At 42.7% G+C, this 128,066-nt stretch overlaps 2 protein-coding genes across 3 annotated transcripts; both read left to right on the top strand.

The window, feature by feature from the left end:
* Positions 1-52,521: 52,521 nt before the first annotated feature.
* CALM2 (calmodulin 2) lies at positions 52,522-71,888 on the top strand. Of its 2 annotated transcripts, none has more exons than XM_061625454.1 (6): positions 52,522-52,685; positions 59,236-59,266; positions 67,806-67,949; positions 68,022-68,128; positions 69,563-69,698; positions 71,254-71,888. In XM_061625454.1, the coding sequence occupies exons 1-6, from the start codon at positions 52,683-52,685 to the stop codon at positions 71,280-71,282; spliced, it is 450 nt and encodes a 149-aa protein (XP_061481438.1). In that variant the 5' UTR covers positions 52,522-52,682; the 3' UTR covers positions 71,283-71,888. The 2 variants fall into 2 exon arrangements, with proteins under 2 accessions (XP_061481438.1, XP_061481439.1); XM_061625455.1 differs by lacking the exon at positions 52,522-52,685 and adding an exon at positions 53,468-53,555.
* Positions 71,889-82,222: 10,334 nt separating this feature from the next.
* Positions 82,223-127,603, top strand: STPG4 (sperm-tail PG-rich repeat containing 4). The gene is made up of 7 exons (XM_061626128.1): positions 82,223-82,324; positions 82,544-82,618; positions 84,424-84,678; positions 86,049-86,113; positions 90,897-90,945; positions 122,436-122,540; positions 126,240-127,603. Exons 1-7 carry the CDS (start codon positions 82,223-82,225, stop codon positions 126,354-126,356), a joined length of 768 nt encoding a protein of 255 aa, XP_061482112.1. The 3' UTR covers positions 126,357-127,603.
* The last annotated feature ends 463 nt before the right edge of the window (positions 127,604-128,066 follow it).

Here is a 128,066-nt window from a genome sequence, read left to right as displayed (position 1 = left end):
GGGTAATAAGCCAAACAAATATTTGAGTGGATAAACATGCGTGTGCTGGGGAAAGGGAGGGAAATTGAAACAAAGCAGTCATCTCATTTAAAGTATTGCAGGGATGGGGGGGGTCAACAATCTGATGTGAAGTCAGATCCATGTGTCTGTACAGGAGCAAATACAGGAGGAAGCAGGGCTTGCCCTGCAAATTTCCATCCACACCTCCAATAGTGTGTTCAGGGCTAATAAATTCCAGCCTGCTCAGTTACTGTACAGCCTCACTAAACAGCTGTTGAAAAGTTTGGGTCCCCACTCATTTTACCTGGGAGGTGGTGCGAAAATTAGGCTGCATGTAATAAGCCATTTGCAACCTCTGGAAAGAAGCACTGCAATGTCGTTAAGTAATTAATGACACTGCTTTGAATAGATACTCCAGAAAGTGCTAAGTCAGTGACATCTGCGGCCCTGTGGTGATGATGATACCTTCAGGGAGAATATTTTTAACACAGTGATACCTCAAAAGGAAGCCCTGAAGACAGCCTGTAAATGGGCATGCAGGGAGAAGGAGCAGGTGACCAAGTGACCAAGCTCGTTTCCTCTCCTGCGCTCAGCCATAAACACCACTTTACTGGCGAGCCTCTTAATTATGTGGCCCCAGCTTTTTTTGAGGATGCTAAAGGGAATTAACAAGGGAACTACATAGCTAATAATGTATATCCCAATTCATCAAGGGAGATCCGTGCACAGAAGTCGCTGTCTGCAAGTGTAGCTGATGCAGATTAATTACCTAGAACTAGAGCTGGATAAAGGCTCCGGTGTCCCATGAAGGAGGAATTTAAAGTAATGCTAGCTATCCAGAAGTAGAATGGTTAGGTGTGTTGCTACAAGTAGGACACAGAAGAGTGGTAGACCCTATGTGAGTGCAGGCAGAGTGTGAAATATGTGGCAGATGCATACAGAGAAGTCACCAGAGTTTAATTTGCATGAGAACTTTGCTCTGGTATGTTTTTTCAGTGCTAGGGCTCTATGCTGGAACATGGTGCTTTGATCCTCAGAAAGAGCTCCATGTGCAGAAGGATCTCCTGCATATGGAGCTCCTTCTCTGGATCACAAACTATGGGGAAAAGTTGGAAGGGCACCTACATCCCATCCTTCTGTACCACATTACTTTCAATGGGAAGTACATGCAGATGTGCTTCCCCATCCATATCAGTGCATCTACATTCACATAAATGCACACAACTAGAATAGGATTTTGGTGATGACATAAGACGTGCTTAAAGGGCCACTGAGTGACTGTGGAATGCATTTTTTTCATTGCTAAATAGCTAAAGAATGTCCCCACTGGGGCTGAGTAAAAATGCTTCACCCTCTTCAAATTTGCCACCCTACTTAGTCTATGGCCCAGAGCGGTCATTACCACTGGGGTGAATATGAGGTAGTCATTTAAAAAAAATTATAGCCTATTACTCTGGTAAAATTATCAGCCAGGTTGGTCGTTGGTAATGAGTATCTTTCATTTAAAAAGCACTTTAATCATGTTATAATTCACTAATAGGCAAAAAACATTGCGGTTTAAGAACATACCTATAGCCAACAGATATTTCTATCAAACTTTAAAAAGCAGGGAAATTGGGCAGCTATACTGAATGCACCAGGGGAGCAGGAGACCTGAACTCCTCTCTGAGATATTGGACTGCCCTACAAATTTGTCAAAATGCAAATACACTTTGGGTTGGTCTTTCACAGTCCAATCCACTTCCTGTGTAGCTTGGAAGAATTTGGTAACATGTGCCTCTGAGCATATGGTGAGTGGTGGCAACACCTGCCATTTCCAAAGATGGAGAATTACATTTTTGTATGTTTGTTGGTGTTCTTACTTTGCTTCTTTCCTGTCTTACTAATGTTTCTACAGAGAATCTAACATAGAAAATTTTATTTCCCTCATTATTCATCCTAGAAATCTGTGTCAAATTTATTTTTATTAATTTCAAAGCCTTTTTATTGGTCAGTGTCATATGATGGTGAAGACAGCCTTTTGTGTTTCAAATGGGAGGTTATGTTCTATTTCTATTTTGGGTGCATTAACAGCTGAATCTGAAACTGCAGTTTGATGTAAAATCAGACTGATTACAATATGTTGCTACTTCAGCAATGACTCTTAGCTTTGGGAAAAAAGAGGATGCATGTTTTCAGCCTCCTATGTTTAAACCACTTCATTTAAGGCAGGGTGGGCATGGTCAATTAAAAAAAATGTTTTAAAATTATAAATTGTGTTTTAAATTGTTTTTAAAAGATGTGTTTTTAAATTTGTATATTTGTTTTAATGTTTTTAGTTACTGTAAACCGCCCAGAGAGCTTTGGCTATGGGGTGGTATATAAGTACAATAAATAAATAAATAAATAAATAAAGAGAGCACAACCTAGAAATTTGCTAGAATATATTTCACCTCCCACTGTTTTATCTTGTGCAAATTGATACACTCCTGGAGATTATTCTGCAGAATAGTCAGTACCGTTATTCCTCAATTATGTTTGGAGTTTTTTTTAGTGTAAATTTTGCAGTGTTGCTGTATTTCACATATTCACAGGAATAGAAACAAAAGAAAATGATTTCCTATAGGAAACTTCACTAAAATTGCAAAGTAAATCAGACATATTTAAAGTGACCATCTGAACTATATCAACTGTCTTAATAATGTTGCTTCCTCCCTGCTAAAACAAGATCAGCACAGCACATGTCTTCTTTCTGTTATTTGGGCTGATAGCAGGTGTTGCCACCACTCACCATATGCTCAGAGGCACATGTTACCACATTCTTCCAAGCTACACAGGAAGTGGATTGGACTGTGAAAGACCAACCCAAAGTGTGTTTGCATTTTGACAAATTTGTAGGGCAGTCCAATATCTCAGAGAGGAGTTCAGGTCTCCTGCTCCCCTGGTGCATTCACTATAACTGCCCAATTTCCCTGCTTTTTAAAATTTGATAGAAATATCTGTGGGCTATAGGTATGTTCTTAAACCACAAGGTTTTTTGCCTATTAGTGAATTTCCCTGCTTTTTAATCCGGGAGGTAAGAAATGGAATCCTGTGCAAGTTTGCTGAGAGTGGATTGATCATTTGCATGCTTATTGAGTTCAGTAGGATTTACTCCCCTGCAATCATGGTTAGGATAGGTGAAACTGATCACAGGGGATGGGGAGGAGAGGAGAAGGAGGAGGGAGGGGAGGAAAGGCAGAGGGGATGACTGGGATGGGAGCAGGCAGGAGGGGGAGGGGAGGAGAAGGATAGGTTTGATCATTTGCATGTTTATTGAGTTCAGTGCGATTTACTCCCATGCAGTCATGCTTAGGGTAGGTAAAACTGACCAGGGAGGGAGGGAGGGAGGGAGGGAGGGAGGGGGGGCTGGAGTGGGCAGGGGAGGAGGAAGGGAGAGGAGAGGGGAAGGAGGGGAAAAGCAGGTCTGATCATTTGCATGTTGAGTTCAATGGCATTTACTCCTATGCAATCGTGGTTAGGATAGGAAAAACAGACCATGGTGGAGGAGGAGGGGTGGGGGAAGGAGTGTATTGGAGGGGGGCAAAGGAAGTGGGAGGGGAGGGCAGGTTTGATCATTTGCATGCTTATAGAGTTCAATGGTATTTACTTCCGTGCAATCATGCTTAAGATAGATAAAACTGACCATGGGAGGAGGAAGGGAAGGGGGAGGAGAGGGAAGGGGAAGGAGGGGATTGGAGGGGGATGGAGATGGGAGGAAGGGGAAAGGAAGGGGGAGGGGAGGGGCAAAAGGGAGAGGATAGGAGGGTGGGTTTGATCATTTGCATACTTTTTGAGTTCAGTGGGATTTATTTCTATGCAATCATGTTTGAACATGGAAATGGACTGCCTTCAAGTTGACTGGACTTATGGTGACCTTTTGAATAGGGTTTTCATGGTAAATGGTATTCAGAGGTGGTTTTACCATTGCCTTCCTCTGAGGCTGAGAGGCAGTGACTGGCCCAAGGTCACCCAGTGAGCTTCATGGCTGTGTGGGAATTCAAACCCTGGTCTCCCAGGTCATAGTCCAACACTGACCTGGGGGATGGGCAGGGAGGGGAGGAGGAGGGGGAGGAGATTGGGTGGGTGGGCACTGGGCAGAGCAGAAGCCCTTTCATTTCCAAAAGGAAAGCATTGTGAACAGTATCATTGCTTTTCAGCGTTTCCCCCACCTTTTTATTCTACAGCAGGCACATGTAGCCTTCCACCCAAATTTAAACCAAAGCTGTGCCTGGCCACATCCACACCAGGCCTTTATTTCACTTTAGACAGTCATGGCTTCTCTCAAATAATCCTGGGAAGTGTAGTTAGTGAAGGCTGCTGAGAGTTGCTGTGAGACGCCCTATTCCCCTCACAGACCTTCAATCAGAGTGGCTGATTGTTAAACCAGTCTGGCCACTGAAGCTCTACCAGCGGAATAGGGGTCTCCTCTCAGCACCCTTCACAAACTACACTTCCCAGGATTCTCTGAGGGAAGCCATAACTGTCTCAAGTGAAATCAAAGTCTGGTGTGGGTGTGGCCCCCTGATTAGCCAAGCCAAGCAGCTGTGAGTCTGGCTTTTAGAACACTGACAGTTGGTTCTTACTGAGCATACCCGACATTATAATTGGGTTCAAGCCAAAATTTCTTAAATTAATTAAAAATCAGCCAGGCATTTTTTTTAACTTTTAAACTGCAGAAGATGAAGGTCAGAGTATGGGGCAAGGTCAGTATTAGGATTACAGGTACTCTGTGAACATGGATGATTTTTAATGAATTTCAACAGATTATGAGAACTCTCAGAGAAAAAAGTCCAAAAGGGCTCTGGATTTTCTCTCTCTCTTTTTAGACTTTGAACTCTCTATTCTCTCTGACTGTTTTGTGTATCGCCATGAAATTTAACTGAGTTGTTAAGCAAGCGTTTCTGAATTCAGGACTATAGGTTTTGTAAAGTTTTGTTTTGAAATGAGCTTAGGGGAATAATCAGAATGGCATGGGGGTATTTTCAATTTAACATTGCGGAATGTGAAAAATGCACGCTGGCTATAGTATACAGCCACTCTTGTGGCTGTATAAAAAAGAAGCCAAAATACATAATATACAGTTTGGTGATATAAATTCCACATCTTTTGCTCAAGTTGGCCAAAACATCCATAATGTATTGAAATAATTTTGGGGAGCATCATTGAAAATAAACGCACAGCAGACAGTGCAAAATTGTATAAAAAGAAAAAAATCTTATTTTGGACAAAAGGTATGAAACGTATAGCCTCAAACTGGATATTATGGGTAGTGTTCAACTAAATAATTGTGCTAGTGCAAATATGTTCTCCTCTTTCCTCTCCATATGTACCACCTTCAGGTTTGGTCCAGAGGGCTGGGGGAAAATCCAGAACAGATTTAGGGGACATGTAGGGAAGGAGAGGGGGAGAACATTCTGTTGCACAAGCAGGGGTGTAGTCATCTAGGGTCTTGGGGGTCTTAGACTCCTTACTTTTTGGGGAGCAGGGTCCCAGCTGGGTTCCTGTGTCTCAGCATCCTATGGGCCAATCAGCATGAAAGGGAGCATGTTAGCCACCAAGAAGAGTCTTCTAGCATACTTCCTTGTCCTTGTCCTTTCCAGCTGATTGGAGTAAATCAAAGTGAAAGGAGGTGAGTAAGTCATTGAGAACACTCTTCTCAATAGCCAAGACTCTCCCTTTTCATGATGATTGGCTCATTCTCAACCCAGCAGCAAAAAAAGAAAAGAAGATGGTGTGTGGCTGTGACTATCATGAAGGGACCCTGCTCTTCTGAATTTGCTACTACACTACTGTGCACAAGGAGAAATCTTTGCACTGATTGAACCAGCAGTACTACGTTGAATACAACCAAGTTCAAGGTGCTGGTTTTGGTGTCTAAAACCCTATACAGCTTGGAAACAGGATACAGGGCTGGCACCAGCCCACTGCGGGCCCTTGAGCAGCAGCCTGCTGAGGGCCCCGCCTCCCCTGTGTGTGTGAACGTCCACACGCACCTGCGCACATGCATACACCCAAGTTGATGCCCCTGCCACCATCTTGTGCAATGGCAGCAGTGCATGTTGACACCACCAGGTGAAGCGACCAGGCATAGTTAAACACCTGCTGACTGCACGTGCATGCAGGGTTGATGTTGGCTGGGAGAGTGTCGCTTCTGCTCCGCAGTCCACACAGCCTACAACCCGATGCTGGCGGGACTTGCAGAGCAGTAGCTCTATCCTCCCAGCCGCAGGGGCCCTCATCTAATGGCAGGGGCCCTCAGCCAGCAGCAGGGGCCCTCGGCCAGCCACAGGGCCCTCAACTAATCCCTGACCTGGCCACCCACTGGTACCAGGGCTGCCAGGATACCTGAAAAATTGCCTTACCCCTTATATATCCAGTCGATCACTGCATTCTGCAGGTGAGGCGTCCTGCAGATACCATCTTGTCATCAGGAGGTCCGTTTTGCACAACACAGGAAGCAGACCTTTAGTGTTGTGGCACCTACCCTGTGGAATTCACAACCTTAAATATTAGACGGGCACTTTTCTGTTGTCTTTTCGGCATCTACTGAAGACCTTCTTCTTTCAACAAGCCTTTTAAGCAGACACCCTATCCCAGTCTGTGTCTCTGTTGGAATTGCTTTCTAATATGTTTTTAATTTTAAAAAAAATGTTTTTAGGGTGTTTTATTTTAAAGATGATTTTAAAATGATTGTTCTTGAGATGGTTTAAGAAGATTTTAGTGTTTTGTCCTTTGTTGCCGCCATGTGCTCCTTCTGGGAGGAGAGCAGGATAGACATTTAATAATGAGGAGGAGGAGGAGGAGGATGAAGATGAAGATGACAACAACAACAACAACAACAATAACAACAATGATAATATATATTGGCTTTTTCAAAAAACAACATGATATTGTGTGTATGTGAAAGTCACTCATTACCTACAGCCAACACGGCTGATAATTTTACCAGCATCATAGGCTACTAAAAAAAAGGCTACTTCATGCATTCCCCCCAGATAGTAACCGCAACCCAGTTTTCAGACCCTTGGCCCACAGACTATAGTGAATGAACACTGGATAGAGCAAGGTTTATTCTAATGTGCAGCTTGACACATTTTTGTACAGTGTCAAAAATTGTGCAGTGTGAAATAAGTTTTTGTGCAGTTGATCATATGGGATCATAAGGAGCTAGGTAGTTTCTAAAAAAGAATTAGATGGGAAAAGATAAAAAGAAATGGAAAATGAAGATAAATACACACACCCTGAACTTGGCTCCTTGGTTTTGGGTTCCCAAACATTGCTGCTCCCAATTTCAAGCTGACAGCTTTCAAGTGAGAATTTCCAGCTCAGCTTTAGTCCTACACACATCAGAGAATTAAGGCAAACAACCTTTGTTCCAAACCAGAGAGTGGTATTTCTAGGCAGATTTCAGCTCTGGCATAAAAGTTAGCACAAACACACCTTTTCTGACTCCCCTTCTCAGCCTTCAGCAAGAACCTGACTGAAGAAATTAATGAGGAAACGCTTTTTATCCATCACTTTTAAAAATCTCCATCCACCGTAATCCTCACCTGCTTAATATTGTCAAACTGTTAAAGGACATTTCCTGCACCTTCCAAACTGTGGTGGCTGCTGCTTAAGGGAATGGCTCCCAATATTTTTCCCCACAAACCACATGAAAATTGCTGGTGGTCTTGGCGGACCACTTAATGATTTTTTCTGCCTGTTGTAGCAATTGTAATGTCCTGCGCCAGATGCTGTATGAGTTTTAAGGGTATTTTATTGCTTCTTTTATTTTATATTTTGTATCCATACAATTCAAATTGTCATATAATAAAACACAATATAAGAAATAAAGGAAGCAATAAAATACAATTAAAAATCAGTATGAATATTTAATGTGATAGTTGTGCCATCTTCTCCCACATCTTTGCAGACATGCCATGGACTATCTGAATGAAGCTTGCAGAGCACTGGTTTGGAAACCTGTGGTTTAAGGCATGAGGCAAGGATGAGGAACCAGTGGCCCTCCACTTGTTGGGCTACAGCTCCCATCATCCCTGACTATTGGACATGCTAGCAAGGGCTGATGGGACTTGTAGTCCAATGACACCTGGAGACCCACAGATTCCCCATCCCTGGCAAATGGGATGGCCAAGGAAAAATGGTAGCAGGCCCCAGAGGAAGGCTTTAACCACAGCTTCCCTCTTAGTAATTTTATATGAATGAAGCAGTCATATTGATGTACATCTCTCTCTCCCCCACTCTATTTCTAGTAATAAAATAATTTTGCTCATTAGCAAATCAGCCCCAGTGGTGCATTGCTGGCTTCTGCAAAACTAGCAGCAGATAATTCATGAGTCAAAAGCCGGACAAATTGAATAGCTGAGACTTCATTTCAACAGAGAAGATCTCATTATCTGGCTGGCTAGTCATCTCCCAAGATGGATAGATCGTTGCTGGCAGCTGAGGCCCTGCAAATGAGACTAACTACAAATTGCAAAAAAATTGAGACTTTTAAAAAGTTAGCTACTTTCCCCACATTTATATACTCTCCCATTCAGTCATCAAAGCAAAATGTAAAGAGAATGGATGGGGAGGGCCATGAGTGAGAGACCTCCATGTCATAACATTGAAAAACAACATGGTGTGTGTCCATCTTAGCTCAAAGCTCCCAGAAATGGAATGAGAGGGCTGCATAGGGAAGCTAGGGTGGGGGTGAGGGTGAGGGTGCGGGGGGTGGCGGCGGCTTGTATTTGAATAGACTGCTGACCAAGTGGATAATGAACTACTGGTTTTTATTGGCTCAGGGTCCCCCCCTCCCATATTTTATATGTATATTTGCTATGGTTTGTGTGGCTGGATTTTTCAATATTTCTTTTTTTTTAATCTTTCAGTGAGTCACTTTGAGCTGTTGTATGGCACAAGTGCAGAGTGTGTTAGGTGGGCCTTTGCAGTCAAGATGCAAAATACCCAAAGCCAGTCAAGTTATTATGGCACCTGGGGCAGAAAATCTGACATGTGCCTATCCTCTCTGGCAGTTAAAAACACAATGATAATAAATTGCTGCCCTTCCATGACTCCCAAACTCCCTTAGCCTAATGAAAGGGCCAGCCCAAACTAAATAAGACCCAAACTGAACTGGATCTGTATTCTTGACCTACACAGTGCAGGCTAGAAGACCTTTTGCCCATCCTAGTTTCTGACGCTGCTCAACAAGCTGCTCCTCTGGAGGAGACTGTCAAGAATTCAAGCCTTCCCAAGGTCAGAAGGACGCTCGGGCTGCGTGTCCTGCATCATGCATTTAATGCACATTCCTCTCCTCCAAAGAATCCTGGGAACTATAGTTTATCCCTCATGGAGCTATAATTCCCAGAAGCCTTAATAAACTACAATCCCCAGAATCCTTGGGGAGGGGGAAATGTGCTTTTAAAAATGTGCTTTAAATGTTTGCGTGTAAACAGCCTCAGAAATGCCTCCTTGCTCTGCATTCCTCCCCACTGCTCCAGCCTCCCTTCCTTTATGCAATCACTCCTGTCTCCCTTGCATCTCATTCCTATTCTGCTACTGCTAATTGTCCAGCAGCAGAAAAAGAACCTAGCAGGTTTTATTTATTATTATTTATTTATTACATTTATATTCCAACTATCCTCCAAGGAGCTCAAGGTGGCATGCATGGTTCTCCATTTATCCTCACACCAACCCTGTGAGGTAGGCTAGACTGAGAGCCAGTCACTGGCCCATGGTCAGCCAGTAAGCTTCATGGCTGAGTGGGGATTTGAACCCTGGTCTCCCAAATCTTAGTCTGACACTCTAACCATTATACCACACTGGGCCACATTCGCACATTCCACTATTATTCCACTTAAAATAATCATGGCTTCTCCCAAAGAATCCTGGGAAGTATAGCTTGTGAAGCGTGCTGAGAGTTGTTAGGAGACTCCTATTCTCCTCAAAAAGTGGTTTAACAGTCAGTCCCTCTTTCTGGAGAACTCTGAGAATTGTACCTCTGTGAGGGGAATAGTGGTGTCCTAACCAGGGCTTGGAAGTAACTAGTTACAAAAAAACGAATTACTTGTAATTTATTACTTTTTTGAGGAACAAGTGGGTAATTTCTTTACATTTGGATTGTAATAGAACGAGGAGTAATTTTATTACGTTTGAGGAGTACTTGTAATGTTTCCAGTATTACTGGAATGTCAATGTCAAAGGACATTGTTGGATGAGGCTATTTAACCACCTTCAGCTCCTCACTGCAGCCTTACAAGACCTAGGTTGCGTATACACCAAACATTTAAAGCACATGGCTTCCCCCAAAGAATCCTGCGAACTGTTGTTTACCCCTCACAGCAGTCTTAACAATCCCCAGAGTTCCTTGGAAATGAGGACTGATTGTTAAACCATTCTGTATTGTAGCTCTGTGAGGGGAGTAGGAGTCTCCTAACAACTCTCAGCACCCTTCATAAACTGCAGTTCCCAGGATTCTTTGGGGAAAGCCATGACTGTTTAAAGTGGTATAAGTGTGTTTTATGTGTATAGTGCAGGTGGAGTCGAAGAGGGTACAGGGCCACTTCCAGTGTCCTGGTGTGTGGCTGTCCACCTGCACGGGGATAAAGCAGCTTCCTACATTCCCCACCTGCAGTGTGGATAGTTTTACCACCTCATCTGCTCTTTGCATAGACTAGGCCTCAGTTACTCCAAAACGATAGCTTGTTGGAATGTTTGCTAGGCCTCTCTCGTTGTTTGTACATCTTTCCCATTCACTTCATTTTCAATGTTTTTCCAGCCATTGGGTAATTAAGGTCACATTGTACCCCTTTCAGCAGAAGTTCTGTTCGTGTTGCTGCGCTCCTCGATTCTGAAGGGTTGTATTCAACGTAGGAGGAAGTCAAATGTTCTGTCAGTGCAAGGAATTTTCGTTGTGCAACCAAATGTTCTCCCCTCCCTGCATGTCCCCTAAATTTGTTCAGGGGTTTTCCCGAACATTCTGGAGCAGATTTTGGGATGGTGCAGGGTGCATGCAAGAGTAGGGGGGAAATCCCCTTGCACTCATTGAAGATGTTTCTCAGCACAAGGATTTAGTTGAATACTGCCTGAAGAGTAAAAGATTTCTTTCTTTCTTTCTTTACTATTAAATTATATTTTCCCTCACAGCGATGTTTTCCTCCTCAAGAAATATGCTGTACTCTGGCATTTGTTACTGAGGTGCTGTGTAACGTAGATATCCATCATATGTAAGTGGGTTTTCTACATCACCAATTTTTGGGCTCCTGCTGGGAGGAAGTGCGAGATATAAATCAAATAATAACTAAATAAATAAAATTTTAAATACGCTAAAACAGCATTCCCCAAGCTGGTCCCTCCCCCCAGATCCTTTGGACTACAACTGCCATCAGTCCTGGGGCTGCAGTCCAAAACATTTGAAGGGCATCGTTTCGCAGCATACTGCACTAAATCTATTGACTAACATTCTACTGGTAAACAGACGTTTGGGGTGTGTAGAAGAACATGAAATAATCTCCAAGGAGAAACTGAGTCACCTCCAGAAGTCCAGTGGACTTGGGTGAGGGGAGAGTATCAATTATTCGTTATTAAGTGCCCATTTGAAAGTGCAGAAAGTAATTACACCCCCTTCTGTGATTTTTTAAACTTTACATAAAAAGTCAGGAATTTATAAATCACCTCTTTTATTGTTTATACAACACTGGTCATGGAACATTTCCATTTACTTGACCTTGTCAGTCTAATCTACTTCACAGGGTTATTGTGTGAAGATCAAATGGGTGGCAAGGAAACCATGTACACTACCATGGGCTCCTGGGAAGGAAGAACAGCGGGGGGGATGTAACAAGCCAACACCTTGCTGAGTTTGGGGGTATGCTCGAGACCACTGATTCCAAGGCACAGAAGGGAATCAGCTACTGGAACTGAATTGGGACATTAGAAGACATATCTGTTTACGTTGATGCTCGGGGGCATTCCTTACTGTGGGATGCTCCTTTCCCAATTTTTGGAGGATGAAGGGCGGGCTGCTGATTGCTGCTATGCAAAAATAAGAACAATGCTATTCAAATATGCAGCTGTTAAGTCATTTTTGATAATGACTCAATAGAACTAGTCAGCACACACGCAAATTGCAGAGTCACCCAGGACATAATTTACAAAAGCAATTCAGGAGAAGTTATGACAGCCAGGCCACATTCGTTTATTCAACTATTATTCTACTTTAAACAGTCATGGCTTCCCCCAAATCTTCCTGGGAATTGTGGTTTGTGAAAGTTGCTGAGAGTTGTTAGGAGCAGAGCTTGGAAGATTACTTTTAAAAAGGAACAAATTACAATTACTGTTACATGGCCCCCAAAAGGAATAAATAACCATTACAATTACAATTGTTCTGAAATAAATTGATTACTTTAACGTTACTCAAAAGCAATCACTACAATTACAGTTAAGTTACTTTTTTTAAAAAAAGCCCTAGAGTGCCTACAAGGTGCTGGTCTTGGCTGCTGCACACCTATGTAGCCTAAAACAACATTAAAAATAAACACAGAGAGAGAGAGAGGTAGTAGAATTATTATTTCTATCCATAAGATAGAAATGGTGGTCTCTCCACTGGTAGGGGAGGTGGGGAGGCTGGAGGAGGCCACTGCTCAGATCTTTGCGCATCAAGCCGAGTGCAATCCCCCCTGACATACACAAACTCTCAGACAGCAAGCATAATCTCTCTCATTCAACCACGTCTGGGACCCTGCCCTGCCACTAAGGCGTACCCACCCAAGCAAACATTTTCCCCTGGGGTGCAAAAAAGTTAAAACACTGCAAATCAATCAATCAATAAAACCCACGTCTAGGCATTGTGCCTCCAACTTAGTTAGAACTAGGTGTGCCTTTCCTATCTACTATGTATTTCTATAAATAAAGTAGCTTTTCTTATTTTACTAAGTCTTAAGTCTCAGTGATCCTAATGCAGGGTAAAAGCCTGCCTCTTAGGTAAACACACACACTGGCACACATGCATCTCAGACCACTGACGATCTCTGCTCATTTATAGAAATTTACATAACAAGGAGGAACAGCACCTCCCTGACACTTTTGCTTTCTATGGTCACTAAGGATGGATGAATATATTGGTTTTGGTCTCTGTCACTCTTATGTTCAGTTCTCCACATTTCCACATCAATTTGGGGCATTTTTTTTTAAAGATGAAAATTCATCAGCATTTTAGTATGAATTTCTCCTAATTAACACATTTTTGTATGCAGTGTTGACTAAGAAACATCTTTTGCAAGCAATTTCCCCAATGTAATGCATTTTAGTATGATTTTCACATATGTGCATGTATATGCATACTTTCCCCTAATATATGCATTTTTTGTAAACATTGTTTGGTTGAAAAACTACATCATAAAATTTGGAGAAGTGCAAATTTTGAAGGATGGCCGTGTTTCCTCTCTCATATTATTTTGGAATGTGCAAATTGGATAGATTTGGCTTTAAATGCAAACTGAACTGAATTTCTCCCACTTCCCTAAACCTTCTTTTGTTGTTGTTAACTACAAGGGGAGAAAGTTTCTTTATCTTAACATGATTCTAGCGCTAGCTATCCATATGATATTCTTGTAGCCATATAGTGAAGGGGCTAGGAAGTGTTTTCTGCACTTAGGGCCTTTTTTAAAGAAATTACATTTCCTTTCTCTGTGCTCATCTTTTTGATCCATGCCTGTTGGGGCTGCAGCAAGGCATTTATCTGTATGAATTCCCCAAATCCCTGTATATGCATTTTTGTAAACATTTCTGGGCTGGAATTGCATCCCAAAATTCAGAGAACTGCGAATTTTGAAGGAAGACTCTGTTCCAGTTTGTGCATTGCTTTCGAAAGAGTAACTTCACCTTTAAATGCAAACGGAATCACGTATATCCCCCATCCCTATTAAATGGGGCTTACTTCTGAGTAGACATACACAGCGATGCATTGTCAGTGTTTGCATTTTCCCCTGCACTATCACACAAATCCTGAAATCATTTCACTTAAAAAAAAAAAAGGCGCACAAGACTACTTAAAATCAAAATTGATTCAGCGTTAACTGTAGTGGCACAGTCACACCACTGTAATAATGGCTGTTTTATTATGATTACCCATATAAGCAACAATAAGAAAATTAAAAAGGAGGATTAAGGCCAGCAGCAAAGGCTGGTACAAAACCATAATAATTTTAGGGTGAGTCAGAGCTCTCAGCGGGTCCTGAATCGCTGCCTGTAATTTTCATCTTATCACACAATGTGATTAAAAAGGCCGAATTACCAAGTGAAACAAACGCAGGCACAGCGAATAACCCTTAAAGCTGAAGCAAACACTTTAAATTTAGTAACTTGGTGACAGCTAATTTGCTGTTCCTCAGTTTCAGACAAAAGTAGAAGTAGAAAGAGGGACTTGGTAGGACAAGACATCCCTTGGTGTCATTCTCTTTTAACTTCTGTGGATGTACAGGAATGATTCACTTGGCGCACTGGTTTCAAGGTCTCCCCTGGGTGAGAGTAAATGCTAGCGATCCCAAGGACAAATAGCACATAGAAGGTTCCACAATTGGATTCTGAATGCTTAGCATCATCCCACAGTTGGCCTGAAATGTAGCAAAAATAATTGTACCAATATAGAGGTTACTCTTTTGCCTTTGTGCCTGTTTAAAGAACAGAATGGCCATCTTTCATTTTTGAAAATAAAGAAATCATTGTTTATTTATTGTTTATTTATTAAATTTATATCCCGCCCTTCCTCCCACAAGGAGCCCAGGGTAGCAAACAAAACGTTAAAAACACTCTAAAACATCTTAAAGACAGACTTTAAAATATATTAGAACAAAACAGCTTTTAAAACCTATTAAATGCCTCTTCTCCCAGGCATTTTAGCATGTGTTTTTTAAATTGTTTTAAATTGTTTTAAATTTTTTAAATTGTTTTTAAAAGATGTGTTTTAAATTTGTATATTTGTTTTTAATGTTTTTAGTTATTGTAAACCACCCAGAGAGCTTTGGCTATGGGGTGGTATACAAATACAATAAATAAATAAAATAAATAAATACAACAAAACATCTTTAAAAACATCTTTTTAAAAAGCTTTAAAAACATCTTAAAAAGCAATTCCATCACAGATGCAGACTGGGATAAGGTCTCTACTTAAAAGGCTTGTTGAAGGAGGAAAGTCTTTAGTAGGCGCCAAAAAGATAACACAGATGGTGCCTGTCTAATATTTACAGGCAGTGATTCAGGACCCACTGAGAGCTCTGACTCACCCTAAAATTATTACAGTTTTGCACCAGCCTTTGCTGCTGGCCTTAATCTTCCTTTTTAATGTTCTTATTGTTGCTTATATGGGTAATGATAATAAAACAGCCATTATCACAGTGATATGACTGTGTCCCTATAGTTAAGGCAAGTCAATTTTGATTTCAACTAATAAATCTAACAAATAATAGTAACAATAACAACAACACTAAAGGTCCACTTCCTACGTTGTGCGGAATGGACCTCCTGATAAGATGGTATCTGCAGGAGGCCCTTACCTGCAGAGCATAGTGATCGACTGAGAATATAATGGGTGAGACGATCTTTCAGGTATTCTGGTCCCAAGCTGTATAGGGCTTTGTACACCAAAACCAGAATCTTGAACTTAGCCCGGTAGGTAATGGGCAGCCAGTTGTTGGTGATGGCTGTGTTCTATCTCCACTATCAGGAAGCTTCTGAATACCATTAGCTGGAAACTGCCGGAACAGAGAGTGCTGTTGTGCTCAGATCCTGCTTGCAGGCTTTCTGTAGGCACCTGGTTGGCCACTATGAGAACAGGAAGCTAGACTAGATAGGCCATTGGCCTGATCCAGCAGGGCTCTTATTAACAGAAGTACCTGCCTACAGTTGGCCTGAAATAAAGCAAAACAAAAACAAATAAGCAGCAAGAGAGATGTTGGTCTTTTGCCATGTGCTTTTGTTCAGAGAAGAACAGAAAGGCTTTTGGGGTGTGGGTGTAAGGATCTCCCAGAGGTAGCAGGAGATTCAAAACTTTATTGTTGTGAACTTCCTTAAGTTTACTTATCATAGGACAGATGCCAATGTCTCTGATTTATAACTTCACTAGCAGCCTCATACCCAGCATTGCTTGGGAATTCTAAGAAACCAAACAATCAGTGAAGTTTTGAAATCAGCGGTTAAAATCAGTGCAGTTTTGAAAAGTTCAGTTGGCCATCTTGATTCAAAATGGTGTCCAGTTGTATCCAAACATAGACAAAACCCTGCTGCTTGAACTTTGGAAACCATCATGAAAATTTGGTTAAGATATTTTAAGAGATGTCCAAATGCATAGTGAACAACTTTCCAAAATATAGAGAAGATTAGCAGACAGTACCCAGTGCCTGGGAATCCTTAGAAACCAAAAAATACCAAAATTATACCAAGATTATAAATGGATAATGTAATTTGTTACTTTCCAGGGCTGTGCATGGCATCTCTGACCTGACCCAGGTCAACCCAGGGAACCCCCAACCCAGATCTGGCCCCAAATCGAATTTAACTGGGATTTAAAAAATCTGTTATGGTTTGGAGGGGGTGAGATAAAGAGATGTGTTTCCTTCCCCCACCACCACCACAGTGCAGGGACCAGGAATGTTCAACACATCTGGGTGCTGCTTTGGGGGCACATTCCCTGCAGGGAACCTGCTGATGAAGCACACCCTGTGTAATGTGAGTAGGAACTCAAGTGAATTAGAAGTAATTGTATGGGGGAATCAGTTGCGGGTGGGACCAGTAGGAAAACGAAAGTAGAGTTTTTGGTTATTCAGCAACACACTGTGAAGTAAAGTTTGTTCCTTCTAACCAGCATTTGTGGTTCATTTCAAATCTTGTAAATATTACACCCTGCACCTGACAAGATTACACCTTGGCGGGCAGATCCTTCATGGCTGCTGCATGTGCTCAGCTGCCTTGCCAGACCTGCTTGCACTCACCTCTCTGCACTCCCCCCTTCCACACTGTTGCCCCCAATGTGTTGATGCTCACTGTGGTTCAGGCCACAGCGGTCCTCACTGCCACTGCCGCAGATGATGATGATGCCACCTCTTCCCACTTTATGGCTTCCGCTTATCTGCCTGCTGCTGCTCCTCCTCCTGCTCCTGCATTATGAGAATTGTCCGCCTGAGCCGGACCCACCTCATTTTGTGCTGCTGCTGCCCTCCCAACCAACTCACACATCAGCCACAGCCATTGTCCAAGACCAGCCAATCCCCGGCACTGGCCCTACGCAGGGACAGTGGCTGATTCTTCTCTCATGCTTTCCCCCCTACTGGTCTCACGGTTATGTCTCCTCTTCCTGCCTTGGCACCTCTATGGTTTTGGCCAATCCCTTTTCAGTCCTCCTGGGGGTTGCTTCCCCAACACATTCCCTGTAGGCAACATGCTGATGAAGCAGATACCTGCAGCTAGCAGGATTGCACCCCCCCCCGCTCATCAGCTGTTGAGCAGAGGGTTCAATCCTGCTCAGTTTGACTGCTGGGAATATGCACACACAGCCAAAACTCAGTGTTTGAAATCCCTCTTGTAAACTGACTGGCGCTGCTCTTTACAGAGGCTGATTGCCTCTCCTTTTTCCCACCCAATACTGTGCTCCCTGACAGGCCCAGATCACTCCAATCAGCCTGACCTGGAGAGATCTGAGTTGTTCTGACCCAACTCAGTCAAAGTCCGGATTCACCCCGATTGGCCTGATTCGGTTTGGGATTTGGGCTTGGGGCAACTCCAATGCACAGCCTTATTAGTTTCCTGCCAAATTTTGTTAAAATCAGTGCAGTTTTCAAATTTTCAGTCCACCTTCTTGAGTCAAAATGATATCCAATGGTATCCAAATATAGACCAAAACCTTCTTCCCAATCTCAGGAACCATAACACAAAACTGTGTGACAATATCTTCAGAGATGTCTTAATCAGTCGAGTATGGAACAGCTCGGTCCACCATCTTGATTCAAAATGGTGTCTGATGGCTTCCAAGTTTAGACTAAAACTCGCTCCTCCATCTCAGGAAATGTCATGCCAAATTGGATGACAATATCTTCAGAGGTGTTCAAACTGGTACAGTTTGGAACATTCTTGTCTGCTATCTTGATTCAAAATGGCATCTGATGGTATCCAAACGTAAACAGAAAATGGCTCCTCCATCTCAGAATCTGTTGTGCCAAGTTTGGTGGCAATATCTCAAGCGATGTCTAAACACATAGAGAACAGTTGGACAGATGGATGGAAGGATGGACAAACAACTTTCCAAAATATCACTAGCAAAGCATCTGTGAGGAACACTCAATGAGGGCCAAGCTGATAAAGTGACTGTTTTATCTCCCTTAATGCTTGTGAATTTAGAGAGCATCCACAAACATAATACTACTGTTCTTCTTGCCTTCCTCCCTCTCCAAATTCTTTTTGGCACTGTCTGTCACATGAAGCGCACAACCTTCCTTCAATGTTATGAAGTTGTGCTTTTCTTTCCTCTCCTGGGTCTCCTCTTGCCCATGTGCATGTGATGAGAAAGGGAGGAAATAGTAGCTAGGGGATCAAAATGAATTTCAGGAGAATGGGTAACATTTAGGGTTGACAGTGGATTATAAATTTGTGCATGGTGTGGAAAAGGAGATATTTCCCCCTCTCTCATAATACTAGAACCAAAGGTCATTCATCAAAGCTGGACAGACAAAAGAAAGCACTTCTTCACATAATGCCTAAGTAAACTATGGAATTTGCAACCACAAGATGGAGTGATGGCCACCAACTTAGATAGCTTTAAAAGAGGATCAGACAAATTAATAGAAAATAAGGCTGTTGCTGACTGCAAATCATGTTGTCTAACTATATGCTACCTCCAGGATTTGAGGCAGCATGCCTCTCAATACCAGTCACCAGTGGTATAGTGGAGCAAGGATGGGCAGGGATGATGCATCATCACTTATTTCTCACCAGGGCTGATGACGTCCCCTCCTGGGATGCTATTTGCCAGTCCTCTGCAGGCCAAATAAATTAGCTTTTCTTAGAGTAGGTGTTCCCAAACTGTGATCTGCAGACCACCAGTGGTTCACAAGCATCAGTCCAGGATTCACTGCCCCACTGACATTGGAGTCACCAGTCTCCACTGATCTTTGCCTTTTTGTATGAGAAGAGTGTCTTGAGACACAGTTCGAAACAGGAGTGAGGAAACTTATTCAGCCCTAGGACTGAATGTGATCAGGTGTCTTGTTAATGGCAGCTTTGTATGTCATATAGTATGAAGCTTCTAGACAGTGGAAGCACCTTGAACAGCTCCTTGAAAGTTCAGACTAAAACCTGGAATGGATTCACTGCCCCACTGACATGGAGCCACCAGCTGCCACTGGGCATAGCCTAGGGAGAGTCTGTAGGGCCACATAAAAAGTCCTGAGGGGCCACATTTAGCCCCTGGGCCTGTGGTTCCTCATCCTTCTTATAGAGATCAACTTGGTTGAAACAATTATTCCCCCCCCCCATGACTGTCTTCCATGGTTTTCCATTCAATGCCACAGTTTTGTTGTTCTTTTTCTTTCCTGAAACTTGCCTTGGTCAGCCAAAATAAAGAAACAGACACATTTTAATCTGAATTACAACAAAAGGGAGGGATTAACTAACTCTGCTGCTAGTTCAAGTTTGAACCGTATCTACCAATTAGCAATGACTGCTCTATCTTTAGCTACCTTTGTCATGTTGTTTCTTTAGCCTGAAGACTCCTTGTTCGTGGCTTGCTTTGTAAGGAGATGGCAGGAAGAGTGCAATACTGCTCATGAGCATCTGATTGACTTTCCCTGCAATCAAGGATGTTGTACAACACGGAGCCAAGAAAGGCCAAGAATAACACACAGCCCTCATTTGCTGTCCCAGTTTGAAGGCTGCTTTTTGAGTGGCAGGACCATGACAGTGATAGTGAATCATAGAAGAGTTGGAAGGGGCCTCTAAGGCCATCAAGTCCAACCCCCTGCTCAATGCAGGAATCCTAATCAAAGCATTCCTGACAGATGGCTGTCCAGCTGCCTCTTGAATGCCTCCAGTGTCGGAGAGCCCACTACCTCTCTAGGTAACTGGTTCCATTGTTGCATGGCTCTAACAGTTAGGAAGTTTTTCCTGATGTTCAGTTGAAATCTGGCTTCCTGCAACTTGAGCCCATTATTCCGTGTTCTGTACTCTGGGACAATCGAGAAAAGATCCCGGCCCTCCTGTGTATGACAACCTTTCATGTACTTGAAGAGTGCTATCATATCTCCCCCCAGTCTTCTCTTCTCAAGGCTAAACATGCCCAGTTCTTTCAGTCTTTCCTCATAGGGCTTTGTTTCCAGTCTACTGATCATCCTTGTTGCCCTCCTCTGAATCTGTTCCAGTTTGTCTGCATCCTTCTTGAAGTGCAGAGACCAGAACTGGATGCAGTATTCAAGATGAGGCCTAACCAGTGCTGAATAGAGGGGAACCAATACTTTATGCGATTTGGAAACTAAACTTCTGTTAATGCAGCCTAATATAGCATTTGCCTTTTTTGCAGCCACATCGCACTGTTGGCTCATATTCAGCTTGTGATCAACGACAAGTCCAAGATCCTTCTCACATGTCGTACTGCTGAGTCAAGTATCTCCCATCTTATAACTGTGCATTTGGTATCTTTTTCCTCAGTGTAAAACTTTGCATTTATCCCTGTTGAATTTCATTCTGTTGTTTTCAGCCCAATGCTCCAGCCTATCAAGGTCCCTTTGAATTTTGTTTCTGTCTTCCACGGTATTAGCTGTGCCCCCAATTTTGTATCATCTGCAAATTTGATAAGCATGCTCTGTACCTCCTCATCCAAGTCGTTAATAAAAATGTTGAAGAGCACTGGGCCCAGGACTGAGCCCTGTAGTACCCCACTTGTTACTTCCACCCAGTTTGGGAAGGAACCATTGATAAGCACTCTTTGAGTACAATTCTGGAGCCAACTGTGGATCCACCTGATAGTTGTTCCATCCAGCCCACATTTAGCTAGCTTGCTAATCAGAATATCATGGAGCACTTTGTCAAAAGCTTTGCTGAAGTCGAGATATATTATGTCCACAGAGTTGAGAGTTGATCTACCATTGTATTTCTGTGGTGCAAAACCTCTGTGCCGGATAATCAGGGCTCCTGGACTTTGATGCTTAGAAGAAGTTCACAGGAATCAATGGGACCAACTCCTATTGATTCCAATGGGTCCACTTCAAGCATGACTGGATCCAACCCCCGATTTGCTGTACAGAAGGCAGAAAAAAAAGGTTGGGGTAACCTTATGTTTAATGAATGGGGAGATTTAGAGATATGAGTCTGGTGCCTGGAATACAAAGTGGAAACCTTGTGTTTGCAACACGCAAGGATTTCAAAATTCACAAATGAGAAAAAATCATTCATAAGAATATGGCCAGAGGAAGGTGTTATCTATTCTTTTGCAGTGTGCCTCTGTCCACCGTAGAGAGTGACTGCTTTTCCTGTAGAAGGCAAGGCATAAAAAGAAGGACTCTGGCACATCAAGGTATTCTACACTAGGAACAGGGGGGAAATTTGATTCAGTTTGCACTTAAAGGTAAACCTACCTAATTTGCACTTTCCCAAACGATACGCAAAGTGAAACACAGTCATCCTTCAAAATGCACACTTCTGTGAATTTCGCAGTTCTCCAGCCAAGTAATGTGTACAAAAATGCATATACTAGGCTACAGTGTGCATGAAAATACATAGTGAAAATAATGTACAAAAATGAATTATATTAGGGGGGAAATGTGTATATTAGGCACAATCGCATACAAAAATGTGTATATTAAGAGAAACTCGATACTAAAATGCTGATGAATTTCCAGGAAGATTTTTTTTTTAATGATAAACTGATGTGGAAATGTGGAGAAGTTAAGATTGGAATAATGAGAAACTGATAGAAACCAAAACTGACAGATTTGCTCATCCCTGCTTTGCAACAGTTTGTATGGCTTATTGGAACCAACATGAAGTTACACAGTTTGTACTGCTGCACATCACCCTCAAATGGGGAAAGGATGGCCAGTGTTTCCTTCCTGTGCTTTTAGTGATGTGCTGTTATACTGAATTGGGATAGCTGGAGATTTATTTATTTTTAAAAACTACTATCCATATCTGCCCTTGACATTCTCGAATTGGATCTGGATTGAGCTGATAGCCATGTATGGAAGTTGTAGCGTACATGAAAAATTCACAGGAGGCTTCTTAGTGGTGTGAGGAACTGAAGCTGCGCTGTAGCTGCTGAATGCTGGCAGAGCCTTTGACACCTGTAGAGTAGTCGCTTATGCAGCATTACCAAAAACAAAAGGACACAGATTTGCATAAACTTTGCAAATGCCAACTTATATTGCCACCCTGGGCTCCTGCTGGGAGGACGGGCGGGATATAAATCAAATAATAAATAAATAAATATGGATGCAAATTTGAAAATAATTACAATTCAAACAGAAATATAGTAGATCTCAACATAGTGGAGAAGACAGTGACTAGGGATGGAAGGATCTGTGCATTTCTGTTCTCTCATTTTCTCATTTTTCCAATCTTATATTCAGTTATCCACATTTCAGCAGTAATTTGCTATTTTTTAAAAAAAATCTTAATGAAAATTCATCAGTATTTTAGTGTGAATTTTGTCCTAATAAACATATTTTTGTATGCAGTTTTGACCAATGTACACATTTTTGCAAGCAATTTCTCCTAATATCATGCATTTTGTATTATTTCCATGAATATATTCATTTTTATGCATGCTTTCCCCTAACATATCCATTTTTGTAAACATTCTTTGGTTGGAGAACTGCATCACAAAATTCAGATATGTGTAAAATTCAAAGAATGACTGTGTTTTGGTTCTCATATTGTTTCAGAAAGGGTGAATTTGAGAGATTTGGCTTTAAATGCAAAATGGGAAAAAATGGAAATGGACTGCCTTCAAGTCGATCCCGACTTATGGCGACCCTCTGAATAGGGTTTTCATGGTAAGCAGTATTCAGAGAGGGTTTACCATTGCCTCCCTCTGAGGCTAGCCCTCGTCAGCTGGCTAGGGCCTGCTCAGCTTGCCACAGTGGCACAAGCCAGCCCCTTCCTTGTCTGCAACTGCCAGCTGGGGGGCAACTGGGCTCCTTGGGACTATGCAGCTTGCCCACGGCTGCACAGGTGGCAGGGCATGTAACCCCTGAGCCACTCACTGTGGGGGTGATCTTTAGCTGGCCCTTTACACCCAGGAGACATGAGCGGGGATTTGAACTCACAGACTCTGGACTCCCAGCCAGGCTGTCCTCCCCACTAAATTTCTCTGCCATCCCTAACTCTAACTAGGTGACCTGTGTGCCTCCTGTTTCCAAGTGCTATTGATGGGCAATTTCAAGTTCCCTCCTACTCTCCCTTCTTAGGGTTTTTTCTCCTTAAACTGGACTTGGACAAGCCAGGTGTTCAACCAAATAGAGGACTGTCCTCTGACAGCCCTTCAGATGGAGGATTGTCTTCAGTAAAGTAGGGCACAGGGCCACCCTAGACATAACCAGGCAGTATAATTTGCAAAGGTACAACATTATCAGGGAGGGTTTGGAATGATTTTTTAAAAAAACACAACTATTAGGAAACCATAAAACATTCCCCTTCCTAATGTGTTTGTAAGTCTGCAGTGCTACTGAATAGATCGGATATGAAATTTATGTTGAGTACAAATAATGTCTACTTCTTTTGTCATTACAACATCTTTCATTGTCTGAGTGACAGCTTTTTGGCACATGGCAATTTGTGCAAGAATCTTTCACATCTATAATAGGTGGCTGGTCTCTAGACTGTTGCAAGATAATGCTATGCTCTGATTACTAGCGTGAGGCGTATGCCTAGTTATTTGTGTTTATATGCAACTACATACGTGCCTTGCCTCCAGTAAGTACCAGAATCTCTTGACCAGGTCCAGGTACTCTGACCTTGTTAAACAAGATCTGTTCAGAGCTTAAAGACCATCCCTTAAGCTGCACTTGCACTGTATCTGACAAGGGTCATCAGAGCTTTTGGGCCCATCTGTAAACTGAAGAAACGGTCATGGGGCACCAGCCACACACAACACCCCAACCAAGCACACACCTTTCTTGATGGCTGAAATAGAATGCTTCTTTCAAGCTGATATATGTGTGCTCAGGGGTGCCATGTTGACAGTCCCTGGTGTATGGAGGACAGTATTAATTGTTGCAACTAAAGTGTTCCCTATTGGTGCCTTTTTCTCAAATTAAATGTGCCCTAATGAGGGTTATAAAATGAAGGAATTTGAATTCTTTATTTTGCCCTCCGCACATTAATATGGGAGCCTAGAAGGAACAACATACAAATTCCCTACTTTCCTGAAGGAAACAACATTTTATTCTCATCGGAGCTCGATAAGAAAACAGAATTATCTTTAAATATTTTCGCTGTGCTATTTTTGTATAATCATTCTTAACAATTAAGATAAATTTGATTATTTGGGCAAGTAGTAAGTTCCATTGTATTCCAATGTACAACCTTATTGTTCCCTCCCTCCTTTTTTCATAGCACAAGTCACAACTTTTATACTATTTTAAGATTGTGTCATTATTGATTGTAACATGAAAAAAATTGATTGTGTTGTGAGCCAACCTGGGAGGGTTAACATGACAGGCAGCCTATAAATACCAAAATAACTGCCATAAATGCAAAGAAAAAAATTGTGGAGAAGTTGCCCCTGCAAGCGACTGTTGCTCTTATTCTGTAATTGACATGGCTTATTTATTCCTACAGAGTAATAGGTCCCGCCTTATGTTTTTGCCCTTGCAATTACTAACTGGGGGTAATTCACACATATACATGCATGATGCCATGTACTCTCTTTCTGGCCTGCCATGGAAGCATGACTACAGCTGTAACGCCAAAAAGATAATAAGATGGCTTTGCCCCAGTTGACAAAGATAAAATGCACTGCTGCAGTGAAGATGAACATGGAATGGAGGCAGCATTTTCTTAAGAGAGCTGACAGTGTTTAGATATTGCTTCCAAATTGATGTATTGTACACACACACATTGTTGGAGTCCAGCCTGAACATGATTCCAAGGAGATCTCGGCCACATTCACACCACATATTTATTCTACTATTATTTCACCTTAAACAATCATGGCTTCCCCCAAAGGATCCTGGGAAGTGTAGTTTGTGAAGGGTGCTGAGAGTTGTTAGGGGACCCCTATTCCCCTCACAGAACTACAATTCCCAGAATTCTCTAGGGAGAGGGACTTACTGTTAAGCCCCTTGTTGGCGTTGGAGACCAGCTAAGACCCACTAAGGACAGCTTTGGAAGATGGACAGCACCTTCAAACAACTTTCAGTGCACACCTCTCTATGTGTGGATTGACGATTCATTTCTTATCTCCATTATCATTCATGATCATAAATCCCGGTTGTTGTTCTGGAACAAAGACATAAATATATGAAGTTGTGTAAATTGCTTAAGAGCCTGGGAAGAGGAGATGACAATTCCTGGGAAACATTGGTATACCAAGTGGTAAGACTACTTGTACCATGGAGAGTTGGAAGGCAGAGTGCTTAAAATAATTATAATAATACTTAACATTTATATGTTAAGCCAGCCTTTCCCAACCAGTGTGCCGCCAGATGTTGTTGGACCACAACTCCCATCAGCCTCCCATTGGCAATGCTGGCTGAGGCTGATGGGAGTTGTGGTCCAAAAACATCCGGAGGCACACTGGTTGGGAAAGGCTGTGTTCAGCTTTAAAGTGTTCAAAGCAGTTCACATGAACTATGTAGTTGTAACCTGCACAATAACTTGTTAAGACAGACTTCACCAACCTGGCACCCTCCAGATGTTTTGGACTGAAACTCCCATCAGCCCTAGCCAGCATGGCTGTCCCCACAAACCAATACGGGATATGGTGTGTGGTATTGCACAGTGAACCTTTGTTCCATCCTAAGTTGCAATTTGTGGATTCGTTGTTTTTTTAAAAATGCAGTCATCTATACCATTTCTGATAAAACAGAGAATTTCTGATAAAACAGATAATTGCAGTGTGTCTGAGCAACATTTGTTTCCTCTTTAGTTAAAGGACAGACCATGTTAACAGAACTATCCTTAAAACCGACGGCCAAGTCTCCAGAAGCAGAAGTTTCTTCTGGAACATGTATTTGTCCTCTGGGTTTTGCCCTTAATCCTGATGCAGGTCTCTCCGATTTCCCTAAGCAGGGCAATGTTCCAAAAAGCAGTATTAATGATGTGGACTATATGAACAGCTGTGCTATTCCTTGTCAGGATGACCTTCAATCAGTTGCAGCCTGATTTTTCAGCATCACCAGTCAAGGCTGATAGAATTCGGGTCAGGTGAGTTGGCTTGACATTTGGACTTCCCAAAACAAAAGGTCACACCCGCCCCACATCCAAGATGCACCATGGGTACAAATAGGATGGCCAGGTGTCTTACTTTACAGAAGACAGGTTTCTATTAGAAAGACTATCAGAGGTTAGTCCTTTGTTTGAAGGCATCCTCCGTTTCAAGGGCTGTCCAGTTTAAGGATGAAGAACTATAAGATGGGGAAAGCAGGGGGGTGGGCCTTGAAGTTGCCCAGCAACATTTAGCACCTGGGCAGCAGACTGAGCAGGCACACAGGTCAGCTGGTCAGAGCCTTCTCTTCTAAGGTTAGATGTATTGCATTTCTATTTAAAATATACTAATGATTTCTAAAATTGCATATATCTGCATATACAAATATTATGCATATCTGTATCCTCTTTTACTTTCTTTTTTCGTGATGCACTCCTTTTTGGACAATGCATAATTTTTATTTCAGACATTTATGCATCACTTAATAATTCACAGTTCCAAGCAGTGGGTACACAGTTTACCAGTGTTCTTCAAGCCTGGGTCCCCAGATGTGGTTAGACTACAGCTCCCATCATCCCTGACCATTGGCTAAATTGGCTGTGGATAATGGGAGTTGTAGTCCAACAGCATCTGGGCACCCAAGGTTTAAAAAGACTGTGGTATATTATCTTGGCCTGTATGCTCTCAAACACTGTGGAGGGTTTGGCCTTATGTGTTAATTTAACATGTGTATTAAGATTGCTTCCCCTGGCTGAGAGAGTAACTCCTGATAGTGCACAATATATAATTCTAGCCCACTCTCTTTGGTGATACTCATATTTCTTATGTACCCTACTCTTTTGGGTTGTGTTCTTCTTAAGGTTGCCAGGTCAGAAGCATCCCAAACCCTTAGATTTCAGAGGCGGGCCCTAGTGATGTCATAGGGCCAGGCCCAAGTGATGTCATTAAGCATGACACATTAAGCATCAACCACAGTTGCTTGAAACATACAATTTGAACAAAAACATTTCTCTGATTGGAAATTAAGATAGTAATCTTAGCTAAAAGATGGAGTTTGGGTAGGGACCATTTAATCTAGCCTACCTGCTTCTGGCAAGAAGGGTTTAAGTGCCCTCAGGCTAGGCTAATCACCAGAAGGCCACTGTAGGAAGAAAAGAGCCTAGTGTTGTGGAGATGTTAGATGGGAGCACCCAGGAGTAAAGATGGATGCTCCTGAAAGCTGCAATTCTAAACACACTTACTAAGGGACTCAGCCCCATAGAACTCAATAGGACTTCTGAGTAGGTATGGTTTGGATTGTGCTGTTGGTAAAACTTGACTAGGGATCCTCTGCAAAGATTACAGTTGGCTGAAATGTCCTGCCCCTACCTTTTAATATGTCTGCTCCAAACTTCTTTTCATACTTGACCCTTCACTTCAGAAAGAGGTTTGAGAAATGAGTAAGAGTAAGAAGATTCTCTACCCTTTTCTGTCTGCCCTGTGGGCTGCTATAAACTCACTTTGACAGCCAACTCAATTCCAGTGAGTAATAATTGACAGAGAGAAAACACACATGGTTTTGTCTACCTTCACAGGCAGCACTTGAGAACAACAATTGCAGCCACACTTCTCCGTATGTGAATTCTCTGTTACCACTATTGGGCAAGAAACAAACCATCATGCAACCAACAATGTGTATCATCAGTGGGTTTGAGCTGAGTGCATGGGGGCTAGGAATCCTTCTAGAGTGCCAGCATGGCAACTGCCCAAAGATGCAAGGGGCTGACACCAGCACTGCTGGGAGATCTCCCAGGTCTTGCAGACATGGCCTCTTTGACTCCCTGCCTCTCTCTTATCTGCTAGTATCTGCTACTACCTCATCATCCTGGAATCTCATATGGCGGGGTTGAGGTTTCCAGCCTGACGGCCACTTTCCCTTCTGGGCAACCTTCTGAAGGCCCCATGCTAGTGGTGGGCGGGGCCAGAGGCAAAAGTGGGCAGGGGAGCGGATGCAAATGTTACCTTTGTACAGTAAGCCAGTCTCTTTATACAGACTCACTAACCTCTGTCCTGGCAAGCAAGAAGCCCAATCCAAGTTGAAGGACACTTCTCAGCCAGGTAAAAACACTCAAGCAGGATGTGAAGCAGCAGCGCCAGTAAGGGGTGTGTTCTGGGAAGGGTATGTGGCCAGGGTGGACTTCTGAGGGCCAGATAAAGAGGCCTGGAGGGCCACATTCAGCTCCCCGAACTTGAGGCTTCCTACTCCTCTCATACAGCTTAGCCAGACAGGGGAGGAACATCAGTGGTGTTGGCCATCATAACAAAATGTGCCAAAGACGTAACTAAAGATGGAAGTCCTGAGTTAGGATCAGAGGAAGCTGCCTTGTGCTGAGTCAGAGCATTGGTTCATCTAGCCCAGTATTGCCTACACTGACTGGCAGCAGCTCTCCAGGGTGTCAGGTAGGGAGTCTCTCCCAGCCCTACCTGGATTGAACCTGGAACCTTCTGCATGCAAGGCGGATGCTCTGCCACTGACCTACGGCCCTTCTCCCAGTTCTGCCTTGTGGCTCTGCCATTTAATTCCAGCATGTCCTTCGTGCTTCTGCCTCAGCTTCGTATCTGTAATGCACCTTTGGCAGACAGAAGCGCCGGTCTGCAGTGTGGCAATGACCATAGTGAACGTTTTATGCAATACTTTGAACAATTCAAACCATTATGTTTCTGGACACTTCCCTCCTACTCCTAATGGGGAAAGAATGCTGGTAACTGAAAAAGAAAACAGTTGTTTTCTCCACTAGGAGAAAATGGCATTTATAGCCAACCAAAGAATTAGGGCACAAACAAAGACTGCTCTGTTTTGTGCAGGAACTGCCATTTCTCATTAGCATTAGGAATGATGTCATGCAGTCAAAAGTGCAGTTCCAGCCATTGAATAATCCACACCTTGGGATATATATATATTTCATTAAGCAACAAAACAGGACAAAAAAGAACCTCCAGTGCTTGAATTGTGATCATGGAGGAGGCTGGAAGATTTTTTTTTTTAATGCAAAAGGTCTCAATCAAAGGGAATCATTCTCTGCAGTGGTCCAGCAAAGAGATACAAGACCAGCTTTGGTGGCATGTCCGTTTGGTTTCAAAAAGCTGCTTTGCATGGGAAGGAAAAGGAAACTGAAATGTCACAACGAAAGGCAACAATTGATTGAACCGCAATATCAAGTGTTACCCTAGAGGTGGGGAGCTACTTCCACCCAGCAAAGTTTCCTCTCTGGCAGCCAGTCTCGCTCAGCTTTTGCATGCAGCTATTGCTGACAGCCCTCGCTCTTTGCAGCTTAAATCCAGAAAGGTTGCCTTTCCCACCACCCAGTTTACTGCATTGCACCACCGAGTTAGTGAAGACATCACCCTCATCAGAATGCTCTTCTAATCCACCTCTCAGATCTGCTTGTCTTTCTCGTCCAGCAATTAAGGCTTAAATACACTGCAGCAACAGCACACACTCTCTCTCTCTGCCCCCCCTCCGCTCAAGTTCTTACAGCTTTTGGAGCAACAAATCTCTCTCTCTCTCTCACACACACACTTACACACTTGTTCTGATATATAGAAATATATATATACACATCATGTATACGTATGTGTTTGTGTGTGCCAGAGAAGAGGCTGGACCATAATTTTTAGTGATCTGATTTTGATTTTTAACAGCATTATTGTGAAAGGCAAACACCCACTTACACACCTTTCAGCCATCATACCGGCGCTCCAGTTCTCTCAAGGTAGAAACAGTGTCTGCTTTAATGGCACCTTTGTGCTTAATCAAAACATCAGGGAGTGTCTGCAAACTGATTTATCTTCTGCTTCTCTAGGTCAGGGCATCCATGGGTTGGGCATGGACGTGGGTTGGGCATGGACATCTGCAGGGGGAAAGCCTACATGTAGGGGTGTCTGGAGGGGAATAGGGGCGACCGTCCTTGGGCCCAGTGCTTTGCGGTGCCCCATGCCTGGTGCAAAAAGCACCAGCTAAACAGCAGCCCTGCTTCCTAGAACAAGGCAGGGAGGAGGTGCCAGAGGTGGAAGAGACGGAGGGACAATTAAACCAACACCCTCCCAACAGTGTAATTTGCCCTGGCCCTCCTAGGGACAGGCCTGCCCTAGGGGTGTAGATCATTAGCACATACCGGCTGTGTGATCAGGATGCTCAAGAATCCTAGGCACTTTCCCCTGGCAGCCATCCACACCTAACTAATTCAAGGCATTGACATTAATATATAAAACCCTAAACATTTTGGGCCCCAATACTTGAAAGTCTGCCTCTTCTCATATCTACCAAATCAGACCCTGCTTGCTGGGGGGGGCCCTTCTGGTGGACCAACTGATTGGCTTTGCCTATCTTGCAGGGATACAGAATAGGGCCTTCTTAGAGGTGGTGTCCCAGTGTGACACTCCCTGCCTCTGGAGATAAGACAATCCCCTTCGCTGATAATTTTTAGAAGCAACTTAAAACACATCACTTTAGACTGGCATTTTGGGTGAACATTGTAGGCTGGAAACTGATTCATCTTCTGCTACTCTAGGTCAGGGCATCCATGTGTCGGGCTGAATTGTTTTTAGGGTTGAATTATCCTGGGAATTGAAGTTTACCCTCCAAAGAACTACAGTTACCAGGATTCTTTGGGGGAAATCCATATGCTATAATGTGTGTTAAACGGGCTTTAAACGAGTTCCACTATTTTCCCTGTTGGTTTCTCGTCTTTTCAAATATCTTCTTTGTCATGATTTTTCAGATTTCCAATGTAATTGCAACTCCAGGCTTTAATGCATGGGCTGTCAAAATGGCAATATATTATCCAATACCAGAGGCAGCATGCCTCTGAAATGAATATCAGTGACTGGGAAATAACTGCAGGAGAGGCCTATTTTGCTCATGCTTTGCTTGTGGGCTTCCCATAGGCATCTGGCTGGCCACTGTGAGAACAGGATGTTGGACTAGAGAGGGCTTTGGTTTGTTCCAGCAGGGCTCTTCTGTTAAAATAAGCAAACCTGCATGATCCCTTTAAGGGATATTTGGGGAAATATCCCATATACCTTTTTACCAGTTATGTAACTTCCTAAAGGGCGGGGTTACCTGGCTTTCTTTTCCTCCTCCTTTGTCTGGGATTTGTGCATATTCTCCATTAAGCTTGAGGAGAGAGAAACATGCACATGCTTCTCTTCCAAGATGACCATTACCAAAGACTAATGGACTCCTTTTCTTTCATGTAAGCTAGAGCCTATGTTTCCTAAACATAAGACAGCTTGTGAGTAAACATTCTTTATCTTTTACCTAAGAGGATTGTGTCTGTTATTACTTGTGTCTGGGGAAATAAAAGGTGGGCTGGTTTGATTCTCATCCCACTGCTTGCGTTTATATCTTTGTTAAAAAATAGGACCACAAAAACTGTTCCTATTTCACATTTTTTTTAAATACCAAACATCTTCTTGGTTTCTTATGTTCAGAGGTCTTTGCTTTGATCCAGCAGGACTCTTCTTTGGTTTGTGTATTCTTATGTAAAGTGCTTTTGAGGTCCTTGTTGGGAAGAGTGGTCCATGAGGTAGGATGATGTGGTTGCTTCATTGCTTGCCCTGCATTTTTTGTTTCTTTGTTTGTTCTACCCGCATGAAAGATTGTGAACCCACTCACCCACATTCAAAAAGAGTAACGTTTCACAGACCGGCTGTTGAGGGGAAGGAATGGGGGACTAGATTCAACCCCCATCTCTTCCTTCCCTACCAAGGTGAATTCAGCCTTTTGTTTTCCCAGAATGGGTTCCTGCAAAGTGTAATTACTTGCAGGAAACCATTTTAATTATAAAATCAAAGAGTTCAATGGAACCAGCAGATCGTTGGGTCCAACTCTTAGGCCCCCAGACAAGTCTCATACAGTACAATCCTATACCTTTTTCATTTCATTTCAGTATTATATTTATATCCCACCTTTCCTCTAAGTAGCTCAAAGTGACATATTTGACTCTTCCCCTCCCTGCTTGATCCTCACAAGCAGGGACGGGAAACAAAATTCGATTCAATTCACATTTCAAGCTAAACCTATCAAATTCACACTTTCCAAAACAATATGAGAACAGAAACACAGCCATCCTTCGAAATTCACACTTATTCAAATTTTGCAATACAGTAGGGCCCCGCTTTACGGTGTTCCGCTTTAAGGCGTTCCGCTGATGCAGCGGCTTTCATTTTAATTTAAAAGCTATTTTTTCTCTTTTGCGACGTTTTGCGACGTTTTCGCGTCATTTTCATGCGACGCGGCCCGTTACAGTCAATGGGGTTCCGCTTTACGGCGTTTTCCGCTTATACGGCGGGGGTCCGGAATGGAACCCGGCGTATAAGCGGGGCCCTACTGTACAGTCCACCTACCAATGTTTTTAAAAATGCATATGTTAGTGGACAGTGTGCATAAAAATGAGTATATGGATGAAAATAACATACAAAATGCATTACACTAGGAGGAATTACTTATGAAATGTGCAAAACTTCCTATTAAAATGCGTTTATTACAAGAAATTCACACTAAAATGCTGAGAATTTTCATGAGGATTTTTAAAAAAAGAAATCACAAATTGCGGCAGAAATGTGGAGAACTTAATTTAAGATTGGAGAAATTGAGAACCTTAGACAACTTAAACTGACAGATTTTTCCATCCCTACTCACAAGTCACAACAATCCTGTGAAGGGGGTTAGGCTGAGAGACGGTCACTGGCCCAAGATTACCCAATGAGCTTCATAGCTGAGTGAGGATTTGAACCCGTCTTCCAGGCCTAGTCCCACATTCTAACTGCTACACCACGTGGGCTCTGCATATCTACTCAGAGGTAATCCCCACTGGGTTCAATGGGACTTGATTTATTCCCAGGTAAGTGTGCATAGGACTGCAGTCTTAAAGTTGGACCCCCTACACTTTGGACCCAAATAATCCAGAACATAGAATTGGATACAATCAAGTTTCCACTTACCCTGTGAAGTGCAAATGTACACGTCTTTTTTTTAAATTGGCTGAATTTTTAATCAGTTTCACTTTTAATCAGCTCTTCTGTGGATCTTACATTGCATTAAGATATTCTGCCTGTAATTTCCACAATCAAGAGCACACACACTCATGCATAATTAATTGCATCTTTTTTTCTCTCTTTGTGGCATTTTTTTCATAAGTGATTCCAGAACCCTTCTTGGTCTTTCATCTAGCAAAACCCAGAAGCAAGACATGACATTTGTTTTTACCAGAGATTCATTACCTCTGAAAAGCCATCAGAGGCCATAATTTGGAAACTAGCATCATTAATCAATGTATAAGAACTACTGAAAGAGGTGGTGATTTGACTGCTCCTGAAAAAGCCTACTCTGGATCCATTGGTTTGCTACAACTACCGCAAATGCCCCCTTCTTAGAGAAGGTGATTGAGAGGGTTGTGGCGCAGCAACTGCAAGTACTCTTGGATGAAACAGATTATTTTGACCCATTCCAGTCTGGGTTCAGACCTCATTATGGGACTGAATCGGCCTTGGTCGCCCTGATGGATGGCCTTTTTTGGGAGAAGGACAGGGAGTGCGACCCTGTTACTCTTACTTGATCTCTCAGCGACTTTTGATACCATTAACCATGGTATCCTTCTGCGCTGACTTGATAAGATGGGTATTGGAGGACCTGTTTTACAGTGGTTCCAATCCTATCTCCAGGGTCATTTTTAGAGAATAGCACTGGGCGATTGTCTTTTGGCCCCCTGGCAGTTGTGCTGTGGGGTCCCTCAGGGTACCATCTTGTCCCCCATACTGTTTAACATCTATGTGAAGCCCTTGGGAGCGGTCATCAGGAGATTTGGGGCAAGGTGTCAGCAGTATGCCAATGATACCCAGCTCCATTTTTCTGTAACATCTGAATCAGGAGAGGCCGTGCAAGCCCTGGACCAGTGCTTGGACTCTGTGGTGGGCTGTTGACGGCCAATAAACTGACTCTCAATCCTAGGAAGAAGGAGATGCTATGAGTTGGTGGCTCCTGAGTTCAGATAATTGGTCAGTTGCCTGCTTTGGATGGTGTCGTACTTCCTCTGAAAGAGCAGGTCTGTAGTCTGGGGATTCTCCTGGATCCATCTTTGTCGTCAGAGGCCGAGGTGACCTCCGTGGCTAGGAGTGCCTTTCACCAGCTTCAGATGGTAAGACAGCTGTGGCCATTTCTGGAAGGGATAGCCTGACCACTGTTGTCCATGCACTGGTAACCTCCAGATTAAATTACTGTAATGCGCTCTACGGGGGACTACCCTTGAGGTTGGTCCAGAAGCTGCAGCTTGTGCAAAATGTGGCAGTGAGACTGCTCGCTGGAGCAGGTTATCACCAACCTATCACTCCACTACTGAAAGAATTGCACTGGCTACCTATTAGCTAATAGGCTAAGTTCAAGGTTCTAGTTTTGGTGTATAAAGCCCTATGCATCTTGGGACCAGGATAGCTGAAAGACTGTCTTATCCCTTATATGCCCAGTCAATCACTGCGCTCTGCAGATGAGGGCATCCTGCAGATACCATCTTATCAGGAGGTCCATTCCACATAACACTGAAAACAGACCTTTACTGTATTGATGCCTACCCTTTGGAATTCCCTCCCCTAAAATATTAGACAGGCGCCATCTCTATTATTTGTTATCAGCAGATGGGGCCCTCTTGGTAATTTCACCACTCTCAGAAGCCCAGGGAGTGGTGGCCCAGGAGAGGGCATTCTTTGTGGCAGCCCCTAGGTTGTGGAACTCCCTCCCCAAAGAGGTGCATCTGGCATCTTCACTATACATTTTTTGGTCAAATGCTGAAGATGCCCCTCTTTACTCTGGCCCTTGACACTTAAGATGTGGGTAATAAATCAAGATGATAAAAGCATAATACTTTTTGTTGCACGACAAGTCCTTTTAAAATCAAAATTTTTGATTTTTCCCTCCAAAGAGTTCCCTGTGTAGCTGGAGCTTTGGAACTACTACTAGGATTATGTTTTGTCCGTTATTATCATTATCGTGGATACTGTACAGCTAATTTACATCATATGCAAATATATGTACATCATTGTTCTTTGTTGTTGTTAATGTTATTGTTATGGAACAAAATATAAATAACATGTGAAAAGATTGTTATTGTTGTTATTGTTATTATTATAACATGTGGACAGTTAGTAAAAGTAAGTAAGTAAAATTTAATTTTTGTGTCGCCTATCTGGCCGAAGTTCTCCTTGTATTATTGTTATTGTGTAGAGAAATGATGTACCATATGATTTTACTGTTGAGGATCCTTCCTCATAATAGGATGTTTCCATTATAAAGATAAACTGGTTATTTATTGACCCCACCTTTCTTTCATCATAGAACCCAAGCTGGCATACATGTGGTTCTAGGTGGACTCCCATCCAGTCACTGACCCAACGCAGACCTGCTTAGCTTCACCAAAGTGGTAGCTTTATGTGCCTTCAGACCGTACCAACTGTTTTAACTCTCTTTATTGGAACTGTCTGCCAAGGGAGACAACCTGTCATATGAGCTTGCTAGCAAGTTTTCAGAAACTGGCAAAGCCTTTTTATTTATTGGTTTAGGTGGGCCTTTGGACCCCGTTTTCAAAATCTCATTTGGTCCGCTGTCTTGGCTTTTAAAAATCTGGTATATGCTTTCATCTCTGGTGGGAATGTGAAAAAATACAAGCTTTTTGGCTCAGGGTTTATGATGAAATGTTGTTGATTTCTAAAGAACACTTTGATTTTACGCCAAAATTATTGATATTAAACATTGTTGATGCTACACACGCAAAGCTGCTCTCCAAAGAACTGATCATCTACATGACCTTAGCAGCAAAATTAACAATTGCATCGCAATGGAAATCAGCAAATGATCTTTCAATAGAGCACTGGTGTAACTCCCTCTGGAATATAACCATAATGGAAAAACTTACACATGAACTAAAACTAAGACAGGTTAAGGAAAAACCAGACTCCTTTTATTTAACTTGGCACTCCTTTATTGAATACACTTTGGAAGATACGTTTGTGCACTGTCCATCAATGGAAGCCTGGCGGATATGGAGACACTTATAAACGTTGTAATGGCCTTGCAGAAAGGAAACAGGATTTTATTCACAATCATTCAGACTGCATATCAGTTTAGTCAGAGGTTGAGTGTCTGAGAGATTTTATTTCCTTGGTTAGCCTTTGATTGTTTCTTTGTTTATTGTTGTTGAGTATTACTTCCTAATTATACTGGTGTCTGATATAAATGAGAACATTCATGTCATATAAAGATACCTGTGAAGAAATAAAAATTTAAAAAAATATTTTAAAAATCTGGTATATGCTGCTGCTGCTATAGAATGTGTTGTTTTGCAAGGCTCTCAAATTCTGTTGCTGCCACACAACATTTTGAGGAGCCTTTAGGGAAACCAAGCAGAAGAACGGCAAATTCAAAACCAATTTCAAAGTGAGAGGAAGGCAGCAGGCAAATTGGCAAAGCTATTTTAAAAATGCATGATCTCTGTCCTGTGGAACATAATCTATATATGTTGTTTCTGATCTAAATGAAATCCCACTTGGTCCTCTAGGCTTGTAATATCTGAAGGACTTTGGATCTGACACTATTTTTTGAAATCCTTCCTTGATTCTGTACAAATCATGCAAGAGGAGGAAATATAACCAGTGATGATGCTTGCATTGGACCAAAGTAACAAGCTCACAATGACAACAGGAACTTTGTAATTAATTGGACAGGAGCTTCTGAACTAAAGGGGAGTACTGCCAGTGGCAGGAAAAAATAGAACTTGGCCTGGATTTTGCAGAAAAGATGCAAGCAAGTAAAAATGTGGGATTGAGATGCAATGTAAGTGGTGTCAAATGAGCCAAGGCATAATGACATCTGGCTGTGAATATTGCATTGCATTAGGAACTAGGCTTGGAAGAAATTGCTTCTGTGTGAAAATAGGTATAAAAAAAGGACCTTCAGGTTTTAGCCCCCAAAATATGTATTTTTGTAAATGGAAGTAAAGCCATTGCCCTGATCCAATACTAGTTACACTTTTAAAGTTTTTTGAGGGCGGGAACCTGCAACTGGCTAGATTATTTTGGCACCTGAGGCAGCAAATCCCACAAGCAACGGTCCCATATCCTGGCAGTAAACATATTTTATTTATTTATTATTTGATTTATATGCCGCCCTTCCTCCCAGCAGGAGCCCAGGGTGGCATACTATTGCAATAAATTAAAAATAGCAATTTGCTACACTTTTGTGACATCCAAAATCAGCTGCTTGAGGCAGCTGCCTCACTCTGTCTAATGGGAGGGCCAGCCATGGAAACAGTCATGCCAGGATGTGGAGATGAATGCACATCTCATTGAAAACAATGTCGTGCAAATGTCTGGTGGCATCATGAAAGTATGCATTTGAGATGGGCCTGTAGACCGGTGGTGAAGACTGAAAAGCCTAGGTGTCATCCTTGGCCCCTCCAGCCACAATGATTATGCAGCATATGATATGATAGACTGCTGCTAGTCAGAGCACAGCCTTTCCTAGCCTTTGGGTCCCAGATGTTGGTGGACTACAATTGCCACCATTCCTGACCATTGGCCATGCTGGCTGGAGCTGATGGGAGCTGTAGTCCAACAACATCTGGAGGACCCAAAGGTTGGGAAAGGCTGCCTTAGATGGATTGGGTCATTATATATGTAGCTGAATTATGAAGAAAGGATAGCTGTGGGGATTTGGCAATGTGAAATAGTGAGAAACATTTAGTTCAGTATTGTCTACACCAGTGGTTCTCAATCTTTTTTGGTTCACAGTGCACTGTAAAACATAAAAAATTTCTGTTGCACTTCGAGTACAAAATTAAAAATATGTTAATATATTTTAAACTATGAATAAAAATAATTTATTCATAATATACTTTCATAATATTCACGGCACACCTAGCCACCTCATCAGTGTGCTGTGGCGCACCGTTTGAGAATCACAGGTCTACACTGACTGGCAGCGACTCTCTAGGATTTCAGACAGGATTTTCTCCCAGTCCTACCTGGAAATCCCAGGGATTGAACCCTGGGCCTCCTACATGCAAAGCAGATGTCTTCCACTGAGCCTTTCCCCCCGAGCTATGGTACTTTCCATATACAATGTTGTATGCAATGCTGGAAATAACAGGGAATACAACCTGCAATACCTGTTCCGTGTTCATGTTAGTATTTAAAAGTGTGTGATGGTACTGGAAAAGCTAGTCCACACCACACCCTACATAAAAGACTTGTATCCTTACAACTGGTAAAATTTCCAGATGGTGTTGGACTTAAAAGTAGTCTGTGATGACCAGTGGACATCCGCTGTAGGGAAATGTGTGGCATCTGGAGATCTGCAAGTAATTAAAGAACTTTTTTTGTCATTTTGGAACATTCTTGTCATTTTTAGCTGTGTGGTTTTAAATAAAAAAGCTGAAGGCCCTGGATTCCCAGCTTTATTATGCATGGATAATAGTTGTGGTGATGCCTCCTACCTCACAGGGCTTAGCAGTGGGACATTCATTTGCATATGAATAAAGTAGTAAGTGGCCTTTCATGCATACAACTCTAAATGAGGGATTCTCTCTCATTGTTCAGCTCTTTTGCATGCATAACACTGGTAGATAACTATTTTCCTTGCTTCTTTCCTATCTTCAAGGTTGGCCAGCCCTTTGGAAATATTCCTCATGCTCTGCTCTTTTTCTCATTTCTGTGGGCTTCTGATGAAGAACACAAAGGTACTGTGCTTTGGCCCATCAGAAATGTTTTTATGGGAAGGACCATTGCTCGGTGGCAGAGCATCTGCTTTGCACGCAGAAGGTCCCAGGTTCAGTCTCTGGCATCTCTAGCGTAGGGCTGGGCAAGACTCCTGCTTGAAGCCCTGAAGAGCCTCTGTCGGTCAGCGAAGACAATACTTAGCTAGTTGGACCATTGGTCTAACTTGGTATAAGGTAGCTTCCTATGTTCCTGAGTATTGCAATACCTGTAATAGGATTAGTTAACATGAGATCCTAACATTGGAGGAAGATGACCTTCTGTCCCATTGGTGGAGAACCTTTTTCAGCCTGAGGGCCACATTCCCTTCTGTACAGCCTTCCGAGGGCCACATGCCGGTGGTGGGTGCAGCAACCAGAGGCAAAAATGGGTGGAAAAATGAATCTAAATTTTACCTTTGTACCTACACCCACTCACATACCCTTCACTGCCCTCCATCCAAGCAAGCAAGAGGCATTATCAGAGGGCCCATCCATATCTAACCACCAAATCCACGTTTTTCATATTCAGTTGGTGGCCTTGAGAGCTAAATGTGTCCTGTTTGTGGTTGGATTTATATTGTGAAAACCCGATTTTCAAACATCCATACATGTGGGCTTTTTAGTCTAAATCGCTTTAGCATTGGTCCATAATGGTTGTTTGCTTTTTGCACCCTTTTCCGGAAGAGAGCAGAAATGTATATCATTTAAAAAAAAATTACCACACATGCGCAGGTTTGTGGATGTGCAAAAGAGTAAAGTTAATGGACCCCCCCCAAGTGCAAGCAAAATAAACATCTGGGCTGTTACATATAACATAGTGCATACTAAGAATGGGAGCCACTGGTTACTCCTGATCCCATTGCATTTGTTGAATTGGAAGGCAATTCCCTTTCCATGTTTGGTTGTTTCCCACTATCTCCTGCTGTTACCATTTTGAAAGGGCTTTCCTTCTGCCCAGTGCACTCACCAAATCTCCTTTTCATGCCTCTTTCTCCCAAATTGTATTAGAACCTTCACTGCCCGCCTTCGGAGAAAGCAAGGGATCGCTGGTCATTCAGTTTCAAGTTAGCAAAGGGAGGATCCAGATGAGTCAGTTTCAGGTTTGGATGAAAAGAACACAAGTTACAGTGCCTGGGCGCTCTCTCTCTCTCTCTCTCTCTCTCTCTCTGTGTGTGTGTGTGTGTGTGTGTGAGTGAGTGAGTGAGTGAGTGAGTGAGAGAGAGAGTGAGAGAGAGAGAGAGAGATCTGGCTGCCTGGAGGGAGAGAAGCTGATCTCCCCCTCCTCTGGTTCCCTGATTTTTGGCTCTTTGGTATGTTTGGCTCCTCCTCCCATCCCCATCAGCTGTTGAGCAGGAAAAGAGAGCTTTGCCTGCTGCTGGATCGGCTGCTGGATCAATGCCACATTAAAGTACTAGAGCTTGCTCCTCTCCTCCCCCTTCCCCCTATCAGCCCAAGGAAGCTCAGTTAAAACCCTCCTCCTTTAAACTTTGTGTTTTAAATGAATTGTTTGTGTAATATCGCAAAATAGCTTTTAAGTGGAAATATCATTCATTAAATGTTTGATTTTATGTTTGATAGCAAAATATTAGTGTTTTTTTTAAAGCAATGCAATACAGCTACAGAAGCCAAAAGGCGGAAGTACCCTATTTCAGTATAGGAAGCAGGAATGAACTGTAAGAAAGGACGAGAAGGTGTGGACAGAGTGTGGAATCTAACGTCATTCGCCCATAATACAAAAAAGCGGGGAAAGACGTTCTCACTGCAGAGATTAGAGCAGTTAATAATTGGGACAGAAAAAAAATCGATTTATAGCATGGTAGGGGAAGTGCGGATTTAACAAGGAGAAAGTCCGAAATGGCGGGGAATGTCATATGGACACTGGTGAATTAATGGACACACAAGGGGGTTAGATCACAGATTAGAAGAAGGTACAGATGGGCCCAGAGTTCAAGGACACATTTCAGCCAGGCAAAAACACTTGAGGAAGATGCAAGGCAGGGCCAGTGTGGGGTGTGGCCTGGGGAGAGGCCTGGAGGGCTTCATTCAGCCCTGGGCCTGAGGTTCCCCATAGGTAGCCATCCCAAAACACCTGACCAACTAAAATCTCAGCTCAAGGAAATTAAAACATCTTGGTTTCAGCTTCACCAAATTCACCATTTTATCACAATGCCAATTATCATCCAGCAAGTGACAAGACCCCTAACCTCCTTTGAATCTTTCCTTGCTCAACCTCGGGGAAATGGCAAGGGGTCGTTATCAAAAATATATGGCATATTACTAGAGACAACAGTAGGTTCCTCTATAAACCATAAAGCCCCTTGGGACAAAGACCTTAGTCAAAACATCAGTGAATCTGACTGGAATGGTATTTGGACTAGAACCCCTTTCAAATCTGTTTCTTCTAGGATCCATGAAAATGCACTGAAGCTGATTTTCGGATGGTACCTCACTCCCCACACCCTACATAGAATCAATAACAAGCTCTCCCCCTTGTGCTGGAGAGGGTGTGGGGAGCGAGGTACATTTTATCATATGTGGGGGACTTGAGTGCTGATTGTTCCCTTTGGGGAGGAAGTATTTAATGAAATCAACAAGATTACCAATCAATCCCTTCATATAAACCCATCTCTGGCTCTGTTACTTATCGCTGAAGAAGCCAACAATAAAATCATACACAAAACCTTGACAAACCTTCTTCTTATAGCAGCACGACTGGTGATAGCTGCTTCCTGGAAAACACTTGACCCACATATGATTCATAAATGGTATCAGGAAATACGGAAATCAGCTCTTATGGAAAAACTAACACATAGTTCAAAAGCAATGAGACAAGGAACAGATGCAGACAAGATGTATGAACAATGGTACAGTTTTATTGTTTTTGTTAGTCAAAGTGATGGGGCTTGCATGCCTCCAACCTCACATGGTCAGATTTGGCGGTCCACATTGGGATAATTATTTGGAAAACAATACAGGAGAATAACCATTTAATATATGCTTACCTCCCTAGAGCATTATAGGTACAATAACTCCTATTGTCAACTGCACTATTTTATCTCATTGTTGAATAAGTTATTCTTGTTTTGTATTCTGTTCTACCCAAAACCAATAAAAACATTATCAACAAAACAAAAAAAAGTACAGTTGCCCAGCTCCTTTTTCACTGGGCTGGGCTTCTCTGGCTGAGCTGGGATGAGAGACTTATGCCACCATAGCCTGGCATAGCCCAGCTGAGAAGGGACCAGCCGGCTCATCCAGAGGTCCACCATATCCAACTACCCTCACCCCAGTAGAAACAGCAGTTGGATTGCACCCACAGTTAGTATTTAAATGTGGAGGCTCCATAACAGTGACAACCAACCTGTAAGCATGACACATCTTTCCCAGCTTTTACTGTGGGTTGGTGGTTCCCGAGTTCGGATAATTGGTCAGTTGCCTGCTTTGGATGGAGTTGTACTCCCTCTGAAATAGCAGGTCCGTAGTCTGGGAGTGCTCCTGGATCTATCTTTGTTGCTAGAGGCCCAGGAGACCTCTGTGGCTAGGAGTGCCTTTTACCAGCTTCGGCTGGTAAGACAGCTGTGTCCGTTTCTGGACTGGGATAGCCTGACCACTGTTGTCCACACACTGGTAACCTCCAGGCTGGATTACTGTAATGCGCTCTATGTGGGGCTGCCCTTGAGGTTGGTCCGGAAGTTGCAGCTGGTGCAAAATGCAGCAGCAAGACTGCTCACTGGGGCAGGGTATCACCAATATGCCACCCCGCTGCTGAAAGAATTGCACTGGCTGCCCATTTGCTACCGGGCCAAGTTCAAGGTTCTAGTTTTGGTGTACGAAGCCCTATACAGCTTGGGACCAGGATACCTGAAAGACCGTCTTATTCCTTATATACCCAGTTTATCACTGCGCTCTGCAGGTGAGGGCCTCCTGCAGATACCATCTTATCAGGAGGTCCATTCTGCACAACATAGGAAACGGACCTTTAGTGTGGCAGCACCTACCCTGTGGAATTCCCTCCCCTTAAATATTAGGCAGGTGCCATCTCTGCTATCTTTTCGGTGCCTTTTGAAGCTCTTTCCTCTTTCAACAAGGCTTTTAAGTTGAGACCTATCCCAGTCTGTGTCTATGCTGGAATTGCTTTTTAATATTTTTTTTTTACACAATATGTTTTTAACCCTTTTTTAAAAGATGCATTTAAAGCGTTAAAAAATATTTTTGAAGTTGTTTTGTTTTAATGTATTTTAAGGTCTGTTTTTATGATGTTTTAAAGTGTTTTTAGTGCTTTTGTTTGCCGCCCTGGGCTCCTGCTGAGGAAGGGCAGGATACAAATTAAATAAATAAATAAATAAATTTATTTTATCTTTCTTTATATACGTAACTATTTTGTATTTTTTTATTATATATTTAACCGCTTTGGGATTCCTCATGGGATGCAATGTATAAATAGTAATAATAATGATATTTTGCCCTGTTGAAAACATTTTTTTTGTTTCACCAAGCATTTTTTAGAGGATTACAGTGCAATCCAACTCACCTTTCCATTGGGCTGGGGGGAGTTGGATGCTGTACCCCCCCGGCTATGCTGGCAAGTTTCCAGCTCTACCGGGTTCTGCTGGGCTCCACTGGCAGCAGCCCTCTGCCACGGCTGAGCCATGGTACTGCCAGGGCCCACAGGGGACAGCCAGCTCAGTGGATGGACAGCTGGCAGAAGCCAGCGGAAGCCCAAAAAATGGGGTGTGGTGGGGCAGAGCCACAGGGGGGACTTGCACAAGATCCTCCTTGCATTCAGACCCCTCCCCTGGGTCCCGATCCACCTGGAAACTCTGCTGGCCAAAAGGCCGGTGCAGTAAAAACATTTCCATGGTGGGGAGCCTATACTCCTTAGGAGGCCTGATTGTGGGAGCTGGCACTTCACAGTCAGCTTGTGTGTGCAGCTCCCGAGTGGGAAGAGGATCCCATGGGCCTTTCCACCGGCTCCTCCTCTGCTGGCTCCCCATCATTTACATTGCTCTGCCCATTGGATTCAGTGTTGGTCATTTGCTCTGAATTTTATAATTTTATAATGTTTTAATTATTGTATTGTACACTACCATGATGTTTTTAATGAACTGGTAGTTTCTAAATATTCTTATAAATAAATAGATAGATAACTTCAGCACAACAAAGATGACTCTTTATGCAGGGTGACCTGGTCTAAATCTAGTCTCCAGTTTTCTAATTAATATTTACTAAACAACCCTCCATAGTAATTGGTTACTATAACAATTAAAACAATTAAATTAGATAAGACAACATTTATATTGATTTTCAAGTGGACTCCACAAAACATTGGAACACCTCAGGTTATTCTGTTGTTCAGCTCACATACCTTTTGCACTGCAAATTCTTTTGCACTAGAATTTATATTTTAAGGGACACTAAGCCAAATCACTTATTTGAAGGCTTAAGTGTCCACAACATTCCAGAATCAAAGCATGGCAATTAATGGAAGAACAGTATCTCCATGTTACAGAAAAAGCAAAAGTACACGATGCTTAGTTGACAGTATAAATATTAATTTGTGATGTGCATAACGATACAATAATAATCTGACATGTCATAATGAACGTGTTTGACCTCGTCACATTTTCCCACTGGTTTTTTTGTTTATGGAGAAATGCAGACTCTTTGCTTTGTTTGATGAGTAGACAAGGATTCAGGGATATATGTGTGTTTATGTATATCCTTTTCCCATTGTTACAACAAATAACATGGCACAATTCAAATTTAGTCCACCTTTATAATTTTTCTGTATCATCCCAACAGCTCCTTCCAAGATGCCATTTGTTGATGGTGGTGGCAAATGTTGTGAATTATTGTTTACATAGGAAATGAAACAATACCGTGCTTCCACAGAAATCATTACTTGCATCTTTAGCCTCTCTTATTTATTTTGTAAGGTTTTTTTGATATAGCAATTTGACGAACATATCCATAGTATCTATTAAGTGAGAGATCTCCACCATATTTCCATTGCTGTCCACTAGTCAGTCTGGCCACCGCCATAAAAAAGAAAAATAGAAGCACTTCTTTCCATCCTGAAAAGTTTGTTGTTATATGTTTTCAAGTCGATTACGGTGACCCTATCAATCAGCGACCTCCAATAGCATCTGTTATAAACCACCCTGTTCAGATCTTGTAAGTTCGGGTCTGCAACTTCCTTTATGGAATCAATCCATTTCTTGTTTGGTCTTCTTCTATTTCTACTCTCTTGTTTTTCCCAGCATTATTGTCTTTTCTAGTGAATCATGTCTTCTCATTATGTGTCCAAAGTATGATAACCTCAGTTTCATCATTTTAGCTTCTAATGATAGTTCTGGTTTAATTTGTTCTAACACCCAATTATTTGTCTTTTTCGCAGTCCATGGTATGCGCAAAGCTCTCCTCCAAGACCACATTTCAAATGAGTTGATTTTTCTCTTATCCACTTTTTTCACAGTCCAACTTTTACATCCATACATAGAGATCAGGAATCTGAATGGTCTGAATGATCTTGACTTTAGTGTTCAGAGATACATCTTTGCATTTGAGGACCTTTTCTAGTTCTCTCATAGCTGCCCTCCCCAGTCCTAGCCTTCTTCTGATTTCTTGATTATTGTCTCCAGTTTGGTTAATGACTGTGTCAAGGTATTGATAATCCTTGATAAGTTCAATGTCCTCATTGTCAACTTTAAAGTTACGTAACTCTTCTGTTGTCATTACTTTAGTCTTCTTGACGTTCATAGAATCATAGAATCATAGAATCATAGAGTTGGAAGGGGCCTTGTAGGCCATCGAGTCCAACCCCCTGCTCACAGCAGGAAATCCACAGCTAGAGCATCTCCCGCAGATAGCTGTCCAGCCTCTGCTTGAAGACATCCAGCGAAGGGGATCCCACCACCTCCCTAGGCAGTCGGTTCCATTGCCGAACTGCCCTTACTGTCAAGAAGTTCCTTCTAATGTCCAATCTGAATCTACGCTCCTGCAACTTAAAACCATTAGACCTAGTCCTACCCTCTGGGGCAGCAGTGAACAAATCTGTACCCTCCTCTATGTGACAGCCCTTCAGGTACTTAAAGAGTGCGTTCATGTCACCCCTCAGCCTTCTCTTCACCAGACTGAACATGCCAAGTTCCTTCAACCTTTCCTCTTAAGACTTGTTCTCCATACCGGCTATCATCCTCGTCGCCCTCTTCTAAACCCGCTCTAACTTGTCTATATCTTTCTTAAAATGAGGCGCCCAGAACTGAACGCAGTATTCCAGATGAGGCCTGACTAATGCAGAATATAGTGGGACTATTACTTCCCTCAACCTGGAAACTATAGCTCTGTTTATGCAGCCCAAAACTGTGTTTGCCTTTTTTGCCGCAGCATCACACTGCTGGGTCATGTTCAACTTGCGATCCACTACAATTCCAAGGTCCTTCTCACACGCACTGCTGCTAAGCCGGGTATTTCCCATCCTGTACCCGTGCATTTTGTTTTTGTGGCCTAAATGCAGAATCCTGCATTTGTCTTTATTGAATGTCATTTTATTAATTTCAGCCCAATTTTCTAGTCTATCCAGGTCCCTTTGGATTTTATTCCTGTCTTCCATTGTGTTAGCTATCCCTCCCAGTTTCGTATCATCCGCAAACTTCATAAGGCTTCCCTCCACCCCATCATCTAAGTCACTGATAAAAATGTTGAAGAGTATCGGCCCCAGGACAGAACCCTGTGGCACTCCACTCGAGACCTCCTTCCAGTCCGAAGCAGAGCCACCGACAACCACTCTTTGAGTACGGTTTTCCAACCAGTTGTGAATCCACCTGAAAGTATTTCCATGTAGTCTGCATTTGACTAGTTTGCTAATCAAAAGGTCGTGGGGGACTTTGTCAAACGCCTTACTGAAATCTAGATGGATGACATCTACAGCATTTCCACCATCTACTAAGCTAGCGACCCGATCAAAAAAAGAGATGAGATTAGTTTGACAGGATTTTTTCTTGTTCAGCTGTAGTGCTGCTTTTGTGATTTACTCTTTAACTTTCATCAGCATTCGTTTCAAATCATTACTGGTTTCTGCTAGTAGTATAGGTTCGTCTGCATATCTTAAATTATTGATATTTCTCCCTCCACTTTTCACACCTCCTTCATCTTGGTCCAATCCCGCTTTCCATATGTTCTGTTCTATATGTAGATTAAACAAACAGGGTGATAAAATGCACCTCTCTCTCTCACGCTTTCTGATTGGGAACCAATCGGTTTTTCCATATTCTGTCCTTACAGTAGCCTCTTGTCCAGAGTATAGGTTGTGCATCAGAACAATCAGATGCTCTGGCACCCCCATTTCTTTTAAAGCATTCCAAAGTTTTTCATGATCTACACAGTCAAAGACTTTGCTGTAATCTATAAAGCACAGGGTGATTTCCTTCTGAAATTCCTTGGTCCGTTCCATTATGCAACGTATGTTTGCAATATGATCTCTGGTGCCTCTTCCCTTTCTAAATCCTGCTTGGACGTCTGGCATTTCTATATGGTACGAGCCTTTGTTGTAGAATCTTGAGCATTACTTTGCTTGCATGGGATATTAAGGCAATAGTTCAATAATTACTGCATTCTCTGGGATCCCCTTTCTTTGGAAACCGGATATATATTGAATGCTTCCAGTCTGCGGGCCATTGTTTAGTTTTCCATATTTGCTGACAAATTTTTGTCAAAATTTGGACAGATTCAGTCTCAGTAGCTTGTAGCAACTCTATTGGTATGCCATCTGTTCCTGGTGATTTGTTTCTTCCAAGTATTTTAAGAGCCGCTTTCACCTCACATTCTAAAATGTCTGGTTCTTCACCATACGGTTCGTCCATAAATAAATCTGTCATCCTGTTCGTCAGTGTATTGCTTCTATCTTCCTTTTATTTCATCTCAGTCAGTCAGTGTGCTCCCCTATTGATTATTCAACATCCCTACTCTTGGTTTAAATTTCCCTTTCATTTCTCTAATCTTTTGCAATAGTGCTCTTGTTCTACCCTTTTTGTTGTCCTCTTCTATTTCTATACAATAACTATTGTAATAGTTCTCTTTGTCCCTACGTACTAGTTGCTGTACAGTTACATTTAGGGTTCGAACCGTGTTTCTATCTCCTTCTGCTTTTACTTTCCTCTCTTTAACCATTTTAAAAGTTTCTTCAGTCATCCGTTGAGGTCTTTCTCTCTTTTTAATTAGAGGTACTGTCTTTTTGCATTCTTCCCTGGTAATGTCTCTGACTTCACTCCATAGTTCTTCTGGTTCTCTGCCAATTAAGATTAAAGCCTCAAATCTGTTCCTTATTTGATCTTTATATTCTTCTGGAATGTTATTTAAATTGTATTTTGGCATCATGATTGCTTTGCTCTTCTTTAGCTTTACTCTGATTTTCAATATTACCAGTACATGATCTGTACTGCAGTCTGCTCCTGGTCTTGTTTTTGCAGGAGGTATGGAACTTTTCCATCTTCTGCTACCAATTATATAATCAATTTGATTCTTATATTGGCCATTTGGTGATGTCCACGTGTACAGTCGTCTTTTCGGTTGCTCAAAAAATGTGTTAGCAAGAAACAAATTATTGGCTTCACAGAATTCAATGTCTTTCTCCTGCTTTATTTCTATCTCCTAAGCCCCATTTCCCCACAATTCCTAGTTCTTCTCTGTTCCCTACTTTTGCATTCCAGTCTCCCATGATCTTGTTTTGGTGTGTGATCAATTTCTTTCTGTACTTCTGCATAAAATCTGTCCAGTTCCTCTTCTTCCGCGTTTGCCATTGGAACATAGACTTGGATGATGGTTATGTTAATAGGTTTCCCATTAAATCTCATTGATATAACTCACTCAGACCTAGCATCTTGGTCTAGACTCCTGACGGCATTGCTCTCTGCTTCTTCGACACACCATATTTCCGTTGATGTCCATCGCTTTGTCTGGCCACTGCCAAAAATAAATAAAAGCACTTCTTTGTAAGAGAACTTTTTCTTTCCATCTGTAAAAGTAAATAGTAATGTTAGTTGTGGTTGACAGTATACAGTTTGGCCCAGAATTTTACTGCATTCAGAGTAATGCATTCAGTTTTTATAGGGTAGACCAGGGCTGAGGAACCTTATTCAGGCCAAAGTCTACATTCCTTCATGGGCAAGCTTCCAGGGAATGTACACAAGTGATGGGTGTGGCAAGACACACACCACTGTCCATCCTTGCAAGTAAGATATATTATCACAGTTCAAGGGCATGTTCTTGCCAGGTAAAATAACTTGAAGGGATAGAGCAGGACGAGCGAGGGGTGTGACCTAGGCAGATTCCTCATGGCCAGAAAGAGGGGCTTTGAGGGCCACATTCAGCTCCTAGGCCTGAAGTTCCCCAACATTAGGGTAGACTTTAATAAGGTTTAGAAAAAAACCCAAAATGATCAAGGGGATGGAGCAGCAACCCTATAAGGAAAGGTTGTAGCATTTGGTGCTGTTCAGTTTACAGAAAAGGTGAGTAAGAGGTGACATGATAGAAGTGTATAAAACTATGCATGGTGTGGAGAAAGTGGATAGAGAAAAGCTTTTCTTCCTAATACTAGAACTCGCAGATATCTAATGAAGCTGAATGCTGGAAGATTCAGGACAGACAAAAGAAAGTACTTCTTCATGGAGCACATAGTTACACTATGGAATTCGTCCCACAGGAGTCAGTGATGACCACCAACTTGGATTCTTTAAATGAGGATGATACAGAAACATGGAGGAAAAGGCTGTCAGTGGCTACTAGCTATGATGGCTGTGCTCTGCCTCCACAGCTGGCAGTATGCTTTTGGATACCAGTTTCAGGAAACTGTAGGAGGGCAGAGTGCTCTTGAACTCAGGTCCTGCTTGCAGGCTTCCCGCGGGCATCTGGTTGGCCACTGTGAGAACAGGATGCTGGACTAGATGGGGCCATTGGTCTGATCCAACAGGCTCCTCTTATGTTGTTGTACTACATTCAGATACTTTAAACAAAATTATTCTGTTAAAGAGATAATGAAAGTGTTTGGACCAAATTAAAATCAAAACCAGTCTTTAAAAAAAATTTAATTAAAATGATTTTTATTCAATTTCCAGATGGATAACCATGTCAGTCTGTGTTGCAGCAAAAATAACAGTCTTGTGGCAATTTAAGGACTAACAGATTGAGTTCACTTGATCTCTACATTTCCAATAAGTCAACATCTGAACAGCCAGAGAAGTACAGGAATTCTGAAGATTAAAAATCAAACACACTAGAGTTACATTTACCATTTCCTTAAAGAACACCAACAGCATTATAAGATATAGTATCCTGGGTGCTGCTGACTTCAGTATAATTTGATGTTTCAAATAAAACACACACACACACACTGCTCCCTCATCCCAGACAACGTATTGTAGCACTCTTAAAAGGCAGCTCCCACAAGCCATGTTTCCTGAATGCAGATGGCATCAGGCTTAACCTTCATCCCATACACATGCCTCAACTCTTACCCATGCGCTATAAAACTATGCGCATTCCAACAAAAAGTCACACAACCCTTTCGCTCCTACACCTCCGGCTTTCCTAGGGTTCCATGCATCCAAGCGGAAGACAGACTGCCTGTTCTCCAGCTGTCTTGAATATCATCATATTAGCTCAGGCTGGGAAACCGTTCAATGAATTGCTTCTACCAGAAAGGCAAGAGAACATAATATTATTCAGGTCCTTTCCTTGTTGTACAAACCCCCTCGCCACTTTTCGACCTGATTGTCTAGAGCCCTTTCACCTCCTCCTCTCAGTCCCTGTATTTTAAGAGCCTCAGGATATTAAATCTCACGCGTTTCCCTAACGCCTCGGGTCTCCAAGCGTCACGTTGCTGCACCACTTTACACCCCCCCCCGTATTTGGGTCTATGTTTCCTACCCCCATTACATCAAACTGGTTCCCTCTGTCCCTTCACATTGCTCAAAAGCACGTGAGCCACCACATCACACACGTCCGCTGCACACGTCCGCAGAAGCTCCATGCCCCCCAAACTTCTGACATGTATTGTACCGCAAGGGAGAAGAGAATCCAGGGTCTCCCCGGAAAACATCCGACATCCCAGGAAGTAGAGCCAGTGCTTCCCCTTTAAAGGACAGCTGAGCTGCAGGAATAGGGGACACGTCGCCTTACTTTCTATTCGCCAAACTGTCTGCACCCCCAAACTCTCCACCCCAGCCATATCTAGCGAACCCCTTTCTTTTGCTTTCAAGGCAACTGGCGCACCAATTCTAAACTTGATCCAACGTTCTAGTCCTCAGCGATTTGTCCGTTTGTTCCAGTTAAGGTTTGCTTTCCCATCCACGATGGTCTACTCCAATCTACATTCTCTCCCACCTTTCTGTGTCTTTCTTAGCCTTAGGTTGAATTAAGACCCACGGATGAATATCATGGAGCCTGTATGGCAGCTTTGCGGGAGGTGGGGGTGTCGCAGTTTTATTTACACCCTGCTTGAACAAACACAAGACGACTCCTGTTGCGCCTCAACGCCCACTTTCCCGAGCCTAAGCTTGGAAACGCGTTTTGCCTTTATTTTATTTATTTATTCATTCCGATGTAGTTGTATTTCCATTCGCCTCCCCCCTCGCAACCTTCTTCAGCACAGTCTTCTTTATCTTTTCCCAAGAAGAACCACCCCCTTTCCCTCAGCCCCGGAACTTTCCATATAAAGAAGGGACAAACATCCCGCTGCCGGGCGCTTAACTGCGCCGGCACCGGCTTCCCTTAAGCAGCTGCAACTGCCTCCTAGCGACGCTCCCACCCCAGTTCCCACAGCCTGACTCTTCAGCAGGGGGCGCATCGCTCCCAGCTCAGACTGTGCATGCCCGAGTGACGCATTGCAGGTACGAAACCACCAATCAGAGGAGCCCGTTCGTAGTTTAGTAACTCACACGTTTTTCCTTCTCTAATCTTCCTCCGATCGGTGAAAAAGTTCCTTCTTTTTATTACCAAGAAAAAAGCACACACAACGGTTCTTTTAAAAAATATATCGCGTCTTTTCGTTTCTTTTTTTTCTTATTTTTTAAATGCTCTTCCTCGTGCTGTATATGGGGAGGGGGGAACAGGAAATACCATTCGGAAGGAAGGAAGGGGATGTAACAGCACCAGCAGCAGCAGCAGCAGCAACGGTTGATACAGCCGCTAAGGGTGCGGATCCGGATCTCGTTTTGTCCCGCGTAGCTTCTCTTTCTCGACTATAGGGATCGGGAGGAGGGGGCTGGGGGCTGGTTAGGGCGCGGAGGGATCTGGGAGAGCGGTGAAGTGGTTTATGAGGCGCTGCCGGTAGGCGCGTTGCGTTCAGTGTGAGTGGAGCAGCCGAGGGGGTCAGGTAGTTGGAGCGGAGGGAAGACCGTCGGCGCGCCACTCCCGCCTTCTGTGCCTGGCGAGGCTGCAATCGTCTTGAGCGTTAGCTGCAATAACTGCCGCCGAGCCCGGGCCAAGCCACCATGGTTAGCAAAGGGCGGGGAAGGCGATTCTTGTTTTAAGTGGACGGGGCCGCGCGCGTTTGATGCGGAAGAGCTTAGTCGGGGGGGATATGCGGAGGAGGAGAGGGTGGGGATGAAGAGCAGAGCAGCTTAATAGGGGTCGTGGTGAGGAGACGGTGCGCGTGCGGTTGGCATCTTCTACCTTCGCGCGCGTGTGTCAACGGTCCTCGTCAGAATTCAAAATTCATATTGTCGGCGACAGTTATTTTCGGCGCCATGCTGCTTTTTTTCCTGGAGGGTGGGGGAGATAGAAGGTCCGTGTAGGTGATAGTAGCTTTTCCTTGTTGGTCTTTTTTCTTCTTCAGGGAAGAGTGGTTCACAACGCGGGCGCAGGAGGCAGTTGGCTCCAGGGGTGTGTGTGTTGGTGGGGCGGGGTGGGTGGAAGAGTTACTATAACAACCGAGTTGTCATCGCCGCCCCTTCCTTAGCAGCGCTTGAGGTCCGGGGCGGGGAGGGCAGCTGCCAGACCTGCGGTCACTGTCCCGTTTTTCGATGACGGTTAAAGGTGGTGTGTGGTTTTGTTGGGGGGGCATTCTTTGACTGCGGAACTGTTGCTGGGGAGGGGGCTGGAAGAGGAAAGAGTTGGGACTCCGCTGCGTTGCAAAGGTCGCTCCTGGAGGGCTTTCAGGCGGCATTTTGAGTTATTTGAAGCACCTCGGCGAGACCTAAATGGGTGCGCGGGAGTGGCTGGCGTTGCCATGGGTTAGGGCTGGTCTGCAAACCGAGTGGAAGAAGTTGCTGCAGGAGCAGTCGGACCGCCGCAGAGGATAAAAGAGATCCTGGAGTTGTATGGCGTTCTTGTAAAGCTGGTGGGAGATACAATAGAGGCAAACGGTGGGTCGGTTCTTCTTACCATACTGGAGACTGCTAGGAAGTAAAGACTGGAGTTTTGTTAACATGAACCATTTTGTGTTTCTGTACATCCTTGTAAAAGATAAAGGTTTTCTGCTGAAGAATATTGTGCAGCTGGCAAATTAAGAAATATCTGGCAGGGTTCTACCACGTTTTCATGTGCTGGAATAAAGGCACTTATTTGGAAGGAGGCTTCTGGCAATCTGAGGCTCTTCCTGAACTACCTACGGAATAGCATAATGCAGAGTCAGTTGCTGCAGCTTGCCCCCCAGGCTTGAACCCTTTTGGTGAGGGAGCCACTTCTTTGCCTCATGGCAACTGTGATTCCCACTGGGGATAGTTGCTTTCTTGCAGCATAACAAGGTATGTTCTGCTTCTAAGGATTTGTAAAGGAAAAGCCTTTCCATGTTCAAGAAACATTTTGAAATGAAATCAAGTCATAGTTAGGAAGCTGGGCACTTAAAAGCAGATATTTCTAGTCTGAGTCCTGTGGCAAAACCATGATCATGTTGCATGTTAAGGAGATGGCTACACACCTCTGGCTTGGTGGTCATAGTTTTATTTTTAACTTTCAGAAAGTTCTGTTGAACTCAGTTAATGTCATTGTACTCAACTGAGGTTGAATAATTCGTTTTGACGCTAAGGCTGTATGCAGATGTATCCGTCAAGGGAAGCTAACTTTCAGTGGCCATAAACATAAAGGTCCAAATAGCAAGCAAGAGAAATACAAGAATTCATAACTATCAAAGGTTTCCAGTCAGTCCTAGTATTCTGGAAACCTCAGCAATAAAATGAGCATAATATTTTAATTACTGCATTTTTGTTCAGCCTGTAGACTTCATATTGATCACCTTCTAAATATTTTTCAGTTGTTCATGTGCTATGTACATACTCTGAATATATCTTTGTAAAGGTGCTGACCTATGTGAGAAAAATTGTGTATCTCTTTAGATTTGGAGAGTGAGCATATAAACTGTGTCAGTAAGAGCGTTCTACAACATTTTTAGTTCAGGTATGTTGCCTCAGTGGTAATCTCTACAAAATAGTCCAGAGTTGGCTCTGTACTTAAGTTATACTTGAAATACCTATTCTGAAGGCTTGAAAAATCCCAGTTGCCAAATAACATGTGGTCTTAAAAATTTTATACTGACACCTAGGAATATAAACTTATCATTGGTTGGGCACTGTGAGAACAATATGCTGTACTAGATGGGCCGCTGTCCTGATCTAGCAGGCTTTTTGTATGTTCTTCAAGGGCTCTGTTTCTAGGCATTAGAAATACTTATAGGGCCCACCTATATTCCCAGCTAATGTTTGTTGCTCAAACTATTTAATATAGTTAAGTGGTCATACTGGAGTGCTAGTAATTGAAGCATCTTAAAATTATTGGAGAACACAATTCACACTGATTTTGAGGGAGAACCTTATTCAAGACATGGGCTTTTCTCCTGGCTGCCTTTCTGAAGTCCCTCACACAGATGAGTTATAGCCTTACCATTAGTGTAGGTTTCAGGTGCAAAGCCTTCCTAGAAACAAAAAAGAAGCCTTTCCTCATCATGCAGCTATTTTTATTGCCAAATGTTTTTATTCTTTCACAATATGCCATACTGGGACCCTCCACATAGTGATTGCTAATTACTGCCTCCCCAAGGGAGGTTTCCTTGGAGCATTTTTCCTCTGCTTTTTACCTGTCTACAACCACCACAATTGTCCTTGGATCCTTTTCTCAAACATCATTTTTAACCTGTTGCTCATTGCCTTCTGCATTCAAGTCATTTGGGGCTTTTTTGGGGGGTGAGCTGGAAGGATGGTGCTTTTTGTCTTGAGAGACTGGGATTTCAGCAGTCATATGATTCCCAGTTCCATCAGGAGATTAAAAGCAGTCATAATAGTCTGGAAGTGTAGCTGTAGTTTGCAGTGCATCTGAGCCTACACTGAAGATCAGTGGTAAATCTTTTCTAGCAGCAGAAGATGCCAGATGTGAATGGCAAGTTTAGAACCCTTGATAGCAATACCTGAATGATCCATTCATACTATGGCTTTTAGGTCTGTTTTTTTTCTTTTGATAGTGGTACTATTGAGTAGGTTACTGGTCATTCTTAATTAAAAGCACTTGATTGATTCAGTATCTACAAATATTGCGAAAGCTAAACCCTTACCCAGTGATCATGTTTTCTGGATCTGGGATCCACATTTACTCCTAACCTGTATGAAAGACCATTATCATCTTGCATATACTTGCTTCACATTTGAACTTGTTTTCCTTTGGCACAATAGAGGAGCATTTTTTTACACATACACTTTATGACATCCTTGGTTGCTCTGTCATAATCTGAATTTCTCACAGAACTTCCCCTTACTATGTTTTTCTAGCCATGAATTACTTCATCCTGTGAAACATACTTCCTTTTGTTTTATCAAAAATACATGAATGGACCATATGACCAGATACTTGGAATTAATTCTCCAAGATAGTATAAATCCAACCATGTGTTATATTGTCCAATTAATATATTGTCCACTTAATGTGCATTTTTCTTCAGGAAGTGTATTACAAAAATGGGCAGCTTGACTTTAAAATAATTGATTTATAATGGTTATTCCTTCCACTGCAGTAACTTAAATCAACCCATCTTGCTTCATAGAGCTTAATATGAAGAGACTTTGGCACTGAAACAGGTGAACAGGGCCCCTGAACATATGCAGAATGCACAGCATTTACCAGTTACTAACTGGTAATGCTAACTAACCTTCTAGCCTTACAAACGTCACACAGTGCAGCTGTTTAGAGAACAAGACATATATTGGCTAAAATACTTCTAATCCCTGCTCATGTACACTTTCCTTCTACCAACAAGGATTGGGGGGGAGATGAAAGTGGCCCACCTTAATCCACTCCATCTGGCATGCATTTATTTAGAGAAATATACTTTATTCCTGTTTTCCAGGTCACTCCACTTCACTAGTAATCGAGATCCTACAGGTTAACAAAACATTTTGAGGTCGACAAAGCCAAAACATGAGGCTGACTGATTCAGAGCTACTCTGTCTTGCTGTTTCCATGGTCTCAGGAATCAGTTTCCTGAGGGGAAGTGAGTAGCAGCAAGTTCAGAAGACTCTAGCCAAGTTTACTTGTGATGTTCATGAAAACTAAGTGGAATGCTTCATGTAGTCTTCACTTATTGGTAACCCAACTTCCCCCACTGACATTCAGTAAGTGCAGCCATGTGCCTGTGAACTTGTAGGCAGTATGGAAGAATGGTGTCCAGCTGATAAGCTCTAAGTAGCAGTGAAGGGCGTGGAGCAAAATGAGCAAGCTCTTTATTTGCCCTCCCTCTACACACTCTTACCTACCCTGAGCCCACAGATAGGATAAGGATCTTGCTTTAAAACTAAAAACATATTATGTTGAAAGAGGTACTGAGATGTATCTTGAGGCTGGTATCTACAAGTAGTAAAGTACAATCAGCTGCTGGATTACAAAGTGCAAGCCTGTGTAACTTGTGTGTTGAAAAGCTGGTGAAGGAAGCCAGCCCACCAACTATTGTATGGTGGTGTACCAAGGTTGCATAAAGAAAGCAAAAGTCAAGCCAGACCAGAATACACAGCTAGCTGGTTAGAGATTGTGCATAACTGCTCTCAGCTACTTGTGTGCCAGAACAGTCAAGTTGCATCCTTCATTATCTAGTTTTCAAGATGATTTCGGCTTTCTCTTTGGTGTTAACTGAATTGTAGAAAGCTTGACTATGAGGATGGCAGTTCAAGTCATTCAGACTTGTTGATATGTCTCATTCCTTTTACTTACAGCAGGAGTTTGGGAAACTTCCTCTTAATTTAAAAAATAGTCTAATCTAGGAATATCAAATGAAGACTATTTAAAAGTGTGAAATTTGAACACTACTGTTCAGTATATCCAGAGAAATACTGCAGGTGACCTGGTGAAGAAAGTTGGTGTTACTAGGTTATGATTCTGGTTGCATCACTTTTCCTAGTTCAGACTTCCATTGCCTCTCTTACATTTTTTCTTTTAATTTTAAATGACTCTTAAGTTCTTTCAACAATATAATCTAGTAAAACTGGTTGAAAGACTTTTTGGTAGTTATGGGCTAGAAATCTGTGTTCTTCAACCTTGTATTTTGAGATGTTATGTGGACTGCCACTCCCATCATCCCTGACCATTGGCTGAGCTGCCAAGGGGTACTGGGGATTGTAATCTGATAACATTTGGCAACCCAAGATTGAAGGACACTGTTGGGTGATGCAAGCTGAAGTCATTTATAAAGGGTGGCTTTGTGTTACATGGCTAACTTGGCTTCAGATGAGGGATTAAAATAAATCGGTGTAACCATACTTTCATTTTGGTTACATCAAGAGGTTTTAGGCAACTTGTTCAAGGGAGTGTGACTGGGAACCTCTGAGAAACACTGGGATCCACTGGGATTTTTTTCTAAGAGGTGTATCTTGTCAAACATGATAGCTATTTAATATAACTTCCTACAGTAAGTGGTGCACAACCAGCTTGCTTCCCAGTCTAAAGAAAATAAATACCTATTCAAAGAATTACATATAAATGATTAGGTATTACTTTGTTCAGATTCAGTCAGCAGTATCACAAGTTGAAATCAGGCTCTATAGCGATAGGCATCTGGCCTACTCAAAATCATCATGGTAGATACTTCATAGCATCTTAAAGGATTATTCCATGCCTCAAATGAGAATTGTGCCATAGACTCAGGGCAACTGAAAGCTGCTTTTAGTGTCAGGGAACATATAGACTGTTGATGTATACAAAGGAGTCCCTACAGCATTATGACAAGTACTTGGAAGTTAAGGCCTAGTCTGTTATATCAAATGAATCCCTGACACACAATTTAGCTTTTATAGTCTTCTAGTGAAGTGAGATGGTAACCTGATTTGATGGACTGGGTACAGTACTGGCTCTCTCAAACCCTTGAGTTTCCATTATTATGTTTCATAATTTATGCTCAATGCTAAGCCGCTTCAGCAGTGTGCTGTTCTTTGTATCGTTCAATTTTATAAATGGCATTGGTAGAATATCGCTTGTGCAAACTGGCATTTGTTGTAACCTGCTACACCCGAGCATTTCAGCTACTATCTAATGGCAGAAGATGGGAAATCAGCCTGTCCCAACTGTCTGCTACAGAGGTACCTGATGCAGAGAACTTCTCTTCATAAAAACTTCACACAAGAGTCAGTTGTAGGAGAAGGGTATGCAGTGGAAGACAAGACAAAGATTGGTCCCAACTTGAACTTAAGTGCCCATTCAAAAACTTGCCTCTAACTCTGGCATTCGCAAACTGAAATTCTGTGCCTTTCCCTCTATTCTCCTTGCCTTGAGTACCTAATGTTATATAAGCTTGAGGACAGAGCCTTGATTATGTAGAAGACCTACTGTAGTTACTCTAGAACAGCCTTTCCCAACCAGTGTGCCTCCAGATGTTGTTGGACCACAACTCCCATCAGCCTCAGCCAACATAGCCAATGGTCAGGAAAGATGGGAGTTGTGGTCCAACAACATCTGGAGGCACATTGGTTGGGAAAGGCTGCTCTAGAATATAGGGGTGTTATTAGGAGCAGATAAATCTGTAAGTAGCATGTCCATTTCTAAAGTACTAACTTCATTTCCCCCTAATTTTTCTAGGCTGATCAACTGACAGAAGAACAGATTGCAGGTGAGATACACACTACTTGTGATGTTGATGCATAATTTGCATAGTTTTCAGTTGATGTGTAACTTGCTGTTTTCATTAGAAGTAATCATGATGCTGTAAGTTGCAAATTGTATTTGAGAACTCCAATAATAATTAGAACATATCTTGTTTCATACTTGGTAACCATTAGCCTTTCTTATTTTTATCAGTGTTCAATTGTGTTATCTTGTTATGTGCCTCCAAGTCGACTGCAACTTATGGCAACCGTATGAATCAGTGACCTCCAAGAGCATCTAATAGGATTTCCGTGACCATCATAAATCACAGGATAGAACTGTTGCTTTGCCTTTGTTATCTGCATACTTGATGCTCAAACTTTATATTTTAAAATGCTTGTTTTTCCTATGGCATTACAAATTGGCATGTGTGTACTCTTTCACTACAAGTAGAAGTCCTGGAACAGAGTAAATACGTAGAGGTTCTCTCCTTGTGCAGCAACTCTCATGGTCGTCAAGTATCAAAATCTGGGCTCATATTAACTCTTCCTTTGTTACTGTTAGCCAAATAAGATCCAAAAAGAAGAAAAGTTGTATTGTTGCTTTTGGGTGGTTAGTCATGTGAGTGTGAATAGGTCTTTGCACCTCAAATCATTAATGGTGCTTTGAATTTGTAAGAGATAACTGTTAAACTGACTGAAGCCCAAGGATGGTTGTCTAATGATCAACTTCATGTCTAAAATCTTAAAAGGGAGTGCCAACAAATCCTAGTATGTTAACAAGATGCAATTATAAATGTGCTTCCAGTGCACTTTAGGTTTAATAGTTTCGTTAACATTTATGAAGCCAGTTTCTTTTGAGGTTTTTGTGACCAGATGAAACTGGAAGTCAGTAAATAGTTGCACAGTATCAAGAGAAACTGTAAAGTGTAACATTAACACTTGATGTCTTGGTAGTCTGTAGGAATCAGTATTGATTTTGTACAGTTTCCAGTTTGAGTTAACATCTGCTGGATAGGGAAGCTAATCAACTGCTACATTTGTGCCCTTGCATTGATAGTATTTACGTGATTATGTGTTTATGAAATTACTCATTTTAAAAGTTCTCAAATTGGATATTGTTTAAAGCATGTCTGACACTGTACCAGTGGAAGGGTGTTTCCAAAATGCAGGGCTTTTGGGAGATAAGATGGGTAGGCTTGTTTGCATGGAGAGCTGTTTTGTGGCAGCCGCTAAGTTGTGGAATTCCTTCCATGCAGAGCTGTGTCTAGCACCTTTGCCATTCACCAAAAACTGTATAGCAAAATATGCACTTCTTTATCCTGGCCCTTGGGACTTATCATAGAATAGAATCATAGTTGGAAGGGGGGCTCTGCTCAATGTGGGAATCCAAGTTAAAGCATACTTGGGATGTACGTCTTCAGGACCCACCCTACTCATGTGAATATAATGTGTTTTAATAGTTTTTAATACTGTATTTTAAATTCTTGTAACTTGCCCTGGGACCTAATGGTGAAGGGCACACAATAAATATAATAGTCCACTCCATGGCCATGTCAAGTTTCAAATGGTGAATGACTTAACACTTTCCACTGATAACAGAAGGGGATAATGTGTTCTATAGTTGCTATCAAGGTATAAGCAAATGTAGTGTCGCTATGGAATATTAAATAATTGGAATAAGTTCAGTGTCATTAGGAGCTTGAGGACCTTTCTTGTAATGTTTTATTTCTAGCACAATTTTCTTGTGCCAGCCTCACTTACTGTCAGGAATAAGACAACTTTTTCTCAGGAAACAAGATGAATTAGGATCGTAGGAGTTATACACCTTTAGGGGAGTGCATATTCTTAGGACAATGCTGTACTGAGCAGTCTGCTTTGAAAGTATTCAGATTATCTCTGAAGTAAAGCAGATCTTTTCTGAAGTGAAGTGAGCGGCTCCTGAAGCACTTTGTACTCATTTCAGAAGAGTGTATTTACAGTGGGGGGGGTGGCCAGTTGGGACATTTCTGAACCTTCCCCAAGTTCTCTACAAAAGATAAAGGGCAAGCAGTGGAGAGGAAGGTATAGTTTTATAATTGAGAACTATATAAAGAGACTTCTACCTGGGTTCTCCGGTCACAGTGCTTCTGGGAGAGAGATTGAAAACATATCAGAAGTTCCAGGGTTCTGCACTTCCTTTCAAGTTGACTCCTAGAAACAGTGTTGAAAGTTGAAGAAGAGTTGGTTGTGTGTGACCTTATTTCAATCCAGACTAAATCCAAACATTGCATTGTAATTTTCTTACTCTTATTGTTTTGATTTTAAATTGTGTTAAATAGTTCTAGTTCTGTGTCTCTGAGTAATAGTATATTTGTCTGTGTTCTTTGGAATGTGTATATCACAGAACTGTTTGGGTGCACAAGCACAGCATAAGTGTACACCTTCAAATTCCATCCACTCCATTAAGGATGAAACGAGCATGCAAAGCTCCTCTTGCCCCAAGGCAGTTTCAGGGAGACAAGGCAGAGGTGGCCAGATTGATCTCCCAATCAACTTTAAAAGTGCTTATCATAAACTCCCTGAAATTACTCTTGCAAAGAGGAACCCTTTCAAGTCAAAGGTGCTACAATATTTGCAGATTTTAACCAATTCCAAGGCCGGGCCTTTGATCTGAAGCAAGATCCCATGCATTTTTTTCTGTGCAAACCCCTAGTAGCTTTGGTACCTTCTGAGAAATCCAAATGTGAAATTGCCCCTCATTCACCAATATGTACATATGCAAAATCTGTGAAGGTTCCGTGTATCTGCCAGTAGGCTTGGAAGAATTTTAATGTAAATGAAAGATTAATGCATAGGGGTAGGAGTGTTTACTTTTTTTTCTTCTAGAAGAGAACTAACCAGGGTAGGTTCTTCAGACTAACTGAACTCCAGTGTAACATATGCTATAGATTAATGTATTTGATGGAATAAATTAGTCATTTAATTAAGATTTGAGAATGTCCATTAATAAATGGTATATTATCTAAAGCTGCCCTCTAAATGTGGTCAAGCATATATATACTTGTCTGCTATCCTTGTGCTAAAAGCAAGTGATCAACAATAAAAAATAAGCAGAATTAAAGTTCAAGGAGATTGTCTGTCACTATTGAATATTGAACAAGTTATTATATTTATATCCCACCTTTCCTCCCAAGAACTAAAGGTGGCATAAATCGTTCTCCTTTCTCTTCATTTTATCCTCAAAACAACCCTGTGAGGTACTTTAGGATGAGAGACTTTGGCTGGCTCAAGGTCACCTAGCAAGCATCATGGCTGAATGACGATTTGGACCCTGGTCTCCCAAGTCCTGGTCAAACACTCTAACCACTACACCACACTGGTGATTTCCAGTCTAATCTTAAGATACTAGGAAAGATATTTCATTCTGATTTCAGTAACGTCCCCCAAGTGGATTTATAGTAGTAAGCAAAAGGTTTAATCCAGGGCACCCACTAAGTACTCCCAACTTGAAAGCTATTCCCTCTCCGCTGAGGAAACAACTAGTGCAGTTATTGGGTAGAACTAAAACACTGAATTAACCAGTCGCCTAAACTTCTTGCCATTTCATTGATTCCTCATGTGCAGACAGGCCTGGTGTCAGCAGGTGACCAGGTCAGGCACTGGCCAAGGACCACTGGGGCATGAAGGGTGGTGATCTGCACCAACATCTGGTTGCAGGGTATGATCACAAATTGGGGTTTTAGTTGGATTCCTGCATTGAGCAAGGGGTTGGCCCTGATGGCCTTGTAGGCCCCTTCCAAGTCTGCTATTCTATGCCTCGCAACCTGTGCTGGCCCGATCATGGTGCAGGAGCGCCATCCTCCCATGCAGCCGGCACAGGTTTAAATAGGCCTGTTTGCGTGACCTCCTGCTTCCGCCATCTTGGGTGATGCTAGCAAGCTGATGTGGCAACACAGGAGGGGATGTGGGCTTTAATAGGCCCATGCATGCGGCTTCAGTGCGCTCTGTGCACGTGTTTGCCATCACCCAAGATGGCGGCAAGAACATGTTGACACCCCTGCTGCCATCTTGGGTGATGGTGGACATGGCAATGCTGCTGGGCATGGAGGGCTGTCCAAAGGCCCGCTGCAGTCTGGTGCCAGCCCTGTGTGCAGAATGTTGATTATAGATGGAATGTAGTAAGATTCTGCAAGAAAGGAATAAGGGGTAATGTTTATGAACTGTAAGCACCTTTTTCGTAGGGGAGTTTTTCCTTTCTATTCCTCAGCATTGAATTTAAAGTATGCTGAGAGTTATAAAACAAGGTTTGCCCCATTGGGTTGGCAGGAGTGCACAAGTGTCAGTGTGTTAATAAAAAGTAAACATCATAAAGGAGAAGGTTTAAATACTGGAAGAATGTGGTATAGTGGAACTTTTGAGGGATTTAGATTATATACCAGTTTGGATAACATCCTGTGCTTTAGTCAGTAACACTATGTAAATGTGAACATGAGATTAAGGAGGAGCATAAGTGGCAGCGGAAAAGCAAGTGTTTTTGTGCACATGAGGTATTTAAACCTTTTCACATTCAGATGCTCAAGGCTGTCAGCAGTAGTAAAATACAAACATAAGCCAACATAAACAATAAATAAAAGCAAGAGCAGGTTAAACATCAACAGAAAAACAAACAGCAGCAGGGCAAAGGCTTGTCTAAACAGAAGGGCTTCACCTGCAGATAAAGGGCGCACTGGGTGGGGTGGGCTACATGTCTGTAGGTAGAATTCAGAGTCTAGGCACAGACTAAAGCAGGGATGAAAGCCTGTGGCTCCAGATGTCGCTGGACTATAGCTTCCATCATCTCTGCCCATGGGACATGCTTGATGGGCCTGTTGGGAGTCCTAATATCTGAAGGATCACAGGTCCCTATTACTTTTTGAATGCAGTTTTTAAAAAAAAAAAAATCTTCAAACTTTATGGGCATTTTATTGACCTTCCCCCACTAACCTGAATGCAAGAAGACATATTCATACTTGCCAAATCCCACAGTTAATACAATAGTTTCTTAAGGAACATGTTCTGTTTCAAATATATCACATAGCCTACAACAAAATGGAACATTTGTTTTTTATTTTTGTGTAATAATATGGTTCCTTCTACATGTCAAATGCTAGAATTGACGGGGAGTTATTTTTTAAATCTTATTACATATTGTGCTACTAATAAGACTTAACAGCTTAGCAATGGGGCTTATCAATCAATCAGTGCTAGAAACTTCCTTTTGCTTGCCACATTTCCAAGATTGTTCAGTTAGTTCCATACTTTTTAAATTCCTTAACAGGTGCCGTATGCCACTGTTGTAGCAGGTTATAACAAACTATTTCCAATACTTACAGAAGCAGTGCAACCCAGGATGCTTCTTTGGGTAGAAGGGGAGGAAGGTCACCTTCCATGCTGCTCCAGAGAGTTCTGCAGCCTACTGAAGTAGACTTTCAGGGGCACAGTACTGCACATGAAAGTGGGAATCCGTGAAAATCTCCTTCCATCTACAGAAACATCCAGTTTAGAGTTCCATTTTACAACTCAAGATCCCATTCTGTATATCCATTTCCCTCCATATATCTGCCTTGGACAATTCTTATTACCCAGTAGCTGCCCATTAGCTACTGGGCCAAGTTCAAGGATCTGGTTTTGGTATACAAAGCCCTGGGAGGAGGGGCCAGATATAAATAAATAAAAAAATCTGAGGTTCTTTTCCTATTCATATTTAGGATTCTCCGCTCATCTTTACAGTATTCTTGTATTGTGAATAATCCTGTAACCTTTGCTGTTGTCTCAACAATATCAGGACTATTAAAAAGAGGATGGTTATCCTGTTTTTCTCTAACTGAGCATCTGATTTTATATGATCTGCTTCAGTAGTCTGTTCTCTCAAAAATGAGGACAGGATAAAGACTGAGCATGCAGAGCCAATCAGAAATAGTACATATTCGGTGTAATAAAAGACCACAAAATATATAGTCCAGGGTTCATTATTAGGAAATGATGTGGTTACAGTGGGAATGTCATAAACATGATGATGAGATATAGGTGTCCCTGGATCTAAATACAAAGCAGGTAGCACTAGTGTTGCTGTATGTACCAGCATATTGAACACAGTACTTTAGAAACCTTAGGCAGAACATATAGCTTCATAGGATACAATTCATAAATGAAATCACATCAAATGGAAGATGCTTTTTTGCTTGGAAACAAGGTACTAGGAACACATTATTGTCCCTTTACCTCTGGTGGACAGTCCCTGGAGGGAGGCAGTCAAATGGTAAATGTGTTGATTCATTAATCTTTGGTTGCGTAACTAATTTGGAGCATGACAGATAATATCTAGCTATGATAAATGGCTGTGCTTTAGAACAATAGTCATGAAGTCAACAAGAGAGGCAATATGCACATAGTTTAGTGTGTAGCATCTGGTGAGGCAAGTGATGCCAAACTACTTGTATGCTGACCAAACACTTCAAAATTATAATTAATTAATGGAAATAGATGCATTTAATTTCAGAAGAGGGAATTGTGAAGAATGATTTACTTACAATAAAGTTGAAAGGTAGAGTCAGGAGAATAAATCCATTCAGGAATCTTGGAAGCTTGAAATTGCTCTAAAAGAGCTTGGATAAAATGCCTATTGCAGGCTAGAAATGAATGAATAAGTTGATGATACCAGTGTGGCTAAGTAAATAGTCTATAAAGGAAGTAATAAAAGGCAAGGCTTTAGTAATAGGAAACCCAAGGAGGGAGGTGGACCTTAGATAAACACACAGGGATGAAAATCGTTGAAGAGTAGAGCTACTTCGGAGAAGATAGCAAATTCTTTGCATCCATTTTCACTGTGAAAGGAAATGAACCGGTGAATAATTGTCTTCAGTGAAGGCTTCGAAAGAACTACTAATAAAGGATGCATTTATGCTTGCCCCCCAAAGGGATTTGATCTTTTTTGTGAAAGCTTGCAAAAGAGGTTTTGAGCATGCCCCATGTAAAAACACACTCAAACATTTTCTGAATAAAGTGTCTGTCCCCCGAGGCCCCACAACCTTCTGTGGGGAAGGTACAGGCAGTGGGTGATTTTGGTGGAGCATTCTTTGTAGCTCAGGATGGGATAAGAGCTAGAAGTTCTGGCATCCATAGTGAAATAATGAGGCTATTTGTACCTTATTTCCACCAGCAAGAATGCCCCCTGGATAGTGAATGGTCTTCTCCCTGGTGGGAATTGATCCAAAGCATCTTTTTATTGGGATGCTGGTTCTAATCACCCACCGCCAGTGGGAAAGGACATTCAGTGGGGGAACTGGTGTGCCTGTTGCCTCCCCATTCTCCTGCCCTAGGTGAATTGACTGTAACTCCAGGAGAGGTTTTGGGATTGTGGACATCTCACTATGCTGTGATAATGGAAAAGGCAAATAGTGCTCAAACTGTTAGGAAAGAAAGTGAAAATAGCCAGTGTCATAATATTTGCAATTAAACAATGAGGTAACTACATGTGGAATCCTAGACGTAATTCTTGTCACCCACATTCAAACGTGCCACAGGAAAAGATAAGTGTAAGGAGGAAACGATGGTGAAGGCAGTAGAGTACTTTCATTATTAGGAAAGAATGCTTAGGCCTTTTAGTCTACAAAATTACAAATTGTATGAAGAAAGTTTTATCTGTCTTACAAAGCTAATGGGTCACCTCATGAAATTGATCAGTAGGTTTTCAAAAGGCAGGCTATTTTACTACAGTTCATAATTGACATATGAATTATGATATTACTGTTGGTAGCTTCTAAAAGGTGTTAGGTCCATAGGGATTTATCTGTAAGTTCATATTTGCCGTGCTAGCTAAATAAAAAACCTCCATGTTTGGAGGCAGTATACCTCTGAATACTTGGTACTGGCGGAAGACTGTTGCCTTCATACTGTGCTATAGACTGCTTGGAGATCTGGCTGGTCATTGATGAAAACAAAGTGGAACTTTGATCAGATCCAGCAGGGCTGTTCTGCAATTACATTGTTGACAATACCTTGCCACTTGTTGTACGCAGTTGACTAGTTGACAAGTCAGAACTGAAAAATAACCCTGGTTTTCTTTGAGATGGATTGCATGAGTGTTCAGAAAATGCTAGGCATCTCAAATCCTGCTGAAATCAAATTAGTTGGAGTTGGATGTACCTCAGTTTCTTTGGATTGCATTAATTGTGCTTAGTCCTTCTCAATTTCTTTGCAATTGCTAATGAGCTAAAAGGAAGTAAGAGTTTGTAGACATATTTTTTTAAAACATTACAAAATTTTATTTGCATACAACTGGCAATATAATTTTCCACAGTGTAATGAGTACTGCAAAGGTACAATCAGTGAGTAGAAGAATGAAAAGAATTATGCACGTTGTGTGTAGTATACAAAGGTTTATAAAATATATTATTTTTATTTTCATATTTTCTTTTTCCTGTATAGTAATGTATATAGAGAATGTGGGTAAATGTTGGCTTGGATCTTGTTCCAAAACATTTTAAAATGCAAGTTGTACAAGCATAACTTTACTTTAAGCTGTCTTATTTTTCTGTCCTATAGAATTCAAAGAAGCCTTTTCACTATTTGACAAGGATGGAGATGGTACTATAACAACAAAAGAACTGGGGACAGTGATGAGGTCACTTGGACAGAATCCGACAGAGGCAGAGTTGCAGGATATGATCAATGAAGTAGATGCTGATGGTAAGTTTCCTCTAAATAGTTAAGTTGCTAAAACACCAATGACTTTGATTTAACAAACTATCTGTCTTGTAGGCAATGGCACAATTGACTTCCCTGAATTTTTGACAATGATGGCAAGAAAAATGAAGGATACAGACAGCGAGGAGGAGATTAGAGAAGCATTCCGTGTATTTGATAAGGTATTCAGTTAATATGTTTGGAGGGCTTATCTGAAACTCTGTAAACATGGGGAATCCTTACATTCACAGCCAGTTTTCTAGGTTGAGCTACGCTTGCATCTGGTGCCCACTTGGCTGGATGGTGTAACTTGAGGCAGAAACTTGTCAGACTTTAGATCTCAGGAAGCCCTTTATTTCATATGAATCTTGCTGAAACTTGGGATCTGATGAGGCCATGCTTTGAAGTATCATCTTACTTGGTTTTCAGACTGGTGTCTCTAAAAGCAGGTCTTTGGGGAAATAGCCCAGAACTGTGGAATGTTCTTCAGATGGTTCTTTAGCTCACTCATTCTTTAGACAGAAGGCTCTCTTCTGTAAAAGTTTTCTGGTTTGTTGCTGCTGGTTCTGATACATCTGCGCTTTGATAAATTTGTTGCTTGATTACATTGTTGTGTATTAACTTTTCTCTTTGAGAACACTTTAAAACTTTATAAAACTTATATATACTATTTTAAAAGTAGTATACATTTCATAATTATTTGCATATGGTAAAATGAAAGACTGCTTAACACACTTCATAGGCATTTTGAAAACGTATTACTGTTCAGGATTTGAAGCCCAATTCTTTCATGACATTTCTCAAAAAGATCAAGGTGAAATACACATTTTCCCATAGTTCTACTGTAGTATTTTAACACAGAATCTTTATTGAAATCACAGTTGGATTTTAAAACTAAACTATAGCTTCCCATAGGCATCGAGTTGGCCAGTGTGAGAACAGGATGCTGGAGTCGATGGGGCCTTTGGCATGATCCAGCAGATTCTTGTGTTTTGAACCCACTAACATTGGTGTGTGTTCTTAGAACCAGTCTTGAGACATTCCCATTTCCTGTTAACTAGTTCTTGCTGGGGCAGTAAAAGTGAGTCCTCTAGCAGCAACACTAAGACAGACCTTAAAGAATATAACACCTGCACTCATATCATTACCACCCTGCATAATGGAGGCTTTCCTTTGTGGAACTAGTTTACAATGGCATTTTTACTCTACTCTGGAACTGCCTAGTGCTGCAAGCCAAGCAACAATCTGAAGTTGTAGCCATCATCTGCAGCATATAACTGGTTTTTGAAACTTAAATGGCATGTTACTTACAAAGCACTACAAAACATTTCCAGGCACAATTTACACACTGACAATTTTCGTAAGTTCAGTGGTGTATTGATCTCATAGCTACAATGGACTAAAATACAAGTGATAAAATAACTTAAGTAACTCAAATGTTCTCAGCTGCATTGTGCACCCTCTGGGCAGGGCTGGGATTTTTTTGGGGGGGGGATTGAAAAGTGGAAGTAATACCCATGGTTGCTGCCTTTGATTTCCTGTTATGTTAGTACTAATTTGCTCAAATCTGAATATAGCATATTGATGTAAACAAGTTATTTCTAAACATTTTCCAGGATGGTAATGGTTATATTAGTGCTGCAGAACTTCGCCATGTCATGACAAATCTTGGAGAGAAATTAACAGATGAAGAAGTTGATGAGATGATTAGAGAAGCAGATATTGATGGTGATGGTCAAGTAAACTATGAAGGTAAAAATTATCTGGTTTTCTAATTGGGTAATATAACTCAACTACCTAAACTTTTTGGCCAGGACAAAACTGAAAATTGCTTCCGTGCATGTGCTGAGATTTCTCTGAACTTGCACTCTTCACTGCTTCTCCAGTATTTGCAGCAAAGCTAGTACTGGTATAGTGCAATATAGCCTAGCTGCCACTGTGCCATAAACTTTAATATACTAATCACCTCATCATATGACTGATTTTTGTTATTCTTATTTCATTGACAATTATGAAAATTGCTATAGTTCTTGAGGTAATAGAAGTGGAGTATTTTCAGGATAGCACAGGTGGTGACTATTACAATAGCACATAGTGACAGGTCTGGTCAGAAGCACCATTTTAGCATAGATTGACAACTTATGTAAACTCACTACACAGATCTTGCCTTGGGCTTACAACATGCAGTTGAGCCATTTTATTTAAGGCATTTATATACTGCCCCTCAAAATACTTATCTCAGGGCAGTTTCATTTGTTTTGTAAAAACAAGATAAAGAAAACAAAATAATTAAAATTGTGAACTTCCAGTGTTTGGAATACATCTTTTACTTAAATACAAAGCATTAAAATGCCTGATAGGATAAGTCTTAAACCTGACACCTGAAAGATTATATATACAGTGGGTGCTAGGTGAGCTAGGAAACTAGTAGGAGTGTCTAATATTTGAAATTGGTATAGAACCTTGGATAGCTAGTTGTTACAGCTTTATAGTTTTTCAGTTAGGTAGGTAATTGGTATATAGGAACGTCTTGAGACTAAACTGAGCAGTATATTTTGATGCACAAAGGAGGCTTATTTGCTGTAAGGATTTTTTAAATGTATTGAGGTGACTACTAAAGACTAGTTTGAAGAGGAGATCATAATCTTAATTGTCAATTAGCCTGACTTTGAATGTAGATCTCAGTGATTACAGTAATACCTCGCATTAACGTACTCAATGGGACCAGAGCGAATACGTAAACCGAAAATGTCCTTAAAGCGAAGCACTACCTTTTAAAACTTTTTTTACCTCTCCTTCACGCGGAGCCTCAAAGCCCTGCGCTAAAGCGTCTGCTGCTGCGCTACCGCGCCTCTCAGCTGATCATGATCGCGCCTCCCAGCTGATTTGCGGTGGCACGATCGCGTCTATTTCCACCCCGCATGCTAAAGCCTCTGCTGCTGCGCTGCCAACTCCCAACTGATCACGATTGTGCCTCCCAGCTGATTTGCGGTGGCGCGATCGTGTCTATTTCCACCCCCATACGCTAAAGCCTCTGCTGCTGTGCTGCGTTTCTGGAGAAATACAGGCATATGGAGCATGTACGTTATAGCGAGGCGACGTTAAGTGAAGCGACGTTAAGTGGGGTATGCCTGTATAAGCGAATGCACACATTGTACAGTGCCAACAGTAGGAAAGGGTTTCTAATGAAACCTAACTGCTGGCATAAATAGAACCACTTGATTTAATGTAGCAACTTGTTTGGTTCTTAATCTGAACATTTTGCAGAAATTCTTGAATAAACCTGACTTTCTTTTTTCCTCTACAGAGTTTGTACAAATGATGACAGCAAAGTGAAGACACTGTACAGAATGTGTTAAATTTCTTGTACAAATTGTTTATTTGCCTTTTTCTCTGTTTGTAACTTATCTGTAAAAGGTTTTCCCCTACTGTCAAGAGAATATGCATGTATAGTAACAAACTCATTCCTCCATGTTTCCCCCTATCTGTCATCCTGATATTTTGGGGAAATGATCAAAGTAACAAATGTTTGCATGTGGCTTACTCTGGATATTTAAGCCCTTCCACACTTCTAAAGCTAGATGATGTGTTGGTCAAATGAGGGAACATCTAGGTTATGCCTGTTTAAAATTAGTTCTTTTAGAAAATTTAGCATGTTGTTGAAATGTAGTCTTAACTCTGTGTGGACTATGGACAGTCAACAATATGGAATTTTAAAAGTTTGCACTATTGCAAAACAGGTGTATTATCCAGGTACTCGTACACTATTTTTTTGTACTGCTGGTCCTGTACCAGAAGACATTTTCTTCTATGGTTACTATGCTTTTCAGACTTTTGTTCAGCCACTTATTTTCAAAAGAATCTGCTTAATGGCACAACTTGCCTCAAATCCATTCCAAGTTGTATATTTGTTTTCCAATAAAAAATTACAATTAACCCATATTGCTTCTCTTCATTTTTAAAATGTATGGCTGGTCACTGTCATGCCTTGGTGTTTCTAATTGCATTATTGTAAAGCACTGTATGTAGAAGTTGCATGAAGATGGTTCAGACGGTTCAGCCATTGTGTAGCACAGCAGCTCACCTGCTAAAAGATGTGAACAGATACTCGTATCATTTCTCAAAGCAGCAGCACTAGCTGCTAGTCTGTTTCTTGGCCCAGTTCAAAGCGCTGGCCCAAATTGCTTGAGATACTGATGATCTCAGGAAATGACTCTTCATATGAGGCCTCAGCATTTAAGATCTGATGAGACCTTCTAGCTCATGGGAACACCAGATTAACCTTTACCAGTAGCAGGAGTTTCTATGGACTGCCTTCAAGTTGATCCTGACTTATGGAGACCCTATGAATAGGGTTTTCATGGTAGGCAGTATTCAGAGGGGGTTTACCATTGCCTTCCTCTGAGACTGAGAGGCAGTGACCGGCCAAGGTCACCCAGGGAGCTTCATGGCTGTGTGGGGATTTGAACCCTGGTCTCCGGCTCTCCCTACCAAACTTCGGCAGACAAAAACTGTTTCGGTTAGCCTTGTTTTGCCATACTTTGTTAAGTGCACTGTTTTCTGTTTCTGTTGTATTTTTAATTTGGACTGTGTGGACTTGTAAAGTTGCTATGGAGATTAAATTGAAAAGTGGTCTAAAATATTTTTAGTTAAATCTTTGTTGTATTACAATCCCTATAGTAAGGGTGCAAATCCAAATTGAAAACTGCTTGCGTGTTGGTAGCACTTGATGACCAGATAGTGTGCATGCAGAGTCTCCACTCCAGTAGCCACTAGGAATGTTGGTTACTATTTATTCAATTTATGTCCCATCCTTCCTCCTGAAGAAGCCCAAGGCAGCAACGATTTAAAAGCATACTGGCAACCAATGATTTCAAGGTTGCCAGGAACAGTATCTTTCAGCCATCAAATGCCTGGGTGAACAGGAATGTGTGTTAATTTCCTCAAAGTCAATGAGGATAGGGACACCACACAATCAGTCTGCCCTGGTCGACAGTTTAGATGTTATGCTAGTAATATATTTTGCCTTTGTATTATTAAAGATGATGGCTTGGATCCAAATGCTCACAGAAGGGGACTTGCCTGTTTAACCTTGTCTTTCCCTCTGCATTCCTCAAATCTCCCAAATGTGGTAGACTGTGACAGAGAGACGAGAAAAAATGCTCATACAAGTTGCCATGCCTGATTTGAAGTAAACCCCCTGCACCACATCCTATCCCATTTGGGAGGCCCTCTTGACCACCAGAATTTTGGGAGTGGGGGAAGTCAACCTCCCCTTCCATATGTGTTTCTCCGGTTCCAAGACCCTGTGTTCCTTTATTGTAGCAAATAGAAATAAGAGCTTCTGAACTGGCTATGCCATAGTTCTGCTAAATGATGTGCTATAGTTTTTGTAAGGACTTAACTGTTCTCAATTCAGGTTTTGTGCAATAAATGGAAAACAGTTGGATAAAATGCTAAAGAGCAACCCTGGAGGACTAAAGCAGAGGTAGGCAACATGGTGCTTTTCAGATGTTGGGCTACAACTTGCATCTCTTGGCTATGCTGGCTGAGGCTGACATGAAACAGTCCAACAAATGGAGAGCTGCCCTTCTATAAAGTGTTAAAATTACTTGGTGGTGTGAAGAGTGTGAAACAAAAAAACTTCCATTAGTTTTTTTCTCCATATACCTGTGTGAATTTTGTACAGGGTGACACCAGGTTTTGACACCAGGTTTTAGCAGTTCTGCCTCAACTGAGGTCACATTTGAGATTTCTTGGCAGACGGGAACAAAGCACTCTGGGAACTTTTGAAACCTGTAATGGAATATCTAGCAGAAAAATAGGTGCAATGCAATTAAACATACAAAAGGGAGTGATTATGTCATAGGAAATGGTATGCAAGACGTCTTGTAGAGTAACTGCATCTTGTGCTTGTGTTTATATACACATTGCTACTTCATCCAAAGTTAGCACCTGTGATTGGGAGTTAGTATATTGTATCATAATGCCAATAGTGACACTATTGTAAGAGCTGGTGAGTAAAAGGAGGTAGCTAGGATAAGCCTGTCCCTTTTCTCTTGAGAGGACTTGCAAGGAGTCACCAATCCTGGTACTGTATAGGGTATGGGAAAGCCTCTGGAAAAGGGCCAGTGAGGGAAAACATCCCTACAGTTTTCCTTGATGTGCAGAAGTTCCACTCGGTGCCAACCATAAGGAGATTTATAAGTAAAAATGCTTGGTGGTCGTCGCAGTAGTGAACAGCATGATGACCTTTTTTACCTGGATCAGGTGTGTTACTCTTTGCTTTCATTTAAGGCTATGGCAATATCTGTTGTGACTGATCAATGTGTGGGTCTCAATCACCTGTCACAATGATTAGGATTTGCTTTCATTTAAGGCTATGGCAATGTCTGTTGTGACTGATCAATGTGTGGGTCTCAATCACCTGTCACAATGATTAGAATTTGGTACTCATAAGGATGCCTAAACAGAAGGGAGATTAAAAAGGCAAGAGATTATATACCTCTTGCCCCCCTTCTGTCAGCAGACAGCAGTGCCAAACCCTGCCTCCCACTATATAAAATGGATGTGTGGGACCATCTCCCATGAATGTATTTCAACAGTCCTTGAACTGGGTAAAGAGATATTTGTAATAGAAATATGTAACCTAGTAACCTAGCAAAGGGATTCCACACCTTAAAATACCGGCGATCTTTGGAACGGTTGTATTGATCTATGCTTACACATTGCAAGCATATCAAGACAATTCTTAAATCGAGAACATGGGTTCCCAAAGTGGTCTGTTTCCATGGCACGTCCTCATTAAATATTCATACTGATTTTTAATTGTCTTGTTGCTGCTTTTATTTCTTATATTGCATTTTATTGCATTACAGTTTGAATTCTATGGAATGCAAGTTGTAATACAATATAAGAAATAAAAACAAAAAGACAAACCATACGGCATGTAGCACAGTGCGTTAAAATTGCTACAACAGACAAAAATTAAGTGGTCCACAAAGACCCTCAGCAATTTTCAAGTGGTCCATGGGGTGAGGTGGAGAGTTTGGGAACCACTGCCCTAGAACAACGAATGCTCTGTTGATACTCATTTGTTGTCAAGATTCTTGTGGTCGTCAAAACAGAACTTCTCTTGGGAGTGTGCATTAGCATTTGTAAGAGATTTCTACAAAAGCTGTACTTGGGTATGTGGCTCAAAATATAGAGAGGGGGTCGCATATGACACCACTGGTTCCACCTGGACAGAGGGCATGTGGCTGAGGAGATACAATTTGGAGAGAGTCCTGAGGGCCAGACAGGCCTGGAATTGGAAATGCTTGGAATATTTTCTTCATGGTTTCTGTGCATTTCTACATATGAGTTCACTTCTGCAGTATTAACAGAGTGACAAATAATACAGAAGGAGTCTGGCAAGAAAGATCCTGATAATGTTTTATTGGGCAAACTGAACAAAAACTGCATAATTTGAGGAGAAATGAGCAGTGGTTTTACCTGTCTTACTTCATGCCTTATTTAGAACAGAAAGACATATGCAACCAATATACAAGGACAAAACACCCTCAAACCTACAGGAAATCAAAGCATATGCTACCCCTGAGGATCATGCCACTCTGTCTGGTTGCTAAGCAACACTACCCATCCTCTTGGCTAGCTGACTTTAACAATTAACCCTTAAGTGGTGTACAAAATTATCCATGCTGTTGTACGGCATTTGATAGATTGTGATGCTTTAAAACTCTGCCAGACCTTCCTGTGGTTGCATTGCTATTGTTTTGTTATTATATTTTTATAGTATGTTTTATTTTTTTGTTTTAATATTGTGTTAAATTGCTTGGGGACCTTTGGGTATCAATAAACCTAATCAATAATAATAATTCAGAACTTTATAGAGGTAGGCTAGGATGCTAGCAAATATAATGCTAGCAAACATAATTGGATCCAAGTCATGGTGTGACCTCCCCCTGGAATATTTTGGTGTCAATATGGAGGTGCAGGGTTTAAAGGGGAGAGGCTGCAGTTCTGTGGCAAAGTGTATGCTTTGTATAGCGAAGAACCCACATACAGTTTCTGGCTTTTCAAGTTAAAAAGATTTTAAGTAGAATGGCTTGGTAATGATCCTTGCCTTAGACCACAGAGAATAGATGGTACTGGTTTAGATGGACCTATGGCCTGGGGCTACAATCCTGTGCACACCCACTTGGGAGTGTCACTCAGTCAGTGGCACTTCTCAATAATCATGCATAACATATCAATGCATGGCAGCATCATACGATCCACCCTGTAGCCAGGCTAAGTATAGGTTAGCCAACTTTTGGATGCATTGCAACAGGATTTGTTGGGAAAGTTTCAGAGACCATCTGAATAAACCTTTGGAATCCTCTAAAGATGGCAATGGGCCTGATTTATCTGGAAATACACTTAAATTCATGTTTGTGGTGAAGACTAGAATTCCATTCAATTCAACTACAGGATGCTGGAGATAGTTCTAAAACAAAAACAGCAACAAAAGTCCTCCAATCAAACTAACTTTAGACGAAGGGCATGGCTCACTGGCAGAAGATCTGGTTTGCACGAAGGAGGTCCCAGGCCAATCCCTGGCATCACCAGATAGAGCTGGGAATGTCCCCCGTATGAATTCTTGCCAGTAAGTGTAGACTACTGAGCTAATGATCTAGCTCAGCATAAGTCAACTTCCTATGTTCCTACACTCCACAAGCAAACAAAAGAGGAACACTCAAGAGAACAATAGAACTATTGGTCTTGTTGGGTGAGAAACCAGTTTGAAACCATGGGCTTGGGATCCAAAGAGCTAATTGAACCACTCAGAACAGTTTGTGTATGATCAATGAGATTTTAATTTTTTTATTTAACAAAATGTATATACTCAAAGTGGTTTTAGATTTTTGTTTTGCATTTTAACAGGAAACTGCTGTGCCATATCGTAAAATGCTTTTCAAATTCTCAGCTTGTAAAGCAGTTTGCCATATTGTGTGTTCTATAGTCTGAGAAACACAAGCCCACCCCATGATTTGAGCTGGTACTCCACTTCCTTCAAATCTTGATATATTCACAAGGGCACTGTTTTGTCCTTTCCTTATTGCCCTGGTATGTTTCAATCAAAATATAGGCAGCTGCTTTGGCTGTAGGAAGACTATAGTTTTAAAAGGAAGTTAGTAGTGGTTGCTTGAGAGAGGTTTTGCTTTTAAACATGTGGCTTATCCGCATTTCTTTTCTCACTGTTGTTGCTTCTAGTCAAACAGGTCTTGCAAAGTTCTGAAACAATGTAAAAACCTGTGCAGCTGGCTTACTAGCTGATTTCAAACAGAATAAATTTGGGTCACAAGTAGCAATCCCTCTTTTCAAATCTTTTTTTAAAGATATCTTTTTTGAGCTGTTGTGTGTTTCCATGCTTTTTCTCTATTCTTCCTTCTGTGTAAGAATGCTCGGATCCAAAGCACATGAATTGTGATGTCACAGATATCTTTATAGCTCTGATGCAATCTAACAGGGAGTAGTCGGTTTCTCTACAAAAGCAGAGAGAGAGAACATGTTTGTCAGTGAAGGAAGTAGAGGCAGCAGTCGGGTAAATGCTATACGTCTGTCTTTAGGTTTATTTGTTTATTTTAAGCATTTGTAGTCCATCCTTTACCCAACGGCCCCCAGCTGGTACATGATAAATGTTAAAATCACAATACAAATCAAACAACGCAATATAAGTAATAACGATCACAACACAGGCTGTAGAAACAGAAGTAAAATATCACCATGCACTTTATCCTTTCCCCAAAGTTGGGGCAAAGAGATGCATCTTGACCTGTAGTCAGAATGAAATAATATAAACGCTGCATTGTAGAAGGATGACATGCATCAGAGGGGTGGCTATTCCAAAGTTGCAGGGCCACCACAGGGAAAGCCCTTCTCCAGGTCTCTGCACTGTGTACCTCATCCCTTGAGGGGACCACCAAGAAGTCTTCCTCTGTAGATCTTAACAAATGGGAAGGTTGGTGTGGAAGAAGACATTGTTCAAATATTTGGGATCCAAGTCATTTAAGGCTTTATATATCACCATAAGTACCTTAAATTGGGCCCAGAATACCACTGGCAAGCAATGCAACTCTTTTAAAATTGGTGTTACATCTGTGCAACCAGGAAAACCCATTAGTTCTCTGGCCACTGCATTCTGCCTCAGTTGTAACCTCCAGACCATTTTCAAGGGCAGCTCCCGGTAGAGTGCATTACAATAGTCCAATCCGGAGATTACCAGAAGCTGGCAATAGATTTAGGCATGCTCTGGTAAAATGAAGTCATTCTAAATGAGGGAGCATCATTAAAGTCCATCTTTAAACGGCTCAGCATTTTCACAGAGTTATTAGGTGGTCACCACCTACTTAAAAGTCATGTCTTCCTGACTATGCTGAAGATCTGGATTTTTAATTATTTATTAAACTAAGCCTTCTTTCAAAGTCAACCCTTTCCAATTACCGTTAGCCAGGCAGGCTGGCTCACTCAAATCCACTTTATAAAACGACCAGTTTTGAAAGAAGTGAGATGCATCTGTCTCAATGATTTGTTCATCCCTGTTCTTCTACTGATGCACCAATTCCTTGTCACTTGGGTCGGGCAGTTCATCTGTTTGTATGTTCATTCGATTGTTCTGTCATTGATATATTCCTGTTTCACCCAAGAGGCCCTGAAAGCAGCTTGTAACCATAATTAAAATATATGCAACGATTAAAAAAAACCCTAATAACTAAACAAATGATCTCTGTCCCTGTTCGTGTTTAGCTCTCTTGAATTTGTTTATATGGTTTGGATAGTGATATAAAAAATAAAGAATTGGTCACACATTTATTTACAGCAGTCCAGGCAACAACAGCAAAATTTTGGAAGATATTTAATCTACAAAATTTAGATTATTGGCATTAGAAAGTCTGGCAAATAGCCCTTTGGCGGTAAATATCTCATAAATTAAAAGTATCCTGAGGACAGACCACTCATTACCAATTTTTAGCAATATGGTTTTCCTTTATTTCCTGTACAAATTGAGAGGCACGGGGCTATCCGGGTTCCCCATTTATACTGAAGCTTAGCGATGGTTAAAAAAACCTTGATATTTGCCATTAGACCATAGATACACTAAAAATGTGTTTGGAAATGATTTTTATATGTTACAATGCTGGTTTTGTCAATCTGATTTTTGTTTTCGGTTTTTATATGTTTAGAATATGCTTTTGTTAATAATTTTTCTAGATGAATGTTACTAAGTGTAACATAATGAAAAAATAATACAATAACTTTTTAAAATTAAAAAATAAGACAGCTTAAATAAAAGAATAACAATCAGCTATAAGAGACATCAGCAGACTAAGACCATTTCCAGACAGAAGATATTCATATTTCATCAGAAATCTCAGTTTACATATCCAAACAACCAATTTTAAAAAATACAATACAAATTCCACATTCAATACTAAAAAATACTGACAGTCGTAATTTCACATTTTAAATAACATCATTAAGCAACAATAAATATTGCTAAATAATGGAAATAAATGTACGCCATTGCACCAAAGTCTCCTTGCACCAGCGGAACATTGGATATACAGTAACCCTCTCCAATACCCAAGCACTCAACATTCACCTCTGCTTTCACTCATCACGCCACACCATGAATGAAATTCTCACTTCTGTAAAACACTCATTCATCTAAGCAATAATCTTATACACACACATACAAATCAGGAAACTTTTTTTTCCTCACAAACCTTCAAAAACTTGAGATCAAGGGAATTAGAGAAGCCTCCCAAAATATGGAGCTCCAGAGAAAAGGTTCCATCCCACATACTCATTAATTTGTCTCTTTCACATATTCAGAGTATGTGTCTTTTAAAAAAAATATTTTGGCTGGATATGAGCCTAAGAAAGGGGGTCATGTTCTATCATTCCTCCAGTATTCTGTTCCTTGGCACATGCATATTAGAGTCAATACTGTGGATGGCTAGCAAGCGGCCTACAGGCCCAGTTGGATCCTGAAAGCAATCCCCCATAGACCACTGGCAGCTGCACATTTAAACTGCTTCCTGCTGTAGAATACTTGGAATATAGGTAGCTGCCTTATGCTATTGGTCCATCAAGCTCAGTATTGTCTCTACCAGCCTTCCCCAATGTGATGCTCTCAGCTGTATTGGACTCAGCTCCCAGCACCTGTTGGCCGGGACCGATGGGAGTTGCAGCGGTGTCACTAGTGGGAGTGTGTGGGGGGTGCGGACCTCTGGTGCACGCCCTCCCAGGGGCATGGATGAGGTGGCTGGGCTTGTGTGCACGCACACACGCAAGCCCAGCCACCTCGTCCATGCCCCTGGGAGAGTGCGCACCGGAGGGGCACCCAGCCGGAGAAGTCCTGGGAATGCCGGCGGGCCTCCCTCGCCCCGCCGATGCTGCTCCTGGTCTCGCCTGCCCGCCCGCCTCCAAGGAGGAGTTGGAGCAGCCTTGCCGGCAACGGCATGGGATGGGGCAGCTCTGGGTGTCACCCCCCTCATGGTGACACCCGGGTGTGGGCCGCACCCTCCGCACCCCAGTAGTGACGCCCCTGGGGAGTTGTACTCCAAAACATGTGGAGGGCACCAGGTTGGAGAAAGCTGCTCTACACAGATAAGTAGCAGCTCTCCAACATTATGGCCATACCTCCCAGGAACTTAACCTGGGGCCCTCTGCATGTAAAGTGTGTGCGCTGCATTTTGTTGGAGGCCTCACATGCGCACCCCAAGTAGCGACTCTTCTGGTCATCCCTTCCTCTGTGTGTGTGAACTTCCTCCACTTAATGTGAAAGTCATACTTTCCATATAGTTTATACACACAATGAGAGGCATATATAAATCCTACCAAGGTGGCTTATAAGCAATATTCAATTCCTTATTTTAAAAATACAGTTAAAATGTTAACATATCAAAAACACATCAGGATTCTTCCCACATGGTGGTCAGTGGTACAACATCCAGTGGTTGTGGTTGGTGAGGAGACAGTTCAGCTGGGGCAGGTGCTGAGGTGGTCTTCACCTGCCTCCCTCCCTCTCCCCTGGAATCCTTCCCACAGAGCTGCTAATGGTAGAACACTCAATTTTTTGCAAACAGCATGGAAGATTCTGGCACTCCTAATCTCAATCCTGGTCAAATTTGGATTAAGATGGAAATCAGGTGGAAGATCAACTCAATGAGTTCTATGGTTGGTCCTGCCTTAAGTGTTGGATGGTTGTCTGAATAGAGTGGAAAGCAACATGGTGATAGTGATGTCTTACAGGTAGTTGCTGCAACAGATGTTACTTGTGACAGGCTTATGGAGTAATTTAGAAAGGGTGCCATTTGAACGGGTGCTTCTCCATTCCTCCGGCATGAGCTAGGCCAGCATTTTCCAACCTGTGCAAGTGGGTCATGGGCTTTATTAGTAAACCCAGAATAAGTCTTGATTGTAATGCTTAACTGGTATGATGAATACCTCACCATTTTATGTTTTATTGGCATATTATTATGTTGTGTTGACACTTATAATCAAACACCAGAAAGGCTCGAGTCTTACATTTTAACACTTGGGAGGTGCTCTCTCATGGCTGGTGGCAGAGAAGATTTCAGGTCCAAAATTCATGTAGCGATAGATCTATGGGTCACAATACTGTTGCGCACCACCCCAATCTCCGAGCGGTGAGATTTCCAGGGGTCCCTGCGCTCGTCTTGGGTTTGGTTTCCTTGGGAAGAAGGTCAGAGGAGACTGTGGTGTCTTTATGAAAGATGGTTTATTTATTTACACACATTCCAACTTGAGCTTAGGATGGAGGGGTTCAAGGCACCAGCAGTCCAATATCCAGCTTTTCCATCAGTGTTACATAAGGCATCCTAAAGCCATGGTGCAGAGAGACAGCCTCTCTGCCTAACTCCAGTCCCCAGCCATTCTCAGACAAAACACCAGCCTCTCCTAGGCCCCAGGAGGGGAGGGGGAGGCCCTCCTGAAGAGTTTCAGTGACGAAAGGATCTTCCCGGCCCATTCACCAGTTGCTGGGCATCTGATAGACCCATTAACAAACCTGGCCATTCTATTAGCTTAACAAAAGAAAATCATCTGACCAGTAGAGTCAGTTTCTCACCCCAAGGCACAGGATTCCAAATCAGAGGCTGGAAGGGGACTCATAGAAATTATCCATTTCACTACAATACTAAATAAATTCGGACTTGTGGGTCACCAGACTGAAAAGGTTGGGAACCACTGAGCTGGTGGTCTCGTATATGTATGTTCTACCAATAGTCTCTGACTGTCCCAATCCTGTAGTTCTGCGTATACATCCCATTGGATTCCCAGAGCTGCTGTCCTTCACTGCAAAGGTGAAGGTGGGTGTAAGAGTGGTATGCATCTTGTGGAACCCCCAGTTCCCACAAGGAACCCCTGCATCAGGGTGTATGTAATTCATTTTTGTGCTTTTTGACATCTATGAAGGTTTGTTGGTAGATGTTTGCATATAAACATATGTGCATCTATAAATTTTTACTGCCAAGGGACAAATGTAAAAAGTTACACATGTTGAACATAAAATCTGGATTCCTTTAAAGGCAACTGAAAAACAGAAAGAAAAAGAAGTACTTGAAGGTTATAGAAGAGATGCATGGTGGAGGGAATCACTCAGGGTATGTATAATGTTCATTTAATTGTTCTTATCTTTGTGTCACCAAGGTGGAAACATAAACCTTGTGTGATATAATAACCAATCTAGGATGATCAGTTTTAGAAGGCATTCAGCATTTATTCAGCAATTATGAACTCCGGTTCTTAAATGGAGCAAAATTCTTGGACATCTTCATTTAGGACGAGCCTCGTGATGTGGAACGTGAATTTCGCCCTTTGCATGAGAACGACACAGACGTGAAGTACACTCCTGTTAACAGCCTACCCCTCAAGGAGTACATAGCACTGCTTAATTTTCTTCATGCAGATACATCCTTATAATGTATACCACGGCTGACCAACACACAGTCTGTGGGTCAGATTCAGCAAATTTCAGCCCAGGTTTTGACACTAGAAATATTGGGTTGTAGTCAGCTAAGACCCATTGGCATTCATTAACCTAAGTTAGTAAATGTCTATAAACTTCCATGGTTCTACTCTGAATAGGAGGAGCATTGAATGCCACCCAGTTGGAACAACCGGAGCTATTGTGAAATGAATAGAGCAGTCTTATGGAGGGTGAAGCAGGGTGAGGAGAATCCTTGTTAGAGGAAACCACTGTGTCCTAAGCTCTGCCAAACTTGCAGCAGCCAGGACAAAAGGGGTGTGTGTGTGTGTGTATACGTGCGTGCATGTACTTTCCCCTTTCCTTCTGTCTTTGTATTTGATCATTGTAAAATTTCTGCTTCCACTGGTTTCAGTGGGAGGAAAAATAACATGGGCTGTGTACACAATTAAAACATATTTTCCCTCCAAAGAATTCCGGGAAATGTTTGTTATGGGTGCTGGGAACTGTAGCTCTTTAAGAGTTCCCAAGATTCTTTAGGGGAGGGAAATGTGCTTTAAATGTATGGTACATACACAATGATGGTGTGGATGTGATATGATGTCCTCACCATACATTTGACTGTTATGCTAATAACATCTGCACCGTACACATGGCTGACCCCAAAGAATCCTGGCAACGGTTGTTTACCTCTTACAGAACTACAATTCCCAGCACCCTGCACAAACTAAAGTTCCCAGGATTCTTGGGAGAGGGGGAAGCTATGTCCTTTAAATGCATGGTGTGGATTGAAGGCATGGCAGGGAAAGAGAAGGGCTTTAGAACCAGTAGATTCACATCTGCCCCTGACATGCCCCTTTCATCCCTTACAGCCATCATAGTACCGGTGGCGGAGGAACCATGGTCACTGAGCGTGCCACTGCTGTGACAAAGAAGCAGAACTATGGTGACAGAACTCTTTTTCTGCCTATGCCAGCAGAGGGAAATTTCTGTGCATCCACTGACCCCTCATCGCCCTCTCTGGGAGTTTAGGATTGTACCCTAAACATATCCCCTTTTTTTCTGTAAGTTATTGTAAGTTTATTTATTTCAATGAGTCCATTTATTTCAGTGAGTCAACTCTGGGTATGGCTAACATTAGATCTCTCCCAAAGGCACATTTAATCTTTAAAAAAAACACGCTAAAATTTAGGCACATGGAGAGTATGTGTTTATGCTTTCTAAAAAAAGATGAAAGGGTGTAGAAGAGGGAGAGGAATGCACCCTGAATTTGTTCCTTGTATGCTGGATTAAGCTTCTTAGAGGAAAAGCAGGATAAAACCTAAAACAAATAATAAATAAGTACAATAAATTCCAAATTCCTCAAGTTAATTGCTAATTGTGTGTATTTGTGGTGTTTTGTTTGAAAGAGGCAGGCAGAATCCCAATTTATACCTGCAGACAAGCATGGCAAGAGTCAGATTTCATCTCTCTTTTCTACAGCCCACACCAATACCAGGGTTTTATGCAGTCCGGGATTTTCTTGAGGATGCCCAGCTGAACCCAGTGAAACCATCATATAATTTTAAAGGGGAAGGGAGGAAGAGGAGGTCCATCTTCCAGCAGATGCCTGATCTGACACTCCCAGACACCTTCGCATACATTCCTCCTTCATTCGTGGACCTAGCTGAGAAAAGGCCTGCAACATATTCCTTTAGGAGCACTTCAAGGCAAACTCCCACATCCTATAGAGATAAGGTAAAAGTAAAACAATAAGACCGGCCAAGTCATCTTAATGACTAAACTTTAAAGGAAGATGGTAAAGATGTAAAATACATTTTTAGTTGTCTCAGGGTTGAACCAGCAGGTAGTATCCCACTGAGGTTCTTGTTCCACTATTTCTGAGAGGCTCAGAGGCAAGTGCTGGTGCTTACAGAACCAAACACACGGTATCCACAAGTCTGGAGAAACTCTGAGGTTTGCAGAAGTAAACAAACAAACAAAAAACCTAAGGGAACAAAGAAAATATTAATGGAGGGACTCCCCAAATGGCCCAATGAAGATATCCTGCTCAGTTGTTGTCATATTTATTACCTGCCCTTCATCAGAAGATCCCAGAGTGGGACATGACAATATAAAATATAATGTTAAAAACAGTTTAAAATAATTACATTCACAGCTAGAGAGGTTCAATATATATGTATATATTTATATACATATATATATACATACATACATACATACATATATATATATACATACATACATACATACATACATATATATATATATATGTGAGCCCTCATGCCATCACTCCATCATGACATCACAGTGTGACAGCCGGGGTGGGTAAGCTGGTGAGCTATGTGGATGCTGCAGTCTGGTCCTCAGCGGCCACAATCCAGACAAGATGGTGGGCCATAGGCTGGTCCTGGAAGCAAGCAGGCTGGCAGGTTTGGTTCTCCTTGGGGGGGGGGAGCTTGCGGTTGGCGAGTGAAGCCAGCAGGGGCAGATCCCTTTACCTATCTATCTTTCTGTCTGTCTGTATATTGACAAAGGCCAGAGTGAACAGGTGCATCTTCAGCATATGCCAAAAGCTGTATAATGAAGGTACCAGGTGCATCTCTATGGGGAAGGAATTCCACACCTTGGGGCTGCCACAGAGAATGCCCTCTCCCGGGCTACCACCACCCGTGAACTTCTGAGGACTGTGAAACTACCAAGAGGGCCCTGCTCAATATTTTTTTTTTGAGGCCCTGTTCAGAATGTCCTCATCTTCCAAGTGAGATGTGAGGGGACAAGAACAGGGCCTTCTTGGTCATGTCACCTTCTCTTTAGAATCCCCTCCCTTTATCAGGCTCCATCTTTGCCGGCACTCAGAAATAATCTGAACTCTTCTTAGCTGTCAGTATGATGCTGCTTTTATAATCTGAACACTGAATTATGAACTGCTGAAATTTTATTTGCTGCTATTTTATATTCTACAGAGAAATTATATACTGTTACACTTGTTAGCTGCCTCGGGAATCTTTGCAATTAAGAACTGTTGAACAAGTATTTAAATAGCTAATAATAAAATAAAAGTAGAGTTACTGACATTTGTATTGTGTACACTTCATTCCCCTCAGAATATTAACACAGATCCCGGACAGTATGATCTTTTTCCTGCTCCAGTCCCCACTTTTCCAACCAAGTAAGTAAACAATCTTTTTTGATCTTGTTGCCACCCCCAGTGCAGATTATTTTTGACTGCTTTATTTTCAAGCCTTAATTTTGCCTCATTTTCAAGCAGCAGCAAATCCCATGTTACAGGACAAAGGGTAATTCGTGCCACCAATCAAGACATTTCTGCTGATTTCAATAAGCAGGCTTCAGTTAAAAGATTATTCCTTTTCAAGAAACTGCCTCACTTTGAGACCTGACCTCCATTAGCACTTGAGGGTAAAGTGCAAAGGATCAGGAAATAGGGTATTCTCCTCCTTCTCCTCCTCATTTGAACGTACTAGTTACTTGCTACTCAAAAAGGTCTTCAGGTGACTTACATTTTTAAGAGCGTACAGCATAAATAAAAATAATACATTATAATAAAAACATAGAACAGTTCATAAAAAATCCACACACAACCCCCAATAAAACAGCGGCAAAAGTTTCAGCACAGCAAATCATCAATAACAGCCAACAATAAACATCATTGTTGTGTTATCTTCTCTAAAACTGGAAAAGCAGAAGGAGCCTTGTACTAGAGGCAGAATATTTATCTATCTAGCCCAGGCATAGGGAACCTTTAGCCTCCCAGCTGTTGCTGAACTACAACTTCCATCAACCCCAGCAAGTATAGCCAATGGCCAGGGGTGATGGGAGTTGTAATTCAGCAATATCTGAATGGCCAAAGGTTCTGGGGGCCCAGTGTTCGCAGCTCCATTGATCTTCAATTGATGGGTTAGGACTAGGGATGAATCAGTCTATTTCTGTTTTATGCAATTTGCATGTGTCCCCTAATTAAAACCCACAAATCCTTCCCATGATTAAGCCCATTCCCTGATTAAAACCCACAAACGTACAATTCATGCTTAAGATGAATGCTTTCCCCCCTAAAATATGTATTCTTGTGCATGGTTTTTGAGCCAAGAACCGCATCACAAAATCTGGAGAAGCATGCAGTTGAAATAACTGCATTCTGATCTGCGTATTGGTCCATAAAATGCAAACCAGGTTGGTTCACTTTAAAAAAAAAAGTGAAGAAGGACTTTCTTTTGTCCGTCCTGAATCTTTCAGGATACAGCTTTATTGGATGTCCACGATGCAAGCGTAAATTGCAAAAACAGCAGTAGATGCACATGCACACATCAAATACAGAGCAGCTATCAAACCAATTGGGCATCTTCCAGCAGTAAAAACAATTCAGTAGAACAAATGAAAAACAGATCAGTACAGGATGTTAAAAAACATTATGGCCCCAAAGCCCTCCTATGCAGGAAGGCATTCTATTGTACTGTACTGATGGACTGGTTACATTTATATCCCATCTTTCCTCCAAGAAGCTCAAGGGGGCACACAAGTGTATCCCCTCCCCATTTTATCTTCACAACAAACTGGTGAGGAAGGTTAGGCCGAGAAGTACAAACTGGTCCAAAATCACCCATTGAGCTCATGGCTGAGTGGACATTTGAGCCTGGGAGGTAATCCTACACTCTAACCACCAGACCAAAGCAGCTTTTCATTTTAGCCATCCAGTGGAAGGCCATTAAAGAAGGGACAAGACAAGACAAGCCTCTCTTGGGAGGAGGTTACAGAATCTGGGCTCAGCCACTGAGAAAGTCCCCTCCCTAGTCCCGCTGAGCATACTTTTGGAGACATTTGGACATACCCCAAGTAGGGTACCCCTAGGAGTGGGTCTCATTTTAATGTGAATCTTTCTAATTTGGACTTCCTGAAACAGTACGTAATGCGGCTATCCATTGAAATGTACACTTCTCTGAATTTTGTGATGCAGTCCTACAACCAAAAATGTTTTAAAAATGCATGAATTGAGGGAAAGTGTGCATAAACACACACATATTTTTGAAAATAAACATTGTGTTGGGCAAATTAGGAGAAATGCACACTAAAAACGGATGAATTTTCATTAGGACGTGTTTTATATATAAAAAAGTCACAAACTAATGCAGAAATGTGGTGCACTGAATTTAAGATTGGAAAAATGAGAAAGCAAGAGAAAATCACTAATAGGCAAAAAACCTTGCAGATTAATAATGTACCTATAGCCCACAGATATTTCTATAAAACTTTAAAAAGCAGGGAAATTGGGCAGCTATACTGAATGCACCAGGGGAGCAGGAGACCTGACCTCCTCTCTCAGTTATTGGACTGCCCTACAAACTTGTCAAAATGCAAACACCATTTGGGTTGGTCTTTCACAGTCCAATCCATTTCCTGTGTAGCTTGCAAGAATTTGGTAACATGTGCCTCTGAGCATATGGTGAGTGGTGGCAACACCTGCCATCTCCAAAGATGGAGAATTATATTTTTGTATGTTTGTTGGTGTTCTTCTTACTTTGCTTCTTTCCTGTGTTACTAATGTTTCTACAGAGAGTCTAAACCAGAAAATTTTATTTCCCTCATTATTCATCCTAGAAATCTGTGTCAAATTTATTTTCATTAATTTCAAAGTCTTTTTATTGGTCAATGTCATATGATGGTGAAGATAGCCCTTTGTGTTTCAAATTGGAGGTTATGTTCTATTTCTATTTTGGGTGCATTAACAGTTGAATGTGAAACTGCAGTCTAATGTAAAATCAGACTGATTACAATATGTTGCTACTTCAGCAATGACTGTAGCTGTTGGAAAAAAGAGGATGCATGTTTTCAGCCTGCTATGTTTAAACCACTTTATTTAAGGCAAGGTGTTCATGATCAATTAAAAACATAGAGCACACCTAGAATTTTGCTAGAATATATTTCACCTCTCACTGTTTTATCTTGTGCAAACTGAGACACTCCTGAGGTCCACTGGAGACTATTCTGCAGACGTCAGTGACATTATTCCACAATTATGTTTGGAGTTTTTTTAGTGTAAATTTTGCAAAGTGTTGCTGTACTTCACATATCCATAGAAATAAAAGCAAAAGAAAATGATTTCCTATAGGAAGCATCACTAAAATTGCAAAGTAAATCAGACATATTTAAAGTGACCATCTGAACTATATCAACTGTCTTAATGATGTTGCTTCCTCCCTGCTAAAACAAAATCAGCACAGCATATGTCTTCTTTCTATTATTTGGGCTGATAGCAGGTGTTGCCACCACTCACCATATGCTCAGAGGCACATGTTACCAAATTCTTGCAAGCTACACAGCAAGTGGATTGGACTGTGAAAGACCAACCCAAATGGTGTTTGCATTTTGACAAATTTGTAGGGCAGTACAACATCTCAGAGAGGAGGTCAGGTGTCCTGCTCCCTTGGTGCATTCACTATAGCTGCCCAATTTCCCTGCTTTTTAAAGTTTTATAGAAATATCTGTGGGCTATAGGTACATTCTTAAACCGCAAGGTTTTTTGCCTATTAGTGAATTTTCCTGCTTTTTAATCCGGGAGGTAAGAAATGGGATCCTGTGCAAGTTTGCTGAGAATGTATTGATCATTTGCATGCTTATTGGGTTCAGTGGGATTTACTCCCCTGCAATCATGCTTAGGATAGGTGAAACTGACCCATGGGGAAGGGAGGAGGAGAAGGAGGGAGGAGTGGAAAGGCAGAGAGGAGGACTGGGATGGGAGCAGGCAGGAGGGGGAGGGGAGAAGGACAGATGTGATCATTTGCATGTTTATTGAGTTCAGTGGGATTTACTCCCGTGCAATCATGCTTAGGATAGGTAAAACTGACTGGAGGGAGGGAGGGCTGAAGTGGGCAGGGGAGAAAGAGGAAGGAAGAGGGGAGGGGAGGAGGGGGGCAAAGGAAGGGAGAGGGGAGGGCAGGTTTGATCATGTGCATGCTTATAGAGTTCAATGGTATTTACTTCTGTGCAATCATGCTTAAAATAGGTAAAACTGACCATGGGGAGGAGGGGGAAGGGGAAGGGGAAGGAGGGTATTGGAAGGGGATTGAGGGGATTTTTTAAAGTTGTTTTTTTTTAAATGTTTTTAATGCTATTTTGTTTTAATGTATTTTAAGAACTGTTTTTATTATGTTTTAAAGTGTTTTAGTGCTTTGTTTGCTGCCCTGGGCTCCTGCTCGGAGGAAGGGTGGGATACAAATTAAATAATAATAATAAATAAATAAATAATTCCCTCCCTTAATTATTAGACATTATTATTATTATCTTTTTGGCACCTACTGAAGATTGTCCTCTTTCAACAAGCCTTTTAAGTAGAGACCTTTCTCAGTTTGTGTCTGTGTTGGAATTGCTTTTTAAGATGTTTTAAAAGTTTCTTTAAAAAAAGATATTTCTATAGATGTTTTGTTTTAATATGTTTTTAAAGATGTTTTGTTTTAATATATTTAAAGTCTGTTTTTATGATGTTTTAGAATGTTTTTAGTGTTTTTGTTTGCCACTCTGGGAGAAAGGGCGAGATATAAATTTAATCAATAATAATTTAATTTATATATATGGAGGCTGAAATAGAGGGTTTCTGGCAACCTGAGATCACTGGCTGAGAGGATGTTAATTGTTTTTAGAATGCTTTTATATATAGTTGATGTGTTTGCTACCCTGGACTTCTTTGGGAGGAAGGGCAGGATACAAATTAAATCAATAATAATAATAGTTTAATTTATATTCTGCTTAATGCTAAAACAGGCTTCTAAAACAGGCATTTTATCTGTAGGGTCTTTAGTTATGTAATGTCTAATCTTATATTGATAAGTTGAATGTTGACTTTTTTATCAAATATATTTTTTAATTAAAACAAAAATAAAACTGAAAACTCTTACTAAACAAAGAACTTAAACACATTATTTTCCCCCTCCCTCTAAATGCAGGAATTATATGTTTCGATCTGCAGTTCAAAGGTTTCCCACTTTTGATCCGGTAAGTGCCATACTGATTAATGACTGGAGAATGTAGGATGTATTCAACAGACACTAACATAGAAAATGTACATATTAAAAATGAAGCCAATGAATTTCATCATGGACCTTAATATTTTTGGGAATTGTAGTTTGGTGAGGCTGCTGGGAATTCTAATGAAGATTTGTATCCCCTTCAAAGAGCTACAGTTACCACAATCCCTTGGTTAGGAGCTATGACAGTTAACAGCTTTGAAACTGAATTAAGTGTACAAAGTAGGACAGGGATGACTAACCTTCTTTGGGCCAGGGGCCACACTGACCCGTGGTCAACCCTGTGGGGACCACATGTCAAACTGGGTATGGGGGAAGTGTAAATGAGGGTATGGCCAATTTTTAAGCATTTTTATTTACAAGGATATGGGAGGGCTGAGGTTGTCTACAATGGAGACACACAACTTTCTGAAATGACATCTGAGGCTTCAATCCTCTACCCATGCTTACTTTGGAGTAAGTTTCATTAAATTTAATACTTACTTTTATGTAGACTTGGACGGTAAATACATAATTTCTGGATTTAAATCTCTCTCTCTCTCTCTCTCTCTCTCTCTCTCTCACACACACACACACACACACACACACACACACACACACACACACACACACACCATTATTTAACTTTTGTATTGCAGTAACCAAAGGTCTGAAGAGGAGGTTTATCTAGAAAGATTTTCCCCATAAAATACCTCAAGGTGGCTTATTATTGAGAGAGGTTACTGAGAGTAAGACAAGATTTACAGTAAGATTCTCTCTTCTCTCCATTTCATAAGTACCCACCACCACCAATAATTTTCTTTCTGAACAAAAGAAACAAATAAGAGAACAGGAAAGAGTAGAAGGAAATTGAGAATGAACACAGGAAAATAAAGACAGGGAGGAAGTAAAGGAAAGAGGAAAGAAAAAAGTGGGGAGTCTTTGCACTGAGTGGAGCAGTTAAGGGATAACACTAAAATAATAAAAAATTATGAAGACTGAAATTAAACAGTATTCACCATTGTTTTCTTTTCTGTATCTTCTTTTGCCATCTATTTCTTTTTAAGAATGAGCCTAACACATTAAATCCCAACTGCACAAAAACTTAAGTCTCACTGCACAAAACATAGTGAGTTGCATATTAGAATAGCTACACTTAACATTTGTAGAGCACTGCACTTTCAAGTGTTCAAAGCACTTCACATGCACTGTCTAGCTTTAATCCTTGCAACACCCTTGTAAGTTAATGTAATATACTGCCTTCAAGTCGATTCCGACTTATGGCGACCTGTCGTGTCCAGGTTGGGACTCAGGAACCAGACCAGTTGGTGAAAGCAATTCAGTTTTTATTAAAGTAATATCCAGACAAAGACTACGTCTTCTCATGAAGTTTCACTACAAAACATAACCTGCAACTTGGAAGAGAGTTGACAGAACAAGGAATCACTATGCCTCCTGTCCCTTAAGAAGGGGGCAATCGAGCGCGAATTCTCTCACTCCGCCTCAAAGTGCTCTCATCCACACCCCTCCTCTCCCCCTTCCTTTGCTGCCTCTTTTGCTGTCTCCTTGTACGTGGTGAAGGGGGAGCCACTGCCCCCTCCCCTTCCGAGGACTCTGATTCAGGTATGGGGGAAAGCGGGGGGGCAAGGCCTAACCCATCTGGCTGCTTCTCCTTGCTTTTCCCTGGATCAGGAGGAGGTTGGATTTCCCCTTGCCCTCCCTCCTTCTCCAACTGCTCTAAGCTCAAAGGGGGAGGAGGCGTGGGAAGTTCATGGGAAGGATCTGTGTCTGTTGGACATTCAAGGTCTTTGCTGCCAGACAGTTCTATCTCTGAGATTCCCTCCCCCTCCTCTGCTTCTTCTTCACACGGCTCTGGCCAAATGACCCCCTCCCTCTCTTCGTCTTCTGAAACATCACGGCCCCAATCCTGCATCCTGACATGACCCTATGAATAGGGTTTTCATGGTAAGCGGTATTCAGAGGGGGTTTACCATTGCCTTCCTCTGAGGCTGAGAGGCAGTGACTGGCCCAAGGTCACCCAGTGAGCTTCACGGCTGTGTGGGGATTTGAACCCTGGTCTCCCAGGTCATAGTCCAACACTCTAACCACTATGCCACACTGGCTTTCTACCCTGTAAGTTAGGTCAGTAGTATTATGCTCTGTATTGCAGATGGAGGGGACTGAGACTGAGGGGAGTGGGTTGCCTAGCACTGCCTAGAGAGTTGGTGGCAGAGGTGAGAGAGTCAGCTTGTGGACCTCCTGCTTTGCAGCTCAGGTCACTTCCAGATGTCCTGTTTATTGAGCATTGCCCTGATTTTTTGCATAAAGTGTGCATGGATCTTAGACAATGTTGACTATTTATTGAGCATTCATTCTGATTTCTTTGTGGGGACATTGCATCAAGGAATTGTTATCCCACATTTTCCAGTGTACTTTCCTATTATTTTCCTTATTGCAAACAGTCCAGTTTTGGAGGGGAAGCGGGATTGTTGTGCAAGACAGCCAAATCCACTTTAATTGTGCAACCTGAATTTGCTGGTATATGATTGAATCCCACCTGAAAACAGTGACAACCTGGAAGCACCCTCAATCTGTTTCCATGCATAGAAACACAGAGGGCTAGATCCAGATTAATTTAGTTGATTAATTTAATTCAGTGCCCATGGAAATCAGTGGAATTTATCTTAGTCATAAGTCTAATGTCTCATTGGGTTCAGTGGGAACTAAGTTCAACTATCAGTCTGGATGCTACCTAAAGTTCCTCTTAAAAAAAAGTGGTTTTTAAAAATGATGATATGATGATATTCTGCTGACTTAGTCCTATGAAAGCCAGTGCAGCAGTAAACTAGTATAAAGGAGTAGGTAGCAAGCACAGCATGGCAACTTAATGCCAACAGCAATTGTTGAATGCCCCATTAACAGCATTCTTCACTAAAGGCACAGGCAGCTGAAACACACCATGGATGGATACATGGATGAAATGTGGCATAAGGGAGAAGGGAGTGGTGAGCTTGGGGCATGACTCATGAAAATTCACTTGCATGCTGTCCTGGTGCCCTTTGAGTCACATGTGAGCCAGCTACTTTAGCATCATTCTCCATCCATAAGGACAAATATCTTCCCTGTTACAAGGGGGTTGCAGTAAACAGGCAGCCTTGCATGATGGATGGTGGATCTATTCCACTTACCTCACCAAAGATGTCGCTGTAGCCACTTTGGAAGATTTGAGTCTGAGTGAATACACTTACCCATTTGCAAAGTGGTAACATTACATGCTGTGCATATAACTGTTTGGTAAGCTGGTTGCCTGCATTGACCTGTCCAGTAGAAAGGAAACAGTCTTCCTATGTGTCTGTACCTGGTCAAATATCCAGGGGAACATTTGAGACTCTCCTCACCAGGTAGCAGAACAATATGGATGACCAGCTTCCAAAGCTGTTGCTGTGATCAGCAACAGCGTGGCAAATGATTGTCTGTATTGACTCATTTTCCAACTCTCTTGTGGTGCAAGCTGAAAGTTCAAGGGAGCTGTCTGGTCAGAAGCGAGCATTTGAACACCTAGCCCAGATGTCTGAGCAGCTACTAGCATGCAAAGAATGCAGAGAGCTTGGAAAAGTTACTTTTTTGAACTACAACTCCCATCAGCCCCAGCCAGCATGGCCACTGGATTGGGCTGATGGGAGTTGTAGTTCAAAAAAAGTAAATTTTCCAAGCTCTGAGAATGCATGGCAGAAACTTTAGGTTTATAGGAGCAGAGAACAATAAGCACTTTCCGGACAATCACCTGACTATAAGTCAGCCATGTCCTCAAACAGAGTTACAACTGAAGTTGGATTGAATGTTTTAGTGTTGCCTTTATGCCCCAAATATGCCTGGCAGTGCAGTGAGCGGGGAATCACACCTGCAAGCCATCAGCATCTGAATCATAGAGATCAGAATGAATGAAAGAAAAAAGAAATCCTGACATTGCAAGACTGCTGTGGAAGAGTGAAAAGTATGGGAGAGTAGTATATCATGGGAATTGGAGTCCAACAACATCTAAAGGTTCACATATTTCCCTTGTCTGATTTAGATGTTCAAGTTCAGCATCCTCGTGGTCACCAGCTTGACCTGGAAGCAGATGTTTCTGCTTTGCTGCCAAGGCAAAACTAAAAGATCAGGCTTCTAGTATTTATACCAAGCCTAGCCAATCCAGAAGATTCATACTGTCTGCCAATAATAAAAGCCGATATTCTACACTCCTGCTCCTTTTTGCATCTTAAAAAAAAGAAGGAGAAGCTTTGAGGTCAGGATATCCACCATCCATGTTAACTCACTAGACTAGACCTCTTCCCAGTTCAAGCCTTGGAACCGCTGATATCTTAAGGTCCACCTGATTCCTTATATCCCTGCCCAATCACTGAGGTCTTCAGAGGAGTCAGTTAGTGGTCCCTCATTGGCTCAGATGTGTGACTGGTGTCCATCAGAAGCCGTGCATTCAGTACTGTGGAGCTGATTCTGTAGTACTCTCTCCTGGCTGAAAATAGACAGGCCTCCTCCCTGTTGAGCTTCAAGTGCTTGAGAAATACCTTTCTATTTCAGCACGCATAAGAACATAAGAAGAACATGCTGGATCAGGCCAGTGGCCCATCTAGTCCAACATTCTGTTTTCACAGTGGCCAGCCAGATGCCCCTGGGAAGACCACAGGCAGGACCTGAGCACAAGAGCACTTTCCCCTCCTACGGTTTACAACAACTGGTATTCGGAAGCATACAGCCTCTGACAATGTAGGCAGAGCATAGCCATCATGACTAGTAGCCATTGAAAGCCTTCTCCTCCATGAATTTGTCTAATTCTCTTTTAAAGCCATCCAAGTTGGTGGCCATCACTGCCACTTTTGGGAGCAAATTCATGGTTTAACTATGTGTTACGTGAAGAAGTACTTTCTTTTGTTTGTTCTGAGTCTTCCACCATTCAGCTTCATTGGATGTTGATAAATTCTAGTGAGAGGGAGAAAAATGTTTCTCTATCCACTTTCCCCACACCATGTATAATTTTATTCACTTCTATTATGTCACCCGTTACTCGTCTTTTCTGTAAATTAAAAAGCCCCAAATGCTGCATCCTTTCCTTATAGGGTAGTCATTCCATCCTCTTCATCGTTTTGTTGCCCTTTTCTGAACCCTTTCCAACTCTACAGTATTCTTTTTGAGGTGAGGTGACCACAGCTGTACACAGTATCCCAAATGCGGCCGTACCATACAACAGCATTATGATATCACCAGTTTTATTTTCAATACCTTTCCTAATGATCCCTAGCATGAAATTTGCCTTTTTCACAGCTACCGCATATGGGGTCAACATCTTCATCAAACTATCCCCTATGACCCTAACGTCTTGTTCCTGGTCAGTCACTGCCAGTTCAGACCCCATGAGCATATATGTGAAATTAAGGTTTTTTACTCCAGTATACATAACTTTATATTTTTTACACTGAATTGCATTTGCAATGTTACCGCCCATTCATTCAGTTTGGTCCTTTTGGAGCTCTTTGCAATCCCTTTTTGTTTTAACAACCCTAAACTATTTAATATCATCAGCAAACTTGACCACCTCACTGCTCACCCCTATCTCTACATCATTTATGAACAAGTTAAAAAGGACAGGTCCCAATACCAATCCTTGCGGGACTCTATTTTCTACATCCCTCCATTGGCAGAACTGTCCATTTATTCACATTTTCTGCTTTCCATTTCCTAGCCAGTTCCTGATCCACAAGAACATCTCTTTTTTTAAAGGAAGCTTTCTGTTTTTATGATTACTTTTAATTGATCCTCTCCATTGTATCGTTTCTTTAATTTTTATGTACACTGCTTAGAAACTTCAATAATTAAGCAGTACATCAATATATTTTTTAAAAATCAAATAAAACCAGCCATCTGAGTCAGTATACTGGGTGCCCTGTGGTTGCTCCAAATGCTTGTCACATCACTACAAAACATGTGCACTGGTTTGGAAGACTGCTGAAGAGAGAAGAGCAAGAAAATCTCTATTAGAAGTTCTGGCCTTCGAAAGAACTTGCACGTTCTGCTTGCAAGATATATAGGGTCGCACCTTTCATATTTGATGGATGTGTTGACTGTGATTCTCCAGATACGGACAGGAAGAACAAGCATGTGGACGTTATTGATGCATCTGTGCCTTCAGCTAATAATGCCCAGAATTCAGGAGCAGAGGCTATGAGAAAGTATCGAGAACTTGTCATCAATATTAAGCAAGTGTATCAGCTGGAGAGCGCATGAGTCACCCCTATCATAATCTTGATAAATAGCTTGATCCTGAAAGCACTGAAAAGGTAGGATAGACCATATGAATCTTCCAAAAAGATGAATCAGTCATGTCCCTGAAGCTGTCACTTTAACACAGGCTGAATTATCCAGAAGACCTTGAACATCACAGATGTTAGGGGCTATGTGAGCTTTACATGCACCCCCCTCCACATGCATGCACCCAAAACATGCACTAAGGAGACGTAAATGATATGTGAAACATCCAAATTAATTATAGCTTTGGATATTTGCCCCTCTTCATAGAGTCTACGAATTGAAAATTATAATTTTTTAAAAGAATTTACAGAATTCTTTTGTTTTATTTTGTTACAAGGACGTAAGAGGAAGGATACAGAGATTGGGGCTCTAAGCTGGCTGTAGGGAAATTGTAGAAAGAACGAGAGGCAAGATCCCAAGAATGGTACTTGCTGATTGCTTTTACTCTTCTTATATAGGAATAATACCTTCTGGAATATATTATATCAATATCTTCTGGAACAGCTGTCCTGATACATACTTGCCCAGACCCTTGGAACTCCTTCTGAGGCCCTTCTCCAGGTCTTGCCTCTGGGAAAGGCCTGGAGGATAGTGCCAAGGGGGAGGGCCTTTTCAGTTGTGGCTCCCCATCTGTGGAATCTCCCCAGCAAGGCCTGCCTGGCACTTTCATTGCTATCTTTTTGGCACCAGGTTAAAGACTTCTGTTTTTTCCCAGGCATTATCAAGAAGCCCTTCCTAATGTTTAGTCAAAATCACCTTTCTTGTAATTTGAGCCTATTGATTCAGATCTTACTCTTCAAGACCAAGTCAGACCATTGGTATCTAGCTCAGTCCTGTCTACACTGCCTGACAGCGGCTCTCCATGGTTTCAGATGGAGCTGTCTTACAGACCTACCTGGACATGCTGGGGAGTGGACATGGGACCTTCTTCTTGTAAAGCAGATGCTCTATCAATGAGCTACCGCCCTTCCCTGTAATCTTCATCAGTGCACAACGTAAGCCAAAAAGACAGGTCCCAGCTCAAAGAGTGTACAATTAATGAATTGTCATTGGGGATGGGAGAGGCGAGGGTAATAAGGCATGCATTTGGACCAGTACAGTCTTATATACTGAGGTTACTTCTAAAGGGACCATAGTTCATTAGCAGAGCACCTAGTTTGCATGCAGAAAGTTCCAGGTTCAATTCGCAATATGTCTGCTTTTCAGGAGGAAGGGTGGGATATAAATGCAAAAAATGAATTATTCATTTATTGATTTATTATTTAATTTATGTCTCGCCCTTCCTCCCAGCAGGAGCCCAGAATGGCAAATTAGCGAACATGCATACAAAATGCATTAAGGGAAACGGCTTTGCAAAAATTGGTATATTAGGAGAAATTTGCACCTAAAGTGCTGATGAATTTTCATGAGGACTTAATTCCCCCCCTCCAAGAGTGGAAGTTCAGAGAACTGAATTTAAGATTGGAAAAATGAGAAACTGAGAGGAGCCAAAATTGACAGATTTGACCTTCCCTCTGGCTGGTCGATGACTGACATAAATATTGATTGATTGATTGACCTTCCCTACCTGCCAGCCATATACTTTGTAGTGGAAATACACATCCCAATCTATGCTGGTTCACATGTACTTTAGGACTGGCACAAGGTGGGGGCTCTCATGCCTAAATAGTGACTATAGTGCAGAACAAAAGCCCCAGTGAAGTGAATGGTGGGAGATTCAGAAGGAAGCACTTCTTCACCTATGGAATCTGTTAGCACAAGATGTAGTGATGGCCACCAACTTGGATGGCTTTAAAGGGGGATTAAACAGTTTCATGGAGGATAAGGCTATCAGTGGCTACTGTTTATGAGGGCTATATACTCTCGCCAGGAACAAAGGCACTGCACCTTTGAATACCAATTACTAACAACAGTGGGAGAGGGCTATTGTGCTCATAAACTGCTTGTGGACTTCCTAGAGGCATCTGGCATGCACAAGGACCCAGGCGCAAACCCCTGCATTGCCAGGTAGGCTTGGGAGAGACCTCTGCCTCAAACCCAAGAGAGCCATTGCCAGTCAGTACAGACCACCGTTCTTCAACTTTGGGTGCCCAGTTGTTGTGGGACTACAACTCCCATCAACCCCAGCCAGCCATTTTTTGGTCTCCCGCTTTTTCTACTCCCTTCTGTTTTTCCCAGCATTATTGTCTTTTCTAGTGAATCATGTCTTCTCATTATGTGTCTGAAGTATGATAACCTCAGTTTCACCATTTTAGCTTCTAATGGTAGTTCTGGTTTAATTTTTTTCTTTGTTATGTGCCTTCAAGTCGATTACGACTTATGGCGACCCAATGAATCAGTGACCTCCAAGAGCATCTGTCATAAACCGCCCTGTACAGGTCTGTGGCTTCCTTTATGGAATCCATCCATCTCTTTTGGCCTTCCTCTTTTTCTACTCCCTTCTGTTTTTCCCAGCATTATGGTCTTTTCTAGTGAATCATGTCTTCTCATGATGTGTCCAAAGTATGATAACCTCAGTTTCATTATTTTAGCTTTTAGTGATAGTTCTGCTTTAATTTGTTCTAAGTGATAATCCAGTGATTTGCCTTTTTTGCAGTCCATGGTATGTGTAAAGCTCTCGTCCAGCACCACATTTCAAATGAGTTGATTTTTCTCTTATCCGCTTTTTTCACTGTCCAACTTTCACATCCATACATAGATATCAGGAATACCATGGTCTGAATGAACCTGACTTTAACGTTCAGTAATACATCTTTGCATTTGAGGACCTTTTCTAGTTCTCTCATAGCTGCCCTCCGCAGGCCTAGCCTTCTTCTGATTTCTTGACTATTGTCTCCATTTTGGTTAATGACTTTGGTTAATCCTTGACAAGTTCAATGTCCTTGTTGTCAACTTTAATGTTACATAAATTTTCTGTTGTCAACAGGGCCTCCACATCAGTAGAATTCCATCCCCACCCCCAGATTTAAGTTACAGCGTCTGTAGGCACAGTTCGGCAGCAGGTCAAAATTAATTATGCCACCTAAACATCTAATTGGTTAGTCCATACATTGAATTTACCTTAGGGAAGGGCTGTAGCTCAGTGGTTGAGCATCTGCTTTCCATGTAGCAGGTCCCACGTTCAATCCTTGGCATCTCCAGGTAGGGTTGGGAATGTCCTCTATCTGTAACTCTGGAGAGCCCCTGCCAGTCAGTGTAGACCATACTGAGCTAGATGGACCAATGGTCTGACATAGTGTAAGGCAGCTCCCTATGTTCCTAGATGGGGTTTGCTCTGATCCAGCAGGAATCTGCTTATGGTCTTCATGAAGTGCTTCCTCTTTGGGATGCTGTCCTAGGAATAAAGGACAGGGCTCATTTGCTGAAAGGGGACTTGTCACCCTTCCCAACAAACCTGGGAATGCTCTTGAAAAGGGATACCACACGACGTCACATGGTTGGGGAAGATGCAGAAAACCACAACCAATATGATCCAGGGGTTGGAGTGCCTTCTGCATAAGGAAAGACTAAAGCATTTAGGGCATTTTAGGTTAGGGGGAAAAAAGACATGGAGGACATGACAGAAGTGTCTAAAATTATGCATGGTATGCTCAGGTCAGCGGGAGGATTTCTTCCTCTATCATAACACTAGGATTAGGGGTCAATTAGTGAAATTGAATGGCAGCAGATGTGGGATAGAAAGAACAAGCGTACCACCCAGGTAAGTTTACTGGGAGAAATCCTTTCTTTCTGTTTTTTATCCCAGGTAAATCACTGTCCCTATTTTGCTATTTGGGGATAGCTTTTTAAAATGTTGTTAGTGTGAGCTGACAGAGAGGTGCGATTCTTTAGGGCTTAGTTGCTTCTCCAGGGATGGTGGGCATATTTTGTCACTTATGCAGATCTTTTTAAATCAGAGATGGAGAACTTGTGGCTCTCCAGATGCTGTTAGACTCTTGACTCCCATCGGACCCAGCCAGCATGGCCTCTTATCAGGGATGCTGAGAATTGTAGTCCAGCAACATCTGGAGGGCCATGGGTTCCCCACCCCTGATTTTGAATGCATGCATCAAAATATTCAGGCACAGTGAATACACATTTCAAACACTGCATCTACTGGTGCAGATTTTGAGACATTGGGATAGCATTAGGGATGGCTGAGAATTTCAATTCAGTTCGCATTTCAAGCAGAATGTATCAAATTTGCACTTTCTGAAACAATATGAGCACTGAAACACAGCCATCCTTCAAATTTTGCATTTATTAGAATTTTGGGATGCAGTTCGCCAACTAAACAACATTTACAAAAATGCATATATTAGGGGAAAGTGTGCATAAAAATCAGCGGCGTCACTAGCGGGAGTGCCGGGGGGTGCGGACCTCTGGTGTGCACCTCCCAGGGGCATGGACGAGGTGGCTGGGCTTGCGTGCGTGCACACTCGAGCCCAGCCACCCCATCCATGCCCCTGGGAGGGTGCACACCGGAGGGGCACCCAGCCGGAGAAGGCCTGGGAATGCCGGCGCGCCTCCCTCGCCCCGCCGACGCTGCTCCCGGTCTCGCCCGCCCGCCTGCCTCCGAGGAGGAGTTGGAGCAGCCTTGCCAGGCAACAGCGTGGGGTGGGGTGGCTCTGGGTGTCACCCCCCTCATGGTGACACCCGGGTGCGGGCCGCACCCTCCGCACCCCAGTAGTGACGCCCCTGATAAAAATGAATACATCACTGAAAATAACATGCAAAAAGGCATGAAGTGATGAAAAATGGCTTGCAAAAATGTGTACCTTTGTCAAAACTACCTACAAAAATGTTTACTTGGAGAAATTCACACTAAAATGGTGGAGAATTTTCATGAGGATTTTTTTTTTTAAATCGCAGATCTCTGTAGAAATGTAGAGAACTGATTATAACATCAGTTAATATGAGAAACGGAGAGAACCGAAACAGACAGATCCTTTCATCCCTAGATAGCATACTATGTAACGTCATTTTTGTTTTCTAGTATATCTTTAACCAAAACACCCTTGGCTTGGCTTTTAACTCAGTGCAGGACAGGCTGTTGCAGAGTAAACTGATATTAGCAGACGGAGTAGAATGAGCTGCAGTATGTAATACTGTGGGGACTCAGGCTACAATGAACTTTGTTATAAAAACAGGGATGTTACAAGCATGTCCCCGTTTCCAACTGTGAAATTATGATTATTTATTGTGCTGCTAAAATGCCGTTCCTCTTATAGGAGCCCATGGGAAATGTTGTGAGTAGATATGAAGAAAGTACTTCTTCACACAACACATTTTATGGAATTTGCTGCCACAAAATGTGGTTATAGACACTCATTTAAGGTCAAGTGATAGGTTAGCTTGATTGCATACTGTGCAGGTACATCTCTGTTTTTCTTTATTTAATTACAGGCATGGGGAGGAGATTGTTATCAAGACCACAGCATGTGAGGAGGGTGATTTAACCCTTTTCTCCCCAGCTATGACTTCCCCCTGAAAATCACCCACTCCTCCATAGCAACAAGCATTAGTTTAAAAAGTTCCCATTGGATACCGCCCTGCCGTGCACTGCAGTCCTGATAACAACCCCCCATGCCTTTAATTAAGTAAATCAGTGGTTCCCAAACTGTGGTCCGTGGACCACCAGTGGTCCATGAGCTTAATTCAGATGATCCTCGGCATGTCTGCATTCAGTGTTCATATTGATTTTTAATTGTATTTTTATTGTTTCTTTTATTTCTTATATTGCATTACAATTTGAATTCTGTGGAATGCAAATGGCAATACAAGAAAATAAACATAAGAAATAAAATAAGCATTAAAAATACAGTTAAAAAATTGTGTGGTATCAGGCATAGCACATTAACAGGGAGAAAAATCATGAAGTGGCCCACCAAGACCATCAGCAGTTTTCAAGTGGTCCAGGAGGAGGTGGGAATGTGGGACTACTGGTGTGAATAAAAGAGACATAAGTGCATGCTTTGCATCAAGAGTAAAGTGCAGTTTGACCCTTAGATGGCTTGAAGGAAGGGAGTAAACAGGTTTATGGAGGATAAGCCTTACCAATTATCACACAAACCCTCCATGTTCAAGGCAGACAGTGTGATAATCAATACCAGAATGCTGGAGAGCAACTGTGGGACAAGACTGTTACCTTCATGAGCTCTTTGTCAGTTTCCTAGAGGCATCTGGTGAGCCACTGTAGAAAGCAAGACGCCGGGCTAAATGGATCCTTGGCTTCCTGACAGAGGCTTCTTTGCATGTTCTCATGTTCAAGGTGCCAGATCTGTGGCACTGGATTTAAATAAGAGGTTCAGGAAACCGCATTGCAACAGGACTGGGATGTATAGAAATGCTTGTTATGCAACCTTCCAATTAGGGATCTCTTTTCTCTGGTACAAAACCGGCCATCACAGCAGCATCACCAGTTCCTATTTCTCTTTGGAAGTGTTTCACCCAGTGGAACATACTGTACTACAAAGTCAGGAGGAAGCAGGAAGTGTTATGAGTTTCTTAACACCTAACACATTTAGTGAGCAGAGGTGACAGTTTGTGGCAGTGAGTCATGCATGTCTTACACAGGCAGAGCAGAAAAAGCATCTTGCTCAAATTAGCCCCCAAACCCAGACAGGCAGCTGCAAAGAAGGAGAAGGGTCACAATGGGAAGAACTGTGAGATCTTACTGTCTTCCTCTGTTAAGTGAGACTTTTTGTGTACTACACCAGGCAGGGGTGAGGAACCTCAAGCCCAGGGGCCAAATGCAGCTCTCTGAGCTTCTCTGGCTGGTCCCCAGGATTGTTCCCAGGCCACAGCCCCTCTTCCCAGGTCACATCTCTCACTGGTCCTGCTCCACACTCCCTATGAGTCTTTTTGCCTGGCTGGAATAAACCCTTGAACTCCGATAATGCCTCTTGATTGTCTAGATGGAGGACAGAGAGGTGTGTGTAAGTGTGAGTGGGTAGAAACTAGCCTACTGCCCAAAGGTTAAAATGTGTATTAATTGCCCTGCCCATTTTTGCCTCTGGCCCCTCCCACTACCAGCATGTCACTTCTGGAAGCACTGTTGCCAATTTAGTGATTTTCCCACTAAATCTAGTGGTTTTAGGCACGTGTCTGGTGGCAAATTTTCCTTTCTAGTGGTTAGTGGGAAATCTAGTAGATGACAAACATTCTGGTGTTTTTTTCATTATTTATTTTTTTTCTATTATGTCATGAAACTGTCTAGGTAAAATCTAGCCTTTAAAAAAAATGTTCTACTTTCAGACATTTTCTTCTATTTTTCATAGTTTGCATGTCTATTTCTATGTACTCTAATGTGCTACTTGACTATTGTTTCATTTCTGCTGTAAGGCATGGCTCGTTAACTACCTCTTTGGTTGAAAGGATACCAGAGTAATGTCCCCAACACCACACAATGAGCCAGTGACAGAGAGGAGGATTTTTAAGTTAAGTCTCCAGATCCTCTGGTGTGCTTGTTTCTAAAAGGACAAAGACAAGGAGGGTCTTGCCAATTGGGTTACTGAGAAGGAAAATGTGCAAGCAATATTCTATCCAGTCAAACTGTGATGCAGCCTAAGGACAACCAACTCCTCCTCACACACCACAGCTGGCTCCGAGAGACCTGAGCAGAAGAGACATGATGATTAGGAACTATATGCCTCAGATAGAAATGGTATGAGCATGCACAGAGTGCACCTGCCTCACCAATGAGGAGCCTTTGTTTGTATTTAATAAGGTGTTTCCACAACAGGTATCCTTTGTATAAGCAGTATATCTTAATTAATAATTATCACAGGAAGAGCCTGCTGGATCAGGCCAAAGGCCCATCTAAGCCCACCATCCTGTTCTCCAAGAAACCAACCAACCAAAAACTTACACATAACATTTTTTAAACCTAAAAAACCCAGGAATGCATAACCTCCATACTGCTCTCAGATATAAAAGACACACACATATTTATATCTGCAGTTCCAAACTTAACTTAAATATAGCACACACATTTTTGAACCTTTTAATTTCTATTATCCACGTTGTTAAGCAATTCCTCATAACAATGTTTCAGAATAACACAAAAATGTTATCAAATGCTGTGTCTAGTGGGTTAAAGTCAAATTTTGGTGGATTTGGGGCTTGAGTCTGTTGGAATTTTTTTTTCTTTTTGGCAATACTGCCTGGAAGGTTGTCCAGAAGGGAATGCAGTCCTCATGCAGAAAAAGGTTCTCCACCCCTGGTTTACACAGCACTTTAGAATCATAGAATCATAGAGTTGGAAGGGGCCTTGTAGGCCATCGAGTCCAACCCCCTGCTCACAGCAGGAAATCCACAGCTAGAGCATCTCCCGCAGATAGCTGTCCAGCCTCTGCTTGAAGACATCCAGCGAAGGGGATCCCACCACCTCCCTAGGCAGTCGGTTCCATTGCCGAACTGCCCTTACTGTCAAGAAGTTCCTTCTAATGTCCAATCTGAATCTACGCTCCTGCAACTTAAAACCATTAGACCTAGTCCTACCCTCTGGGGCAGCAGAGAACAAATCTGTACCCTCCTCTATGTGACAGCGCTTCAGGTACTTAAAGAGTGCGTTCATGTCACCCCTCAGCCTTCTCTTCACCAGACTGAACATGCCAAGTTCCTTCAACCTTTCCTCATAAGACTTGTTCTCCATACCGGCTATCATCCTCGTCGCCCTCTTCTGAACCCGCTCCAACTTGTCTATATCTTTCTTAAAATGAGGCGCCCAGAACTGAACGCAGTATTCCAGATGAGGCCTGACCAATGCAGAATATAGTGGGACTATTACTTCCCTCGACCTGGAAACTATAGCTCTGTTTATGCAGCCCAAAACCGCGTTTGCCTTTTTTGCCGCAGCATCACACTGCTGGGTCATGTTCAACTTGTGATCCACTACAATTCCAAGGTCCTTCTCACACACACTACTGCTAAGGCGGGTATTTCCCATCCTGTACCCGTGCATTTTGTTTTTGTGGCCTAAATGCAGAATCCTGCATTTGTCTTTATTGAATGTCATTTTACTAATTTCAGCCCAATTTTCTAGTCTATCCAGGTCCCTTTGGATTTTATTCCTGTCTTCCATTGTGTTGGCTATCCCTCCCAGTTTCGTATCATCCGCAAACTTCATAAGGCTTCCCTCCACCCCATCATCTAAGTCATTGATAAAAATGTTGAAGAGTATCGGCCCCAGGACAAAACCCTGTGGCACTCCACTCGAGACCTCCTTCCAGTCCGAAGCAGAGCCACCGACGACCACTCTTTGAGTACGGTTTTCCAACCAGTTGTGAATCCACCTGAAAGTATTTCCATGTAGTCCGCATTTGACTAGTTTGCTAATCAAAAGGTCGTGGGGGACTTTGTCAAACGCTTTGCTGAAATCTAGATAGATGACATCTACAGCATTTCCACCATCTACTAGGCTAGTGACCCGATCAAAAAAAGAGATGAGATTAGTTTGACAGGATTTTTTCTTGACAAACCCATGGTGGCTCCTTCTAATCACAGCATTGTCATCTAGATAGTTGCCAATGGAGTCTTTTATTATCCGTTCTAATATCTTTCCCGGTATTGAAGTCAGACTGACCGGCCTGTAATTCCCCGGATCTTCTTTTTTACCCTTTTTAAAGAGCGGGATGATGTTTGCCCATCTCCAGTCCTCCAGCACCTCTCCTGTTCTCCATGATTTCTCAAAGATGATGGCAAGAGGTTCCGAGAGTACATCTGCAAGTTCCTTCAATACTCTGGGATGCAGTTCATCAGGCCCTGGAGATTTGAACTCATTTAGGTTAACTAGGTATTTCCTGACTATCTCCTCATCAATCTTGAACTGCAATCCCGACCCCTTACTGAGATTGCTACTGATGCAAGGTTGCACACTGTTCCCTTTTTGGGAGAAAATGGAGGCAAAATAGGCGTTGAGCAGTTCTGCTTTTTCCTCATTATCTGTCAACATTTTGCCATCCTCATTGAGCAGCAGTCCCACCGTTTGCTTGGTCTTTCTCTTGCTTCAAACATATCTGAAAATCCCCTTTTTGTTGTTCCTCGCTTCCCTCGCCAGCCTCAGCTCATTCTGGGTTTTAGCTTTCCTTACGCTATTTGTGCAAGCCCGAGCCGCTCGTCGGTACTCTTCCTTGGTGATGCGTCCTTCCTTCCGTTCTTTATACATGCTCTTTTTTACTTTTACCTCCTCCACCAGTCTTCCATGTAGCCACATTGGCTTTTTCCGATGTCTTCCGTTTTTCTTCCTCTTTGGAATTGTTTGCATTGCACTTTTTGTAATACTTTCTTCATGAACTCCCACTATTCTTGGGCTCCTTTTTTCTTTACAAATATTCAGTATTGCTTGGTGCAGAATTTGGATTTGGTAAGGACAGTGTAGACGCAACCCTGCTTCAGATTTTGTTGAAGACAACATCAGTACAGCAGGTTTGCATGCCGAAGTGTTTTATATTCTGATCCTCAACATCTCTCCTGGGAAATGAGGTCAGAGGCAGATGTTAGCTTTTTGTCCCTAGAGAGCTGAAGATGGTTAGAAAGGGAGTTTCTTCTTGTCTTGTGAACACTCATCCCAGTTTTGCTTCTTGTAACAAAAGTGAATTTTATATTTGTACCTTTTCAGCATACTCAACCTCTCTCTATCCTCCATCCATGCAAGTGACAGGCATGATCACCATTCGAGGTCGCATTCCACACGGGAAAAACACTCGAGGAGTGTGCAAAGCAAGTCCTGGAAGGGGTGTGGCCTGGGAAGACGGGGGTGTGGCCTGGGAGGGGTGATGGCCTGGAGAGAGGTTCTCCATCTCTACAACAGTGAAGCTAAAGAGAAAAGGGTATAGCCCACTGGAAGACAATGCCTTTCTCAGCCCACTTTCTAACACTATTGTAAATCGTTGTCAGACTCACCTTCCTAAGAGTGCTCCAAACTGCAGCTTTATGAATCTATGGGACTGGTATGATAACATGTGGGCATTTGCTGTAGTTGTGAAATTAACTCTTATTTGAGAAGCAAAGAAGGCAAAGAAAGTCAGAGCTATTTTATAAATAGATGGATAAATGTTATTTCTTATTGGAATAGGCACAGATGGATATATAGTATACGTTAGGGATTTACTATATATGGATTTATGAAGCCACTACAGTGAAATTATCAAAATATGTGAGCTATCAGGATAAGAGAGAACAATGTAACTTTGCTGTACCAAGATATTTATTATCTAGAACACTTTTACTTTTTCATCCTGAGTAGTTTAAAGTGTATTGATTTTTCTGTAGCAAATAATTTTGGTATAAATATTAGAAAAATCATTTAAAAATGGGTGGGAAGGAAACCCTACAGCTTTAGTGCCAAAGGATGTGTGTCAGTCCCCTCGTAGCTGAGCCTCGTTGGATCCGTGCTGTGAGGGCAAAGGGGCAAGGGGTTGGATTTGGGAGCACCAAGGGCAATGTAGCTTGTGTGAACAGAAGGTTGACGTCAGCAGGGATTTCCTTTGCCATATTGTTCCTGCATTTTTCATCTGCTCTACAGCCCTATCCATAGAATGGATTCAGTTTCTTTTCCACTTTAAGAAAGTTATGCTTTGCTTAAAAAAAAAAAAAAGCAATGCAGCTTTGCTTTTATTGTTTGGGTTTAAAATACTTCTAGTTCTTCCAAGTACATTGCTAATTTTCAGATGTCAGCCATGTCAAATCCTGGATCAAACACAGAGGATTTTGATTTAAAGAACACACTTCTCCTGTCTCTCCCTGATCAGAAGATTAGCACTTTTGAAGGCCTATGGTGGAGGCTACAGGAAGGGGGGAAATCCTTGCAATAGTTGATTGGCCTTTCTTTTGAAAGAAGAGCAAAGGATTGTGTGTAACTTGAATTCTCTTGAGGATGTGCTTTGGCTTTTAAATAGATGTTAACCTTTCATTTGAAAATCCTTGAGGATCTCATTAATGTCTCTGAGCCAGGTGGCCTCCTCTGATATAAGAGACATTCCATGTAAACAACAGCTCCTTAAATGAGTTATTGATACAGCTGCTGTCCAATATTTTGCAACAAATGAGCTGTAACCGACATTTTAACATTTGCCTGCCTGAGAACAGCAACTGCAGTAGCTGCTGAAACTTGTGTGCTTTTCAAGTGAGGGCCAGGGCTGCTCAGTTGTTGCTACTCTGAATATGGGAACCTGGGAGAAGGGCCATAGCTCAGTGGCAGAGCATCTGATTTGCATGCAGAAGGTCCCAGATTCAATCCCTACCAAGTAGGGCTGGGAGAGATTCTTATAGTCAAAGAGCGCCTTCTGCTTGCCTGGAAGGAGGGCAGAGAGGCAACAGATGACGGTACTAATGTAACATTTGCATTCCTTGCTCCCCCCACTTTTGCCTCTGGCCCCAGTCACCACTGCCATTCGGCCCTCAGAAGGCTGCCCAGAAGGGCATCCATTAAAAATGGGATGGCCACATGCATCACATACATACATCACAATTTTTTTTAAAAAAATAAAAACACCCTAAAAAAAAGTGCAAAAGAGGGTACAGATTTGCATAAAATGTGGCTGTGCTAATAGATATGTATAACTGTGACCCTTGATGTGAAAAAGGTTCCCCACTCTTGGCCTATATGCTGACAGAGGCATTCCAGGATTTCAGACAGCAGATATTCCTAGCCTTACTTGAAGATGCTGGGGATTGAACCTAGGATTTTCTGCATGAAGGCAGGTGTTCTACCACTCAGCAACAGCTACAGCCCTCCACTGACAGAATTGCATAAAATTTGGATAATAGATTTGTATAACTGCAATTGTAGAAATAATTACAATAATTTAAATGGAAATACATCTCATCCTAGTGGGGAAGACTCAGAACAGGTAACCAGTGTGTCTTCTCAGTCTGCTTTCCTAGTATTAACTATTGCTGGGTAACTCCAAGGCACTTGTTCTCCTTTCTTTGCCTTTAAACTGAACTTGGGCCAGACAACCCATCAAATAGTAGAGATTCTCTGTGAAATAGGACACCTTCATCTGCCCCAACCATCACATGCTGGCTGAGGCTAATGGGAGTTGTAGTCCAAAACAGCTGGAAGTCATTAGGATGGGCAAGTTTGATCAACAGGCTGTGTCAGTGAGCAGTTCATTAAAAGCTGGTTTCCTCTTAGTTGTTTTTTTTAAAAAGATCACTGCTATGTTATGAGGCTGAGTGAAATTTTCAGTGATCTGTACAAAGCCCCAACTTTCTAAATCTCTGTCTCTAGACAAATAAAGTTGAATAGCCACCTGGGGAAGGAAAAAACCAAACACACACACAAAAGATATTGCCATTTCAAATGTGTTAAAAAGCATCATTTTTATGCTTGAAGGAACATGACAGATGCTAACACATGAACACGTGGGGGGGGGAAGACAGACGTTAACCAATCTACTGGGTATAAATAGATTTTATTTTTCTTGGCTTTATAACAACAATATAAAAGTATTACTTGACAAGTTGATGCTACATGTGTCTGTGAGTGATTGAAAATAGATGGACGGGTGTAAATTATTTTGTTACAAAGCAATGCAATACCACATGATCTGTGTCAGTTGTTCATATATTAAAAGGTTTGCATCTTTCTCTTTTCAAGATGTGGCTGATATCCTATAATTACTTCAGGGGCATAGAAACCTGTCAGAATCCATCAGTGTTACTCAGACCTTCTGTGGCAAAAAGAAATGTTATTTCTGACTTTCTTAGAACACAGTGAAAGAACTGGAATAGTTTGTTCTCTGCCAATGGTTTTCAAACTATGTACTGAAGATCGACCTGGGGTTTCTTGGACGCTTAACAAGGGTTCCTCAGTAAAATCAGTAATGGTGAACCTTGAAAGACAGCTTGTCTGCCATCAGGTGTTAGTAACCTCAAAACTGGATTATTGCAATATCCTCTATGTAGGGCTTCCCTTGGCTTAGTCTGGAAGCTGCTGCTAGTGCAGAATACAGCCACCAGGCTGTTGACTGGGACATCCTCCCAAAAGCATATTATTATTGTTGTTGTTATGGTTTATTTCTATGCCACCTTTTGGCCAAAAGGCCCTCAAGGCAGCTTACAAAAAACAAGCACAAATATAGAAATACATATAAATAAAAACAATACAATTTCCAAAAATTAAATAATATGATAACATTATTAAAAAGCAACTATAACAACTTTCAACAAAAATACAATATCAACTCACATATAACACCTCTGCTAGCAGAACTGCACTGGCTGCCAATATGTTACTGGGCTCAGTTGGACATTTGCTTTTAGAATCTAAAGCCCTGTGAAATCTGGGGGCAAATTACCTGAGTGGCTATCTTGTCCCATATACTCCTGCCTGGCAATTGTCTTCCTCTGATGAGGTGTTGTTAAGAGTTCCTTCTGCTCGGGGCTGGGGGGCAAAATCCCTGGGGCCTGGACCTCTGGAGGCCATGAGCCTCTGGGGGCCTGGACCATGAAAAAATAAATGACATTTTACAAAATAAAATTTGGTATCTCAACAGACCAGAGAGCGGCTATAATGTCTGTTGCTAAATCTCAGCATATTCAAGTCTTCTTGGATAACTTTTACCAAGAGTGGGACAGGGGACTGTGACGTTGCTCCTGCTTCTCAGTCTCTCAGTAGCTTTGATATAATTTCCCACAGTATCCTCCTGGACTGGCTCCATGGAATGGAAATCATGGGGGCACCGTGCTATGATGGTTCCAGTCCTACTTACAGTACCAAGTCCAGACAGTAACATTAGGTGATTGTCCTTCAGTCCCTTGGCAGCTGTGCTGTGGGGTACCGCAAGGTGCCATCTTATCCTCAATGGTATTTAATATCTATATGAAACTGCTGGAAGTGGTCATCAGGGGTTTGGGGGCAAGGTGTCATTATCAATATGCTGATGACACTCAGGTCTATTTCTCCATAATGTCTGAGAGGCTGCGTGGGCCCTGGACCGGTGCTTGGACACAATGGTGGGATGGATGAAGGAAAATAAGTTGAGCTTGAATCCTGGCAAGATGGAGACATTGTATGTGAGTGGTTCCCATGTCCGAGAAATTGAGTAATTGCCTGCCCTGGGTGGGGTTGCACTCCCCCGGAAGGAGCAGGTACACAGTCTTGGGGGTGCTTCTGGATCTAGCTCTGTCACTGGAGGCCCAGGTAGTCTCAGTGGCTAGAAGTGCCTTTTATCAGCTGTGCCTGGTAAGACAACTGCTACCATTCCTGGACCAGCAGAGCCTGATCACATTAGTTCAGGCATTGGTGACTTCAAGACTGGATTACTGCAATGCACTGTATGTGGACCTGCAGTTAGTGCAGAACACTGCAACCAATTGCTGACAGGTGTGAGACCATGTCAGCAAATAACACCTCTGAGTTATCTGTACTGGTTGCTGATTTGTTACAGTCCAAGTTCAAGGTATTAGTATATAAAGTATATAAACCCTTTAACAGCTTGGGACAAATTGACCTGTGGGACCGCCTTACCCCATATGTGCCCACTCAAGTGCTTCGATTTGTAGAACTGACACTGTTACAGGTGCTACATAATACTCGTTCCACACTTGTAAGAAATCACTCTTTGGTATGGCAGCACCAATACTTCAGAACTCTCTGCTTACTGGCACCAGGCAGGCACCTTCACCATATTCTTTCCAGCGCCTACTCAAATGTTTTTGTTTTGACTACCCTATCCAAACACATAGATGCTGATGTGTTTTAATCTTTTTAGTCTGCTCCTATATTCATTGCTTTTAAAATGTTCTTAATTATTTGTTCTTGACTGTTTTATTGATATTTTTTTATGTAAACTGCTTAGATTTTAAAAAATAAATAAAATAAAAAATAAGCACTAACTTTTATTGATATGATTCAGACATGGCAAACCACAACATTGCAGTGTGGGGCTGTCCTTGACGTTGGTCCAGAAGCTGCAGCTGGTGCAAAATGCGGCGGTGAGACTGCTCACTGGGGCTGGGTATCGCCAACATGTCACCCCGCTGCTGAAAGAATTGCACTGGCTGCCCATTTGCTACCAGGCCAAGTTCAAGGTTCTAGTTCTGTGTGCAAAGCCCTATACGGCTCGGGACCAAGTGTCATGGCCCCGTCAGAGGACTCCTCAGATGAGGACAACTCGGGAGTAACAGCAGCAGACCCAGGAGCAGCAGGAGACACGGAGGAGCCTCCTGAGAATCCAGCTCCTTCTGCCCCTCAGCTGCAGAGCACCCCAGGGACAGCAGAGGCCCTGCAGCCAGACACAGACAGTGAACAGGATACTCCCCCCTCACCTGCAGAACGTAGACAGCAGAAGGTCAGGCAGAAGAGAGGCAGGCCTGTCTCCTTGAGGCCCAAACACTGAGGGCTCACACCTGCTGTCCATCCTGCTCTTTATAAGGCACACCTTGGCTGCAGCTTGTTGCTGACTGCAACGTCAGGCGTGGCTTTGTGTAGACCTAGTTTCCCTGCAGCATCTCTTTGACTGATCTCCTTGGCAATTGATCCCGGACCTCCACTGACCTCGCTTCTGGACTTCTGACTTGGCAAGTACGCTTCGGATAGGCCTGGCAGATTTACAACCCGACTGCTGGCTAAGGACTTTCCTTCCCTGCCAAAGACCCAGGAATTTCCAGCCCCCCCTGACACTGCTGATGCAGTGTAGAGCTGACAGTTTGCAGTCAGCCCAAACAAAGCAGGCAACAAAGGAGTGGGGGAAGTGGTGACCATGGAGCAACTCCAGCAGGAAAACTTGCTCCTGTGCTCACAAGTAGACCAGCTGCTGTTGGCCATCCAAGGCTTGCAAACCCAGCTAGCAGCAGCCCCACCCCCTCTCCCTACAGGGAGAGCTAAGTGCCCTGTGACTCTCCCAGAGAAATTTACTGGGGCTTCCGACCAGCTCTCAGCCTTCTTGGCCCAGGCCCAGCTCTTCATGGAGTTATACCCAGAGGCCTTCCCAGATGATAAGACCCGGGTGGGATTCTTGATTAACCTCTGCACCGGGGCGGCAGCTAGATGGGCCACGCCCCTGCTCCTTGAGCGGAGCCCCGTGCTCAATGACCTCGCCGCCTTCACCAGAGAACTGAAGGCTATGTTCGAGGACCCAGTCCAATCTGCCACAGCCAACCGCCAGATACGCAGGCTGCGGCAAGGCCGACACCCCTTGGGGAAATATGTAACAGACTTTCGTCTATTGCAACAAACCCTGGGCTGGAACGAAGCTGCTCTCATGGACCAGTTTCAGGAGGGGCTGTCGGATGAGCTCCTGGATGAGCTAGCTAGGGTGGAGCGCCCTGGAACCCTGCAAGCCCTCATACACCTGTGTCTCCAGATTGACGGGAGGCTGGAAAGCAGGCGTGCTGCCAACCGACCCCAGCCAGTCTACAGAGCATCAGCCCCAGTGGCTGGGCCCTTGTAGCCTGTCAGCAAGGACCCTACACCCCTGGCAGAACTGATGCAGCTGGGAGGGGCTCGGCCACGTCTCTCTGCGGCCGAAAAGCTGCGACGCCGGCAACAGGGCCTCTGCCTGTATTGCGGGGCCCTGGGACATTTTGCAGCCCAGTGTTCCGCGAAACGACACACAGCCCCTGCCTCGGGAAACGCCCATGCCCCGGCCTTCACAGGCCCCTGAGCCGAGGCAACCTCATGGTTCAAGGGGCCCGCCACCTCAGTTCCTCACCGCCCAAGCATCTGACCGTGTTGATCGCACTGACAGTCCCCGGAAGGGGGACCCTACAAGTACCCGCCATGCTGGACTCAGGATCCACCAGCAATTTTATGGACGTGTCCTTTGCCAAGCTCCACCGGGTTCCTAGTCAACCCATTCACTGCCCCCTCCTGGTGGAGACTATTGATGGCCGGCTTCTCGCCTTGGGCCCTGTAGTACAGGAGACAGTGCCGCTCGACATGGCCCTGGGGGAGCACGAGGAAAGCCTCCAGTTCTACGTGGCTGCCGCACCCCACTTCCTGGTCGTGCTGGGCAGACCAGTTGCCGTCCCATCGTCCTTATGACTGTCCCATTGATCTGCTCCCCGGAGCCAAGATTCCCGTGGGCCGGCTATTCCCTGTCAGAACCCGAACTGGCAGCCCTCAGAGAGTTCCTCGACAAGAACCTGCACCGAGGGTTCATTCGCCCTTCCACGTCCCCTGCAGCCGCCCCGTCCTCTTTGTCAAAAAGAAATGTGGGGAACTCCGGCTGTGCAATGACTACCACGCCCTCAACCAGATTACAGTTTGGAATCGCTACCCTCTGCCCCTGATCCCAGAACTGTTAGAGCGGCTGCGGGGCGCTCGCATTTTCACCAAACTAGACCTGAGGGGGGCCTACAACCTGGTGCGTATGCGGGAGGGCGATGAGTGGAAGATGGCCTTCCGCACCCGTTATGGGCACTTTGAGTACACCGTGATGCCGTTTGGCTTGTGCAACGCTCCTGCCGTCTTCCAGCACTTCATGAACGACATCTTCCGGGACCTCCTAGACCTCTTCCTGGTGATCTACTTGGATGACATCCTGATCTACTTGCGGAACCCCTCGGAACATAAGGAGCACGTTCGAGCAGTGCTGCAGCGCCTGCGGGAGCACCGCCTCTTCGCCAAGCTCGAAAAATGCGCCTTTGACCTCGCGACCGTGGATTTCCTGGGCCATCGGATCTCGCCCTCGGGTATCCAGATGGACACCGCCAAAATTGAGACCATCCTCCACTGGGCAGCTCCGTGAAGCCCCAAAGATGTGCAGCGCTTCTTGGGCTTCGCCAACTATTACCGCCGGTTCATCTCCCACTTCTCCGAACTCACCACGCCCATATCAGACCTGCTTCGAGGCAAAGAGAAGTTTGTTTGGACCGAGGCCGCTCAACAGGCCTTCTGGCGCCTCCAACATGCCTTTACATCTGAACCCATCCTCCAGCAACCCGACCCTACCCGACCTTACATAGTGGAGGCCGATGCATCGGATAAGGCAGTGGCAGCAGTCCTACTTCAGCCGGTGGGGAGCAAGCAGTCCCTGTTTCCTGTGCGTTCCACTCCCGGAAACTCAACGCTTCGGAACAGAACTACACCATTTGGGAGAAGGAGTTACTGGCCATCAAAGTAGCCTTCGAGACCTGGCATCATCTCCTGGAAGGGGCACGCCATCCGGTCCAGGTACGAACAGACCACCGAAACCTGGAGCACCTGCAAAGCGCCCGACGGCTGAACCAATGCCAGATCCGGTGGTCCCTGTTTTTCTCCCGGTTCCAGTTCACAGTCACCTACCTCCCTGGCCGCTGAAACACCCTAGCAGACGCACTCTCTCGCAAGCCAGAATACCGAGCCGAGCAGGTCGATCGCCCCCTTCGCCCAATCCTCCGCCCAGAGAACTTCACCGCTACCCACCAGCCACAACCTCTCCTGGACCGGGTGCAGGAACAGCAGCAAAAGGACCCCTACGCCCTGGCCCAGCAGCGAGAGCTCCAGTCAGGGATGCCCGCCCGGGACAGCCCCTTTTCCTTGCAGCAGGGCCTCTTGTATCACCGGAACCGGTTGTACGTTCCCACGGGAGCTCTGCGGGGAGAGGTGCTCCACCTCTGCCATGACAGCCAGCCGGCAGGGCATTTTGCAACGTATAAAACCCTCCACCTGGTCCAACGGGATTTCTGGTGGCCCCGGGTCCAAGCGGATGTCAAGGACTATGTAGCGGCCTGTGATACCTGCCAGCGAGCCAAGAGCCACCCCGGCAAGCCCCCGGGGCTCCTGCTCCCACTGCCTACCCCCCCCGGGCCCTGGCGCTCGGTCTCCCTGGATTTTATCACGGACTTACCGGCCTCCTGGGGAATGACCACCATCCTCGTAGTCGTAGACCTGTTCACCAAGATAGCCCATTTCCTCCCCTGTGCAGGCCTACCCTCTGCCCCAGAAACTGCGCAACTGTTCTTGACCCAGGTTTTCCGGTTACACGGCCTCCCCGACCACCTGATCTCTGACTGAGGAGCCCAGTTCACCGCCCGGTTCTGGCAGGCCCTGTTTCGGGCCCCGAACGTCCAGATCCACTTGTCCTCTGCCCACCACCCTCAATCAGATGGACAAACAGAACGTACCAACGCCACCGTCGAACAATACCTGCGGTGTTACACCTGCTTCCAACAGGAAAATTGGGTGGATCTGTTACCGCTGGCGGAGTTCGCATATAATAACTCTGTGCATGCCTCCACGCGCCAGACCCCGTTCTTTGCCTCTTACGGCTACCACCCCCGATTCTTCCCCTCAGTGCGACCCCCGTCGCCGGTCCCCGCTGCGGATGTCATGCTGCAGGAGTTGCAAGCCCTGCAGGCAGTCCTGAAGGAGCAGCTGGAGCAGGCCAAGGACGCGTATAAGCGCTTTGCTGACCGCCACCGCCAACCAGGCCCACCGCTGAAGGTAGGTGACCAGGTATGGCTCTCAACCAAATTCCTGCGTTCGCAACGGCCCACTCACAAGCTGGAGGCTCGGAACGTAGGTCCCTTCCGGATCACCCAGCAAATTAACCCGGTGGCGTTTCGGCTCCAACTCCCTGCCTCCTTCCGCGTTCACCCTGTCTTCCATAGATCACTGCTGACTCCCGCTCTCCCGCCTCACCCCTTCGGTAGTCAACCACGGCCCCCACCACCGATACAAGTCAACGGGGAAGAGGAATTCGAAGTGGCGCAGATCCTGGACTCCCGGAGGCATCGGGGCCGCCTCCAGTACCTCATAGACTGGCAGGGGTGCGGCCCTGAGGAACGCTCATGGGAAGATGCGGCGCAGGTGCATGCCCCTCGTCTGGTCCGGCACTTCCACCAGCGCTACCCGGTTAAGCCGGGCCCCGGCGGGAGGCGGAGGGTTGGTCGTGGGGCGGGGGATAGTGTCATGGCCCCGTCAGAGGACTCCTCAGATGAGGACGACTCGGGAGTAACAGCAGCAGACCCAGGAGCAGCAGGAGACACGGAGGAGCCTCCTAAGAATCCAGCTCCTTCTGCCCCTCAGCTGCAGAGCACCCCAGGGACAGCAGAGGCCCTGCAGCCAGACACAGACAGTGAACAGGATACTCCCCCCTCACCTGCAGAACGTAGACAGCAGAAGGTCAGGCAGAAGAGAGACAGGCCTGTCTCCTTAAGGCCCAAACACTGAGGGCTCACACCTGCTGTCCATCCTGCTCTTTATAAGGCACACCTTGGCTGCAGCTTGTTGCTGACTGCAACGTCAGGTGTGGCTTTGTGTAGACCTAGTTTCCCTGCAGCATCTCTTTGACTGACCTCCTTGGCAATTGATCCCGGACCTCCACTGACCTCGCTTCTGGACTTCTGACTCGGCAAGTACGCTTCGGATAGGCCTGGCAGATTTACAACCCGACTGCTGGCTAAGGACTTTCCTTCCCTGCCAAAGACCCAGGAATTTCCAGCCCCCCCTGACACTGCTGATGCAGTGTAGAGCTGACACCAGGATACCTGAAAGACCGTCTTACCCCTTATATACCCAGTTGATCACTGCACTCTGCAGGTGAGGGCCTCCTGCAGATACCATCTTATTAGGAGGTTCATTCTGCACAATATAGGAAAAGGACTTTTAGTGTGGCGGCACCTACCCTGTGGAATTCCCTCCCCTTAAATATTAGGCAGGTGCCATCTCTGTTATCTCTTCGGCACCTGTTGAAGACCTTCCTCTTTCCACAAGCCTTTTAAGTCGAGATCTTATCCCAGTCTGCATGTGTTGGAATTGCTTTTTAATATGTTTTTAACCTTTTAAAAAAAACATTATGTTTTTTTAACCTTTTTTTAAGATGTCTTCAAAGCTTTAAAGTTGTTTTGTTTTGATGTATTTTAAAGTCTGTTTTTATGATGTTTTAAAGTGTTTTTAGTGCTTTTGTTTGCCGCCCTGGGCTCCTGCTGGGAGGAAGGGCAGGATATAAATCAAATAATAAATAAATATTGAGACCAGAACTTTTAACAGTATTTCTCACCCTAAGCTAAGTCACTCAAAAACTTGTTTAAAGAAAGTATCAACATTTGGTTTGTAGGAGGATTTAGAGAGGGGCCCCAACCATGCCTCTTGCCCTGGGCCCAATACCAGCTCTCAGCCCACCCTGCATCTGGCCCATGGGTACTCCTGACATCAGTTTGAAACTGGGCCTTTAGGGTTGTGGCTCCAGCTCTATGGAATCAGTTTCTGATAAAACTTAGATGAGCACCTAACATTTTTTTTGACTCAGCCATTTTATATTGTATAATATAGCATTTGTGTAATTTAATGCTTTTAAGATCTTTGTGTGTGTGTGTGTGTAACTTCTGTTGATACTGCTTCAGAAACATTTATTGGGAAGATTATAAATCAAAACAAAAAAATAAAATCAATAAAATTATCAGTCTTCCCATGTGTTGTACAGCACCAAGGAAGTGGTGGCTGTGTTCTATGGGGAGGAGCCATAGCACAGTGACAGAACATCTGCTTTGCGTGCAGAAAATCCCAGGTTCCATATCAGGCGTCTTCAGTTTAAAGAAAGAATCAATCATGTACTAGACCTCAGTCTGAGACCCTGAAGAGCCATTGCCAATCAGAGTAGACACAGCTGGACTAGATGACTAAATAATCTCACCTAGATTGAGTCAGCTTCCTACATATGGCACATATTCAGTTCCCATGGGGATTTTAGAAGTCTGACTGTCTTTCTGCTTGAATTGAATGGGCAATTTAGAACATGTCCCAGAATTCTCTGTGATGTCAGGTTCCATGGCAGACACAAGGAGCTTCTCAACGAACAATAACTGAGGAAAGGGTTAGTTGAACACAGAAAGTTTGAAAACCACTGGCTTATATTAAAACTGGAGAGCTGTTCTTAGTCCTGGAAACGATTCAGACAACCAGTTTTTCCCTTTCAGGGTTGATATGTGTGGTCACCATGTGGTGGGAATCAAGTGGCATTAGGTTGTCTAAGGGTGTCTTGTACATGGTGGATAGTAGGACCAAGGACCTTTGGCCCGTCTAGATTTTCAGTTTCTTTGATGAGACCCCTGGAGCTTTTAATGGAATTCACATGGTGAAGGGGGGTTTGTACTAGTCTTATGCTTTGAGATTTATTTTACTTGGCATAAAATGATTAATTGGGTGGTATTCAATGCTAGACCTCCTCAGAGTAGATCCATTGAAGTTAATAGACATGGCTAACTTAAGTTCATTAATTTCAGTGGATCTATTCTGAGTAAGACTTAGTTCAATACAACCCATAGTCTCCAGTATTTCAACTAAAATGAGTCAAACTATTGATCCATCTAACCCAGCGATTCCCAACGTGGGCGGTAGCACCCCCGGGGGGGGGTTTACAGCCTTTCAGGGGGGCATTGGTGTCACTACAAACTTTAGGGGGGCGTTGACATTTGGCAGTCTGAAGTTGAAGCATTTAAGTTTGCCGTCCACAGATAAGAGTAGAAAGAAGGGCGGAAGCACAGTGTCATTCTTTGCCCCACACTAACCTACCACAGCTAAAGTAATGAAATGTAAGGAGGATGTAGCCAATCCAATCCAGGCTTACTTAACTGTACCTGAAGTCACATGTATGCTACTTCAGAGTAAAGTGGGTTATTTTGCCAGTAACATCGATGGTGGCTATAGATATGTTTGGGGGAATGGAGGCAAGGGTTGCCTGTGGGAGTTCTTGAGCTGTAGGGGAAAGGCCCCATGATCTGCTTATATCCCCAGAGACAAAAGAAGGGAGACTGTAGGCTCAGTCTGGTAAGTAACCCACAGATTTCTTTGGGCCGGGTGGAAAAAATGAGGGGGTTCTATTATTACCTTACGGTGTTGATTTTGCCCTGTTCTTTGAGGTAGGTTTCTCTCCTATGTTCTGATTCGCCCTAATTTAAATATCCTCATACCCTCACTCCTTCTATGAGGATTTAATGAGAAGCCAGGATAAGAAGGCATTTCAAAGCTGAGAAAGCTGTGTTCTTTGGAGGGTCAGGGTGAGGAGGAGAAGTATGTTTATTTATCTGCTTTGGAGCTGTTTTCAAAACGTCTTGCCTTCTCAAGACATGTAAGCTGGAGGCTAGAACTACAGAGCTGTGAACTCATCAACATATGAGGGGGTCTGAGTCCGATGGCAAGACCCCGCAGGAGTGGCATGCGCCTTTGCAGTAGGAAGTTTTTGCGGTACGCAGTCTCTTGCGCTCCTCCCTCTGCCTTCCTCCCAGGCTTGGTAGCACTAAGTTTAAGAAGTCGTTACTGTGTCTGACTGACAAGGCGCTATTTGCCCAGGCTGTTGTAATTCTGTCTGTATCATTGTGCCCTGTTTGTGGCAGTGAAGAGACATGGCACTCACTTTGCTGGTGTTAGCAGGTCTTTCCTTGCCCCCGCGTGGATTTTTCTTCCCGGTAAAGGCCTTATATGTGTTCTGGTGTCTCTAGGTCAGAGATTCCCAACGCTGAATAGCGGCCAGTGTCGTAAGTGTGGACTTAATTAGTTTTTGCTTATGTTTTTAGGATTTGTGAAATAAGAAACAACTCCTATATCTGCAATTTGTTTCTTGCGTGTATTTTATGGATATTTTAAGGGAAGAATAGGAAGCACTGGCATACACTTAATCTGAGGGGGGCACAAAAAGATTTTGCAAAGGGGCGTTGGGTCGAAAAAGTTTGGGTAACGATGATCTAACCAGTAGTGTCTACTCTGATTGGTAACATTTTTAATGCTGGGATGGGAAGCCTATTGCCCTATCGATGGCACTGAACTACCAGTCCAATCATCTCTGACCATTGTCCCTGCTGGGTGCTGGAATCCAACAGCATCTGGAGGGCCACAGATCCCCCTCCCCTGGTCTAACATCTCAAGCAGAGATCTATCCCAGATGATACCTGAGATCCTTTAACACAAAATGCCAGAAACAGAACTGGGGACCTTCTGCATGCACAACATGTGCTTTACAGAGAGCTATAAAATTTTGGATTGATAGAATTATAGGCAGAGCTTCCACACGCTCAGCAAACCTTCTGACTGCCACTTCTCACTCCAGGCACTCATGCTCTGCAAAAAAGAAATAGCTGTTCATGTTTTGCTGTGGATGTGAAGTCCACTGAAAACCTTGTGATTAAGGTAGTATTAGTACGCAACTGTTGTTTGTTTATGGACTGAAATGTGATGGTGGCAGCAACAACAACAACAATATAACAATCACATTTGTGGATATGTGGACTTCTAGGAAATAAAATATAAACGTTATTGTGTTGTAGAAAGAAGGCCCAGGCCCAGGTGAATATGAAATAAAGGAAATCTCACCTACACCTATACGGTCCAGCTTCCTGTCAAAAGTACCGCGGATATTGCCTGTCCATACCGTGAGTATAATATGGATATGAGCCAATCGAAGGTGTCTTTCAAGTGCTTCGAACTACAAGGCAGGACCTTAGCCACAGAAGGGTCTGTGGGGCCCTGGGACTCTCAGGGATAAAGGAAGCCACAGACCTGAACTTGCATGATCTGAACAGTGTGGTTCATGACAGATGCTATTGGAAGTCACTGATTCATAGGGTCGCCATAAGTCATAATTGACTTGAAGGCACATAACAACATTAAACAAAAAGGGAAGGACTGTAGCTCAATGATAGAGCATCTGATTTGCATACAGAAGGTCCCCGATTCAATCCCTGGCATCTCCAGGTAGGGCTGGGGATGTCTTTCTTCTGGAACCCTGGAGAGCCACTCCCAGACAGTGTAGTCAATACAGATCTCGATGAACCAGTGGTTTGCTTGGTATAAGGCAGGTTCCTATGTTCCTAAGTAAGTCTTTAGCTCTCTAACTTTGGAGATATAAGGACAACAATGGAGACAGAATCCTTCCCAATTTCTCAGTACCTTAAGTAAACCTGCTCCTGCCTTCTAGCGCACTGGCCAACGCGTGGAAAGCCACTGTGCCAAGTGACAAGCGCTAGGCACTTATTTGTACATTTCATAAAACTCAGTTTTGTTTTGTGAAATCGATATAGTTAAATAGCTGCACAATTGTAGAAGGTAGACAGTCTGATAACACTTTTTTTGTGGAGAAATGGAATGTTTTCATTACATAGCGGTACAGGAAATAATGCATGCCCCTGCACATTACTGGGAACTTTATGAATATTGATATACCGTGTTTGATTATGTAACAGAAGTTTAGTGTTCATTTTTACACCTTGCTATTTGTTTTATGTATATTTACATGTATATCAGATTGACTGTAAATTTACTTACACCATCAAAAAACAAATAGCAACAAAAAATAGAACCCCAAAAAGGACAGAAAGCAGAAGCAAAAAAACCAAGGAGGTAGACAAGTGTGTGTTATGTGCCTTCGGCGACCCTGTGAATCAGCGACCTCCAAGAGCATCTGTCATAAACCACCCTGTTCAGATCTTGTAAGTTCAGGTCTGTGGCTTCCTTTATGGAATCAATCCATCTCTTGTTTGGTCTTCCTCTTTTTCTACTTCCTTCTGTTTTTCCCAGCATTATTGTCTTTTCTAGTGAATCATGTCTTCTCATGATGTGTCCAAAGTATGATAACCTCAGTTTCATCATTTTAGCTTCTAGTGATAGTTCTGGCTTAATTTGTTCCTACAGAAAGATGTTTATTTATCCTGTGCATTTTGGACCCTACTGATCCTTCTTTAAGGAGAACTAAAATTAATGTTTTTATTTTATTACAAAACCAAATGATATATTGTTAGCTTCCTCTTTACAGATATTAGGCTTCTTGTGTTTCGGATCCAGCTGCTCTGTATTGATTCCCCCAGTCTGGCACCATTACACAGACCATTGGGGGTATGGAGACAAGACGAGAGCTAGTGGAGGGAGGGGTTACCCAAGGGACCGCCCCACACCATATACCCCTGCCCGGCAACTGCGCTTCTCAAATAAGACACTGCTGAGCATACTGCATGCCCCAGGGGTGTGCTTAGTTTGTACTAGAAAATGGGCTTTAAGTGTTGCAGCCCCAGCACTTTAGAATCAATTAACATATGAAATTAGACAGGCATCCAGCATCATGTTGCTGAGGCACCCAATGAAGATGTTTTTCCTTAAGAAGGCTTTCCCTGAGGTTTGACCTAGTCATTTATGGGATATTAATTGTATGTCAGTAGAAATGGCTTTTATTGTTTTTGTATTTTATTTCACTGTTATGTTGTGGTGCATTGCTTAGATGGCTTCAGGCTGTGAAGTGGTTTATACATTTGTAAAATAATAGTAATGTCACCACTGTGACAGTTTAGGCCCTATCTGAGAATGTCCTATTTACACTCCTGTACTTTAAAATCATTGGCTTGGTTTCACTTAAATGTGTTGGTTTTTCCAGCCCAGCTGTCCCCTTCAAACTAATATGCTGTTACTGAAACATAAGACACATGGGGTTTATTTATAAAAATGAAGTTCTAAAACCAAGACAGGTGATGAGAAATTATTTTCTTTACTAACCAGAAATCAATTCAGTTATAAAATACAAAATTCAGAATACAAAATGGAGTTAGTGCATAGCCACATAGCATCATATCATTGATTGTATTTTAATAGCAATGTTTGTCATAATTATGGCTTATAGAAATAATATTCACTTCTAAAACAACAGTGGTTTACCAGACCCTCTATCACTCAAGCGGAGGGTTTTCCACAAAGAAAAACCCACCTTAATATCAGCAGTTTGCCCCCTTTATATCCCACTATAACAATAAGGTACAGTATATTCTCTAATAACTGACATATTCCAGCTTGATTACAATTTATGCAATAATTTTGTTTATGCTTGCACTCTTTCATCAAAGCAAAAAATATCTTCAACTAATAATGGAAATATATCTTATGCGAACAATTTCCACTTTAAAAAACGTATCAGGATAGGAATTATATAGATACATTATAAAAAAAACTACTGTTCATTAATATATACATTCTGGTATGTGCCTTTGGAATAAAATGAGGTGGTACCTTTTGCTCAAGGAAACGTTGAGTTCTGGCTCATGAGTTAAAACTATGCTCTCTTAACTAAACAGTTAGAGCTTGGTATCTGATGTTAACTGTTGCTCCTTACTAAGGTCAGAAGAAACAGCTTCAGACTTTATTCTTTGTACAGAAATGAAAGCTGTGCCTAGTTATTTTTTATTCAGTTGTCTGAGCTGACCCAACACTTGTTTTGAGACAACTTACCATTGCTGCTGCTTCGGCAGGGTAATCTGTTGCACCCCATTTTGTATTCCCTGAATCTTTGGAATTCAAAATGCTCCCCCTCAAATATGAGGTGAGAATTATGTCCCCAAAAGTTTTTCTCTGACACAAATTTTGATCTGAGCCAGAAGAAATAAAATCCTCCCTTCCTGCCAGCCTCCATCTCATCTTCCTCCCTCCAAAACCTCCTTCACATTCCCTCCCACCCAGTTACCTCTCTTGTTCTAGGGACAGCAGTGGTGGAAGGTAGGAATGATGGGAAGTCTCTCTCTCTTTCTAATGCCTGGCATGCTGGTACAACTGTTAGCCGGATGTCAGGAGCACTGGGAAATGTAGTTTCCCCAGTGCTGTTGACATTTGTAAGCAAGTGAGTGGCAAGGAGCAGAGATAGTACAGAGGGATGGGAAGTGAGCCAGTGCGCAGATGATAAAGAGAAGGGAGGGAATTTGGTCATGCACTAGGGAGGAGGGTTCATGAAGGCATAGGATCCTGTTGTGCTCTATGTGATATATTGGGTTCCAAATAAACTGAGCTATTTTCAGAGTGTGGGAGGAAATACTTGGGTTTTTTTGAGCCCAGTTCTCAGCCTGATGAGGGGTGTTTACCCTGTCACTAGTGCAGAGAGATGGAGAGAGAGAGAGCATATTATGAGGATGCAGAATTGAAAAAGAGGTTAGCAGAGAATGGGTTTAAGATAGACTACAGACTTAAAACTAACAAAAATGCTGCCCCTCAGTTAATAAGTGGATGCAGCTTCTTGAGCATCTTGGCTCCACTGTTTTGCCTTACGCAAGATTATCTTCGTTTATTTAATAATTGACTTGTTGCTTACTCTTTCTGTACAGAAAGTTCCTGGTCCGGGAAGTTACTGGCCTACGAAGCAGTCTCCAAAACAACCTAAAACCATCGCCAGTCTGGGACGGGAGCACACTATTTTCTTCAGCAATGTTCCTGAGCTTTAGAAAACAAGAATGGCGCAGCATATGAAATTTAGGGGCACTGATTCTGAAAGAGGCACATAACCACTCCTCCTTCTACCTAATTCTCATCCCTTCCTTCTTCACTAGGACTGAACTGCCCACGTTTATAGCTCTGGTTTTATATACGTTACACTGCCCTTGCGCCATGCAAATGCCATTTTGTGCATTCAGTTTCCTGCCTCCACTTAATCCCTGGGCCTTTCCTAGCATCCTAGATTCTTAATTGTTCCTGTTGTTAGCCACATGACTATGTTCTGTTTATACACCACTCAATATGGTTCTGTTAGTAAGGAAATGGACCTATAGGAATAGTTCTAACAAAGCTCTTGTGAGCTGGTACTCAGGCTGCAGCCAGGTTCCACTACAAGTGCGAGGGAACCGATTTTCCTAGGCTCCTATCTGCATTTGATGCAACTTACCTGAGTTTGATACAAATACACTTTTTATCAAGGACAGCCTTTGCAAGGTCTGCAATGGAAAGAAGAAAAAGGATACAGATTGCTAAACAATTTGAGGGGGCTCAGCCTTTGCATCCTTTCCCTGATACAGAGGGGGGGAAAGGACTGTGTGTTGCTAGTCTTTTTATATGCCACAGCTTTCTATTTCCTCCTCCCCCCCTTTCCAGTCTGTCAGTGCCTTGTCTACGACTCAGAAGCAGTTTTTTTTTCAAGAGTAGTGGTACTGGCGTTAACAGACCCACTCCAGAATAAATGGCTTGAGGATACTGGTGCTCTTCTTATTACTAACAGAACAAATGTCCTTTCTTCCCTTCCCCACTGCCATTCCCCTACCCCAACAATCCTAGCTAAATCTGATTTGGAGGTTGTGAGACTCTGTGGAGCTGTTTTTTAAAGGGAGGTGCTGGGGGTTGCAGGAGGCGGGAAGAGGAAGGGAACATCCACTCACGGAACATTGGATATACCCAAAGCCTTTTCACATAGATATGTGAAAATATTTTATACCCATTTGAATAACTGCACCTTACAATCCAGGGACAGAACAGCAGCAGAGTAGAAATGTCTATGGTTTTATTAAAATAACCATTACAGGTGGAAATCTGGAGTTTCTTCTTTATGAAGCTGATCATCTCCCTAAAAACTAAAGACCTTCTGTGTTGCTACACTGTTTCTCTTATCTCTGAAAATATTTAGCTCAAGTTGTTATCTTGTATCGCTTCCTCTCTTCCTCTACCCACATGAAGGTTCTTGCCTTTATAATCTCCATTAAATTAAAGATGTTACCAAACTCTTAAAATACTCCAGATTTTTATAGGATTTGCTGGTGATTTCAGACCCATTTGGGAACCATGGTGGATCGGTAATGGGTCTGGTCAGGTCCAAAAAAGAGCTGGGCAGGGATGGGCCTGCACACAAAAACTTCTAGCCCTAGGGCATAGTTTGAAGGCACATGAGGCCCCCATCTTGCTGAAGCTAAGCAGGTCTGGGTCTGATCAGTGCCTGGATGGGAGATCACCTGGGAACCACATATACGCCATATTGGGTTCCATGATGGAAGAAAGGTGGTATATAAATGTAAGAAATAAATAAATAAATTCCTGGTGTAGATGATATCACTACATAGCGGAGCCTTGAAATACTATGGCCATTTTTGTGAGAAATGGGTATTTTTTGCTACTCCTATTGGTGGTATTTCTATGCAGGGGCTTTGTGAAAAACATGCGGTTCACACCAT

Source organism: Rhineura floridana, chromosome 4, assembly GCF_030035675.1.
Source record: "Rhineura floridana isolate rRhiFlo1 chromosome 4, rRhiFlo1.hap2, whole genome shotgun sequence".
NCBI classification, from domain to species: domain Eukaryota; kingdom Metazoa; phylum Chordata; class Lepidosauria; order Squamata; family Rhineuridae; genus Rhineura; species Rhineura floridana.
The sequence above is the reverse complement of the archived record's forward strand: the minus strand, read 5'-3'. Positions and strand labels throughout refer to the sequence as shown.

Bases quoted from the DNA above. Each gene is read 5' to 3' on its own strand.
- CALM2 (XM_061625454.1), top strand. The intron at 59,267-67,805 runs GTGAGATACACA...TCTGTCCTATAG, and splicing joins GACAGAAGAACAGATTGCAG to AATTCAAAGAAGCCTTTTCA. The intron at 67,950-68,021 runs GTAAGTTTCCTC...TCTGTCTTGTAG, and splicing joins CAATGAAGTAGATGCTGATG to GCAATGGCACAATTGACTTC.
- STPG4 (XM_061626128.1), top strand. From the start codon at position 82,223: ATGTATGTTCTACCAATAGTCTCTGACTGTCCCAATCCTGTAGTTCTG. The intron at 82,325-82,543 runs GTGGGTGTAAGA...ATTCCTTTAAAG, and splicing joins CCTTCACTGCAAAGGTGAAG to GCAACTGAAAAACAGAAAGA. The intron at 122,541-126,239 runs GTGAGTATAATA...CTTTCTGTACAG, and splicing joins GGATATTGCCTGTCCATACC to AAAGTTCCTGGTCCGGGAAG.